This window comes from Glycine max, chromosome 19 (genome assembly GCF_000004515.6).
Source record: "Glycine max cultivar Williams 82 chromosome 19, Glycine_max_v4.0, whole genome shotgun sequence".
NCBI classification, from domain to species: Eukaryota; Viridiplantae; Streptophyta; class Magnoliopsida; order Fabales; family Fabaceae; genus Glycine; species Glycine max.
This window is the reverse complement of record NC_038255.2, coordinates 46,193,020-46,326,412: the sequence shown is the minus strand read 5'-3', so window position 1 is coordinate 46,326,412 and position 133,393 is coordinate 46,193,020. Positions and strand designations below refer to the sequence as shown.

Below are 133,393 nucleotides of genomic sequence, written 5' to 3'. Positions count from 1 at the left end.
TGTTGGAAACTAAATGAGAATAAAATTGTATGTTAATTTACTTGTGTTGTGTTGATGGATCAACAATAGTTAGTTAGCTAAACTCTAGCCTTGTAACATAAATCTGTTGTAACCTATTAGTTGTGTGATACCCATTTTCTGTAACTAGAATTGATGTATATAAGTCTCAGCTGATGTAATTCTTGTAGAAAATATTCTTTAGATTCATTGTGATCAAATACAAAACTCTGAGTGCAAGTGAGGAGAGGCTATTGTAAACTTCCCTAGAAGTCTTGCTGCTGTATGCTGTGTAATTGTGATCAAATAATGAAGACAGAGTTGGCTACAGTGTGGATGTAGGGGTCTCAATTGCCCCGAACCACGATAATTTTCTTGCTGTCTTGCTCTTTTCTTTACCACCTTTGTTCTTAGCTTTCTTGCTGTGTGCGCTTGCATATCACCATTTCTGCAGTAATATCATCAAAGCAATGCAACAATTGGTATCAAGAGCCAGGTTCTTGAAGGGATCTTGCGATGGGGACAAGGTTTGATGTGGAGAAGTTCACAGGGGAAAATGATTTCAGCCTGTGGAGGATCAAGATGCAAGCTCTTCTTGTTCATCAAGGGCTTGATGATGCACTACAAGGAGCCTCCAAGCTTCCATCTACACTGTCAAGATTTGCTCAGTAAAGCTCACAGCACAATCATTCTTTCTCTTGGTGATGAGGTTCTTCGAGAGGTAGCTGAGGAGAAATCTGCAGCAGAGATTTGGCTGAAACTTGAGAGCCTGTATATGACCAAATCCCTAACTAACAAGTTGTACTTGAAGAAAAGACTACATCAACTGAAGATGGAAGAAGGTTCTTCTATCAAAGAACATGTTTCTTTGTTCACAAAGGCAGTTTTGATCTGAAAAGTGTAGATGTGAGGATAGACGAGGAAGATCAAGCAGTAATGCTATTATATTCTCTTCCATCATCCTTTGAAAATTTGGTAGACACTATGCTTTTTGGGAGAGATACACTCACCTTGGAGGAGGTTAAAGCTACCCTGAATTCTCGAGAATTAAAGAAAAAGATAACTGAAAATAAAGGTGAAGGTGGAGATCCCGAGGCATTGATGGCGAGAGGAAGATCAGAAAAGAGGGATTCAAAGAGCAAGAACAAGAGGAGGTCCAAATCCAGGAACAAGAAGGCCGGCTACTACTGCAAGAAAGAGGGTCATTTCAGAAAAGAATGCCCTGAAAGGAAGAAGAAGAACAATGGTAAATACAATGATGAATCTGATATAGCAGTGGTGGCTGATGGATATAAAAGTGCTGAAGTGCTCTCCATCTCAACTGAAAAGCACAATGAGGAATGGATTCTAGACTCGGGTTGCTCATTCCATATGACACCCAATCTAGAATGGTTCAGCTCCTATAAGGAGATAGATGGAGGGAAGGTTCTCATGGGAAACAATATGGCATGTAATGTCATTGGCATTGGAACTATTAAATTGAAAATGCAAGATGGATCTGTAAAGTTGCTCCCTGATGTGAGGCATGTTCCTGAGCTTAAAAGGAACTTGCTCTCTTTGGGAATGCTAGATCAATCTGGATGTTCATTCAAAGGAGAAGGTGGAACTTTAAAGGTATTCAAAGGTTCATTACAAATAATGAAGGGTACAAGGCAGAATGGCCTTTACAAACTGCAAGGTAACACTATCTTGAACTCAGCTGGCCTAGTTTCTATCTCTGAACCAAATGCTTCCAAACTTTGGCATTATAGATTAGGTCATGTGAGTGAGAAAGGGCTAGAAGAACTACATAAACAAGGATTGATCGGTAATGGGAATTATCAAAAGCTAAGTTTTTGTGAACATTGTGTATATGGAAAACAAAAGAGAGTTAGTTTCCATAATGCAACTCACGCAACTCAGGGTATCCTAGATTATGTACACTCTGATGTTTGGGGGCCAGCTAGGGTACCTTCATTAGGAGGAGCAAAATATTTCATAACTTTCATTGATGATTGGTCTAGGAAAGTCTGGACTTATTTGTTGAAACATAAAAATCAAGCTTTTAAGTGTTTCAAACAATGGAAAATGCTTGTGGAGAATCAAACTGGTAGGCATGTGAAGCTGCTCAGAACTGATAATGGCCTTGAATACTTAAGTGAGGAATTCAATGAATTTTGCAAAAACAATGGAATAAGAAGGCACAAAACTGTTAGATTGACCCCTCAGCAAAATGGCCTTGCTGAAAGGATGAACAGGACCATTTTGGAGAGGGTGAGATGTATGTTGTCCAATGCAAAATTGGCAAAGAGTTTTTGGGGAGAGGCTGTGAATACAACATGTTATCTAATAAACAGATGTCCTTCAAGTGCAATTGAATTCAAAACACCAGAGGAAAGATGGACAGGAAAAGCTCCAAGCTATGAAAACTTAAGAATTTTTGGATGCATTGTATATGTTCATTCTAATGAAGGCAAACTTGAACCTAGAGCTAAGAAGGGAATCTTCTTAGGTTATCCGGAAGGAGTGAAGGGATATAAAGTGTGGTTATTGGATCCTGCAGGTCCCAAATCTATTATCAGCAGGGATGTCTTATTTAGAGAAGAAGACATGATAGTAGATTATCAACAGAAGTCTGATTTAGTTCAAAAGGGTGTTCAAGCTGAGCAAAATAGACACCCTGATCAAGGAATTAGGTTGGAGGTGGAGAAGCTTGCACAAACATCAAGTCCAGTAGAGGATAGAAATGAAACATCTCGTGATGAACCTATGATTTCATCAATTCCTGAACCTGTTGATACTTCATATAACCTGGTCAGAGACAGACAAAAAAGGCAGATTAAAGCTCCTGTAAGATTGGGTTATGCTGATCTCATAGCTTATGCTTTGAGTATAGAAATTGATGATCAAGGCTCAGAACCAATTTCTTACAAAGATGCAATTTCCAGAACCGACAATGATTAGTGGAGATCAGCAATGCAAGATGAGTTTGACTCTTTAATGAAGAATGATACTTGGAAACTTGTTGAAAAGCCAGCAAAGCAGAAAGTTGTAGGGTGTAAATGGATTTTCAAAAGGAAACCAGAAGAAACAGGAATGGATAGCTACAGATACAAAGCAAGGCTTGTGGCTAGGGGTTTCACACAAAGAGAAGGAATTGACTATAATGAGATTTTTTCTCCAGTTGTGAAGCATACAAGCATCAAAATCATCTTGGCACTAGTTGCAGTTCACAACCTTGAATTGGAGCAAATGAATGTAAAAACAACTTTTTTACATGGGAATCTAGAAGAAACAATCTATATGAGTCAACCTGAAGGATATGAGGTAAAAGGGAAAGAGGAGATGGTATGTTTGCTGAAGAAATCTTTGTATGGACTGAAATAGTCCCCAAGGCAGTGGTACAAAAGATTTGACTCTTTTGTAGTGTCAAATGGTTTTAGCAGATGGTATGTTTGCTGAAGAAATCTCTGTATGGACTGAAACAGTCCCCAAGGCAGTGGTACAAAAGATTTGACTCTTTTGTAGTGTCAAATGGTTTCAGCAGAAGTTCCTATGACAGTTGTGTCTACTTCAAAAGGTTGAAGCCTGATTGTTTTATCTACTTATTGCTCTATGTAGATGACATGTTGATTGCAAGTGCAGATATGGAAGCCATCAAAGAATTGAAGAATCTGTTGCAATCCGAGTTTGAAATGAAGGATTTAGGGGCTGCAAGGAGAATACTGGGAATGGATATTATCAGGAAAAGAAATGAAGGTCTGTTATATCTATCTCAGTCAAGCTATGTGCAGAAACTATTGAGAAGGTTCAATATGCTTGATTCAAAACCTGTATCAACACCTATTGCTGGACATTTTAAATTGTCAATCACTCATTCTCCACAAACAGAAGATGAAATCAAAGATATGAGTAGAATCCCCTACTCGAATGCTACAGGTTCACTTATGTACGCTATGGTCTGTACAAGACCAGATTTAGCATACTCCGCTAGCATTGTAAGTAGATTCATGGCAAATCCTGGAAAACAACACTGGAGTGCCGTAAAGTGGATCTTAAGATATCTAAAGGGTTCAAAGTCTGTTGGTCTGGTCTATGGAAGAAATTCAGAAGGAATCAATGGTCTGTCAGGCTATGTTGATGCTGATTATGCAGGTGACATTGACAAAAGAAGGTCCTTAACAGGATACTTATTCACTTTGTATGGAAGTGTCATAAGTTGGAAGGCTAATTTGCAATCAGTTGTGGCTCTATCTACCACTGAGGCAGAGTATATAGCTCTCACTGAAGCTATAAAGGAAGCCATATGGCTTAAAGGTCTTGTTCATGAGCTCGAAGGAAAGACTGGTCCTGTTGAAGTATGGTGTGATAGTCAAAGCGCAATTGATCTCTCTAAAAACCAAGTTTTTCATGAGAGGACAAAGCATATTGACATTAGGATGCATTACATCCGAGACATCATAGCACAAGGTGAAGTTGAAGTGAGAAAAGTGGCTGGAGCAAACAATCCTGGAGACATGTTGACAAAAGTAGTTCCATGCTCAAAGTTTACTCATTGTTTAAACTTAGTGAACATTGGAACTTGTGACACTTGAAGTCTCTGTAAGAGACTGGAGGAAAGAGAGCTTGCTGGTCCTAATATTGAAGATCCAAGGTGGAGATTGTTGTGTTGATGGATCAACAATAGTTAGTTAGCTAAGCTCTAGCCTTGTAACAGAAATCTGTTGTAACCTATTAGTTGTGTGATACCCATTTTCTGTAACTAGAATTGGTGTATATAAGTCTCAGCTGATGTAATTCTTGTAGAAAATATTCTTTAGATTCATTGTGATCAAATACAAAACTCTGAGTGCAAGTGAGGAGAGGCTATTGTAAACTTCCCTAGAAGTCTTGCTGCTATATGCTGTGTAATTGTGATCAAATAATGAAGACAAAGTTGGCTACAGTGTGGATGTAGGGGTCTCAATTGCCCTGAACCACGATAATTTTCTTGCTGTCTTGCTCTTTTCTTTACCACCTCTGTTCTTAGCTTTCTTGCTGTGTGCGCTTGCATATCACCATTTCTGCAGTAATATCATCAAAGCAATACAACAACTTGCAATGGTGAAATACCACTAAGCTGGAGTTACTTAACTCAATTTTGGTAAATCCTATAATGTCATGCAAATAAGATTTAAGAACTTCACAAGTTTTCTTAAATCCTTAAGAACTTCACATAAAATGGATCCTATTATATTACAATTCTTAAGAACTGGTGCTTATATAAAAACTGCTACACCAATTGCTCAAATGGTGAAATATGTAAGAATATTCTTAAATATCTAAGAATCCTCACAGATAATCTTGAGATTTATAGTCACTCCATTTCTTTGTTTTTTTAGAAACTTGTTGCTAATGACACGGAAAAAGATACAAGTAATGGAAAAAGATTAATCATTGAGTAAATTCTCATTTGTTGATAAAAATTTAGCAACATTGTAAACAAGAAACTAATTAGACTACTAACTAGTCCTTTTTGAGAGACTAATGTGATTTTTTTTAAGGATTGATATGATTAATATCTGTAGTTCCTTAAGAGTCATGATTGAGGTTTTGCCTTAGAATTAATATCGATTATGAAATTTCTAGTAGACAAATTTAAGATTTGTTCTTGATTTTAGTAAGATTAAGTTTACAATTTCTTGGCAGTTTCGTTGGTTTTCATCCTTCCCAACTTTAACTATCATTTACACTTTTTATTACTCCAAAGTCAATATATTCATTTAATCTCCCTTTCAAACAAAGTTTACATGACTGAACCTTTTTCTGCAGAGACCACATATTTTTAGTCTTTTCCCATCCGCAATCAACTGCTGTTATCACGCACATAAAGTAACACACTAAATACCTAAAGATTAATTGTTGCAAGCATAAATTAAGTAAAAAACTAGACATCGCAACCGATGATATGTCTATTTCCAAAAAGGTGCATCAATAATTTATCCACCAAACATGTTGAAAGTTGAAACACATTTGTGGCTAAGCATATAATGCACCCTTAAGTCCTTGTATGATTTATAGATATGGGTATAAGATTCCCTGGGGGTACTTATCATATGCTATACAGGTTTTAATTAAAAAGATGAAATGAAGCATATGCATCCCTCGTGTCACATATCAATACGGACACAACTTATTATTCAAAATGTATGCTATAGATAAGGAATCTATACCATTGCAAAACAGCTACACCTTGAGCGTGATTAGCACATACAAATAATTAAAGAAGTACCAAGTTTGTATAGTTTAATCTATGATTTGTGTAGTGTAGCTCAGAATACTGATCAAGTTGTAAAATAGAAGGAACTAAGTATTAAAAAGATACTTTGCAGTGTGTACAAAAAAAAAAAAAATTATGAGCCTGATCAAGACCTAAAATTGAGTTTACTCGGCTATCAGCAACAATGGAAATAAACCCAGTATCAAAACCAAATCCAATGCAAGTCAAGTCTCATTTGTTGCCATCGAACATCTTCATCTTCAAAGAGTACGAACCCTGCAAACGTGGCACACGGTGAGAAACATGACAACACAAATAAAAATTAACACTAATTATACAGTATACTAGTGTAGATACTAGATACAGTGGCTTGTTAATTATTGTGATTTGAGTTATGCAACATGGTTTATAAGAGAGAGTTGAGAGAAAATAAGATTATTTGATTGGGTGAGTAAAATAAATACATTAAACCAGCCTTTTTTTATGTTTTTTTTTTTTTTTTATAATTCCGTTCGAGATACAATTAAGTACTAAATGCGAACATATCTTTTAGAAAAAATTTAAATCCTAAATGTCACAGAAGACTAACTCCTTCCCTTAGACTCAACCCTTGTTGATACCTCAAGTCTACATCGAGCCATTTATAGGTATTAACCAATTGTAGTAACTAATTAGTTAATTAGTAACTAATTTCTAACAGCACCCACAAGAAGGTGTTCACAATAATACCAATTTGAGATGAACTAAGTGCATATGAGTTCAAAGGAAAATGCTAAAAGTTACAAATTCATTTTCGTAAAAACCACACGAACAGTGTATTTTGTCAAATTCCAGTTTTATTAATTTTATTTTTCAATTAATATCTGTTTTAAAATAAAGATCCCCCCGTCTGATATTACTATTCGTGCAGTGGCAGTTCATACGAAATAGCAACACTCCAATGAAAAATGTCATAAGTACATTAGCTGAACGGTATATATTTACCAAAACTGTCAAAAGTCAGTAGACAAAAACTTAACCATCAAGTAAAAGTCACAACACAGCTTAATCACTTAAAAGAAGTAAACATGTTTAACTAACTAGAAGGAAGAAGCAAAACAATGATAAATGCTTAACCACCAACAAAAGTAACCAAAGCTTAATCATCAAGATAAAAACTAAAATATGAAGCTTAACTACTCAAGAAGCATAATTAATAAGATAAGCTTTATCAGTTAATGTTGATTAATGTTCATTCTATGAATAGAAGAACTGTACTACTGTTCCATTATAAGCCTTACCGGTTACTTCAGATGCTTTCTTCAATTGACTCTGATTTAATGCTCTTGCAATCATTCTGGAATTTTTAGGCATTTTAAATAAATAGATTATAGGATTTTTTTTCGTGTACAAATAATAAGTAATTTTGAAGTTCTATGAATCTGATATAAGCTTCGCAAAGGTTGTAGCTTACATCTCCTTGGATAAGGTGTCACGTTCAAGTATTGTGTATAAAACAAATCACTGTCTGAGTTTTTTTTTTTTTAACAAGAAATCACTGATAGAGCTAATTTTACCATATTGTAAATGAAAAACTTGGATTGAATTTCCTCATGTTAAAGTGTGTTCTAGAAAGAAAAAAAAAGTTTACATATAAAATAACCTCAGGACAATTAATACAAAGATGTTAGGATTTGGGATTCGTGCTCAAAGTAGAGTGGGTTTTAGCCTTTTACTGAAAGTCTGAAACCAACTACTATGTTTATCTATGTCTAGTTGTGTATAGCAAGCGAAAGAAGCATCTCTTATTCGGGCTATCTTTTTTTCTTTTATTTTCATTTTTAGGGGTGACTAATTCAATGCTTGCAGCCATTTATTGTTCAGCAACATGAAACTTAGGCCAAGCATATGTCGTAGTCCAGCAATGCTTCTTGTTGCTTCTTGGTGAGTGTTAAGTAATTGAAGTTTTCATTAAACATACATAAAGCAGAGTACAGCCATACCTGATAGAAAAAAATCTTAAGGATTTACGAATAACAGTGTCTATATATATAAGGAGAAGATGTATCAAGTGAGAATATATATTTTTACGTAAAAATGAAAAAAATGAATATTAATTATTATATCTTAGTATAACTAATTAAAATTAAATATATAAGTAATGTGAGTTGTTTTAAAAGTTATGTGACTCTTTTAAATGATCACCGAACTTTATATATATATGGTTAATTATTTATATATATGCTTATGTAATTAAAATTTATTCTTTTTATTCTTACGTACATAAGAATATTATTTTCAAAAGATATATGTATATATTTATATTTATAAAAAATATGTATGTATTTATGTATGTATATACACACAGTTGACTAGTTCTTAACATAGCTCAGAATTGTGACTTCATCTAGACTTACGTCAACTATAGAGTGCTGTGGTTCAAGAACATTTGGAGTGGGTCTTCTATTCCTCGTGGGTGGAGCAAATGACTCATGTGTTCTGGTGCAGAAGTAGGAAGTTAGAGTGAGGGTTATGATGAGCAAGAGAATTCCAATGGAAATTTCTATGTCATAACTATAGCCACTGATAGTGGCAAATCCAAGAACTTAAGTCAGTAGATATAAATTATAAAAAATAAAATGAGTGGATTCAATTATATAAATATAAATAAAATAAAATATAAAAATATAAGATTTTATTTACAAATTCAGTGAATTTTAAAAAATGAAAGGGTGCGAATGCACACCCTCATACCAATATAAGTCCGCCACTGGTCACTGATGTTGCTTGAGCCAAGGAATCCAGGGGAATTAATTGATGTGTTGCTACTCATCTAATGTATTGAATAATGAATAGTAATAGCTTTTTCTGGAGTTTAGGAGATCATAGAAATGGTTATGTTATGTCATAGTAAAGGTTAAGGGTTTGGAAGATTATATCAAAGTCAAGTACTGTAACATGAAATAAAAATAGAGATTATAAGGTATGGGGCTAACCAATAATAAATGACATATGTAATAATGACTTATATTTCATAATTAATCAAGTAATTTAAAATTTAAATTATAATTAACATTAAATATAAAATAAATTTTGTTAAGAGGATAATATCTATTTTATATATTATCATCCTTAATAAAGATTAATCATATCTTCTTATTCTTATGTACTAATAAAATGATAAAAAAAAAAGTGATACTGTGGTTGTGGTAGGCTTGCATCTAAATAAAGGAAAATTGCATTTGGCATTGTTGGGACAAATATATGGAGACAACGTAATAAGGCATTGCATGTGGAATTCCTATCACTTTTCTCGACCTAGTTTATGGTTACCCTCTTCATATGTTTTTGTGCAGGTCAATGATTCTTGTAATAAGCCATGTTAATATATATGCGTGCTGATTTCATGATTTGAGTTGACGTCTCTCTTTCAACTAACGTTACTAAATTTTATCTCTTCCGATCCAATCATGTGTTGATGATATGCGGGCTCCACATGATGCTATTCATTTTTAATCTCACTGAAACTAAGATCAAATGTACAAACAAAAATATTAGCAGTTATACTCTTGTCTCGGTTCATATAAAGTTTTTCCAACAAAAAAATATTAGCATAAACATTACTGACAGTGCGATGCATTATATTAACAAATAACAAACAGATCTGTTATATGAAATTCAAATATATATAATCAATGTTTCATATTATTTGTATATGAGTCGGCCTAAATTTTAGTTTACTCATGTCAATAATGTGTACCAAAATATTTGGACACCAAATTTATTGAATTTTATTTAAATAAAGTTAACGAAGTTATTAAAGAATTGTTAAGAAAAAGTCAAAGTTGGTTGCTAAAGTCATCACTCTTGACAAGGTTTATTAGCATTTAGCAAAGGAAAAGAAAACCAAATTTATTCTAACACTATTAGAAAATAAGATTTTTACATCGATTATTTAAGACTTTTAACATCGTTTATTAACCGATGTTGAAAGTACCAATATGAAAAATAATATCGTTAATATTGGTTTAAAAAATCGATATTAACTAATAAATACAATATCGATTATTTAAATAGTTGCGCTTTGAATATATAACAAAAAAAAAGTTGCGCTTGAATATATAACAAAGACTTATCATACAGAAGGAGAAAAAAAAGTTGTAAAACATAAATTAAAGACACAAAGAGGATTGAGCAACTAGAATAACAGAGATAGTAAAAGAAAATAAAAAATAGAAAGAAAAAGAAGAGAATAGGGAAAGAGAGGAAAGAAGAATCAAAGACCTAGCGAGGGCGAGAAAGCGGTTGGGAAAGAAGAATCAAAGACCTGTAGGAGAAGCTTGTGCTGGTGAGAGGTTAGGGTTCTTCGTCTAACTGAAATTAAAATTGAAATTGTGAGAATAAATAGGAAGAGAAAGAGGAAAAAGATCGGACGGTGAGAATGAAATGGGAAAGATGAGATCCAAGGGTGAGGATAATTATATTAACATCTTACGACTATTATTTGTTTATCTTCTTTTTTTAATAACTTTAGTTAATTACGTTTTCTAATTTACTACTTATTTTTCACAGACTTAATATGTCTATACATTTTGATGAGAATCAAGTATTTTAGCTTTTTTCTCAAAAAAAAAGTATTTTATCTTGGCTTTAAAATAACTTTTCCACATGATAATTTCTAAATATAGATTTTTTACTAACGCGCTGAAGCTGAAGAAGTCTTTATTTCACTTAACTTTATTCCAATATGGTGTGGATTTAGTTCTTTTCTTTTTAAGATAGTCTTGTACTCAAAATGTTGAATTCCAAATATAATAAAGAATGTGTCTAAAATTCTGAGTCTAAATGAAGCAGGTGCACAAATGCAGATGAACATTGTAATTTTAGCTCAACTTAGAACTATATATGAAGCACTTTTGCATTATATTTCCAATATTTTCTTTTGGGTTAAGTTTACTATTTTTTAGTCGCTAAAATTTTTAAATTTTTTGTATTTTGTCCCTGAATTTTTTTTATTGATATTTAGTCATTTAGTTTTTATTTCGTTCTAACTTTTAGTCTCTTAATTTTTTTTTCCGCCTTTACTTTTAGTTCCTTAAAATATTAAAAATAAGGATAAAAAAATTAAAGAACTGCAAGTAAGAAATTAAAAACTATAAAAAGACTTAACAATTTAGAAACTAAAAATAAAAATTTTAAAAAATGTAAGGACTCAAAAAATAATTTATCTTTTAATTTTTTTGGATTGATTATGAAACTTAAAACACATTTCAATGCGATTGTTGTCTTCATGGCCATACACGGCTTTGTACATTAACATTATATTATGTCTTCATTTTTTAGTTCATGTAATCACTTAAGACATACACCATGACAACACTCCCATCTCCTTCACTCCCATAAAAGACCAAATTATTACTGGGTTTTCAAAGATTAAAAAAATGCATTTATAATAAAAACAAATCGCGGAAGGTAGCTGTACGTAATTTGTTCTATAATTTATTTATGTTTATAATTCTTCCACTTTACGAGTCACAGAATAATGTTGCAATGAATATATAACAAAAAATAGAAAAATACCATAAAAACAAAAAGGGCAAAAGTCAAAACAATAAATTATATATGCATATTAAAATTAAAATCAAAACATATTTACATCAATAAAAAATATTATATTTGTTATTTTTAAATGCTTACCTTTTGAATTTGTTATTATTTATTAATTATTATATATTTTTAATTAAAATATAATTAATAATTCAATATATGAATTTTTAAAAGTATATCAATAATTAAAGAAAAAGAGTTTATATTAACATCGGTTATTTGAAAAACGATGTCGTTAAACACTTACAACATCGATTTTCAAAATAACTGATGTTAAAAGTGAATTTAGTGTGATTTTAACATCAGTTATTTAAAAACTGATGTCGTTAATCACTTACAACATCGATTTTTAAATAACCGATGTTAAAATCACACTAAATTCAGTTTTAATATCGGTTATTTGAAAATCAATGTTGTAAGTGTTTAACGACATCGATTTTCAAATATTCGATGTTAATAGGACGATGTTAAAACTCATTTTTTTAGTAGTGTAATAGTCTCACGTGCGATTGGGAACTAATGTAATACAACATTGGAACATTTGCTTTGTGAACCACTACCTACGGGAAGTAATGTAAACATGTCATACAAGCATACATTAACCAATTAACTTCACTAGTTACAGCAAATCAGTACTAATACTAAAAAACATGTGCTTCCATCAACCCAGGTACAAGGGTAAAGCGAAAAATAATGAACAACACACCTACCTTCGACAATAGGGTAGCCAAGGGCATAACGGGGCACACACGAACGTCGACGCCAAACAGGCAATCACGACACAGCTGGCAACCACAGTGGGGCAGCCTACGGCACAGTGGTACTGCGACAACGTTGATGCGTCATAGGGGATGTCAAAACTTCGAGGTCCTTTAAGGTTTTCAGCTTCGCGGCGTCGTGCATAATGCATGTGAAACCTAATCAAAAAAGCTTTTTTATTTTTTAAAAAATGAACAAAGGCGGTTTTTTATTCACACCCGTCATAGAAATAAGTCATCAAATTACCAAAATGCCATCGTATAATGCCTACAAAGGTGGTTTTTTATTCTCTTAATTTTAATACCACAACATATATTTAGGCACAAAAAGATCAATAGAAATGGAAGCAAAAACATAAGTAAAAGCAACATCATTCACCAACAAGTTCAATTTCTTTAAAGAAAAAAAATGCAAGATTTATAAATTAAAAAAGTTAATTTCATTGTTATATTTATTATATATAAAATAATGTGACTAATGTTATAATTGCTAACAATTTTTTTATATAATTAAATATAAAATAATACACACACAATCTGTTTTATATATAATTAAATATAAAATAATTAATGATTATTTATTTTAAATAACTATTAAGGATATAAAATAATCGGTAAATTTTTGTTAATTTTTCATATGTGTCATACAAATACCAATAAGTCATTGATTTGAGTGGTATTTGATTCATTTCTCTTAAGCAATGTTTCGAATTGAAGTCTTGTGGATAAAAAATATGATTGAGAGAGAAAATCTTACCAAAGGTGACTAGGTGCTAGGTCTTTCGATGAAAATCAGTTATCGACAAAATCAATGAATATTTCGTATCAATGCTATGTAACAAAAGAAATGTGTAAATTTATTTTTATTAATTAATTAACATGTTTTTTTTCAATATATATACATTCATATGAAAAAACCTCATATATTTAGTAAGTATAAAATAAATTTTTTAAATTTAATAAATATGTTGTATTTAATAAATATAATAATCAACATTATCATATAAAAGTTACTTTAATTGATAGCATTAAATATCCATGCTCAAGTCTAACTCTATTTTGCTTGTCAATAAGTCCTAATAATTTTTTAAAATAATGATTGAATTGAGGATAGAAAATATTTTTAAATTATTATATTTATATTTCAATTTTCATATATTAAATGATTATTAATTAATTACTTTTTATTTAGCAAGACTAAAATCGTTTAATTATAATACGTAAGAAACTAAGAGTGTAATATATTTTTTAATCTTGCTAATTATTATATTTATTAAATACAATATATTTAAGGAATTTAATGTATGTTATTTATGTTTATTAAATATATAACTTTTCATGTGAATATACATGTATATTAAAATCTATTATTAAATAAAAAGTAATAATTAATAATCATTTAATATATAAAATTAAATACGATATATATAAGAAATTTAATACATGTAATTTATGTTTATTAAATATATAAATTTTTATGTGAATATATATATACACACATATTAAAATATATTATTAAATTAAAAGTAATTAATAATTATTTAATATTAAAAAATTGAATTTATTAAATACAATATATTTAAGAAATTTAATAAATATAATTTATGTTTATTAAATGTATAACTTTTTATGTGAATACTAGGAGAAAGAAAATGACAGAAAAGTGTGATAGAGAAAAAACATCACCCTACAGGTGTATATTGAGCGAGCCAATAACAAAATTGAAAATCAACTTGTCATGCTTAGGAAGAAGAACGATGAGAAAGACATGTCAAATTTCATGCATCAAATCCATGATGGTCTTTATCTGATTTTGATGCTAGTGATATATCTCGTTTACTTTCTTATGTGGAGGGGAAATTGAAGGGTTTTTGTTCACTCGTTGGCAAGTGTACCAAATCGTTACAAGTAGTAAAGTTCTCGGAAGTCCGAGTGTCGAATCCACAGACCCAATTTAAAAGCAAGAGATAAGAATTTAAAATAAAAGATAAAGAAAGATAAAAGATAAAGTAAAGAAAAGATAAGATACTTAAAGATAAACTTAGAAGAGAAAAGAAAAGATAAAAGATTGAAAGATCAAAATAGAAGATAAAATATTTAAATTGTGATATGATAAAGATAACTACTTCTACGAAATTCAAATAAAGGAGAAATAAAACCTATATAATAAAATTGCTAAAACCTAACAAGTCTAATCAGCCTAGATATATGGATTCAGGATTTGTCTGTTATCAATACCAGTGAACTAATTTTGCCCCACATCTATCCATCTACTTGCCCCTGATGCCTCACGATGACAAGCCTACCTTAATTACCTATCTTCCAAATGCCCTTTGCGAAGACTCAATAACTAAGATGCATTAGGATTACATTCTAGATGTTTGCTAAAGCATGGACATTGGGGCATTAAGTCATGCTAACCCAATAATTTCTTTCTTTTATTGTTCTATTAAGCGTTACCCTCTCCCGAGTGGCCTAACCCTTAAAACCGATTCACGCATTCATTCCTTATCCCTAATTAGGCTTTACCCTCTCCCGAGTGGCCTAAAGACTAACATAAAACAAAGTCCGAGATGCAGAATAAGCAAGAAAGAAAAGCAGATAAAAGAAACTGGAAGGAAAAACCCTCTAAAAGATAACCCGATAATTTCCTCCTTTTAGTGTTCTCTTAAGCGTTATCCTCTCCCGAGTGGCCTAACCCTTAAAACAGATTCAAGTATTCATTCCTTACCCCTAATTAGGTTTTACCCTCTCCCGAGTGGACTAAACCCTAACAGAAAACAAGTTCAGAGATACAGGATGTAAAAAGAAAGAACGGTAAATAAAGAATCTGGAAGAAATTCCTCTTTCTATTGATAACTCTTGAAATGCTCCATACATCATTGGCTTTTTAGGCCTGCCAGGCCCTAGCTAGGGGTATTAGCCACTCATGGTCATGAGGGCTTTACAATGAGAGGAGGGGTGAAAGAAAGTAAGAATAAATGAAACCCCTAGGAGAGGGGGTTCTGTGGTGGTCTCCTATGTCCCTTGGATTGACTCTCTATTTATAGTTGCTGAAGTGGGCTTTGGGCCTTCGTAGGCGCTCTTAGCGCGACACGCCGCGCTTAGCGCGTGTACTTCCTGGCCCGCTTAACTCGTGATGCGCGCTGAGCGCGCGTATTGGGTTGGGCCTTCTTCAAATTTTCTTCTTTTCTTCAATTTTTTTGCCCTTTTTGCTTGTTACACCTCCAATTTTTATATCTGCACCCAAAAATTTAATTTAATTAATTTTCTAACTTTTAATCACAAATAACTGCTAAATAATTAATTTCAAGTCAATATTTGACTAATTTTCTACTATCAAAATACAATTATTTAGCAGTTATCAGTTTTAGAGTGAAAACTGACTTTTCTGAGCAGCAGTTGTCTCCTAAACCTTCGAGACCACAAGTTTCTTGTCCTCTACAGAATGATGTTGATTCTTGGGCTACCATAGATGAACAAGTTTTTCAGCAACAATAATTCTTCGGTGATCTGAAAGAAAATGGTAACATAAGTAGTGGTTTTGATAACAATATAGCTGGTAGCAACATAGGGCTACCACCACATACATATACACATGTTGGTGATGTTGATTTTGAAGGTTTCAGTCAGGGTGATGTTGATATGGTGTTGCCTCCAAACAATTTTGGAGGCCTCATTAATGAAAGTAGCTTAGGGTTTGGTGTGTTGCCTCGAGATGATTTTTAGGTATCAATGGTAATAGTGATTCAGGGCTCGCTTTTGTATGGAAGCTCTTCTAGTGAAATTGGAGGCAATGACATATGGTCATCTTATGGAAATTTTGGAGGCTCTCAATTGTTGGAAGCGATATGATGTTGCCTTTCAACAATAATTCCCAAGGCAACATTATTGGAACTTTCATGGGAATAGGACAACATGATGAAAATCAAGGAGGATCCGTTAACAATATTAATATAGGGCTATGGGGTCATCAAATCACCCTTGGAGCCAATAATGATGGAGCTGCCTTGGAGAGATCCATTCATCCAAACTTTGTTTGCACTACCAATGGCGAAAACTTGAACCTTGGATTTCCTTCTCATGCAAATCTAGCTAGTACCGGTGAAAGAAGTGATATTGAATGACCTACATTTGCAGGAATTTTCTCCTTGAAGTTTTTGGTATATATGCTAAATAGGTACGATATATACTGAGACATGGTCAAACTACTTCTCTTCATGAATATCTGTTTGTTTTAAGTGTTATATATTTCTTTCGTGTTTTAAGAATTATTTGACAAACTTATAATATAGTATGTTTCATATCCTTCTTTCAGAGTAATTGTGAAACTCTTTTACTTTCCCTAATTTTGTTGTCCTTTTTTTTTTCCTAATAATGTTTCATTTTCCAAAATAAATAAATAATAATATTGTGACATGATATGATTCTCTTTTACTGCAGGTGAAGAACACCCCATTTCATGGTAACCATGGAGATCGTTAGTTCTTATCATGCTATGGGCAAGCAATCTTTAGTCGAACTTTCTATAAGAATATTCACCCTTGGTTAGTTGTGATATTCTTGATGTTCTTACTGATCATGCATGTTGGCTATTCACATGAAAGGATATTTTATCTCTTTATATGTCAGTTTTTAAGTGTGTGATTCGCGTTGTAATGGTCATTCATTTTATGCTAAATTACTTTCCATAATATTGAAATTTTTAGCCTGCAAGTTGTAGTCAATGTTATTTTGGCAATGTTGCTTTATGTTACAAAATTTCATACTTGATTAACTAGTAATTTTTGTACAATAAAAGTTATAATAATTTGACAACATTTTTAAAATGTTACAAAATGTTATATTGATATCACTATTAAAATATTGTCATTAATATGTAAAAATATTGTTAAAAGTCTTTAATGGTGTAGACTTTTATTAGCGTGTTGATGGCTAAGACCTGAGAGTAGGTGCGGAGGAAATGGGTGCGTGGCATTGTTGTAGAGTACTACAGAAAGGCACCTTTAGCCTCTCTTTTTATTCATAACTATTATTCCCTTCGGGTTGTATTATAAGAAAAAAACTTTTCTTTTTGTCTTAAATATAAATAAAAATTAATTATTTTTATATTATTTAATAAGATTATTTTTAAAATGTGATTCATTTAATAAAGTTAAAGAACTTCTTATGTTTAATATTAAATTTCAATGATAAATAGTAATTTAGGAAAAAAATTATTTTTATTTTGAAATTAGCATAATTTAATAAAATTAACTAATTTTTTTAATGAGTGTTAAATCATTTTTTTTGCGTATATTAAAGAGAGTATAGGTATATAAAAAAATTTGTTTTTTAGGTTTGACTTTTGTTATTTTTACCTCCCCAATTATTAAATATACCTCCTTTCTAGATTTTTTCCCAATAAATAGTTCTATACTAAACCCACCATGGCATTATAATTATATATTTGCTAATGTGCGGATATTTCTTGTCTAGTTTAACTTTATAGGTATTCATATATGCATTTTTTGAAAGTTCTTTACTGAAATAATGGGAAGAAAAAGTTGAAGGCATTCGCTTTTCTCTCCTATTGTTCTTCATGGAGCTCCAAAATTCGAGCCTTTGCATCTTATGACCTCATCTAACTAGCATTATTTGTTATAAACCGTATCTAGACTAACGAACACCCTAGAAACCATGGTTAGGGATGCAAAGATTACAAATTTGGGTTGTGCTTTTCATATGGCTTTCAGTAGAAAAGGAAACCAACATGTTTAATTTACTCGATCTTAAAATATTATCCAGGGTAATCCTTTTTTCCCTTCTGACGTCTCAGGATAATCTTTGAATGCAGCGAACGGTTGATGCTAGCTCTCAAAGTAATAAAGTAGAATGTGATTTCAGAATCTCATTATAAATTCGCACTTAAATTATAAGTCTAAAACCTCGAATTGTCAATTATCACATCGCCCTTGGAAATTATAAAAGAAACTTAGGGAACAAGTTTACTTGATTTTGAGTTCATATAGTTATTTTCTTCGAGAACTTAATTTCTTTTCCACTTAAATTATAAATTTATTCTGAGTTCATGTCTTTCTTGCTTAATTTTAATTATATTTAGTGATTAATTAATTTTAAAAATGATTTTTGGTTAATAATTAGTATACTCTTGACTGAAAATATACAAATTTAATATATTGTTTTTTAACCAAATGTATTGATTATTTAAACGTCACTTTACTGTAATTATTTTATTCGATACTGTTATCACGTCTTGATTGTTTATGTTTTTTGCAAACATTATTTTGATACGAGAAGTTATAATTTTTTTTAAGAATTAAGTTTCTCTAATTATTTTTTCTTTTTTGCAAATGAGGCAAAGCCATTATATTCTAATCGATCGAGGTAGTGCTATCCCAATAAAATTCTGTCATAGCAGTTCGATACACATCATAGGAGGTGAAAGAAACATAGCAAGATCAATAGAAATCTGATGAGAATAAGCTACTAAAACATCAGCAACACGATTCTCCTCCCAGTTTCTCTTATTCTGATTTCTAAGAATTAAGTTAGTATTTACACTTTAGAAATATCTGTGCACTGAAATTGAAAGAAAAATAATCATTAGACTAAAATATCTCTAACATTTCACATTTACAAATTTGAAAAATTATTTAATAATTCTAATTTTTAATAATAAATTGAATCACGTAACTTTTTTATGAACAAAGAAATTTTCTCTATTCCAATTCTTTAACTTTAAATGTGGATTGGCGTCCTTCAAGGAGGTTAATTGACTTATCAAACACTCACATTTTTCAGGTTCTGCTTGAGGGGATGCAAATCGTCTTCCTCCATGGATATCGAGAAAACTGACTTATCTAGGCGCTCATGTCTTTTAAATTCAACACTTGAGGGACTATGAATTGTTCTCTCATGAGAAAGTCAACCATGCATAACAAAAGAAGGGCAGTGCTTAACACTTGTAAATTGATTAAGGGATGTCTAACATAGTAATAGGGTGATAGGCCTTTGACCCATAGGCTCAATCACACTCTCTATTGAAGGACAAGTGTGTCTCCATCTTGGGTTCAATTACACTCTATAAATAAGGGTGACTTTCTTGCTCACCCAAGGTCACGAATATGAGGGCACACTAAGAGCTGTGACATCAGCCTTAGGCTCCTCGGTGGTGTTCCCTACGTGAGCAAAATTATTGTTCATGCAGGTGATTTTCGCTTGAATAATTCTTATAATTTAATAATTTATTACACGTCACTTTAGGTGTAAATATTAGCACACATTTCATATATATATATATATATATATATATATATATATATATATATATATATATATAATTAGTAAAATTTAGGGTTATATTATTTATATAATATTTTTTATGATTTTTTTCATTAAATTATTAATCTTATCATATATTTTATTTTTCTGTTCTTTTCCATGGAATGTTTTATACAAAAGTAAAGTACAACTAACATTTGTATAAAACAAATACTTATATTCCCTTTTCTGAAGGTGAGAAAAAATAAAACTTGAAAAGAAATTTTTTATTACTCCATTTTCAAAATTGAAACTTATATAAATATTTTTTTTAGTTAATTCCAAGATAATAGAATAAAAAAAGAATTGATTGTTGACCCATATTAGTCAAAAAATTTGTATTAATCAAAAAATTCTTAAATATGATCCTAAAAAAAGTAATTGACACACCTATTTCGACTGAGGAGAATAGGTCATTTGACAGGAAGACACAAAAATTATAAAATCTTGATTTTCACACATATAAGATAATATAGGAAAAATCTTTTACATATATATATATATATATATATATATATATATATATATATATATATATATATATATATATATAAAAGTGTATATTATCCATTTTATTCAAACAAGAGAGTACATGAATAGTGTATTCCAACTGTTTTCATCACAATCTATTAAATTTGTTTATAGATGCTTGATTTAATAAATAATTATGAATGGTTAAAATATTATCATTACTTTTGTATATAAAACTTCAAAAGTTATGTGTACGGGTACAGACAAATTAAACGTAGAAACAAAAATGTGATTAGCATGCCCACTTGAAAACAAACGCAAGCCAAAACTTTTAGGAATGAATGGACGTCTCTTTCTCCACACCACAACCTGTTTTGGTTTTTATTTTAACACAAAAGGTAAGAAAAGCACTCTTGGCCTATCCACACGAAAATCATAGTGGTAATCTGCTAAATGCTAATAGCTGTGGATCCACATCCTATGTGGAATGCAAATGTATAGTAGTAATAGCCAAAATACAAACACACCCACCTCTTTTTTCTACGTACGTGCCCTTACGTTAGATTTCCACTTGGAAGCCCATTGTGCTTTTGGGTCACCACGCGTTCTTCATAACAGTTTCATTTTAAAATTTTCATTTAACTACTTTAATTTTTTTGGAGTATAGTATTTGGGTCATTTTCTAATTTTTAAGTTTTCAATTTTAGTCATCATATTTTTAAATTGTGTAGTTTTGAGGCATACTTTGATAAAGAGTATATTGATATCAGTCTTAATTTTAAAATTAATAATTTGTTTTTAAAAAAATATTTCGCAAAATTTAAAATTTAATAAATATTTTCTTAAAATATATATTGAATTAAAGATATATTAAGAATTCATTTTGAGAACGATGGAAGAAAGAAGCAATTTCCTAATTTACAAATAATATTTTATTATATAGCGTTTTTTTAGAGAACTGATTATATGGCGTTAGACTTGTGAATAAGACGAACTGATTATATGGCGTTAGACTATCTGTATTGTTTTCTTTAATTTATCTCTTAGTAGAATTAAAATATATTATTTTTTAATTTCATGACTCGTTCATTTCTTTTTTAAAGTATATTATAAATCTTGCATGTTATGTTTCGTAAACTTCTTATATGTTTACCGAACGTACTTTATAAATTAGAAGGAAAACATTACGCAAGGATATACATAGTATCGCAGAACAGTTTACTACTAATGTATGTAGATTTGGAAATTTCACTTTCTTGTCTGGGCTTGGTTTGAATAATTAATTCCTCTAATTACTGAATTGATGAATATTTATTTACAAGTACAGATAGTTTAAAATTATTACACTAAATAGAGTTTGTTTTGCAGAATTCCCACTAATTTGTAGTTTTAATTTTTTATTGTCATGAGAAATTTATAAATATAGAAATGTAGAATGAAATGGATTAGTTAGAGCTTTGGAGATTGAATTTCCTTCAACAATGACTTCCTGAGCTTTCCTTTCCTTTCTCCATCTGCTTCCCTTGCTTAATAGTGAAGGTTCCTGGATGAATGAATGTTGATTTTGTATATAAAATCCACTTTTTGAAAACATCTTTTCACATGATCAATCAAAATCGTCACTATGCGCTAAGCCTACACCTGCACACTAAACCCATATGCAAAGTCCAGATGGCATGAATGACCGTGCACTAAACTGTTAGATTCGCACTAAGCTACCAAATGCATGCACACTAAGCGGTCAGATGCAAGTCTATAGTTGACCTCCAGGTTGGCTTCTTGCGTTAAGCAGACTCCTTAGGCTTAGCAGTCCTAATGCGCTAAGTGAGAATGTTGCTCTGAGCGCGACACTTTAGTTTTTTAATCCTCTTTCATACCTCTATTATATCTCTACAAATAAATACAACCAAAATTATTATAAAATCATTACTTTAGCATCTTCTATGTAAAACTCAGAAGAAGCTAAGTTCTTGTTGTTTTAACAAAAAAGAAGTAATAAAAAAGAAGAAAATTAGATAATTGTTATGTGATTTCAGTATACAAATGACGTATGCATACCACTTATTAGTTAGAACCCTTCATCGATTAGAATCCTCAGTAGGTAGTCTTTTTTTGAGATCTCGACAATCAACTCTGACATCGCTCGACTACTCTCAAGATCATTGATTGTCACCACAAACTAACATGAGATTTTTCAACGTGCTTTGCTCTCACTCACATGATTTCTGCAGAACTTCCTAGAAGGTCACTCATCCCTATTTCAAGTCAAGTACGTTTAGCTATGTAGTTCTTAAATGATAGGCTACCAAAAAGTAGATGCATCTTATTGGTATATGTAGTACCAGTTAATTCTCTTACGTCATCCTTAACTGTACAATCTCATACTTGTACAACCTTTGGATTCTTGTCATTCCTATGTGATTCGTCTTGGATGTTACATGTCCACCAACTTTCTTTTGGTTCGTCTAGAACCACACCATACTGAAATAAAAGTTAGCTCTAATACCATTTGTAATATCTTTTATTGTCGACTTTTCGAAAATTCTCATACTACGATATTTTATACAGTGACACTTCATTCAATATCATTGTTGGTTAAAATCTTCTATCTGTTAGAATCCTTTCTAGATAGTCTTTTTTGAGACCTTAACAACCAATTCTAACACCGCGCGGATGCTCTCAAGATCATTGACTACCCTCACAAACTAACACAAAACTTTTCGATGTGTTTTACTCTCACTAAGACGTTTTTGGGAAACTTTCCGAAAGATCACCCATCCCATAACTATTCCAAAGTTAAACACGTTTAATTGTAAAGTTCTTAAGTGATAAATTATTAAAAAGTAAACGCATTTTTGTTGATATAGGTAGTATCAATTATTTTTTTAAGTCATCATTAACTGTACTGTGTCTCATACATGTACATTCATATTTATTTGATATTTCACCTCTCTCTCTTTCTCCTTGTTTGACAAAGTTAAACTTTTATTACAAGAGTAAAAAGATATTATAACTCATATATAAAAAGAAAAATAATTATGCACTGAACAGTATAAATTTTTTTTATAATTATTTAATTATAATTTATCATGTATGATAAATTTATTAACTTTTAAAATAATTATCTTAAAAATAATTCAAATAATAATTTATAATTAAATAACAATATAAAATTATTTTATATTATGCATGCATATACATTAAACTCATATCTAAATGCCATTATCATTTAGAAAGTGTTTAATTGGTTTCGACTCAAACACCTTAAACACATGCATATGTGATGTAAAAATGAGAAGTAACTATATTAAGTTTGTTCGTTAACATGTAAAACTGAATCAATTTTGGGTATATTAGAGAGAAACACGCACTTAGTCTTTTTGTTAGAACACTATTTAAAACATTCCAAAAGGCAATTACACTAATAATGTGAAAAAGAAACTGCATTTTTATATTATTGCACGCAACAATTCCACGACAGTATTTTAATTACGTCTATAACACCCGAAAATCCTATCTAAAAACTATATCATATCACCAAAAAAAAATTATTAATAAAAAAATATGACCCAAACAAAATAAAATCACAGAATGATATGCATCATAATTTTCTTAAGCTTTTCTCCATCGTTAAATCCCAGGTTGAAAAAGATAGATTTTTCTCTTCTCAGAAAAAAAAAAAAAAGATTTTTCCTTCAAGCGGTAAAACCAGGCTTGCAAATATGATTAACCACAAACTGGGTATTATCCATACTAGCCCACTCTATTTTTAATCCATTTTATACTGTACTATTTCCCCCCCCATCCTAACCGCATCTTATTTACCAATTGAAATTGGAGCACGTAGATTATCTTTCTTAGAGCTTCTGTGCATTTAATTTGATCATTTTATATTTTGATGATTCTACTCTTATATTTTATTTTCATGTCATTTGTTCTTTTCTTTATTATTAGATATTTAAGTTTCAATAACTTTTTAACAGAAAAATATTTGACGCTTCACGGAATGCTAGTGTATTTATGTTTCTGACATATTAAATTTCAATGCAAAATTACGTTGGTTACGCCCTCCTCTAAAGGAAAATACGTAGTATTGATTTAGCCAACACTATAATGGAATTAATGTACTTAATCATTATCATAAAACTTCCAATTTAGTGTTCGCTAGATGAACGTAAATATCTCTTTCAGCATTGACTATAACCGATGATAAATTGAAAGTTATACCTTAATGATCAAGTACATTAATGTTCTCATAGGTGTAGCATTAACCTGACCAATGTTACATTTGGTTTCTACCTCTTTGTTTTCTCTCCATCCATTGTTGCAGCATCCCTATCTTTATTATTGTCTTGCCCCTTCAACCGCTTCAAATGAGTGGGTGTGATTGTGGTGGGAATGAAGGGGTGTGGTGGTGGTGAGTGGGGGATTAGGAGAATCTAAAAAGAAAGAAACCAAAGAAAAAAAAAATGTTCTATATATAAGAACACTATGTTGATGCTAGAACATTAATGCATTTGAAAGAAATGATATAACTTTCAATTTATTAGTCGTTTTTTTAGTGATAATGGCATTAAGGTTTCTAAATCTATGATTAAAACAAGAGACAATTTATTCATGACATGCAGGAAGTGGTGTTAATGTACACTTATTGGCTTTTGCCAAATCACGTCTGTTAAAAAATATTAAACACGCTAGTAATTTATAAATTTATATTAATGTGAGTTCTGACCTATGAAGATGGGACAAAAAATGAAAATGTGGGGACACATACATGTAATAGGACGAATGCTTGAAGAATGAATCTAACTATGGCATCTCATAGAATTTGGAGATGACAAACTAAAACTCCAAGAATACAGGGTATTATCTTCCAAGTGACACCTTGGATCCCTTTCTGATTGAAATTTTAAAATTAAGGAAAAGAACCCTTCATAGAAAAGAAATAAGGAAGAGCAGGAAGCAAGTCTATATACAACTGTGAACCTAACTATATGACATCTCATAAATTTTGGAGATGATGAGTTAAAATTCCAATAGTATTAGGTATAATCATTCCATGACACCTTGGATCCTTCTCTACTAAAATTTTAAATTGAGGAGAGTAACCCTTCATCATATAGAAAAGAAACAGGGAAGAGTAGGAAGCAAGTATACGTATAACGAAGAATATGATATACATATAATCTATATAAATAATATGGAAATCAAAATAGCATTGAAAATAAAGAGCAGTATATTTATCTGTACTTCAAAGATGCTACAGAGAAAGTTTCTCTTTAAGAATTACGTACATTAGAAAAAAAATACAACACGAAAATATATATATTTGATACAATAGTCTTGGTAGGGGATTCTGTTCTCATTTTTTTCGGACAAAAATACAAATAAGAAACAATAGATAACATATATAGTGAGAGGATGATAGAGATCCATAGTTATTTCTTGACTATAACGAGGACAAAATAATTAATAGTAACAAGAAAATCATTACTTTTTCAAGACTGTATATCTATTGATCCAATCTTAAAACTAATATTTTTTTTTAAAACAATGACTGTGCATATTCTTTTTTTTTTTTTAGGTAAGACAATTCAAACAAATGGATATTAATGTGTGGTCCTTTTTCCTGTACCTTTTTCTCTATGATTTTTTCCCCTTTCCGTTTCCCTTCACATACATCTCTTTTTAGTTAGTGGTTAATGATTATATATGTTGCCATTGCATTTAAATGATGTAAAATTGTTGGGTGACAAGGTTCTTATCAGAAACGAAGGTGGGGAAAGTAACAAAGGCGAATGAAAAAGGAGCCGGATGATGCTACAAAGGAGCTCTTGCTAAGTAATAACTCAAGAGCTACTTAATTTGCTATATTTTCAACGTAGAAATTAAAAAACAATTTAGCCGGCTAATGAAAATGAAGTTCAATAGTGTAGGGTGAAGGGAACAGAATCTTCACAAGTCGCTAAAATTCAAATGGCTCGTAGAGACAACTCCTAAGTTTTATAAACCATTTTTCCCCTTATTATATTTCAACACTAAAAAAGCTATGGACTTGAGCTTTACTCTGATTGTTTATTGTATGGGCATGACGGAAGTTATTCAGTCAAAATTAAAATTGTCACAACCTGTACTTCTGTAATAATATCTTTAAATTTCTACCACGTACATATATACTTATTCCGACCATATATAGAAATAACATGTATAGGCTCTTTTTTTAGAGGAAAAGGATTGAGTGTTTCAAGAACTAATAGTGTTAATAGGTACATAGTCAAATATTCACCACCGTATCATTTTTCTTCCTTTAATTAGAAAAAACAGGATACTACATGTAACTTAAAACTAAATTCTAAGCTAACACCAAAAGGCCGATATATATATTTGTTGTCCCACAACATAGTATATTATATAATTGCTGCCATTAGCGAAAGTGATAGATAACTTTAAGGTAGTTAAGTCAATTTAATTTTCAAAGGGCGTGAACGGTTAAACTTTTGGGTGTTGGAAACAACAAATCTATATCTAGACAATTTTCTTGAGCAACCAAATGGGGCAAGGCAATTAAAGGTATATATGATGCTCCCATTGCTGCCGACCCCTCCAATGAACTAATGGGCCAAACCAAAGCCTACTTATTCATTTCTAGAGCTAAGCACATCTCAAATATTTAAAACTTTGCATAAGGTACCTCTCCCACTTGCATTAGTGAAAAATATAAAATTAAGGGACATTGCCACAAATAGAGAGGGGTGGTCATTAAAATATTGGCACAGTTTGGCCACCATCATTTTTTTTGCACCATCCTAATCCTATTTTCGGTTTTAGAAACACAAAACTGAACAAAAAGAGGTAGAAAAGCAAGTACTACTGTATAAGATACTACTACTACAAAAAGATGAGTGGCAGTGAGTGATGTTCTAATTCATATAAAAATAAAATAATAATAAAAAAACAGGTCACATAGTACTAAAAGGAGGTGGAGGGACTTTGCTATCCATGAAAACGAAACCTCATTGGTGTGTTGTTTTCCATTACACTTGTACTCCTTCTGCGTAGGATTCGATGCTGCTACTCCTTCTTCAGTTTCTACAACTGAGTTTCATATGTTAGTGCTCTCCCTTTGTTTCTTCTCCATCTTGGACTTAACGGTTATTGTCAACTCACTCTATATATGGAGCTTGACTTTTCTGTTTTTGTGGTTCTTCTGGTGGTGTACTTGTTTATGTATCTGGGTTTTGTATTCTGTATGTAGGCTTATTTTCTGGTTTATTGTTTGTACCTTTCTGTTGGGATAGTTGTTGGCCTGTGCTTTTCTTTGATTGCAATTCCCATCTTACTTTTGTCTTCTTCTAATTATCTTCACTTTTATGTCCCGCTTTCAAGCTAAAGTCTTCAGTTTTATTATTGCTTTGGCGTTCTAGATTGCTCTTATTTTATGTATTGTTATTATTACTGATTATTATTAAGGCATGGAAATTGAAATTTGTGTTTTGATGTATATTTCAATTCAGCTTCTTTCTGTTGATGTTTATGCTGAAGACTGAATAAAAATCTGAGGTACATACTATTTATGTACTGATTCTCCTCTTCTCTTTTCTTCTTTTTCTTTCTTGGAAAAGTTGATCTTTTTAAAAACTGTATATTTCCCCTTGGCCTTACTGTTTGACTTGCTTTGGTAATTGTTTTTCCATCTTTGCTCACAGAAAGTTGCTTACTACAAACCAACAAGATTAAACTAAGAAATCATCTTTTGGACAGTGCCTATGGCGATGCAAACTGTTTATCTTAAAAAGCATGAAGGAAATGCACACAATTTTGTGGGCACGTTGTCGTCTGCAGCTTCAGCACCCTGGTGGAGTGCTTTTGGATCACAATCCGTTCATCAGGGAGAATCTTGTGGCCAAATGAAACCCTTTGCATTGGAGCTGCCTAACTGCATAGACCAACTTGCTGCCACTAAGCTATCAGCAAGAGGAGCTGAGCAAGTGTTGGGTGAAGGGCATACAACTCAGTTCACCATTTTTCCAGGTATTTAATTTGGTTTTGGATGTATCACTTTCTAGTTGAGTTGTACAATTTAGTTACATGTGTTCTTACCGAAACAGTAATAAATTGTTTATGGAGTTGTGACTTAATGTGAGTATAACACACAGATACAACAACAGCTAGTTCCTGACTTCCTGTTCATCTTTTTGCCATAAATTTTTGGGAGATAGATATCATGTGAGGTGACTTTTATGATAAAGAAAAACTAAATGGTCTGCAGATATTAGTTTAGGGCGTGTTTGTGAAAATATTGAAAATCCGTTTAATGTGAATCCACCAAATATTTCTAGTCACGTTTGATTCCTTGGAATGTGTTTAACGGATGGGCAAAGTGTCGAACACCTAAACAAAGAATATTCTTTTTTTTAGTAGGCTTTGGATGGCTAGAAACTACCTTACAACAAATCTGTCTATAGAGTGAACTCTTAGTGTTTTTTTCATGAACGCAGAACATGGTAAAACAGCTTCAATATGTGGACCTGATTTTGTTTTAAGAAATTCTTGGTTGAGAGAAGAATGAAGAATGATATGCAAACAATGGAGCTTGTTATTGTTCTAAATGATGGACTGTCACCACCACAAGGAAATACATTATACATATGAAAGATCTAAGGACTTCAACTTAATCTTTCATGTCAATTACTAAAATTAGAGTGTGATTAGTTGCGTTTACTGACTTGTACTGGTAAAAGTAAAATAAAAAAAAATGCCTTCATTGAAAGCATTGCAGGGGAGACTTTATCCCTTTCCCTAAAGAAATAGAAAGGTTAAATCACTAATTTGATCCCGTAATTTCGCTCCAAAATCAAAACCCTTTATAAAGGCCCTTGTAATTTTCAAGTAATACAAAATGGTCCCTATTATACTTCTACAATTTCAATCTAAACAGGGAATAAGTCCAATTAATATGGTTGATTTGCATTGTTTGAAACTATAGGGACTTTCTCAATGGTTTTAAAACTTAAACTATAGAGAATAAATTAAATTGAGTGGAACAATAGGGAACAGGTCATTAATTTTTTTTTTTAAAAATGCCGTAGAGAGCATTTCACGACTTAATTGGCTTCAATTTTGAGCAAACCGCTTTTTACATACACCTCACAGGGCCAGTAGGGACTTCTGCTTTGCTGTGTTTCACAAGCTAGGATATTTCAGGGGAAATCCATAGACTTAGCTAAGGTGGGTTGAAGCTTGAAGCATGCTTGCAATTGATAGCCTTTGGAATGGAGATCAAATCGTAAGACAGATAAAATAAGATTATCCATTTATCCTTTTAGGCCCATGTGCTACATTCAAACACACTTGAAATTGAAATTTTCTTGGTCAAGTACTGAAGCTAAAATTATATCAGACTCCGGCGTAATTGTTGACTGCTTAGCAAAACTATTCTATGCATTTTGTTTTTGAACTGTTTGAAGTGACATTGTTTGCTGCACCTGATACATCCATCAACTTTCCTGTGGGTAACGTTAAGACGTTTCTTCTTCAGATGGTTGTAAAATGTCAGATGATGCGCAAAAGCTTCAGACAACCATATCACTGCAGTCTTCACTTACTGATCCCCACTCTCGTTTTGAGATAGGATTTAGTCAGCCCATGGTAAAACTTCTTACAAAACTAATAACTTTGATATTTTAGCATTTCTTTTTAGTGTGTAAACATATTTTGCTTATGCTTGGTATTTTTCCCTTTGTAGTTATGTGCAAAATATCCTTACACGGATCAATTTTATGGCCTCTTCTCAGCTTATGCACCTCAAATTTCGGTTTGTATTTTACTCCAGCAAGCTTCTTAATCCATATAAGCCATACCATGCTCTTGAGATGCTTTTGCCTTTAGTTATCATTTGGTGATCTAGTGCAAATCTTTCTCTATTTACCAAATCATCTATGTACCATCTGTAACAATTTAGGGACGTATAATGCTGCCACTTAACATGTCATCTGATGATGGACCAATTTACGTAAATGCTAAGCAGTACCATGGAATCATTAGACGTCGGCAGTCCCGTGCCAAAGCTGTACTTGATCACAAATTGACTAAACGTTGCAAGGTATGATTCCTCATATTGGAGTATCTAATATTTATTTTCATCTTTAAACTAACAAACATAATGTGGCCTCAGCCTCACTGGCCTTGAAAACATAGTAATGATAGGCTGGTGTGGCCTAACCTTTGTATAAAGTGGTAAATTATCTCTGTCAAGCAACGTGTACTATATATACCCAAGACAATATGTGGTATATTTGTGTTAGCTGGATGCTGCAGCTATACACTTCTATTCTTTTCTGTTTCTGTCGGGCAGAGATAATATGATGATGAATTATGATATGGATTACGTTTAAATTTTATAAATTTTATCATTAAGGCATTTGTGTAATTCATAGATCCAATCACTCATATTCTATGCTGATTACAAACTTCGATTACTTGTGAAATAGTATTGCTTTCTTTTCACTTTTATACTTAATTGAGTTTTATGTTTATCTTACAGCCCTATATGCACGAATCTCGCCATCTCCATGCAATGCGGCGACCAAGAGGATCTGGGGGTCGCTTCTTGAACACTAGGAGTTCTATTAACGGAAATGGTAAACTTGGAAATGAAGTGCATAAAACTGTTGGTGAACAATTGCAGTCTAGTGACTCTCAGAGTTCTGAATTCCTTCAATCTGAGGTTGGTACTTTGAATTCATCAAAAGAGACTAATGGCAGCAGTCCAAATATTTCTGGTTCAGAGGTGACTAGCATGTATTCGCGGGGAGGTCTCGACAGCTTTTCTCTCAATCATCTTGGATCTGCTGTCCACTCTTTTGCAAACATGATAGATGGTGGGCGCGGTATGATCATACCCCCCAAATGGGTTGCAGCAGCTGGTAACTGCTACAACCTTAAAGTTTGATTTGCAAAGAATCAAGAGGGGGGCTTGCTGTAGCATTGCACCAAGTCCATCCTTGATGAGACCAGATGAAGAAGCTTCTTTTGCGTGTGTTGGCTGTGATAAGTTTCGCTCTGTAGGATCTTCCTCACATTTGGTCTAGGCAATCCATCCTTGGCTCATTGTAACTTTAGGCAACTCATCCTTGGCTCGATGTACCTGTAGTAATTTGTCTTTCTGCACAGGAATGTCTTTGGCATGGTACAAACTAATGACTTGATATCCTGATGCAGAAGACAACTATGTTTCTGTCTTTGTGTGAAACTGAAAGCATAAAACTCTAGTTACTTGTGCTTCTAATAATGTCTAAACGTGGTGTTGTATTTTGTATTTGTGACTTTGAGGAACAATGTATAATAGAACCTCGTCCTGTGGTCTTTGTTAGAAAAATAAAGCATTGGTGTGTTTTATTCCTCTTGAGCAATGTCAAAATTTTATCATCCTTTACATTTAGAAAATAGCAAGTTCAGCAAACTGTCCCAATTCCCAACCAATGCAGCAAGCAAGTCAAAAGTAGGTGTAACTAGACAACTTTTGAAAATTTATTTGGTGGAATATCTGATAACCACATCAATTCATCAGCTAAAAGTATGTAGTTTCTTTCCATAAATAAGTAGATTTCATTTCATACTTTGGTGGACTTAGGTGATTGATTGGAAGGTCTAGTTAAAAAAAAAAAAAAAACGCCTGATGGATACTATTGACGTTTGAGGGTGATTTGTGGCGATTAAGAGATGGGGTTATTCACTGAAGCCAGATGGTATCATAAAATTTGAATCATAAGACTTCTTTGACAAAAGAAAAAAAAGGAACATGGTTCGTTTGATGCTATAGTAAAACTTATGTGGCTCTAGGTGCTTTACTCAGTTAATTCGTTTTTCAGGTAACATACAATTGATTGTTCTTTAATAATAATAAAAAAAAAAACACTGTGATTCTGCATAAGTGGAACAGAGATGTTGGTTACTTGAGATTTGAAATTTCCTCTAATCATTTTGACTTTTGAGTCAAGGAAATTTAGCTAGAATATTATACTTTCTAATTTTGGGGTGTTAAAGGCTCAAATTCTCGCCAAATCACCACCTCCAAGGCATCTGCAAAACAAATTACTCCCTCAACTTCCCTTATCAGCCATTTGAGTTCATACTTAACTCATGAGATTACTGATACAGGTGTTTCAAAGGATTGTTATGGAGTGTTCTAGGTGAGTTTTAAACTATTCGTGATTCACCGATTTTAATTGATGAGTAAATTATTTTAGTGTTTATTTGATACTTTTAAAATTTTACAATCATGACATCCAACTACTAAGATTATCAACGGTCTATAATATTATCAGTATACAGTACATGCAATACCAATGTAAAGAGCAAGCTGTCAATCTATCAGAAATTATAATATTTAATAATTTTGTTGATTTTTATAATAAATAAGTCATTTCTAACCATTAGTTTTAATAATAGAGTAAAACATCTTTACATAATATTATTAAATTACATTTTTTAAAATTGTTTAATAAAAACATTGAATTTTTCACTAAATAACAAAAACCATACAAATTCGTGTGTAAATTTTTTGGGTATTGTTGGTCATATATTACGACTAAAATTAATATCTAATCCAATCAATGGGTTAAAGACACATGTGATAATTGATCGATGAAAAAAAAACAATTACAAATGAAAACGATGATTATAATTTTAATTTTTGAGTAAAATAATTGAAAAAGGAAGAAAAAAAAAATGTACGCAGAGAAACCTTATCCTACTCACGCGGTCAATTAGAAAACCCCAATTCAACAATGGATGTCTCCTCCTTCATTATATCCCCTTTCCACACTCAATTCACTTCTCAACTTTAAAAATTGAAACCGCATCCCTCATTTTCTCTCATTCACCCAATGGCTGCTACGGCTTCTGTTTCCTCTTCTATCTGCAACAGAATATACAACCTTTCCTTCACACACCCTTCCCTTTCACTCACCAGCAGCAACTTCCCTCAAAGACCCGTATCTCAAAAACCACTCAGTCTCAACCTCGAGTCCCAAAGTTTCGCTCTTTCCTTTCTCCCACTTCACCGTCTTCCCCCACCTTTCGCTGCCTTTGATGGGTTGGAAGTAGCTCAAGATACCACAGAGTCCCAACAAGACGAACCAGAACCAGAAACCGTTGAAAAAACAGAACAAGAGGAAGAGCAAAAGGTTTCAGACTCCAATGATGCTGGGAGGCTCTATGTTGGAAACTTGCCATATTCAATCACTAATTCCGAATTGGGCGAGCTCTTTGGAGAAGCTGGCACCGTGGCGTCTGTTGAGGTTTCTTCTTTTTCCCGTTTTTGTAATCCTTTTTCCCTGTTTGATTGATGAATTTAAGGTTTTTGTGGTGCAACCTATTGCTGCTCTGTGTTTGATTTTGTTTGATTGAATTCTGTAGATTGTGTATGATCGTGTCACGGATAGAAGCAGGGGATTTGCATTTGTTACAATGGGGAGTGTTGAGGATGCTAAAGAGGCAATTCGAATGTTTGATGGCTCTGTAAGTCTCATACATTAGCAGCTACATAGTATCGTTCATGAGAAATGACCACACTCTTTTACCACTTTTTCGGACACACTCTTTTATTGGATGTAATTCATGTAAGTCCTTCTAAATATGCGAGTTTCATTCCACATTTGGTGGGTTTCATGTAAGTTCTTTTATTGGATGTAATTCTAGTGTAGTGAGACACATGAATTTCAATCAACAAGGAGAAAAATATGTTGGAAGGAAAGTGTTAGATTGAGTGTTACTAGCACTCCTATGTGATTCATTTATGCAATCTTCATAATCATAATCAGAATGATGTGCTGTTCTAATTAGTTAATTTGTTTTGTGTTGTTCCCTTTGATCAATGTAGTGCTAGAGATTCCCAAGAGTATGTACTATTATTTCATTAAATTATCAAAGGATGATGAAGTCCTAATGAATTATGATAATGACTTATCAGCAAATGATATACATTATTCTTAAAAATTGAAAATTTCCAGGTTACAAAGGAGCATTTTCTTTCTTTTGGCACTATTTATACTAATATTTATCTATAGAGGAGTGTTGGCAACACACTATTATTGTATGATTCTTAATAAATTTTAGCCAATAAAAGTGTGATAGAGGGTTTTGTAATAAATTATCATTTCAATGCTAATGTTAACGACTGTTTTGTGAACAGCAAGTTGGTGGTAGGACTGTTAAGGTAAACTTCCCAGAGGTACCTAAAGGAGGGGAAAGGTTGGTAATGGGGTCAAAAATACTGAACAGCTACAGAGGCTTTGTAGACAGCCCTCACAAGATCTATGCTGGCAACCTAGGCTGGGGATTGACCTCACAGGGTCTTAGGGAAGCTTTTGCTGAGCAGCCAGGCGTATTGAGTGCCAAGGTCATCTATGAGAGGGACAGTGGAAGATCTCGAGGTTTTGGGTTTGTTTCTTTTGAAACTGCCGAATCTGCACGGGCTGCTTTGGACATCATGAATGGTGTGGTAAGAACAATTTTGGTGCATTAGTTTTGCAAGTTCAAGTTCATCTTATGGTATTTGTCTAATCATATAACCATTCCTTCTGAATGTAATGTAATGTTTTTCAGGAGGTACAAGGTCGGCCCTTGCGGTTGAATTTGGCTGAAGCAAGGACACCTTCATCTCCTCCAGTAATTCAGAAAAATGTAGGAAGCAATGTTGAAAGTTCGGAATTGGTGTCTAGTGCCAGCACATAAGGAAATATGATCTATCAAAATTTTGCCCGCAAAATGCATGTCATTCAGCTTCTTCCTGAAAGGTTTTCTCTTGGCAAATTTCCTGTCAATTGCTAGTCACATTGGTATACACTAACTAGACCTTCAGGCAGTTGAGAAATATACTTGTTATTGAACAAATATTGAACATATCTATAAGGGGTCGATGTTAGTTACAGTTTGTAATTATGAAAGTCTAGCTTTCACAGTTTGGTGAACTAATAATTCATTCAAGTGATAATTCTTTTAAGTCCTAACTTTCTGTTGAGGGAAAATAATGTTAAAATGGAAGGCAAGGGAACATAATCTGAACCACTAATTTGCTACGATATGTTAGCTTGGCTTGGCTACGAGCATGTTCCGAAGTCAATAATACTTCAACTAAAGAACCCGCTTTGATGTTAGCAAAAGAATAAGTTTCATAAAACTTGAAAAAAAAAAAATAAAAGAAAAATCTGGCGTGGTACTTGATATCACGCTTTTAGATCGATGTCCATCATTATCAACAGATTTTATGGCACGTTTAATTGAATAACATGTTCTCACAAGGCATGATGTTACGAGTGACACACTGACCGTTGTATCATCTAAATCCAGACTTGAACAGTTGAACTCAACTGACTTTAAAAAAAAAATGTAAAGAAACAACAATGTTTTGAGGCACTTTAGGAGACTACAGATGGACCACCAATCAGCCTCCTTTGATTTACTCCCAGTCGTGACATCCTAAACATTAATCATCACTGCGGCTTATCGTATCCCTCTTGGCTTTCAGTATCGTAGTTTTTTTTACAGGATAATCTCATGAAAATACAATGTAATAATTTGTCGTACACTCATTAAACTCTGGAAATCAGTTCTTGATTTGCCAGTTGTCACTTCCCAAAAAGGGACAGGACAGACAAACTCAGTTCCACTTCAAGGACACTACCAAGCTTTCTCAAGAAAATGAGGATTTGGTCTACAGAACAGCTCCGAATATAAGCAAAGAAAAGGCCAAGTCACTAGCAAGTATGTTTATGTAGAATTACCGCCAGCTAGAAGAGCATCAGCAGCAGAATCCAAGTCATGAGGGAAAAATATCCTGCCAAGCAAAAAAATTATTGGAGCTCCAGAATACATATTATGTGAGAAAAATACACGTGCACACCAATAGAATACCAAAAGAGACATTCCTTGTGCCAACGAGTTACCAGCAAATTAGGCAAGCAACATGGAACTAAAAGCATCCATCTATATATAAAAGTAAACTTCACTTGAACTTTAAGAGCTGTTGATCAAAATTTTAACTTCATAATGTGACCTTCATGTCAACATTTTTGAGTCATTAGATCGAAACTTTAAATTCATAGTCATCATTAATATAATTCAATGTGATCTAACATTAATGAAGGATTATTAATTTTTAAAACTTAATCTTTTAGATTTTATTTTTATAAAAGATAATTATGATTGAATGTCTTTTAATTTATTATTTTTATTAAATAAAAATAGAAAAAACTAATAAAATAAGAGATAATGAAGCTACTTGAAAATAGTATTCGATCTAACTTTTCTATTAATATTGCTCAACAACAATAATAATGATATACAGTTTTAATTATACTAAATGTAAGTGTTCAATTTATGATGCAATTAAGTTAATCAATTCAAATCTTCAATAATATCACATAATTAAAATTAATATCTTTAAAATCATCAAATATATTATTTTAAAATAATTAACAACTATATCTATTTAATAAAAATTACACTATTTCAACAAATTTTAAATAAATTTTAATTTTGATAATAAATGCATTTAAAATTTTGAAGTGGCATTGATGGAGTCCTGGAGATGCACGAGATAGCTTTAATGCTACTAGAAATCTTGAAGTGGCATTAGTCTCTTGAACCGGAAATAGAAGTTGTCCCATTTACAAATGATGTTGAAAGAGAAAATGAAATTGATACTATTCCTATTTCTTGGCAATTAAGAAATTTCTAATTTCTAATTTATATTTGGTAATGTTTAACAAGTATGTTTTATTTTGGATTTTGGGAAGACGGTGATTTGCAAAAAAAAAAATTATATTTATCAATGTTTAAGTATATTCTTAATTTGAATTTTTTTAATGTATACTATACGTATTATATCCTACTATTCCAATATTTTTCAAGAATTGACATTGTTGTATTGGATATGCATCGTATCTGATACCATTGAGTTTGTGTATCATTGAAGATTAGTAGTTGCACAAGTTATTACATACAAGTTACATCAGTAATGGACAAGTCTAGAGACAAGCTATGTTACCTGCAAGTGTTATGGTACAATGTTCTGCTGAGGTTACTCACATCGTTGATGCCTTTACAGCCAGCAACCACTTCAAGAACTTGCCTGGAAAATTGAAGTCATATTATTTGAAGAGTTATAGTTCTATAGGTAAATTTAAATTCAATTAGACATAAGTCTAGAATAATCTTAAGAAAAACAAGAAGGCAAAACTAGCAAACCATGTTGAGGGTTTAAATTTTAGCAAACTTGAATATTCATTGCCTAACTACAATTACATTGACCAGAAGATATTTCTTGCGGCCATAGTACCAAAATGATATAGATGCAGTTAATAAACTTGGAAGTTGGCACAAGCCAGCTTAAGCAAAACCATCCCACTTACTTAACTAAACAAGGTTCATTGCGGCCTTTAACAATGCACTCTTGATCATACTTCTCTTTCTTCTTAGAAGGCCATGTAGATTTAACAAAACCAATTCCAGCATGAGTATTCTTGATTTCACAGTATGGTGAGTCCGTCTCAATCATCATTCTCTCAACTGGAATACCCTTAACAACATCAAGGTTCTCAGTCGTCTTCAGAGAGCACCCATTTATGCCTGCCACAGACAGAATCAATGATGGGTAATATTCATGGGATTTGACTGGAATGCTATTTAATCCCCACAATCCAATATCTGAAAGTGAAACTTTATGCAAGTTAAATAACAGGGAAATAGATACTCAAACACACCAATATCCTTGTTATAGAATTTAGGTGGGAAAGAGAAAGAAACAGAAAGATAGAGAAAGAAAGAGGGAAAGAGAGAAGAAACAGAATTGAGAGGATAGAAGGAAAGAAAAGAGAAACAGAGAGGTCTAGGAAATGTGCACTGCACTCTGTGATTATCATTCAGTCGGTCTAAAATACAATAGACTTGCCTTATTTATAGACAGCTACCTAACAGCCATAAAATAACAGTAGCTTCCTAAAACTAACTAACATCCTTTTCTTTTTATAATTACATAACAATCCTCTACAGAAACACATCATTAGCCTTACATAACAAACAGACCACTTGTATGTTTATTTTCTGCCTTTTCTTCTTCCTTTTTTTTATTATCCAAACAACAGAACCAATGATGTAAAAACACAAAGCTTTCACAAACTATATTCATCTTTTTACCTCAAGGAAATTGCAATTAGAACAACAAAAATCTACTTGAGGTTCTACTTTTGGAAAGGCAAAGCCTAAAATTAGATACATCTAGGAGACTTCAAATAGATCAACAAACATAATAAAGCTTGAAAAAGTGGAGTTACCTATGTACATTTTATCAAATGAGAGAAGCTTAATGCAATCATCCATACTACCAGTAAATGAATGGGTGACTCCAGCAGTGAACCTGACGTACAAGTAGAAATGGTTAGTCCAATTTACATCATGAATTGATTATCATAATAAATACAAGAAAAAATGCACTTAAATACTTAAGTTACGGTCTTGTATATTAAGCACAAAAATAAGGGTAAACGAGATAAAAAACCTCAAGGTTATTTATTTCTTATTTGCAAGTAACCTCAACGTTGCACTGTTCTGATGGATATTAAACCCCATATATCTATCTTTCTCTAAATTCCTGAAGTTGAAAGCAGAATAACATAGCCTAGGGTGGAAATTATACTGTCTTAACAATCCACACAATTAAATTCATTTCCCAATATAATACAATGATCAGCTAACCATAAGGCACATTAAAGAAGAATGATTTGAATAGTCAATTTCAAAATAATGAGATCCAGCAATCACACCTGTCCTTATTTTTCTCCACTATTTCACAGAAATCTGCAGCAGCTGCTCGCATGTGCAAAAACATAGGCAGTTTTGTGATATATGCTAATTCAAATTGCTTCTCGAAATACCTTGATTTCACAGATAAGAAAACAAATGACTGGTTGATTATTTTAATATATTACAAAAAACAATAAAAGAGAAAAGGAGTTAATAGGACACATTTCTAATAAAGGTAATCGTGAGACTGCATACTTCTTTTGAATCTCTGCTGGGCAAAAATGAAGCCTGTCATAGTCCAATCCACATTCTCCAATTGCAACCACCTTGCATATGAAGAAAAGTAAGAATAGCATAACAGTTGTTTCTAAATGGTTATTAGGTAGTTTCTGAACTAGAACACAAGTTCTGCAACTAGATGAGAACGACATGCACAATGGCAATGTCTAGTGAGCATGTTTATTACAAATAAGGTGGAACTCAACTATTTTAACACATATATTACATGAATAAATCAATAAGATTCAGAACTATCTAAGTCTGAAATCTCTAGTTAAAATTAAGCGATGGTTGATAGTTGTTTCACATCTAGAGTATAACCATACCTTTCCTTTCTGAATTCCCTCTTTAGCTAAAGACAAAAGAGCCTGGAAATGCTTTTCTGGATCTCCACTCTCCTCAAATTCCTGAACCAATACACTAAGTCATAGTTACAAACACTTCCATCCAAACCACTGCTCTCTGAAGAAGAGCTCCTAAAGGATAAAAGCAACCTTGCAACGTGTTGGATGCACTCCAACTGTGCAGAAAAGTCTTCCTATAGTTGATCAATAAATCATCAAATTAGTAAAAATCCACATTCTGCATTTGAAAGTCATCAAGAGAAAATGACAAACCATCTGTTTCCGCAATGGCAAGTGCCTCCCTTGATTCTTCTAGAGACCCACCAGTTACCTGCAACGCAAAAAGCAGGTTCTAACTAACCACAAACCATCCAAACATAAAACACATTTCAAATTTTATGTGATCAAACTGGTGTGTAAAAAACCTTTTTCCAAACAAATGCCCTCATTTTACTTTCAGAATTTATTCTCAACAGCTTTAAATAGCTGAAGCATCTCACGTTGTCCCAATTAAAGCATATAGAATCCTCTTCATCGACTTTCAATTTCATAACTCAGTATGATTTTTTTTTTGGTAGTAACTTCTTTAATTAATGATTAAAGCAGAACTATCACTCATAAGAAAATAAAACTTGGCATTACAGATTTGAAAGGTTGGTTGAGAAACAGGGCAGGGGCACATTACAATAATTCGGGTGACGCCGGCAGCCCAAGCTCTGTTCAAAACAGTTGCAATATCCGAGACGTGACATTGCTTGCCGTGGTAGATTCCCTTAAACATGCCATCTGTAAATTTTTCGAATGAGAGAGAGAGAGAGAGAGAATAGATGAATGGAAAACAAAGTGTTTGATTAAATGGCTCACCGGTGAAGTTGACGGCTATATCTGCATTTGTTTTGTTTCGTTTCATTGCAAGGAAAAGAAATAGTTAGTTGGTTTCAGCTTAAATCTCAATTAATCAAAACGCAAGTGTCTTTCTTACCTATCATTCGAATGCCTGCCATGGCTGATTGGATTGACGACCAGTTGCAGGTGGAATACTCGTCGATGTCGTCGTACGTAGATAATACGATAAAGCACAAAAGCTAATTGGGCTTTCCATTTTCGGGGCCCATGTTTTTTTTGGGGGGGGATTAACGGGGCAAAAGCCCAAAGAAACTATACCGAAATCACGTGAGCGTGAGCTAACAACAACTGGCTAATAGCGCGCAGTTTTTTGACTCCTTCTCATAACATGTTAGTGATATACTTAAGTATAGTAATACTTCGATAAAGACAAAATTCAAATGCAGTTTTTTACTTGGTTTTGAAGTTATTCTCTAATTAAAATTAGAGTTTCACCTCAATAAAGATCAACCTATTCTTAATGTCAAATTCCAATTATGATTAAAACAATACTAAATGCATTTAAAAAATTCTATCTAAATTTTATCCATTTATATAAGTGGATTCCACGTTCTGACAAGAAACTGATTGCTTGTATAGATAGCATCAAGTTGTAGTTACTAAATATATATAAGTCCCGCTTTAATGATGCAATTATATTAGTAAGATGGAACTCCTTAAATTTAAGCAACTCAGTAGTTCTTAAGCTACTGGTTTTCCTTTCTACTCCGTGTGGGCGAGACTGGTTAAGAAAATAAATTAATGAAAAATAGGCAAATATGACCCTCTCCCAATACATAGTATTTCTTTTTAAGTCGGTAGAAACAAACAAAAAATAATTAAATGAAGTACAGAAAACAAAATGATACGTAATTTACTTATATTATAAACCAATAGAAAATTAACTTTTATAAACTGTACTGTAGAAATTCAATTAATATTTACACAGGCACGTACGTACGTAACCAACAAATGAAATTGTACATAAAAGTATATATAGGATTATAGGTCATGCTATTGTATAATGATATATACTATATACATCCACACTTGCTTAATTTGTTACATGAACAACATCATCTAGCCGTAACCCTTTGCCTTCATTCTCTTCTATTTCCTCTTCTTTCAAAGAGACCTAGAAGAGATAAAAGTGTTTTAGCTCCAGCCTAGCCTCCATGCTAGTAAAAGTTCCATTGTCAGAAAAATCCTCAAACAGACGTTAAACAGCGGCAAGGAAAAAAACACACTACATTTATATTAATATGATCACAGAAAGAAAGGAATGCATTTTCACATGGGAAGAAGGTCAAGGCATGCAGCTTTGACTTGACTTGACTACCAAGTTCTGATGTTATAGCCACCACTCACCAATGATCACAATTCACACACCAACCCCATTTGATCAATTTCTGAAAACAATAGGGAGAACTATGACCAACACGATAATGAAGAGAAGTATGGCGAAACAAGTGCAGTTGCGGGTGTTCTTCTGATGACTCCTCACAACCTGCAAATGCTGCACCCCTATGCTCACGAAGGAGTTTGCAAGTTCCATGTGGCTCTCTATGTTATCCAAGTGTTCACCCTGGTGTTGGATCAGCACTGCCATGTCCATGAACACTTGGTGCAGCTCGTGTAGATTTCTCTCTATCTCTTTCATCGTGTCGTGCCTCTCCTGAATCTCTTGGATGGTGTCCATGATAGTGGCTCTCCCTTGCTGTTGGATGGCTTTCTGTAAGAAAGTTTCACTCTCACCTGCTCCACCACAATGTATATAATTGTGATATGATTAGTAAGACACACAAAATTGTCTACATTTGTTTAACCTGATTAATTTTGCGCAATTCATCCTCACGTCCTCAGTTACTAGCTAGCTAAAAATTTTGCGCGTCTAACAATTAACTGTGAACTATTAATACAAATTAAATGACAATATACTATATACAGTAATGTATATATATAAATGTGATCAGTGTAACACACAAAAAATTGTCTTCAACAATTTTCTATGCATAAGCTTGTCAAAGACTTAAAACACACATATACAGTATATGTTTAAAATTGATCTTGAGTTTGACAATAATAACAATAATAGTAAAAGAACTTAGTCTTCATAAGTTGTCTAAAGAAGTTTCACCTGTGACACAACAACAATTTTTCTAGATATTTTATATACAAAACTTCTCAAAAAGACTAAACACACTCGTGTACATACAAGATATAAAATGATCGACACAGTTTAACTTCTATAAAAAAAAATAAAAAACAAAACGTTTTAGACGTTGTTCTTTAATATGTAAAATTTTTATTATAGAAATTATTGAGCTAGGTAAAACTTCAATGAAAGAATAAAACCGAAAACATAATTCTTCCATGTAAGTTAATTATTAGAAGAGAAATAGTGATTAATATATTATTACCCGTGGAGATGAGGAGGTCAATGGTTTCTTGATCAGGGTTTTCTCCAGTGACAGCGTAGTATCTACGTTGCACAGTGTCTCTGTACTCGTACGATATCTGCTCTCTCAGCTTATTGAAACTCTCCATGGACTGTCTCAGGTTCTTCGTCAAGGCCCCCACAAGCGCGGTTCGGGTCCGGTCGGAGTATGAACCGGGCCCGCAACCGGGCAAGGAGAGGGTCGCTTGGTTGGTTCGGTGAAGAGCCGCCAAGCGACCCTTCACGAGCTTCGCTTTGGTGAGAGAGAGAGCCACGTCCAGGTCCATGCGTGACCTAAGCTCCCTAACGCCCTTTGGGCTGTGAAGCGCTTTTCCGTGTTGGTTTGTAGCACGAAGGCTTAGGTGGAGACGCTCTAACTCCTTCAAGTCCTCCTTCACTGATTCCACTTCTTGGAAGAACTTGTCCAAGTCCATGCCACCACCTTGTGTTATCTCGATCACATGCTGATGTCGTTGTTGTTGCTGCTGCTGTTGTTGTTTTCCCTTTGAGAACAAACCCGATAACAAGTCGTTCATGAGAATATATGTTGTATGTAACAAAAGAAAGAAGGAATAGAAGATTGTTTTGAGAATTAGAAAATTAATTAAGGATTGTGTTGGGTTTTATAGGGTGGTTGTTGTACTTGTTTCATTGAAATTTAAAGTTGCTGGTGGATAAAATCAAAACCCTAGTACTTGAAGCGGGAGAGATCGTGGCTATCTGGTCAAATGGATGAATGGGTGGAATTTGTTTTTGTAGATTTCATATATACTTGAAGCATAAGGAGAGAAAAAAAAAATAGTGGAACAACACGAAGAGGAAGCACCCCACAAATAGACGGAACACGAAAACGGTTTCTTAATTAGTTGAGAGGATTAATTACTTCTAAACTCTTCGTTTGATTACCACTTTAAGTGTCATTATATAGTAGCCAGGATGAAACTATAGTTGAAGTGTAATGGTGTTCTACGGCGTGTACCGGCTGAACATGAAGCTTCCTATAGATACTTGGTCCTTCAACGTTGGAATTACTAGTTTCAGTACAACACTTATCCGAACTAAACCGTTAGGATTAATTTCTTAGTATAATTAATTCGATCCATTCCATCATAATTATTTGAAGAAGAAAAATTAACATTATTCTATTAACGTCATATTATATATAATTAAGGGAAGTGATAGGCTTGTAGCAAAGTCTCTAATACATTCTTTTTCAGGTACTATGTATTGTTGTTTGAAATTTAATAAAAATTATAAAATCATGAATTGATTTAAATAAGAAAAAGTGATATCTACAGTTTTTTATGATATTAATAAAAAAATTCATTAGTAAAAATTAATTAAAAATTATATTTGTTAAAAAGTATATATATATATAGAGAGATACATAGATAGATATAATTATTTCTATCTGTATTTCACTTAAATTTTTATTTTTTATATATACAAGTTTCAAAAACACAGGCTCAAAACACCTTTGGAAGAAGAATATTTTTTCTGTAGAAGAAGCAATTTCAATTATATTTTATATTAGGTATGTTCGTGAGACAAATCAAAACCTAATCTTATTCCGCTCAAAAATTTAATAACGACGTTTTTTTTATTTAAACTCTAACAGAACTCGATTAAAAATTGACAAGATATACATGAGAAAAGATCATGTCAACCTTATTTATTGACATAATATATTAATTACATATTATATAGTTACATAGTAAAATTAAAGAAATTTATTGAGGTTTTTTTCTTCGTTATTAAGGTATATTTTATAATATATCTTTCAAGACAAAATATCAATATAAGAGATATATTAAGAATATATTTCCTAACATATTCTGTTCTAATAATTAAAATTGATTAAAAATTATAAAATTTTATGGAAATTACATCTTATTTAATAAACCTTTATCTTAATTTTGTAATTTTTTACAATTAAATTTTAACCAATAGGAGATAGTATGTTAGAATGAGTGTGATAGAGAATATCATTCTTCTAAAAGTTTTATCAATATACATATAATATTTTATGAAGAATATTATTCTTCTAAAAGTTTTGTTATTAATATGTAATTTTTAAAGAGATTAATTATTATGCACTGACATATTTTTTTAATCACAAATAATGGCTAGTATAATTTTTAAGATATTTATTTTAAAAATAATAAATTTATCATACATAATAATTTATAATTAAATATAATATAAAAAAATAACTTATGTCTGTTGTGTAAAAACTATACTTTTCAAAAGTATATATAAGACATGTAATAATTTATCCAAACTACTTTTTAAAAATATTTTTTTCTCATCCCTTCTATATTTTGAAAAGAAAAAGGAGAAGAAACAAAGAGAAAAGAAATGAATAACATAAAATAAAATGAATATTCCAATGGGTTACAATGAAATGACAATAAGTTTAAAGAAGAAAAAAAGAGTTGAGAAGGGATTGTCATTATAGTTATTAAAAAATAAACTTCATGTTTATAAACTCGGTTAGTCAGGTACTAGATCCTAGTTAGACCGGTTTAACGCGACCAATTTTAAAAAAAATAAAGATGAACCCCTTCTATGTTGTTGTTTTGATGTTTTTATTATTATCAATTATTATTTTGAATTTTAGAGTATGAATAAATTTTTCTTTCTCAAATAATGTTAATTATATACTTATATAATATATATATATATATATATATATAATTTTAAATTTTTAATATACATCAAATCGGTCAAATCAAACCAATTATTGACTCATTGATTAAATCACTAACTCACTACTTCAATCAAGTTAATAAGTGAGCCGAGTTTCACAACTATACTCATGATTACTTAGCTCTTACTAATAGCTAGTAATATGTGTGTAACTTGGGTTGTTATACTGTGCTTTTGATTATTTATTTAAACAATTAGAGCAAAAAATATTAATTTGAAATATTTTCAATCATAGCTATTAAAAATTTAAATATATTTATATTTTAAAAATGAAATTATTTATTACTAAAATTATATTAAAGTTTTTTAAGTTGTAATTAATATTTTTTTTTATAAAAGCTTACATGTCGGTTAATACGTGTGGTGGATTCAAATGTACGTGCCTGATTTTGGGAACTTTTATGTATAAAAAGACTCTCACTAAAAAAGCTCCCCCTACATCATATTGGAATGTTCCAACTTTAAATGGGATTCCCACTATTGTCCTAAACAGGGAAAGAAGTGTACATCAAAATCTGAAATTTGTTTGCTTAAAAAAAAAAAAAGCTTACCTTTATTTAAGTTTTTATTTTCTTAAAAAAAGTTAAAATCATTTACCTTTTTCCATATAATATATATATATATATATATATATATATATATATATATTATGTGTAAAAACTCATAAAAAAAACACAAATACTTTTTTATTTACATAAAACAGAAACGTTTATTTTTTATTCAAATGTATTTTTCTAAATAATGCTTTCTCAGTTTAATTTCAAAAATTAATATAGTTTTTTTAATTTTCATAAATATTTTTAATGTTATTTTAGACTAAAGAAATTGTGAAAAAAATAAGGAGAAAGACAAAAGATAATTCATGTCATCTCTTTTCGATTTACAAAATGATAACATGCCTGTAATTTTTTATTTAATAACAATGCTAAACGTTTAAAAAAAAATAGTCAAATATAATTGAAAAAAATATAATTTATAAGAAATATATGTTAATAAGTGATAGCTTAAGTAATTATTTAATCTATAAATACAGAAAAAATGTGAAAAATTATATCGTGCGTGAAAACTTCACCTTTAAATTATATGGGCTAAAATATGCACATGCTTCTCTTGCACCTTTAAGAGTTACTACTAAAATTAAATGAACTCGTAAGATAGTTAATAGCAATCAAATAACATTAAGACTTTCATATAAAAAAAAATTGAAAAAAAGTTGTTTTATTCTCTCTCCCGTCTTGGTTCTTGCCTTTGTTAATCCATATTTTCTTACTTCATTTATTTAAGTAAAAAAAATAGAATATAGTCCATAAAAAAAATAAAAATTACTTTATTTTATTTAAATAAAATCTATTTACTTTAAAATAAAGTAAAAAAAATTATTTTATTTAAGTAAAAAAATTATATATATTTCTAACTTTAAATTTTGTAATGTGTCCATTAAATATAACGTTCTTTTATATACTAGGTATTAAAAAACTTTTATCCTTCAAATTATTCTACCACGTACTTTTATTTTATCAAATAAGAACAAAATATATTATTTTATCATTTATTTGTATTTCTTCTTTAGAAACATGCATGAACTAAGAACATATTTAAAAATAAAATAATAATAATAGTACATTCTCTTATCTGAGAGATATCTTGATTTTAAATTTTATTTTAAAAATCTAAATAAGAATAAAATTGAAAAGTTAAATAAAAATGAAATATCAGGAGTACGAATGAACATAAGTGATTAATTGATCTCACGCTACCTAATTACATTAGCTTCTCATGACTAAACTAATCCCACGTGTCAAATTAATTAGTCCTAAGACACGAAACAGTAGGTATATATTCACATCATCATGGAAACTTCGGTATTTCTTGCTTCATTAAAAAGGAATTGGAATTAAAATTGAAATTACGTATAATCTGATTGATTTGCCATTATGTGTAATTACTAGAGTGTTGTTATCCGTGCATAAACGTTTTTTTTTAAATAATTTTATAAAATAATTTTTAAATATTTTCTAGTAAGAATAGTTCTTACTTTTTTATTCTAACCATTTAGTTATGAGTTATTGTTGTCTGCTTCTATTAATGATTGATATACATAGTAATTTTTTTAAAAAAAAAATACAATAATAGAAATAATAATTAATTATATGTTAAGTAGGTTAGTAATTTATATAATTATTGAAAAATAATATTACAGAGCTGTTGGCTATAATAAAAAAATCAAAATAAAAGATTTATAAAATGAAATTTTCATTTATTTATTTTTAAATTAAAACTTAAATTTATGTGACCCATGTCATTCATAACATATATGTTAATTTATAGAAAAATAATATAAAACATTTAAAATTTTAACATATAAGAATTTTTAAAATTTTGAATTAGGAATTATAAACTAAAATTAATATTTTTGTGCTAGATATCAATAATGTATCATGAATATAACAATTTTTAAGTTATTAATTATTATCGTGTAATATAAATAATCAGACGTGAAGATCCAATTAGTTATTATATCTTAAAATTTGTTATTTATTGAATTATAATGAGTTGGGAGATATAGTGCCTGATCCAAGAAAAAAAAATATAAACAACTATATTACCACACTTAATAGAATATGTATTTTTCCATAAAAAACATAGAATTGTGTATTTTATTATATAAATAAATTAAATCAAAAATAATTTTTTTTGTTAATTTTTTATGTAAATAAAAGATATTTTATTTGCTTCTAAATTTTATTTTTTTACTCAATTTACATATCAGCTTATTTAATTATTGATACATTGTTATCCCAAATTGAATTATCTTTGAAAATACATGTCTTTTTTATTTTTTTGTTTTCTTGATCATTTTTTATTCTCCAACTCTCTTTGAATTCAAAATAGAAATATCAAATACTAATAACTTTCATGATTACGTACATTGATTGTGAAATTATGCTCAATCATAAGTTACTATAAAGATTAATTTTTTATGTTTGAATGTCATGATTGTCTTTAAATGAAAAATGTAAATATCAAAATGATACAACTGGCACATCCTGAGAGAAAATCAAAAGTCTCTCTAATACAAGAAGGACTATATCAAGATGTTAAAACAAATGCAACAAGTGCTTGTCTATACGTAAGAAACTTAATCTTATTAATAACCTCTATAATTGTGCATAAATTATTATCTATGTAAATAAGTGTGAGCTTAACACATAGGCAAAAAAGAGTGGAGGACAACAAAGAGGATTATTATATGGAATTAACAAAAATATTTATTTAAACAGTTTAAATGCAATTTTGATATTTTTATTTTGCACGATTCGCAATTTTGGTTCCTTCGTTTTAAAATAAAGACACTTGGTCCCTCTATTTTTAAAAATTTGTGATTTTATTCATTTATTTTAAAATAGGGACATTTGGTTCTCTTATTTCAGGAAGTTTACAATTTTAGTGAAATCCTTAATTTTGACTACGATTTATTTATTTTATTTTGATACAGTTGAACCTTAGATATAACATATTCATTTAATGTATTATAAAAAATGGTTTAATTAATTATAATGTAACAAATAAAAAAATAAAACATAAATAAAATTAAAGATTGAACCAAAATTATATTTTAGTCAATTTAAAATTGTGTTTTAAATATTTTAGCAATTTCATATTCATCATTGACAATTAATTTTTTTATTACTTGCATCCGTTGTTATTAATAATAATGATGATGCAGTTAAAAAGTATAATATGTATAATTATAATAAATCATTGTTAATCATTTTCATTATTATAATTATAATTATAAAAAATCTGATTGCAATCAATTATTATAATTATTATATAATTTAAAATGAATTCTCTTTAAAAAAAATTTAAAAAATGTATTGCTTAAAGTTCTTCAGAATGTCATGTGTAAATATTTCTATTCAAAAACATTTTCTTATGTATCATTATAGATAATGCCAACAAGATGCCGAGTAAATCTGGAATGTTATCATTTTTTTGAGGATGACACTCTTTTCAGGATTGGGGTTCTTGGTAATTATCAGCGGTGAAGGAATGCTTACCATAAAAATATGAACATGCTGTTAAGAATTAATAATGAAATAAAATGCATCTTAAAAAGTTTGGACCCTTTGGTTTTAAATTTTTAATGCAGAACCTATGGTTCTTTCTGAATGATACTGATCAAAAAAGAGAATGAAAACTGATAAAAAAAAAAAAAAAGGGAGATGATCATGTTCCATCTTGTTGCTAAATCACGCTCAAATTAAGGTATGTTAGTTTTTATTTTTCAACTAGCATTTCACTTTATTATTTTTTAAGTAAATAAATTAATATAAAGATCATAGCATTTTAAAAATAGAATTTAATTTAAATTTTAAAATAATATAATTACGATAAAAATATTTTAAATATAATGGGACTAGTAAGAATTTAAAATAAAATAAGATTAAATTTAACAAAAAGATCATAGCATTCTAATAATAAAAATAATTAATATAATTTTAAAAATCCCCTATCCATAAAAAGTTGATGACTATACTTCTAAATATGTATGCATATATAAAAGCAAATTCATTAAAGTAAAAAAACTTTGAAAAACCTATTTATTGCTCTGATAAAAAAAATTATCATTTTTCAAACCAATAAGTCTACTAGATAAGATGAACTAAAGACAAATTTTGGTCATACATAACAATACAAGTAAATGATAAGAAGCGAATTGGAAGTGGAACAACATCTCAAATCCCAACATACGAGTGATGCAATTAAACTTGATCAAAAGAATAAGAAAATATATAAATAACACATGTAAGGTACAAAACAAATTTTCTCGTATGAGTGATAATAAAATAAAATACATGACCCACCAGGTCATAGTGACGCGTCAGCCATCAAGTCATTAATTCAACCTTTAAACCTGCCGAGTCAAATCAGGCCACAGGCAAATCATAATGCACAAAGTCTGTTGCATGACCAAACCATTTAATCGCTCAGACCGGTTACGTGTCTGATTTTCGGACTAACGAGTTGACCTAACTGGTCTAAGCTGAGTTTGATAACATTGCTTTTAAGTATATAAACACTAAATAAAAGAAATCACATTATTATAAAAATTTCAAATCTTTTGATAAAATTATACCACTAATTTTAAAATAACTTTTTACAGTGTAGTAAAATCTTCTTGTCTTAAAATTTGGAACAGTCACCAAAGTAGGCACTCTGAACTGCTTCCGATCATATGTAGCAAAATTAGAAAGAACAAATGCTCCAAATGATTCTTCAACGCAACATTTGGTGTAAGTGTAACCAATTCCTGCGCTGCTAACGCGTGCACCCCGCCTACAGGAGTAAGGAGTGAAAATTTCTCATTTGATTACCTGTGGTCCACTCAGCCATTCCATCCCTAGTTATCCGTGGGGCATGCAAAAAATTGTTAAGATTGTCTTCATAAAAGTACTTTCTTGCCTCCATAAAAATACTTCCTTTCTCAAACTTGGCCAGTCCAATTACGCTTGCCTGTTCGATGAATTTTATACCGCCGTCGTCATTATTGTTCGGACAAAAAAGAACTTGAGTTTACCACTTTTTCCACCGAACTTTTACACTGTCCCTATTTCCTAATGACATTTTAAAAATACATGGAAACGTATATAATATATACAGCCCCCGGTTACAAATCACTTCTAAACTTCTAGCATGAGATAAACGGACAACAAAACACTCACTAACTTCTCAAGTGGACTGAAGCACGGTAAGATAGTATTTATAGCCCTGGCACTTGCCTGAATGCTGCCTCGTTTCATCACTATCTCCCTTACCATTGGATGGAAGTTTCCAATTCAAAACATAATTTGACAGGTCGTATGTCCCAGGAGAGAACACACAGATCTGAAGAGGAATTTCTGCAGAGGACATAGCATCAATGTGGAGATTGGTTGAGATTGATCCAGACCAAATATATGAGGACACACTTTCCAATGATGGTGCCTTTCCTGGTTGGGTTTCAAGAACATTTGATGTGACTTTCAGTTCATTCACTGGTGTAATATCATGCCACCCTGCTTGGTTATCAGTAGTTGCTGATTGAACCACATTTACACTGTTCATGTGTCCACCATTACCAGCAGAATCTAAGGTGTCAATGCGTACAAAAGCAGTGGCACCAGAAGAATTGTAAATATGCATCTTCAGACTTATTTCACAGAACGATGCAGAGAAGTCATGGTGCAAGGTTTGAGGTCCATCCACTAGCCATGAAATAGGGCCCGTGCTAGCAGTACTAGTAGAAGACAGAAACATAATAACATAAATGCCCCCACAATTAACATACACATGGATATTTAAAATTTATTATAAAGTAAAAATTAGAAGTATTATGCATGGGAGAAACATACCTGAAGTGACACGCATGATGAGACATAACATGAGGAGGATTGGGAAAACCCGGATCGTCATTACTCTTGAATGGCCGAGAGATCAATACAAAATCAACAGTATTTAAGTCACCCTGATCATACAAACAGATGAAGCTCGTATCAGTAAAAGGAGAGAAAAAACAATAAATAGATAGTGTAAGAATTTTGTAAAAGTCAATCATAAATGTTCTATGACACTGGAAAAGAAATTTGTCCTTTAAACTTTCAAATTCCTTAAACCTAGAAACTATGCCTGTTGTAGTCAAAGAAAACTAAAAATTATATTCATATTACACATTGAAATATCTTATCTAGCTGCCTGGTTAGCTAACCAACAAAAAAAAGTGAAACCTAGTAATATAGCTAATTGAAACTTTGATACTTGTTTTTGTCCTAGTGAAACTTCAAGTATGATAAAATAGGATGAAAAAATATCCTTGAGCTGTGAAAAATAATTAAAACAAGACAAAAAGTAAGGAAGCAAAGAAACTATAGTGCAATGCAACCCAATCCCTTCACAAATCAGATATGTCAATACCCTTGAAGCAACCATGGACTGAGAACCAAAGAGAAGCGAAGAATATACTCCAAAGTAAACTTATGGGCAAGGAAAATCATTTGAGGGTGTGGACATTCCAGATTTTAAGAGAATATGGTAATGACAAAAGTGTGAGTGCTTAAGTAGGTGGAAAAATTTGCAGAGAATATCACTTTGCACTTGCCTAGTACCCTTAAAAAAAGGTATAAAAAAATATAATAAATGTTTAGTCTTCGTTAGAAATTATTTTTAAACCTCATATGCTTTCTACTCTTCCACTTTCACCTACACAATCAAGCATACCCAAATGGTATGAAATTCATTACAAAAAAGATACACTTTGGTTGGACTAAAATAAAAACAAAATAAATGTCTACCTCATATGAAACTTCCTGCTGCAATCTTTCATAATGGTGGAAATTGAACAAAGGTGCACTGTTTATATCATAAACTAAATCCTCACTGCTTTGGGGTACCAATCTTACATCACTTCTGACAGGTAATGTAGATATGTTGTCCTCCAATGTCAAAAACCTCGAAGAATTCTGAGGGCACACAATAAGCTAATTCAGCTAACTGTAATAATCACATGCACACACACATACAAATTTCAACTAGTGACCACATCTTGCACAAGCACGTAAACAGATGATACATAATATAATAATATTAATAGCATATTTTCGGGAGTGTTTGAATTACCCACACCTGAGTTGGAATAATGTAAACAGGTTTTTTTTATAAAAAATAAAATTGAATGCTTGCATAAAGTTAAAATCAAGTTTGTTCCTAAAAGCATGTTTGAGTAGAAATGAAAAATGTAGCATTTATGTTGGGTTGAGAATTACATACTAGGTTTGAATACTAACTTATTTTTGAAATAAAAGTTCCCAAACATAAACCACTTCAACCAAAATGAATTTTGTTAAATCAACATCGTTCAAAATCAAGTTTGCAAGCACCCAAACACATTTTTTTTCAGATAAAATCAAGTCAGGTTAAAACACATAACTCAGATAACTAAGCATTTGAATATACAGATTCTGAAATATTAATATGTGGTCCATCCCTGAATTTCTGCATCAAAGTTTTACATCGTATCAATCATCCCTGAAATATTAACTAAGCACACTTATTCTTTTCATGTGATAAGGTCATGCCACTATGGTGGGAATCGTTGTCTTGGATAAATGGAGTGGGACATCTCCCGCAAAATCCGAGACACCATTTCCTCCAACATTCCTCTTGCAGGCTGTCGGGGATCAGGAGGCAGCGTTGGCAGATATCCATAACTAGGAGCATTTGGCATCATAGGAATATGATTGTCTTCTCGAATGACAATTTCAATGTCAACAAATTGATGGAGGATGCTATATTTCATTGCTGGACATGGTTTAGAAACCTGGAAAAAGGATTTGACTTACCTTTCCATTACTGGCCCAGCAATATCAGGGATGGTTTTTGTAATGAGGGGGGGAGTATGTTATAGGTATTGGGTAATTATATACCAAATTTACAGTCAGATGTTTGGTAGCCTAATTCTTGTTAATTAACTTGTATTAGGCTACCATACTTCTGCATATCTTGGTGCTGATGTGTATTTTGTACAGTAGCTCTTGTACTGCTGTTTATATCTAATATATTAGTATTTTTGCTGATAAAAAAAATCTAATTTTTTTTATGGTTATTTCTGCATCAAAGATGAATTCCATATTTTCTTAGCCACCACTCATTCATCATAAATTATTTCTTTACAGTAATATATTGTGAAAACAACATAGTGATTGCTCAAAAACATTTAGGTCACTCAAACTATGGAATATGGATACAACCATGTAAAGGGTTTTTCACCCTCTAACATGAGGAAAGAAAAGAGTTGGAGATCAATAGCATATTTTACAACAAAATAACCACTAAGGTTCATATTGTTCAACATTTTGTTTCAAGTCACCTGCCTCTAATTGGAATTATCCCTATAAATTATGTGTTTCATTTACATCATAAATTAAAATATTTATATTAAACCATTTAACAAATTACTTATCCATCTTTTCACATTTCAACAGAACCCATCAAATGAAACCCAATTCCATAACAAAACATGTAAAACGATGAATCACAAAAATCAAAACCTATAGCACAAACCTTTAGCGTAAAGAAACAAGATATTGCTTGGCCAGCCTTCAATGATTGTGAAGGAAAAATAGTATCAGGAGCTTGAAGTAATGAGATTTCCCAGTGGAGACCAACAGACGACAACTGATAAACTTGGAAACTTTCTGAGCTAGTCTTGTTAACAACATCCAATCGAACAAGAAATTCTTGTAATTTTAATCGAGAAGGACTTATTTGAAATGAGACATCCAACGACGGTAATACCTACAATCACCAAAATTTGGCACTTGAGAATTAACTAGATCTATGCCAGGTATATATGAAAATTAGTCATTTAACAGGTTCTTTTTTTCACTCATAATGCAGCAAAAAATCATAGAACACAATTATTTTTCAATTAGTTTTATAGCCACCCAAGGGAAAAGAAGTTACAATTTAAAGAAAATAAAACCAGTGACACCCAAAAGTTTCTTTCAGTATTCATTATACTAACCTGCACATTGTAATGCAAGCGAAGAGTACGATACTTGATGACACTTGATGCATCTCCCATCTCATAATATATGCTCATGTAAAGTGATGTATCACCTGGAACAGCAGCCCTAAACCAAAGAGGCCACAAGAAGGGTGTTTCACCTTGAACTGATGTGCCCTGAAAGGAAGTGTAAATCATGTGACCAAGAAGTAGCCAAATTAGAATAAAGTTTTGTTGAAAATCAGGAAAGGATATTTACATTTAATGTTTAGAGGTTTATAGGCAACAAAATATTTGATTTAGAGGAAACAAAATGTCCTCTATTTATTTGTAATTAATACAATAAGCCTATATAAAATGCTCCATGGAGCCTTAAGACATGGTTTCAGTCTAAATATGCTTTTGTTTCTTCCTCTTTAACAAGTGTCAATACACAACTTAAATGGAAAAGATTCAACACTGACCTCTGGAAACAAAAAGACTGTGTCAGACATGATATTAGAATTAGCATACACATCACTTGGTACTGCAACTGTCCTCTTTCTTAAGCACGCAGGAAACTCTGACTTCATATTTTCTTGTTTCCCAATTATCAGGAATCTAGGATGACTTATCTTCATCTTCAGATTCTGCCAAAGCCACAAATGGTATTAAGAAAAAAAAGTATGCCAGAAAGAGGAGGAAGAAAGCAAGATCTGAAGTTCAACCCAATACAGGGTCCTGCTAATAAGGACAGTGGTAAAAGAACATGTAACACATACTAAAATGATTTCAATCGGCTAAAAAAGGAAGTATTAAATCATGTGTTTTCAATATAACAATTGTTTTTTTCATTAGCATTACACACACACACATACTCTAGAAGTAATTGTTATATAAATTTCAGCTTAAATACCTAGTCCCTCAGAATATAGTATTTTTTGGTTACAGTCCCTTGTCTACCCCCTGTCCGCATTCCAATTGGCTGTAAATGGGTGTTTAGAGTAAAAGAAAATCCCAAAAGCATGGTCAACAGGCATAAGCCCCGCCTTGTTGCCAAGGGCTTTAACCAATACTTTGGCAGTGATTATACCGAGACCTTTTCACCAGTTAGCAAACCTGTTACTGTTCGTCTCATTCTCATTTTGGCAATCATTCATTGCTGGACCCTAAAGCAACTTGATGTCAACAACGCTTTCCTTAATGGGATTCTTGAGGAGAAAGTCTATATGACTCAGCCTCCTGGCTTTGAATCTCATGGCAAGTCTCTCATATGCAGACAACACAAGGCAATCCATGGGCTGAAACAAGCCCCATGCGCCTGATTTGATAGGCTAAAATGTACACTGTTACAGCTACAGTAGTTCAGTTTTGCAAAAGCAATTGTGATCCGTCTGTTTATCTACTCTAAAGGGACTGCAACTGCCTGTGTTAGTATATATTGATAACATCATCCATAGTGGTAACAATTCTGCAGTCTGCACTTTTGCAGACCCTAGTCTTTCGGTTCAACACTGTCTTTTCCCTCAAAGATCTTGGCAACCTGAGCTACTTTCTTAGCATTGAACTCAAACCTCAGTCTGATGGGACTCTATCTTCACTCAGCAAATATATTTGTGACCTCTTAGCTTGAACCAATATGTTCAAAGCCAAGCCCATTTCTTATCCAATGGTTAGTGGTTCCAAATACACCAAAAATGGTTATGGTTTTCTGACATGCGAAAACCTATAGATCTGTTGTTAGTGCACTGCAGTATGTTACAATTACATGCCCAGAGATCACTTTTCCAGTGAACAGAGTCTGTCAGTTTATGTCTCAGCCCCTTGAGACTCACTGGGTTGCTGTCAGTGTCAAACACGTCTTGAGATACTTAAAAGGCACCATCTCCTGGGGTCTATACTTGCATCCAGCCTCAATGAATGTTTCTTTGTCCCTCATTGCCTTCAGTTATGCTGATTGGGCATCTGACCCAGATGACTGGTGATCTACCTCCGGGGCCTGTGTGTTTCTTAACCCTAACCTCATATCCTGGTGCTCCTAAAAGCAGACTGTCATTGCCCGATCCAGAACTGAGGCCGAATATCAAAGCTTGGCTCATGCCACCGCTGAAATCCCATGGACGCAAACACAGTTGTCCAAACTTGCAATGCAGCACTCCACACCTCAGGTCTATTGTGACAATTTGAGCACTGTATTTCTTGCTAACAATCCAGTTTTATATACCTGTACCAAGAACGTGGAGCTTGACTTCTTTGTACATCAGAAGGTTCTCGCAAAGCAACTTCAAGTTCTTCATGCTTGTTCTTCAGACCAATATGCTGATATCCTAACCAAAGCTCTCTCCCCACACGTTTTACAGATCTTCTACCCATGCTCGAAGTAGGTGATTCAGCAGCTTCTCACCACTGTTGAACTCGCGGGAGGGTATTGGAGTAGTATCACTCTTTGTGATATGAGCAGTAGCAGCCAGCTCAGCACTGTAACTAACTTCAATTATGTGGATCATGCATTGTTCTGATGATGTCGAAAAGAAATCATTTGATTGTCATCATAAAAAAAGAGGAGAATGTGAATGTATGTATACATGATTTTGATGATGTCAAAGATAAGCGCTTCTCAAGTTTGATCCAAGTCAAGAATTCAGAAATTCAGAAAATAACTCCCAAGAGTCACAACTCTTCAGAAAATAACTCCTGAGAGTCACATCTGTTCAAGAGATTTTTGAATGGTCATCAAAGGCCTATAAATAGATGACTTGGGACACAAAATGTATGAGAGAGATATTCCAAGAGAACTTAATTGCCAAATGCTCTCTCAAAAGAAACTCTTGGACAAACACTTGCAAATCCAGTTTCTCCATGGACTTCAATTGTAATATCCTTCTCTTCAAGAGAGAATTCTTCTTTCTCTCTTCTCTTTCAAAGAGATTGATTAAGGGACTAAGGGTCTCTTAAGTTGTAAGGATTCTTGAACACAAGGGATAGGTTGTCCCTGTGTGGTTCAGACTTTGTAAATGGAATTTTATAAAGGAAGTGAAAAATCTCAAGTGGGTTACTTGAGTACTGGACGTAGGCACGGACTTTGTCAAACTAGTATAAAAACTGTGTTTGCATTCTCTCTTCCCTTATCTCATTCATTTTATTGTAATCAATTTTGTCTTACATGTTTAAAGAACATTATTAAATTAATTGTTGTTTCTTCTACATTCTGAACCTATCTCTTCTTTTAGAAAGGGATTAAAAGTTTGTTAGTGGGAAATTAATTCACCCCTTCTTAAGATTTCTGAGGTCACATGTCTAACAAATAGTTACAACTGTATTTGAGTTCTGCTAGGAAACTCGGGTACTATATATAACTGAACCCTCATCTTCGTAATTGGATTTTCATTTTCAGAAATACAATCTCTAAGTTTCATGTTCATTTTCTCTCAAAATCTAACAGTCACAAACTAAACATTAAAAAAATATTTAGAAGGTACTATATGAAAGATTGAGAAACCATTGCTATAAAGTGGTCCTCCAGGTTAAAAATAAAATACCACAATAAAGGGAAGGATTAGTTCCTAATTACTGGAGATATGCTCCTTTTTTTTTAAGTTTCAAAGACAATGACATGATATTTTATTTGTCACATTATCACTCACTGTCAGTGGTGACCACTAAACAGAGGGGACCATTTACCGATATTTTAAAATTTAAATTGAAAGTGAATGGTGAAAAATATGGTTGTTTTACATGATAATGAGTGCAATATTTATATACAGTGAGCAAGAATCTATCCCTAAGTTTGGGGATTAGGATTAACCTATCTATGTATGGAAATAATCAGAAGACAAATCAACCTAATTATGCAGTACAGTATTTCACATTTCACTAATTAAGTACAATATCTCAACAATTTACAAGGACCAACACTTAACAAAAAAATTGAAATACCAAAACTACATTAAGTCATATTTATAGGGATTAAAAACCTATTTAAGCCTTAAAATTTAGAGCAAGTTGACTCCAGACATGGTACCTTAACAGGAAACTCTGATGGATTCCTCAATTCCAAAACAAGTTGTCGTAAATCTCCAGCATATGTCTTTCCAGGTAGAGGGTGAATGGAACCCTGAAGCTTGGGTATGCTCTGGGATTTTAGAAGAGGAAAAGCTGTTTTAGTTCAAACTTAGAGACTACAAAAGGGACTACTTAAAATTCATGTGGAAAAAAAGAGAATAATGAGAAAGGGTAGGATAAAAGCATGCACCTTAATCACCATAAATTTAAATTTCTCATTTGGCAAGTGATTTTTTTTCCTTCTTCCTTTTATAATCTTCTTTGGGTGGCCCAACTTAAAGTTGTGAAAGCCAACTATTGTACCAGACAATTTCCACCTAACACCAAGAATTTCAAGAGAACCCTCTGCCCTGGGAGTAACTGATAGTTGAATCTGGAAAACAAGTACTTGACAATGTTAATTTTGCAAAAAAAATGATAACTTGAAAATATAATACTCAAACAAACACATATATAAAAAGATAATAGCTACCAAACATATAGCAGAAAAGGAGATGAAAATTCACTGTAAATTTAATGTGATTCAGAGATTATTGCTAAAATAAACCTGTATCAGGAGGATACAGTGCCAGAATGTTGAAGACTGATGAAAAAGGAAATTCAATGGAAAAAGAAAATGTCCTGGGCAGTTAAGTCTCTCCCAAAAGTCCCAGCTAGAACAAACAATTATCTTCATTTTCAAGGACTGAAGTCTAGAACCATTATACTCAAGCTTCAATAATTGGAGATATGCACAAAATTAAGATGGAAAATGAATTTCTTGATTTTCCTCAATGCAACTCAATTTGCATATTTTAAGTCAAAACAAGCTCTCTCATACTAGAATTTGTCTCTAAAACAAAACAAACTCACCATGGTTGTTTCACCACCTCCTAGTAAGAAATCAACATCAGACACCATAAATGAGGAACTGTCAGAGCTCATATTCCCAAAGTGGTCAACCTCATTATCTTTCTCCACACTTGACTCATTCTCATCTGTAGTACCCATATGACAAAGTATACTAATGAATAAACATAAAAAAGATGAAAAAATTAATAAAAAAAATGGTAGAAGATATAAATAGAAATTCATAGCATACCTGATCTAACATCATCAGTACTGGCAGAATACTTGCATACAAGTGTAACACCAGATATGGGAATTGAGATTTGTAGAGGATTTTTAAATTCGATATTCACCGTCACAGCTTCTGCAAATGGGTGCAATAAAACAAACAATGCACCAATAATACATAAAGGGGGGGAAAGTCAGCCTATTGTTCTGATTCCTTAAACCATTTTAAAATATATATATATATATATATATATATATATATAAACAATTTTTTAAAAAATTTCCCCTTTATATTTTTATATTTTACACTAATATCAACAGGATTTACACAAGAAAGTCCAAATGCCATCAAATTTTAAAATTAATTTCTAGTAAAAATCAGTCACTTCATAAACTGACAAGTTCAATTCAATTCCCTAAATGAATGGAATCAATGGTCCTCCTCGAGTCCATTCATCTTCTGCAAAACTGGTAGGATAATGAAATATGGGAACTGTTTCAAGTTTTAACACACAATTACAATGAGTACAAGCCAAAAGTACTAGGTATATTTCAACTACTTAAATTAGCAATAGTTAAAATGTCACAACACATAAAATGTATATAGAAACGACATTTTAAAGGCGAGTTTCAAACAATTAATTTTGTTTAAATAATAAAGTATAATTACTTTTCAACTATATGTGTGTGTGTGTTTTTAAAATATTTGTAAGTCTCACTTAAAATTAAGAAGAAAAAAAACCTATGAATTTAGTCCTCAGCGTTATGTGTTACTGTATTAGCACATCATTTAAATTGTCGATATATTAAATCTTCAAAGAAAAAATAATAACCTAATTGGTTTGTCAACAAATAAATTTTTAAAAAAATTAAAATTCCACTACATTTATTTTTATAGAGGGCTAAAGTGACGACCCAAAAATACTATCTAGGAGAATAATTGACTGTGTTCACATGTTGAGAGTTGTAAGATTTGAACATAAAAACATTAATATCTTCATTGTAGACAAACAATTTTGCAAATGTTGTCATTTAAAATTTGTAGATACTACCGGTTAAAATTGTTATGTGAATTTCATTCCTGCCAACATTTTTCTAATTAATATCTTCATTAAAGATCCACCTAGTGGTGAAAGTTGGGATAAATACAGTGAGAGTTAGGATATATATACATAAAACTTAGGTTCGTTCTTTATTATTGCAGTTGCCAAAAACATCAATATCTTCATTGTAGACAAACAATTTGTCAAAAGCATAAATATAATTCAATGTGATTTTCTGTGATGCACAACAAGATGGTTCAATCACTGTTGTGGGCAGAATGTTGCATTATTATAGGCAACTACAAGAAAATTTGTCTCAAAGGAATACATCACATTATAGTTACTACTATAAGTAATAATATTGTTCCATTTTCATCCCAGACACAACTTGAATAACTAGACACCAATTACAGAAGATATAACATAAATGAAGACATATCCGCTATGAACTAGTGTATAACTAACAGTGACACATGCAACAGTTTCATGTGCATAATAAGGATGAAGAGCAATATTTAGAGGTCCAAAGTTCGACACCATTTTGATTTTTCCTTTCCCTTTAATTTGTATTTACCATCATTCCTTCATGAAGCCAGAACAGTATTGCTATTACATAAAATGTAAGGCAGCAAATGAACTTCTTATCCTCCATTAATTAGTTAAGAGAATACTGGAGAAAAATTCAAGTGAAATAAAATGAAATATAATGATTAAATTATCATCAAATTCTACCACATACCGCCTACAACACAAACATTGGATTGACTGTGCTTCTTTGGGATAAGCTTTGATTGCAACTCCAACCAATTTGTCTTGGCAGCAGAGAATGATGGTAGCATTTCCTCCTCCAAAGAACGCCACAAGCCTTCTCTAGTATTAGCCTGAAATGTTAGTTGCCAGAGAGTGGTGACACTTCAAGCCATCAAACTACAGCCATTAACTAATTTGTAACTTATGTGCAATAGAATCCATGAAACAGAAATGCTTCCCTTGGAAATTTGAAAGTACTACTACTAACACAAGTATTACAATGAAAACCCATGATATAAAGGTTATAGCAAAAATTTAATTGAGGACAAAATAAATTCCTAAAAATCCATTTGCAAACCACACAATGAGAATCATAATTTCCACTCTTTGCTTGTAATCACCTCAGCGAGGATTCATACTCAGAACCTACCATTATCTTTATTGAAGAATTGATTGCGCCACAAGAGTGCTCCTACTGTTCACATGGTATAGCATTGTTTTGGGCTAAAACTGGTGTTATTAATTTGTAAATGGGGAGTTATGTGGCCCACTCAGTAGTTTGTTTTAACAGTTCAAAGCAAACCTAAGCCAATTTCACAGTAAATGAAGCATATTGGCCATAATAAGCGGCTAAGATTGCCAGGACATGAGCATTTTAACTAGAATGATTCTTTAGTAGTTTGATCCACATGATCCATAGTTCCTAACAATCAGGTAAAGTCCTTTATAATGAAAAACAGAAAGATGGAAATTGGTCCGTTCATGCTTTCAAGTAATGTAAAGGGACATTTTAGATAATCAAAACCTATCCTTTGTCCTTCATCTATGTATTGAGATTTTCATGTTCAGTTGCTCTGTGGTTTTTTAACACAGAAATACAAACAAATAAGCAACTCAGAAATGGAACATGGCTTGCACTTGAAAGGGGAAAGGAAAAGGTGTTTCACACCTTTCAATAAGGTCTAAAGAACAAGGAACAAAAAATTCACCTTAAATCTTAAAATCAAGTAGAACATAGAATTTGAAAAAAAAAAATATTGGAATAAAAACTTAACCACTCAAGAGGCTAATTAGTCAATAGACGATTACTCATTAATAATTTTTTGAACAGCTTTAACTAGTCAAATGCTTAATTGTTCCTAAACTGTAAAATATTTTCATGAATAATCCTTCCTTGCAATTTCACTCAGAGAATGGGGAAGCATAGAATTGAATTCAACTTACAGCTGAAGGTGTTCCAAAAGTTCGGTAATCTTCGAAGATGACCTTGAGTGAAGAGATGTTGATTACAGGCAATTGAAGTTTTGTTACCTCAAACATCCGTCCAGTTTTCTATGATATACACGAAAAATTAAGACCACTGTCAAATTAATTAGCTTCTGTCCTAGCATCAACATGCATAAAACACTGAAATTATAGATTCATGCAAAGTAAATTCTGTGAGAAATTACAAATTACAACAAATCAAATTATTTTGCTTGTTCAGAAAAATATTATACAAACGATCAGGTTCTAATTTCTATATTATGATATCTGAAAAGGCAATAGAGGCACTATCACCTCCACAATTTGAAGAAAGTCGCCCAGGAATAATTCCTGTGTTGTCTTGGACTGGTGACTACAGGCCAGGATTTCCGTCATATGCTTGACAGCCACGTCATACATCCCAAGAGAAGCATACCACCTAAAACAATCATCTCGATTAAGAAAGTTCAAAGAATGTTGGTACCATACTTCTTGATTAAAAAAAAACAAAAACATTATAGCTAAACCAAGTCTAACTTACTGTCCTATATGGAAATGAACATGATCATTTATATAACTCCAAGTAGTTCCTCTAAAAACAGAAAGAGCGCTTCTGTATGTTCGAATTGCATGTTTGATCTGAGCATGTCGAGGTCAAGGATAAAAAATTAGTAAGGAAAAGCAATAGTGCAATACATTATGAAATAGGAAGTGGGGTGTCTGCATATTGTTGATATCCCAATACCTGATCACACTTTTTATACTGCTCACCAGAAAGCACTAGATGAAATCCATATTTGCGTAACATAGAGGGTTTAGACAACAAGTAGCAATACGATGCTTGTTCAAGCATCACAGCAGAATGTAGGATATCCTAAGACAAGGAATTGGTCAACAGCAGAAAACAATAATCCCGAATTACAATTATTTTTATTTTTATAAAAAAGAAAGCACTACCTCACCACAAATACGAAAATAAACAGTAGCTGCCTCCTTATATTGATCACGTGCCTTTAACATTTCTATCCACCACAGACCACATCGTGTTGCATTTAGCTGACCCAACGATCCAAGTTTCTGGAAATATTAAGTTTATTAATCAAAAAGAGAATGCAAAAGAAGTATAGCAGTAACAGAGCATTACTAGAAAAAACATGTTACTCAATCTTTCTCATGATCCAAAATAAACCATACATACTAAATATGTGTTAAAAGCATTTTCCATGCAATACTCAGCTTCCTTTCTTGATTGATCCAACATGAAGTACGTAAGTCCCATCATTTCCTGAAAAAATAAAGTAGGCAAACAGATCGATGCATTTCAGAACATTCTACAATCAGAAAGTTTATAATATGGCATTGGAAAAATCAAAGTTACATAGTGTTTGGTTGGAGGGAAATGAAGGGGATGGGGAGTGATCTTTCTAAACTTTTGTTGTTTCGTTCAATTCTTAGGAGGGGAGGGGAGCAAAACCCCTCTTCATCTATTTTTTTTCTCCCCTCCAATATTGGGGGGATTTAGAGGGGAAGGGAAGGGGATTTAAAACATTTTAACTGTAATTATAAGGATACAAATGTAAATGAATTTTTAAAATCCCTCCCCTTGTGAACCAAACAAGAAAATAGCTACCTCCCCTCCCCTCCTTTGAACCAAACAGTCCCTTAAGGAACTGCACCACTAAGAAAAAGAACACTCCAAAAAGAAGTGTTTCTTGTAAAATATTTTTTCCTTTTTCTTCAGATAGGGAATGATATGATAAGTGCAAATAAGTAATAGAATAAAACTACAATGTCGAAGAACATCTTTAATAATCAATAGGCACATTAAGCATGACTAATAAGGGCATGAAGTGCGTCTGAAATTCTGAATACTATGTAACTTTACTTTAAAAGTCAGTCAGATCATTTTGATGACAAGCAAAGAGCCATGTCAAGTATCTCATCTACAATATTTCCAGTGTTTCAATGTTTCATATTTTAAGAAAAAGAATGAATCCCTCAGTAAGAACATAACACAAAAGGGTAATAGAGATTCAGCTAGTTAGATAAATCATAGAATTAAATGAAGGGAACTTATTCCTTATTTTGGGAGAAAAACTGAATCCAATTCAACATCCTTCCACTGCTTCTCTACAGAAAATCCTAATCTAAGTAATTTGAACCCATGTAACAACCATGCATCATCAGAAAACCCACTGCATTTGGAATATAAAAAATAAAATTACCTGCACACCAGCATAACGCTTCCAGGCTTTATCAATCTTGTAATCGGTGGAAATTAGGCGATAATTTGACAAGGCAAGTTCATAATCTCGTAACATGAAAGCATAATCACCCAAAACTCGAATCTGGGATTCAATGGAATTAAAGTCATACCTTCAACAATGGAAACCAAAACCATATTAGAAAAATGCAAGAAATTGAATGATACATAGCATTACATGTATATTCTATCATAAGATATACTCCCTCTGTCCCTAATTATAAGACCCTTTCAACTAATTCACACCCCTTAAGAAAAATAGTTAATTTAGTTAATCACGCTAAATCTATCAATAATTTGTACTATCATTCTAAAATTATCCTTTTATTATCTCTCTATTCACTTAATTGCTTATCATTAATGTTTGGAGAGAGAATAATTAAGCAAGAGTATGCAGGGGAAAAAAATAATTAATGCATCTAGAAATTAGAAAAGGGTCTTCTAAAAAGGGACAAACAAATTTCTGGAAAGAGTTTTATAATTAGGGACAAAGGGAGTAAATAAATAAATATAACATACGTGGGACCATTGAGAGAATCTGCACCGTCTTCTTTCCCTTTTCTCCACCATAAATTTTTTATTTGGTTTTTAAACCCTTTTCGTGTTGCAGAAACCTAAAAAAAAAAAAGACATTACAGAAAAGGGTAAAGGACAATCAGAATATAGGTCAAAATAATAAATATTGGGTCTGAAATAACAAATTCAAAACATGAATTCAAAAAGGGCAAAACATAAAAGACCTGTTGATTGAGTAAACGAATTTTTTGCTCCATATTTGGAATGATGTACTTGGATGCTAAATCTTGCATTAGATCTTTTATCTGCTCTCAAGGCAACAAAAATGGGTAGCAAAAAATGCATCTACAATGTAAGCATGAGTCCTATATAATGAATCTAACAGCATTGCTGGTCGCAAAAGCAATATACCTCGTTGATATCATCAATGTTGAGAAAGCAACCAAGATCTTGACTAGGAGTAGGTGAGGCATCAGTTATCTGTTACAAATTTCAGGAGACAACAGACTAAATTGCATACTTTCATATGAATGAAACCAAAATTTTATATTATTTTAGCATAGGTTCAAAAGGGCAAAAGAAAAAGGAAAAGCATGAGGCAAGGAAGATGAACTAAATAATCATATTTTTATTTTGGAAAAGAAGAAGCACCTACAAGTCCTCCCCAAACAAACTTACATATGAAGCCCAAGGATTATCTTGAGTTTTGATTGGAGTATCCAGGGAAGAATTAATGCAAAGCAACGAACAGTCACTTGCCCCAAATGTACTCCTCATATCTGTCAATATTTTACTAGCTCTGTCGAAGAAGAAGAATAAGCAACTCGAATAAGTTTAACACTACATACAACTAATAAATTAATTCCCACGGGAAAATAATGATTAGTGAATGCCCAAGATAGCATTAGGTTGCAGCAAACAACTGTCAAGTTTTTCTAATAAAACAATTTTCACTTTCAATGTTAATTACCACACTATGAAATTATGAGAACAAGTGATTGGTCATAGATAAGAAATGGGAATTGCAAAGAATCAATTTGGTTTATACCAAGAAAGTCTACAACAGAAGTCATTTATCTTTAACAGGGATTGATGGAAAGTTACCAAAGCAAAGAAAGAGACTTACATATGGTTTTTATTAACTTGGAAAAAGCTTATGATCAAGTGGCAAGAGGTGTTAAGGAAGACTATGAAAAAGAAAGGTGTTCATGTGGCTTATATTTGGGCTATACAAGACATGTATGAGAGAGTAACTACTAGTGTGAAAGTTCCAAAAGGTGAGACTAAGGACTTTTATATTGGGATGGGATTATATTAAGCTCATCCTTAAGTCCTTGTTTAATCTATTTTCTGATGTTTTTTTTTTGAACGGCCAAAAATATCATATAATATATAAGAATAGTACCAGAGGTACTACAAAGATACAAAAGAACAAAAGAAAGCCATAGGCTTAGGCTAAGGAATAAAGCCTACATAAACCTCCCCATCAATAAGCATTACAAGATCCAGCCACCCTTCCCTTACTAGGTGAAGGCAAGAGACATGGATGAGGACCATTGTTGAAACGGAACAGCAAAGCCCTTTTCCCATCCCCTCAACCAAGACCAAGTTCTAAAAATAGCGATATCCACCAGCTTTGAAATAGAAAACTGTTGATTATTAAAAATCATGTCGTTCCTATAATACCAAATAGAAACTATTGCTGCTATCCACCAAATCTTCCACTTTCTGTTAGTAGCCTTAGGAGCAGCCAAAGAGAAATGCTGAGTGAAGTTGTCCACAGGCCTACAGTGCAAGACTCTTGCTTCCTGATGTGCTTACTAGGGGCATACAAAAGATTATCCCTAATTGCAAACTTTTTGCAAATAATATAGTTTTCATTGAGGAATCAAGGGAAGCAATTAACTTTAAACTTGAGCTTTGAAGACAGATTTTGGAAACAAAGGATTTTCACATAAGTAGGAGTAAGACAAAGTATATGCATAGCAATTTTAGCAAGAGACAAGAGGAATATGACTTGGAAATAAAAATGCGAGAAGTCATACCTGTCTGCAGGGCCATCTTGATTATCATGCACTAACAAGTAACGCTTTGAAACTTTTGGATCCATTGCACCATCATTAAGAAGGGAAGGAAGCTTGTTGGTATTAAAAAGGTCAACAAATCTGCTAATAGGTTGTTCATCCTTTGATGAAACAGCTACAAGACCTGCAAGTTATTTTCAGGAGGAAAGATAAATAAATCAGAAAAGATACATTCAGAAGAAGGAAAGTAGAAGATAAATTCAAAAGCTAATTATGTATTGATACTAGTATACTACTATGTAAGTTAAAAAAGAAGAGCTCTAACTGATCCCAAATCTTACATATCACAGGATGGTCAAATGCTTCATGGTCTGAAAAGGAAGCCACACGAACAAGCTCTTTATTGAGAAACCGAAACCAGGAAGGTGTATTTTGGTATTCAGAACCTACAAAAGTATTTGTCAATCAAACCAAGTCTTAGACAATGACAGAACTAAACTACCTTGACATCACACTTTCACAACACATTTCAGCACTGTAAACAAGTGGTGCCTAGCAGAGCAATAATATTTGCTCAACCTTGTCTTGTTCAATTAAAGTTTAATGAAACTAAAAAGCTCAGTGTCCGAGCTCAGCTCAATTCCAACCCCAAGCAATTCAAAATTAGTTATATGATGTGTATTGTATAGCTGTACATTCATCCATATATAAATTAAACTACTATAACTAATAACTAATTATTTTACCATGCAAAAGCCAAGTATATGAACAGAAAAAACACAAAAAGAAACACATATAGTGGAATGTCACTTACTCGACGAAAATTCATGATTAATTTCCGACACATCTGAACAAGACTCAGAAAACTCTTTCTCCCCTGCCTCTGTGATAACTTGCTTCAGCTGCTCTTTAGCTACCTAGTAAAAAGGTGCGGATACACAAATAGAACCACATAATAAATCCTAAACATCGAAGAAGGCGCGGAATATTCAACAACTCTACGAAGCAAGCACATCCTAAACATCGAAGTCGCGGCATTGATAAAAAAAAAAAACGCGCGAGCAAGGAATTACCTTCATATCGGGCTTCCTCACATCGGAAGCGTAGAACAAACGCAATTTGAACTTGTGAAGGCGATAAGGTTGGTCACTGGCGGTCCTAACAGGAACTGCGCGAGGGAAAACGGAACAATGCTAGTGAGGAGTTAGAAGGCGTAACGGATTACGAAGATAAATAGGATTGAGAGATGAGGTTACCGTCGATGTTGTTGAAGGAGCAGAACGGCGTTAGCGTCTGGAGGAAGGAGAGGCCGTTCTTGAGGGAAGCTTCTTCGACGGAAGGAGTTGAGAGGAGCATGACCACGGGAGTGATCTCCTCCAATAGCATTTGCCCCAGCGGCGTCATCGCCGGATCCATCATCACCGGCGACACTGTGGTGTGAGGGAGATGCAGAGCAGATCGGATCTCTGCTGCCGTCAATGGCCAACGGGAACCCACACAACACAATACACAGTTCAATCTAAAAGGAAAGGTTCTCTTTGCCCTCCACGACGTCGTCTCGTCTATCGGAGTCCAGGCAAAGATTAAATAAGGAGACAACTATTATAAAGAAAATAACTATATTATCTCAATTATTATAACATTTTATTTTAATTTTTAACAATTAATATATCTTTTAAAAAAAATTACACTTCAACTATTATATATATAAATAATTTCTAACATCGGATACAAAGTATTTTTTTGCATTGGTTTATATAATTTTTTTATAAAAGAAATGAGTTTAATTTTGTATATATGCCCCGTAAAAAAATTATATTTTGTATTATCAATTCATCAATAATTTTGAAGGTATAATTAGAAATTGTAAAAAATGATAAAGACCATAGTACCAGTAGTCTCATTTGACTTAAAAAAATGCAAACAAACTATAGAAAAAATGAAAAACATAAATAAAAAAGTCTAACAACGTATAAATCCACAACAACAATCTTAAAGAAAGTAAGATGAAAATATCAAGAAAATTTAAAAATAATATTAAAAATAAAAGTGAATTAACAAATGGATGTTGTGTTATTTTTTTTCGAGAAAAAACAAATAAAATAAGAGAATATTTTTTTATCGAGAGAAATGTTAATTAGTTAATTTTGTTAGAAATTAATCTATAATATCTTTTTATTTTCTTCTTTCTTCACTTTTCCTCAATAATTTACCGGGCCGATCTTATATATCTTCTGCAAATGATAAATGAGAAAAGATGATAAAAAAATAAGAGAGATAAAGAAGTTATAGAGAAACCTATTGTAAAAGATCATGTCTACCTCAATTCATAAGTTAACTGAATGCTAAATTCATTCAACCAAGTGAGCCAACATTTTCTCAACAATAAATGTTATGATATGAGTGAGACAAATTAACTCAAATTGAAACTGGCTTTTTACACCCCTACTAACAATAACTCTATTCTTTTCTGTTGAAACAATAAAATTAATATTTCACTCGAGATTCAAGAACAACAAGCACCACACTAGTTGTGCCATTCTTACTCTTATTTTTCTATTCTCATACCCTAGATTCTTTTAATTAAAATTCTTATTCTAACACCCTCCCTCTCATTATATTTTCTCTTAATCACATACCCCTTATTATATTTTTTACAAAAATATTATCCACATAAGCACGTTTCCATTGTTGACAACACAAAATAGAAATGTGTTCCTGTTTTGCAATGGGGTATCATTAAAACACAAAATGGAGATAGATTTCCATTGGATATATGATTTCATTCATGTTGTGTATCACAAATAGATGCACATTAGAAACTCATTTTCCATGTGATTCATAACGAAAATGCATTTTTGTTGTTTATCACACAACACGAATGTGATTTCATTGTATGTGATACATACACTTTTTGGAGCTTACTGTGTCAATGTTGGGATTCATCATTCAACAAGACGTGATTGAGCTTCTAGCCAGCTATACTTACAAAAAGCCTTCATGTTTATTCCTTTATGCCAGATCTCTTAATACTCCGAGAAAATCTCCAATTTTAAATTTTAAGCGCCTTGGTTCAAAACTATCTAATAATACAGTAATTACTTAATAAAAAGATTGTGTTGTTAATTTTTTTAAAAAAAAAATAGGATTTGGACATTTCAAAAAATACTTATTTTACAAGACAACTCTTGTGACGTGATTTGCATTTTTGCAATATCAGCTGTACTTTATTTGATATTGTTTGTCTAAGTTAATTAATGGGAAAGATAAAAAACAAGAAAAAAGAAAAAAGAGAAGAAGCATTCATTCGCAACAAGTAACGTTTGCTTCCTGGTGGAGTGTCATTTGCTATTTCATTGATATACTACTATAGTTGTAAATTTGAAAAGAGTTGCATGATCCGAGAAGCTCAAGATCCAAGCAATAATAACTATCTCTTATTATTATTATTTTGAAAGAGACATTCTTTCTTAAGAAAGTGCCTACTCAGTTTAATCCCATGTGCCCCTTTCTTGAAGAAGAGTCGAACTATTAGCGTACTGCATGTACATTAGTGAAGTGAAGCGAACGAATTAAAGTTGACATAACTTACAAGATTGAACTATGCATTGACCGAAAATTTTTGTTTAATTTCCAGTCAGATTACTTCCTCTTTAACTTTATATTATATAGAAGAAAAGATGAGTGAAGCACTTCGTCTAACAAAAACAACGCTCCAAAGTACTGACATAAACCAGAGTTCAGAATGAATCAAAACAGGAAGCATTATTTGTAGTTCATTGCATAACAAACAAGCTTGGTTTAAATTCTAATAGATATCAGTTTAATCACAAATTAAGCAGCGTAGAGAATAAGCCAAAGCAAATCAACAGTTTCAAAAGAAACCAATAGTGGAATCAGTAAAAATTAATGCAAAAAAAAAAATATATTAACTTATTCAGCGCACGAGGGCGCTGAACAATGATTAGGAGGCAACATTAAAAAACTATAGTATATATGAAGCTGTGATTTCATTTTGCTTGATTAGTATGGAAAAAGCAAGATGAGAGAAATATGTGATAAGGCTAAATATTTCTATTTTCAAGAGTCAAGGGATTCAGATTGGGATATCGATGTTAAACTTTTGTTGTGGGATCTGCTTCTCATATACCTAAGCTGTTGGTTGTTGAAAGATGAGACTTGAAATCATGCTACCGAGGACTTTGCCTCCCCAATTTGCCTCCCCAATCCCCCCACATCTCCACGAATTAGACACCGACACCATGCATCAGCCCGCGGGCCAGTGACAACACCTGGCCTATGCATGTTCATGTGCATGGCCGCGTATACATATCCAAATTCCCTTGATCTCACGTGCATTATTTTTTAAAAACAAACTTCACCCCAAAACACTCAATAACTCAAGTTTCATCACCCCACATATAATTAATTAAACTCTAGTTAGCCTTTTGCACTTCACCTTAATTTCTTGGTATATATATATATATATCAGCCCACTAAAGAGAGAGAAATGAAGTAACATGATGGAGAAATGGTGGAAGGCTAATAATGTTGAGATTTCACCAAATTGTCCTAGGTGTGGTTCTACCAATACCAAGTTCTGCTACTACAATAACTACAGTTCAACTCAACCACGGTACTTTTGCAAGGGCTGCAGAAGATACTGGACCAAAGGAGGATCCCTCCGCAACGTGCCGGTTGGTGGTGGCTGCCGCAAAAGTAGAAGCGCTAAGTATAATAAGACCTTCAGACAAGCCAATAACTCAGTTGGCTATTCTGATGATTTAATGGCCTCACCTAATTCAGTGGTGTCAGATGCTCCAAGTATTGATCTAGCACAAGTTTATGCGAGTTTTCTCAACCAGAAGCCAGATCAAGCCGTCCAAACAGTTCGCTATCCTAACGAACCAGATTATTATTCATGCCTATTGAACACTACTGATTTTGGCCATAGTGCTCTCTCTGAAGAAGAACTTGGTCTCACTGATTGTTTGCATTTTCATGAACAATCCACAGAATCACATTTCGGTGAGAGTTTCCAAATGTATCTTTTCGGGTTCAACTCTATCCATAATCATCAAGAATATTACAGTAGCAGTTATGATACCACAAATAATACAAATTTTGAGTTGCCACAGTTGCCTGGTGAAGAGACAGAAATCTCACACGGTGATATGTTGTGGTCCAAATCCAATTCTGAGATGATGCTCGATCATGCTTTGCAAGCCTCCCAACCGCCCCTTTTTGGACCTCAATCTCATGATGCAGACTTCATTATGGGAAATTGTTGGAGCCACTTCGATTTGCCAAGGGATGCTTCTTTTTCCACGCTTTGATAATATGTATGATTCTTCAATACTATTGCCTCAATTTGTTTTGCTTCTTATATGTAATTTATAGTTTATGTATAGGTTCGGTCAAATCCACTAATAAATAATTTGAATATGTAAGCAAATACAGTCTTAATTTGTGCTATATGTTCCATAATTACTTAATAAGGATCAAAAACTCTTTTCTATATATCTTGATGAACACATTTCAATATCTGTACTTCAATCTAGCTCTACAGTTTTGAGTTTATATATATATATAGATCCGTTTTACTCTTCTTAATCATTTAAACCTAAAAACACGGAGAAAGATAAAGCAGAAGTATAAAAACAAATAGATTTCATTAGGATTGAAAGCTGAAAGAAAAAGAAAAAAGCCCAGATGAACTATTTAATATTGAATCGTAACAGTAGAGCTTTTTTTTTACACCACAGTAGAACGGTTAAGCAGAAGGAATTATTCAATCACTTCTTTTTTTTTCCTAGCAATAAGAAATTTATCTGTAAGCATCAAAACTCACATCACTTCCTTTAATTACAACTTTCCAGCAATTCCCCGAATTGAATTGAATTACCTGAGCAATTAATTGGGAGAGTTACAAAGAATAATGGGCTTCAATTGAAACCATCAATGAATTTATGTGAACGTGATTCATGAGATTAATAAGATTGAACAATTGGCTTCAATTAAATTAATTATATGTAATGGTGTCGCATGCTAGGAGGAGGTGGAGTTTTCGGGGTCTGGGCTTTTTCTTCCTTCAACTTCCAATCCTAAATAAAATCTATTTGTTTTCTTTTTTATCTTTAGGTAATTATGAATAAGATCCTTTAAGAAATCTCATTAGTGTGAGCACTTTATACAAAAATAATTAATTTTTTATTTAAAATATTATTATAAAGTATATACCGTTGGATTATTTTATATCAACGGGTTAAATTTGATATAAATCTAATGACTTTAGTGTAAATGAATTATATAAAATATATACCGACTTGGTAAGGATTCCTCTCACTAATTTATCTCGACATTATTTTGATGTGAGACTTTAATCTATCTTATTTTTTCAAATATTCATAAATATTTACCGGTATTCATGGGTTTGCAAAAATGCGCAGACAATTGTTTATGGGAGTACTTGGGATTGGCGGGACAAGTATGGGTTTTTCATATTAGTTTTGGTTTGGGTCTAATAATTGGAGGCTGATTAGTGATTTTTGGCATTTTCTTAAGGTGCTTTGAATATATTGATTTTTTTGGTTGCAATTTTGACTTATGTTTTTTTTATATATATAGGCAGTAATTTTCTCTTATGTAACCACCGCTTGACACATATTGTGTTAAGTCTTTGGAGTTTGGAAAGATGCGATTATTTAACAATAATAATGTTCACGTTCGCCCATATAAAAATAAAAATACAAATTGTACTTTAACCCTTATGTACACTAGCTAATAACATGACCTAATATATGGCATATGGTGATTACACTAATTTGATTCTGCTTTATTAATCGAATAAGTTGATTACGTAGTAGTAAACTCCAATTATGCCCTCTACTTGCGATTTATATAGAAACTTCACTAGTCTAGAATGTAGGTTAATTACTTTGACTATTGATTTGAAATTTTAAATACTACTAGTAATTTTGTGTTGAGGCAGAAGTCTTTGACAATTGTATGGGTCAGCAGAAGGGTACTAACTTATGCTGTTTAAAATTATTAAGTGCTGAAACCCAAATCAACTGTACGAAGAACTGATCAATATTAATGGCCAAGACGAGCTAATAATATTGGTCTCTTTTTCAGCTTAAGTTGGTCAGAAAATCATATTCAAATATATACTACGTTCGTTCACGTTCACGACTATATTGACCTTAAACGAACAGAATATGACACAGAGAATTTAATAGTAGAATTTATGAACCACATATTATTTTGTAGCGAGCTGACCACCAGCCCCACCACAGTGTCTTTCTTTTGGGGGGGGAGAGGTATTCAAACTTTGAAAGTCTGGACAAACTGAAACTACTTCAAATTAAAGAGAGCAACCACCCTACATAAAATATATATGTGCAACACATTGTCCTTCAAAATTAAGCTCTGGCCCCTCAAGTACGATAACAAACGTTTTAGCTTATATATACACAAATTGATGAAATTAATACTTACATTAATATATTGATCTTATAATTATTCTTAGTAGACAATGATCTTATGATCACCGTAAAATAGTCATAGACAGCATAGATCACTGACGGATTGGCAATACCTTGTGCAAGCTTATACAAATTAATTATTAATACTGTATTATTAATTATGAAGTGGTTTGACTAATTCGTGAGCATTATTGCTTTGGAAAAATTAATTATCTGTTGTCATTAATCCAGCTCTCGCCGCAGCTTCAGATTGATCGGGCAGTTGTTTCCATGCCATTATTTTTCGGACATCGAATGGATTCTTCTGTTTATTATTTTTGGGTCAATATGTATAGATCGATGAACAACTTTATTACTAACAAATCATATTAGGTTTCAAACTTTACAATGGATTTCAGTTTGAACGTCACATTCACAACTAGGGGCTCTCATTTTCTAGAAGAACATATATCACGATTGATTTGTTGAAGGAAATCAAACCTTTTATTCAAAAAAATCCAACAACGTACTTGCAAGCACTTGACAAATTTTTAAACTATAACAAATTTCGCGATCCTTCTTTGTTGAAGTAGTCTGAGGTGCGTATCACAACTCAATCATTCCTAACCAACGCAACGACTCTAAGAGTGTTGAGTGCAAGAAAAAATTAACATTAATCATACAATCATGCATAGACAATTTTTTTTTTAAGTATAACTACTTTCTTTTGTCCAGGGCATAATTATCTTTTATGCGAATAATACTTGAATTGGAAATATTCACGGTAAGGTAGAGCTCTTCCAATAGTTTTTATTTTTTTCCATATACAAGAGAAACTAAATATATATACTACCCAAATCAACTACTCGTTGATAAATACAATGAATTTTAATTATACATATCAGAAATTGATCTTCATATAACTGCATGTATATGATTTTATGATAAAGGTTTGCATTTCTTACTAAATGCATTTCTATAGTATACTATGCAGAGAAAAAATGTTTCTATATAAATTATATATCTCTCTCACACACATTTATTATTAAAACTATAACATATATAAAAGCATGTGACTCTAAGTAACAGCACTAAAAGTTCCTTTCAACTTTTATCAATACTACTTTCATTTGATATGCCTCGACAATCACATGTGAACAGTGAGTTATGTGAGTATTAAAAGTTCTTATTTTGCTTTCCGTAAAAAAAAAAAAAGTTCTTATTATGCTTTTTTCAATTTATTCAATAAGTCCAGTTCCCCAAGTTAGTTATGTGGGCAATTACAATTTCATACTCAAACAACATTTTTAATATTATAAAGGAACAAGTTTCTTTTTGACAGGTAATGGAAGAAGTTTTTAATATGATTTATATTTAACAAAATATTATCGTTACGAAACAATTAATTAAAGCCCTCCAAATTAGAATCAGTTGCTTAAATGGAAGTAAATTACTTTAAAAAGTAATTTAATTACCTCAATTGTGATTTGGCCACGCCATGTGGTGTACAACTATAGCATTTTCTTTAATCAATTAAGACATGCCCACCATATTCAATAATAATAAAAAGACATGTCCACAATATTCAATAATAATAATAACAAAGACATGCCCACAATATTTGCTTGCTCCAAATTCAATTTTTAGCATTTCAACTTTTCAAAAAGTCATTGAATTTAAAAGGGAAACAAAAAAAAAAGAATTGAACTCAAAATCTGGAACAAAATCGTGATTGATTAACCCTTTCTTCTTCTCATTTCTGTGTCAGCTTATAGCAAAACAAAAATCCATTACACAATTGTCAGGAAATACAAATCAAAACCTGAATCTCACTACCCACCTATACTTTTTTTGTGGGGCAATCAATGCTTAGTTGCACCTCATATTTATAACTTACACCTAACTGTATCCTTTCCAAATAATTCTGTACATTAAAATTTCTAAAAGAGGCACCATTCAAAATTCTCGTTTTGTTTCACACATAATTCGGGTATGAATTAAGCAAATTGTTCGGTATGCATGGAGAATTCCTCCACGCCCGAGCATGCAATTTGAGTATCTCTCTAGCTTTTTCCTTAGCCCTGTTTCCACTATCCACCTGAAGCACCAAGCACAATTTCGCGACCACACCGAGTTTCAGCATTTCTTGAACAACATGTGGAGTCGCAGAGAACCTCGAAAGAGACAGAATAATCTTAACAGCTCTATCATTCGCCAAAGTCGAAACCCTTAGAATCTTTTTGGACACAATGGCAAGACCTGCTGCATGGCTCAAAAGTTCTGCTCTTCCCTCAGCACACTGGCATAGCAGCTCCAACAACACCAGCATCATCTCACAAGGCTTTCTCTCCTTGCAATCGAGAAGAAGCTCAATCAAAACAGGAACAGCAGCTGCTTCCACAGCTCTGATCCTGTTCCTCCCCCAAGGAGAGAATTGGATCAGGGTTTGAAGGGTCGCCTTTGATGTCTTCTGTGAAATTTGATCCTTCAGGACTTGTACCAGTTCGACAAAAAGTTCTTGTCTTAGATGCAATAGTTGCACTGGTTCAGCCACTTCGGAAATAGATTTCAACAAGAACACAGCATAAGCGCGTGATTCAAAGAACCCCTTTTGCATGACTCTTGTTAAAGACTCAATAAACTCGCCGTTTCTGAAGCTTAAGAGAGTCTTCAACCCTTGTTCGGATAAATGAAGATTATGAAGCAAACTCAACGCTTCATCGCATGCACTTGTTTTCAACTCGAATCCAGATCCGTCGTTTGAGTCAGCCTCATGTGAAGAATCAATGTTGCGGTTGGTGTTGATTACAATTGATGCTAGAAACTCAACAGCGCCAGAAGCCTCCATGCACCGCTTATTTGTTTCGCTTCCGGAAGAGATGGATTTGAGTCTTCTGAGGCATGTGAGAGGGGAATGAGAAGCGTCTTTGAGAAGCTTCGAAATTTGGTTCTTGTTAACGGGGGGTTTAGGGGTTGGGATCCTTTCGATGCCGTGAGAAGCGTTCATGGAACACCACGCTTGGATGAGTCTACGAAGGGTGTGGTTTGGTGTGAGATCGGTGTAATCTATCAAGGGCAGTTTGGTAATGGGGCATGTCGTGTTTTTCTTCGAGAACAGCCAGGTTTCGATGCTTTCACGGTCGTAGGTGATGCCCGTTGAGACCGTCACTGGATCCTTCATGATATCTAGCGAAATGGGGCAGAGAAAGAACGAAGGAACATCGATTTCGTTCATGTCCAAGTAGATAGATAAAATTAACCTTAACCTTGCGTAGATCAGAAAAGGAATTGAAGATGAGTTTGTGAACAGAAGGAGTTGTTGTTATGAGTTTGAAAACTTTGGAGTTGAGAAATGAGAGAGAGGTGTGGTGGTGTTTATATACACAAGTGCGTGTGCAAAATGTGGTGAAGTCAAAACACGGAATAAAAAAAAAAAAACAGAGCCTCCATTTGAAGAGAGAGAGAGAGAGAGAGAAAGAGTGTGCGATGACTTTTCCAAAAGAAGGAAAGTCTCAACTGAGATTGGGTTAACGTTACCCAGTCGTTGGTGAACACGTACATGAAACAAAAACATGAACAGAAAAAATGAGTGAAACATTTAATGCACATGGGAGAATTAGCTACTTGACAGCTTTACCTGTCGTATTCTTTACTGTCTATCAACTTGTTTCCTTCTTCTTCTTCTTTTTTTATCAAACAATTTGCTTCTTTTCATCCTTATCCTCAACAGCAATGAAAATACTACTTGTGATGCATATTAATTTTGTTCTCTCTTTTTGATAAAATTAATTTATAAAATAAAAATTAGTTTTTTGTGTAAATTTTTTATTTTAATCGAAAGTTTAAAAGATTTGACTTTATTTACTTAATTTGTAGATGTTATTGTTACATTTACTATTAAATATATTTAATGAACAAAAATATTATTTGACTTAAGACTAATTTTACCCGTCCCTAACTTGACTTTCAAAATTAACAAAACTTGGTAAACACTTTAATTTAGAGTTCAAGCTCAACTTTTTCCACTCTAAACATCATTTGTTGGACGAACCAGATTAAGGTTCCCTTGTTTTGAAGTTGATTACATTATATTTTGCTAAAAACGAATATTAAATCATTAAACATATTCGAGATGTGTGTTTAAATTAATCTCAATTATATATTTTTCATTGGAAAGTATGAAAACTATTCTCAATGCTATAAAGGGGATTAATTTTAATCTTCACTAAAAAAACTAGTGCTAAAAAAACTTTTTGGAATATCCTCAAATAAGTTAAAAAATTATTATAGGAAATAAAAATCATTTTAATAAATGAATAAAAAGTAGAGATTTATAAAAACACTCCTTACAAATGCATATATTTATTATAGGAAATTGATTAAGGAACGATAAGTAAAAAAATTACTTCAAAATAAAACGATACTTAATTAAAACTATCAAAGTAACTAGTTAGAAGGATGTCTAGAATTATGTTGGTTGCAAAAAGGATGCATAGAGTGATTTTGATTAAAATACCGTATAGTTTTTTAGTGCTATTATTAAATTTTTAAATGAATTTTATAATTTAATTTTTTAACCGATTCCCTGCATTTCTAATTTGTCTTATTGGTATCCTTACTTTATTAGTGGTTATTCAAATTTCGTTAATTTTTCTTTAACTATAGAAATTTATTTTAAAATATAAATAAATTTAATTATATGGATTTATTTAACAAATAATTTAATGTAAGAGACTTATTTAAATACTAGACAAAATTATAATTACTAATACAGTGATTTTTATCTAAAAGGAAATGTTTAGCATTTGGGTGCTGGGCGACAAAGTAATGTGTATATTTCCACCACATAAAGTGTGTACAAATTAAATAGCGTAAAGTAAAATGAAATCATTGGGCGTCGTGTCTCATGAGTCTTCAATTCTTACTATCTTCTTCATTTGATCTAATAAGTAATAAGTACCAACATATATATACTTTGACCAAGTACTCGTCCCCCCCTTTTTTTAGACTTTATTAAATTGCATTTTATTGAAATGCCGGCACAATATTTTTATTTTAAATTACAAAAGTTATAACAATAAATTAACTATTTTAAACACAGTTTTATTATTAATTTAAAATTACTTTATACGATTTGAATTGCATCTTTATTTAAAGATTTTAATTAATAATTTCATGTTCTTAAAATAAATAATAATCTTAAATTTATGTACAACAAGCTCGAAGGCAAATAATACTTTTATATATAACAAATCGATAGTAGTTGTTTAACATACAAACAGTATATGCATGAGTACATGACATGTCCAAATGAATGAAGACAAGTGAATTTATTCTGGTTAGTGCATGTCGTATTCTTTTCTTTGAGGGCTTGTAACTCCCAAATACCGTAGTGGCTATACAATATCAAATTGTTATATTAAGTATATTACTCTAAAGGTGAGTTTTTTAATTATTTCCAATTTCCTACTATATATAGAATGAAAGCAATAAAATTCATGCACGTTAATTGTAAGTGTTTTCAGTTAGGTCAATCACCTCATCTGTGTTTAAGAGATTCTAGAGGACAATAACATGGAATATAAAATATTCTACATTTGAACATCTTGTATATTATAGCTCATTTTCGGCTTCGGATTTGAAAACTTTTTTATATTTTACTACGAGGACTGAAATATGAATGCAAACTATTCCCAGGATTATATATTTTCTGTCGCACAAGGTTCCTATATATTAAACAATATAAAATCACCTTAATTATAATTTTTAAATGCTTTTTAATTCTTAAGTCATGCTCTTAAACAATATAAAATACCTTCATATTTTCCCAGGGATCAACTTTTCTACCTGGCATTTCATAAAATTTGAAATAATTGTTTTTTTATTATATCCGATTGAATTTTGAAATTATAGTACCAATTATTTCTCTTGTTAGTCTTGTGCTCTACACAATGATTGATTAGTTTTTCTTGAGAATTGGATCTAATCTTTGTACCCTTATATATCCCTTTTGATATTTGATCACTAGTGACATGAAATCGGATTCTAAGTAAGACCGAAAAGTAATCTTAGAATTTAAACCAAATGATTTTACTCTCTACATTACGTTGCTAGAAATAAAGCATAACGTTTTGATTGCAAAAAGCATGAGAATATAATTGTAATGTTGGAATATTTATTATATATGCGAGGGATTGATATTTAATAAATGTTCTTAGGTTTCAAGTGCGAGGAATCAACTTGGGATAATTATGTGTGTATCAGTAATGTTAGAAAATGATTTATACATGTTAATCTTATTAAAATACTAAGGGTATGAACGATGAAATCCAATCTTATGTCTTCTTAATTTAATTCAAGTCGTTATTATTGTTTTCGTGATTTATGTACTTCCAACACACTAAATTATGTATTTTCTTATTTTAGTTATTTCCGTAAATATGTTATTTTTACTTTTTTTTTTACTTTAAGTTGTCTTTAGTTAATCAAACCAAAACCAATGACATTCGATTAAATTTGTATATAACTATTAAAATGATAACCTTTATCTGAATGAATTAAGTAAATTCAAGTTCTTGTGGAGACGAACTCTTTTATAAATGTGAAACCTACAACGACAATTAGTACGCTTACCAAAAGTCTTAACAAGTTTCTAGTGTCGTTGTCGGGGACTCGAGTCATCCACTTAGTTCTTTCGGATTTAAACTTCTAGTTTGGTAGGCTATTTTCCTGTGTAAATTTCTTTTGATTTTCTATAAATTCCCTCTTTTCTTTTTTCTTACCTTTGTACTTATCTATAGTAATACTAACAAGAATATCTAAAAGAGACGAAAGTTTTCCTCTTTTATGAATACAATTACGTTTTTGGAATGAAATTGCAATTTTATATGAGAAATTTTATAATGTCAACAAAGGTTAATTTTGTACACACAATATTAATATATTTGCAATTTTATTTCTCTTGAGCGTAATAGTCACTCTAAAAGAATTAATTAGATTTTTAATTTAAAATAGTCACTCTAAAACACTATTGGTTTATATGGTGAAGAAGATTAGGGTCAAACTTCTAAACTTATGTTTAATTAGATTTTTAATTTAAAATAGTTGTGATTTCAATTTTTTTAAAACAACATTTTAATTAATCAAGGATTTTTTTTTTAAAAGTTTCTTTTATTATTGAGAAGCCAAATGACATAGCAGTTTTATTGGTTAAAAAACCAATAGTCTCAAAATTCCTAAAAAAATTTAGGGTACCATAAAAACTCTCTCATCATAATTACATGTAAATTGTAGTTGTTAAGTTTTTTTTTTTACAGCAATTGTAATGGTTAAGTTAATATTATATTGTTTGTGTTTTTTAGGTAACTTTTAAAACGCTTTAGGAGTCCGTGAATAAATGACAGATGAGGTTGAAAATTATGGATTAAGTAAAGGTTTAACTATTTTTTTACTTTTGGTTTTTTTTAAATTATTTTTTTGTTTTTAATCCTTGTAAATTATATTTATTTTATTTTTAGTACTTAAAGTATTTTAGATAGCGTTTTGAACAATAAAAAATGTTATCTAAAATAATATGAGGACAAAAAATAAAATAAATATAATTTATACAAGAACGAAAAAAAATATATGATAAATTGCAAAAACTAAAAGTATGTTTAAGCCTTAATTAAATTATTACGTAAATAATTATTATTTTTCAAACCTAAATGATTAATTTATGTAAAGAAAAACCAACCTGTAAGATACTATTTTGAAAACAATCTGTAAAATTATATTAATTCAAAATCAATTCTACAAACAAACACTAAAGGTCAGGTATAAGTCAATTGAAAAAGCTAAATGGTGCTTTTTGCGTCCATCGTTGGTGAGCCTGTTGGTTTTCCCTCTAATCCTAGCAATTTAGCGAACAAATTATGATATTTTTAAATTTCTAATTTCTAAAGTTCATAACATACTACTGTAACAGATGAGGATCGAATAAATATTTAAATAGTGTTGCATAGCATGTGACAGCAACCCAGCGACTATTTTAAGCCTTCTAAAGGCATCCCCTTGAGTTAAAAGACTTCAAATTTTTCTTTTAAATCATTCAATTCATTATATTACATTTTTTGCTTTTACAATTATCATTATATCAAAATCATTCAAGAATAATTCTATAAATTTTGTTTAAAGTTGAATTTGAAATAAAATTATTTATATTTTAGAACTTGTTTCGAAAACAAAAGTTTGCAGAACAAAACCAAACATATATTAAAATGCTTCAACCACAGTTGTAGTAGTCTTAAAACTGGCGATATTCCAAACACGCCACAACTCTGATACTCAAGAACCTAATGGGTAAATCAATTCGGGATGACAAAAGGCTTACAACAATAAGAAGCAACGAAATCAAAGATTCATACTTATATGGGCTAAAAATGTTATACTTTACAAGAATAATAGCTTATGTTTTTGTTAATTAACAGTCAATAGAAGTAATCACTAATCTAAACATGGCTTTATCTGTCAGTACGAAATAGTAGTAGTAACCAATAGTTTTGTTGGCTTTAATACGCCAAGAATGATCCAGTGCCAGTGTAACTTGTTGCCAATGCCTTTCCAGCTGAGGTTGGCTGAGAGAATGCTAGTTGAGAACGTTCAAGCTCAAGATCCTTGCAGAAACTCTTCCTGCCGCCAATTTAAAGTAGACCATAAACAAATCACTAAACTAGCAACTGGTTGAAGAATCGTTGCATTTAGGTGAGAGTTTCCAAAATTGATTTCACAAAATTAATTTTGAAAAATTGAAATGACACTAGAGGGTTTAGATGTTTTTATTCTCGAAATTTTTTTATGTAAAACTTGTAAATTTTCAACCTAATGAAAATCTACTTTTATCTCTTCTAATCAGATCAAAATTAAGGCAAAATCAATCTTATATGTTTGACAGGAGGCAAAATCAACTCTTAACATTTACTATTGTGAAACCAAACACACACTAACCAATTAGCACTCATTCAATGCAGCTAGTATTAAAGCTTTCAGAGATATAATTAGTATTACGTATTATTTTGATGCTTCCTATTGTGAAACCAAAACACAGACTAACCAATTAGCACTCATCCAATGCAGCTAGTATTAAAACTTCCAGAGATGTGATGTTTACCTAAAGCCGTGTTCCATTACCTATGTACTAGTTGGATCTATGCATCATTCTCTTTGCATAATAATACACGCAACATAATTTAAACCTACAATCTCATTCAAACTCCTCACTGTTAAGCTAATCTTAATGTCTTAATCTACAGATGCTACAGGAGATTTCAGTTGTTTACAAGCTTTGAAGATTTCCCTAATGAATTGGGCTTTAATTGCCCATCAGAAATGGCAAGTTAAGCCAAATTTAATTTACTTTACCTCACGGCATCAAGCAATTTGCTTGCAATTCCTTTTCTTCTGTTAGAGGGAGCAACCCAAATGGCCCTAATGCCACAAGCAGCGGTGGTTGGTTTGCTATCACAGAAGATTGCACCTTCCATCCTTTCAGAATCACTCAAGGAAGCAACTTTTTTTTCAACCTCCCTTTGGAAAATAACATTCCCAAACCGAAGAGTGGTAGAACGCGTCCTCACTTCCCTTTTCTTCACGCTATCAGGAGAGCCAGACACAACTTTGAATGCCTTTTCAATTGGTTCTGCAACGAGGCACCCAACAACCCTGTGAAGAGAAACAAACAGATACACCTTAAAGAGGTCGTGAAGGATCCATCCACACCCAAGCTCAATTTCCATCATACTCACGACCTGCTCAACTATTCTTCTGTGAGAAGTGAGGTCGATCTCCGAAACCAAAATGATTCGACCCGCTTCGAGGGTGGGAAGAGGGATAACATTTTCTTTGGTCCAACCCTGCAGAAGAATGGGAGAAGGAATAAGATAAATTGGGAAAAAACAAGGGAGAAAAGAGAGAGTGGAAGCAGAGAAGTTACTCTGAATTGTATCCCCTGGGTGTAGGATTTGTGAAAGTGGTTGTGGGATTTCTCGTCGTCTGGGTCGCCGGGAGTGAAATTGATTCCGCAAGTGGAACAGGCGCGTAAGAGGAAATCGGATTGGCCGAAATCGAGGTGGAATTGGGCGTAGCTCCTCTTCTTGTTTTTGACCACCGAAGGAATAACGGCGTTAGGGTTTGGAGGCCTTCGGGTGTAGGTGTTGATGATATGGTGTTGCTGCTTCTCCCAGATGGACAAGTCGTCGTCATTGTCGGCAGAGACGGAAGAGGAATCGGAGGTAGTAGATTTGAAGAAAGCGCTAATCTTGGACTGCATCTGCGAGGATTATGGATGTAAAATTATTTGTTCAAATTATATGATAAGTGCAAATAAGTAACATTATAAAACTACAATGTCCAACAACAACATCTTTAATAATCAATAGCCACATTAAGCATGACTAATAAAGGCATCAAGTGCGTCTGAAATTCTGAAAACTAAGAGCCATGTCAACTCTCTCATCTACAATATTTCCAGTGTTTCAATGTTTCATATTTTAAGTAAAAACTGAATCCAATTCAACATCCTTCCACTGCTTCTCTACAGAAAATCCTAATCTTAGTAATTTGAACCCATGTAACAACCATGCATCATCAGAAAGCCCACTGCATTTGAAATATAAAAAATAAAATTACCTGCACACCAGCATAACGCTTCCAGGCTTTATCAATCTTGTATTCGGTGGAAATTAGGCGATAATTTGACAAGGCAACTTCATAATCTCCTAACATGAAAGCATAATCACCCAAAACTCGAATCTGGGATTCAATGGAATTAAAGTCATACCTTCAACAATGGAAACCAAAACCATATTAGAAAAATGCAAGAAATTGAATGATACATACATGTATATTCTATCATAACATATACTTCATTTGTCTATCATTGACTCTTTCAACTCATTCACATCCCTTTAAGTAAAATAATTAATTTAGTTAATCACTGTTATATTTATCAATAATTTGTATTATCATTCTAAAATTATTTTTTTATTATTTTTCTATTCACTTGTTTATGATTAATGTTTGGAGAAAGAATAATAAAACAAAAATAAGTAAGGAAAATAAATAATTAATACATCTAGAGTATGTAGGACAAACAAATTTCTAAAAAAAATCTTATAATTATAACTAAGGACAGACAGAGTAAATAAATAAATATAACATAAGTGTGACCATTGAGCGAATCTGCACAGTCTTCTTTCCCTTTTCTCCACCATAAATTTTTTATTTGGTTTTTAAATCCTTTTCGTGTTGCAGAAACCTAAAAAAATAAATAAAAGACATTATAGAAAAGGGTATCAGAATATAGGTCAAAATAATAAATATTGGGTCTGAAATAACAAATTAAAGGGCAAAACATAAAAGACCTGTTGATTGAGTAAACGAATTTTTTGCTCCATATTTGGAATGATGTACTTGGATGCTAAATCTTGCATTAGATCTTTTATCTGCTCTCAAGGCAACAAAAATGGGTAGCAAAAAATGCATCAGCAAAGATAGTAAATTAAAGAAAAACATGAAAGAGGAGATAAATTCTTAAATTAATTATAATAAAAATAATTTAATATAAAATACTAATAAATTCATTTAATTTATTTATTTATATTACTTTTAAAAGATAAAAAACAAAGAAAAAAGGCTCTAAAAATATATGATAGTATATATTTTATTTAAAAAGAAAAAAATATCATTACTTCACGAATAGAATAAAAAATAAATAATAATTAATATTTTGTATAAAAAACAGAAATAAGTGTCACTTAAAGATCTCCATGTGATCATCTATATATTAATTTGTATTATATAAAATTTTATTGCCTAAGTTACATAAATTGTGAAAAACAATTTGATGGTGTCGGGATACAATCTCATTCATTCAAAGGAAAGCTGTCCAAACAGATTGGTCAAAATGGTGGTTCTCAGGGCCGTGAGTAATGAACAATGACCTTAGCCTCTTCAATCTTTTTTAAAAAATGTAAGAATTTATATCCTTTTTAATTTTATTTCCTAAGCATGTCTTCTCCAAAATACAAAAATTTCTCCTATAAGTTACTGGTCCCATTGAAAGTCGTAGCTTTTATTTGGAAGGCAATCTCAGATAGACTTCTAAGTTCTAACATAGGTGAACTAGCTTACATATAAAAGAAAGATTTTTTTTAGCACAAAACGACAAGTTGTTTTCTGTGTTCTGCAGCTTTTAAGCTACGGATAAATTACTTCTCAATTGTAAAGTCTCATATTATATTTTGGCAAATTAAAGTGCTGTATATGCATGGTAGGGAAATGATAGGACTCTGTCAAAATATGGAAAACTCATTTCTTGATGATGTACCAAGAAATTAGTGAAAGAAAAACAAGTAGAAAAACCCGGAAGTTAATAGTTTTATATTATTTTGTCAACCTGACTGCATGCATTTTCAATTTTACTGAATTGAATATCAAAGAGATGTTTCAACTGATTAAGGTTTAGGACTTGGTTATGAATACAGGCTAAAATGTGAGAATATTATTATAATATTATGTCATAATTTTAAGTGTTTAAGAAATCCAATCTCATGCATATCATTTTAAGGTAAGACAGACAAATAGATATTGGTATTGGTAATCTTTTAAAGGACAAAAAAAATCCTTGTAATTTCCTTTAATAAAAATTGTTATAAAAAAATACAATTTCAATTCTTTAAAAATTTAAATAATTAAAAGAGGAATTTTTTATTAAAAAATTTATGAGTTTAATAAGTGTGTACTTTTAATTGGGGTGGATATACAAACTGAGATCCGTGGATCCATCTAAGCCCGTAAATCTAACAAGCTTTAGAAGATTTGTTTAACCTGTTTAAGTTGAATGTACAAATAATATTAATTTGTTATATTAAGATTTTGATATTTAATTTAGGTTGTATTTACATTGTTATTGTTTTTTCTCGGCCTTGTGTTAGAAATGTTCCCTGGGACTGAGTTAGTGGTTAAGTTTTAATTTTATACATTTTTTATTTTTTAAAAAATATTTTTATACAAATGAATAAAAAAAATTTCATTCCAAATCTGGCCCGAAGAGCCCAAAATGAGAAATCAGCTAAGACGGATAGGTATTATAAGGGTCCTTGAGTTGAGCGACCCATAATAACATGTCATTGTCTGATGAGATGAGCATTCTTTCCATTATTGAATTGTAACTGAAACAGTGACCCGCGTGTTGCGTGATTGAAGCTACACCAAACGGAAAAATAAAATAAAATAAGAAACACAATGGGACAAAATATAGTGGGTTCACATTCGTAATGTGTTGTGATGTAAAGTCATCATGGTAATGGTTATGGGTTGAGGTAACTTCCAAACGGGCCAAATCAAATATATCTTTTGTGAGAAAATGTAGTTTACCATGAAGATATCTTCATTGGATGTTGTGAATTGTTTGCTCACCAGCCAGAAAGAGAGATTTTGTGGATCGTTCTTTTCTTCCATACTTTCATATCGTTGCTGTTGGTGTCAATTGCTTCTCATCAACTTAGCTTCAACCAGACCGTCACTTGTTTGTACGCATTATTATGCAGTACTTGGATAATAATGATTATGAGTTTGAACGTGTTAATTTTTTTTTTATAATCTTCTATGATTTATACAATAATTAGTAACACCCGTAATTATTACAACTTCTACATCTTTAGCTTGCTTCAATGAATCAATTTAATTTGAGTAACTATTTAATAGAAATTGGTATTCTCTTCCTACTACTACTGATACTGTCATTCTTGTTTGCCTGGAATAATTTATTAGAAAGAGGAAAAGAAGTGGGATACAAAATGTTAATGTTATACTTCAGAGCAAATTTCAAGTATCTCCCTCAATGTTTAAGAAACTTAAAGTATGTCTTTTTTTTTTCTTTTCAAAATTATATACATGTTATTAGATTTTAAAAAATTACATATATTTTTTTTATTTCAAACTTACACAATTTTTTTAAATATCATTTAAACATGTGATAATAACAAGTCATATTTATTGATAATTTTAATTAAAAAAAACAATGTTAAAAAGTTGAAAAACATTTTAGGAGTAACGATTTATTGAAAACGTTTTAGGACCTTTATTTATTTATTTATTTTTGAACAAGAGTTCCTTTAAGAGTTGTTAATTGTTATTACTCTAGTATTTAATTTTCTTAACTGCTTATCTCTTTCAACATATACTTCTCATTTTTTTAAATAAATTTTTAATAAAAAAATTAAAAAAATTATTATTTAGTTTAAAGTAACTTTACATTACAGCATAAAGGATTTATCATAAATTTAAAATATAATCTTTATATTTATAATATTTATTTATTACAAATTTTTATTATGAAAAAAATAAATATTTATTTTATTGTATATATAAAAATTAGAATAATTATATTAAATAAAAAAACTCACGCCCAAGAATGCTTTTTTAAAATTTTCTTCAACAATAACATATTTTGAAATTTCATTTGACATCTTATCTCTATTTTGTTTTCTGTTACATCTCTTCTTTTTTATTTATTGTTTTTTCTCAATATTTTTTTTAATCAAAATCATAGTATTATCACTTTTCTCTTATCTTTAACTTCTTTTTATTTATCCTAAAAAAAAACTTATTTTTATTTGACTTTTTCATCCCTACTTCCAGAAAGCCGGGACTAAAAAACACTTCCGTCACTAATTTAATAAGTATATCTCCTTTGTGCGACTCGAATATTCTCCCCTCCGTCCAAAGTCCATAATCAGCACGACTCCACGTGGTCCAACCTGATCTCGCCACATCACCACAGCACGTGCCCCTTCCACGTGGCAAAACCAATCTTCGAGAGAATTTCCGAAAATCTTAACCGTTAAAACTTGGTTGTGTGGCTCCTACGAAACACAACACATTGTTATTCTTCTTCTTCCGCGTTGCACACACACTCTACGAAACACACGCCAGCGTTGTTTCGCCATGGCGACGCATCCGCAAACTCCAACCTCGTCGAACGCGTTCTCGTTCATCTCCAAGGGCTGGCGCGAGGTTCGCGACTCGGCCGACGCGGATCTCCGTCTGATGCGGGACCGAGCGAACTCGTTCAAGGACCTAGCGACTTCGTTTGATCGCGAGCTCGAGAACTTCTTCAATTCCGCCACGCCGCCGTTCTCCGTGCCGGCGATGCGCTCTCCGCCGCCCAAGGAGATCGAGTTCGTCAAGAGTCTGCGCCCCAAGCTGTCGGAGATTCGGCGCGCGTACTCGTCCCCCGACTTCAGTAAGAAGGTTCTGGAGAAGTGGCGCCCTAGGACGCAGATTAGAATAAACCTTTCCGCGATTAAGAACGCGATTGTGTCGGCGGAGGAGGTGGGGCAGGAGGAGGAGGAGGGGATTGTGGATTTTGAAAAGAGGAGAAGGAGGAGGTTGAGTTTCTGGGAGGAGTGGAAAAACGATGGCGAGGGTGAATCTAGGGATTGGGAACCGATTCGAGTCTTGAAGACGCGGTTCAAGGAGTTTGAGAAGCGTGGTTCGTCTTTTGAGGCGTTCAAGAACAGTGAATTCGTCGAGAAATTCAAGTCTAGCTTGGTTTGTGCTTCTTACCCTTTTTAGTTATTTACTTGGTTTCAACTGAATTATAGTGTTTCCGTGTGTGTGTTTGGCTTTATAACAAGAATTTGGGTAGGGTTTTTCATTGTGGCTTAAGTCATTATTTCCTTGGAGGAAGAGCTTGCTTGGCTGAACCATTGTATTTGTCAAAGAAAATTTTCTGTACTGTTGGATTATTGGGGTTACAATAACAACTTGGGAGGAAGATTCTTCCCTGGTAAAAACCACTTTTTTGTGAAAAATTACTGGTAGAGCTTGGGTGATACTAACTGTTAGTAGGAGTGAACTTGCTTGTTGTATTTGGTTGTTCTTGTTGCTGGATGTTTTAATAACTATTCATCGAAAGAATTTTAGAAAAAACTTTGACATGATTTTTGCAAGAGCCCCAAATTTTGGGGGTGGGTGCAACAGTAGTGAGGTCAAGCCATTTGTTGGTTGGGGTGTGTGAATATATTACAGTTTTATTTTGTTTATTTTCAGCTAATCATATGTTATGCTCATGCATGTGATTTACCACCATTAAGTGTTCTTTGTTTGATGCGTGTTCCAGTTTGTGTTTTTAACTGGCGTTGTACTGTTGTAATTGGTGATATATGTTTTTTTGTGCATTTGAGCATAAATTTGATAAGTGCTTTTGTTCTGAGAATTTACATGTTCGTTTCTTGACTTTCTTGCAGAAATCAATGTGCAAGGAACCTCAGGAGTCAAAGGTTTGTGTGTAATATGTTTAGTTTCATTTGTTCATATGAATATGCCTGGGGCTCTGGTAAAATATTTTGCTCTTTGTGTAAAGAAACAAGAAGAAACTTCTATGTGACTGGTCAGTGAAAGGCCCTAATCTAACTTTCAATGGATCACTATGCATATGCATACACATGATACCTTGTTGAATACAATCAGTACACGAGTCCATGGATCCTTAAACAGCTCCTCTAGGCATAAAATCCCACTACTCTTTAGATTTTATTTAGCTAGATATTAAAAACTATATCCTTCAGTTAGTCGGCATGTGAGCAACATTAATGTTTTAATTTAGACATTAGAGCAATCGGTTAGGAGAAGATTGGTTGGATATATGATGCCAAAGAAATAGGGGCCAAGTCGCTTAAGCATGACATAGATGCTATGGATGAATTCAATAGTGTCATTAACTTTCCTGAGCACTGATTCTTGTCTGTCCTGAACTTGTGGCCTTGATTTGAATCATGAACTATGGCTAACATTTAAATGCATATTTCACAGGAAGTGCCGCCATTGGATGTATCTGAACTTCTGGCCTACATTGTAAAACAGTCTGGTCCATTTTTGGACCATCTTGGAGTGAAAAGAGGTACATAGTTATGCACAACTTTTATGGGATTTCCACTTTATATATCTTATCTGAAAGTTTATGTTTGTGTTTTGTTTTAATAAGTATGCTTTTCTAGAAACATCTTCGCTTTCGATGGAATGTGATTTTTTGTTTCTACATTCTTGTGTTTGTAAATCACCCTGTTAGTCCCCCCCTCCTAAAATTTTAAGCAGTCAATGCTTGGTATAAACATTCTTTCCAATTTACTGGTAAATTAAGTGCATGAAACAACCTAATGCTATGTTTTACAACATAATAATTCCTCATGTCTGTTTTCTTGTCTTCTTTTTGGCATTTGTCTTGCTAAGCTATATCACTGTGTTATTCTTGTTTTGTGATTGGCAAGCTGGAAGGCGTCAGCTTCTGATGTAGTTGTTAGCTGCCTCATTCCTTAATTATTCAACAATGTGATTTAATAGTCACACATTTGATGCAACTCTATAACAAGGGCATGCACATGGTGAGTCGATGCAGATATATTGTTCAAAGACACTAAAAATTGACTCGTACCATCTAATCTAATGATTTCTTGTTGAAAATAATTGTAGTCAATCTGATTGTTAAACTTTACTTAGTCTTGCTCAAAACTTTTCCCTTTAGTCAAATACTGTTTTCTATTCTGAGCAACTTATACTAAAATGAAATTAACGCGTCATAATTTTCAAGCAAGTGAAAATTTCTAGTGCTTGATAAGATGCTTATAGTTATTTAATTTTCCTCAAATTTGGTGCAAGATCAATTTTTCATGAGCTGGCAGGATTATATCTTTGGTTTCTTTGCTGTAGTTTTCTAGGTAGTCAGTTAGTTTACAGTTTAGGATTCACTTGGTCTGCTATTCAATTTTGATGATTCTTTCAAATGTGATTGCATTGCAGACATATGTGACAAAATAGTAGAAAGCTTGTATAGCAAATGCAAAAACCATCATCTATTGCATACCCTCTCTGGGGAAGAATCTTCTGTTCTAGGGAATGGAAACATAAATGATGAATTGGATTTACGAATAGCAAGTGTCCTTCAGAGCACAGGGCACCGGTATGAAGGTGGATTCTGGACAGACCATGCAAAGCATGTTCCATTGGACAATGAAAGACATGTTGCAATAGTCACAACTGCTAGTCTTCCTTGGATGACAGGAACAGCTGTAAACCCACTATTTCGAGCTGCATATTTATCACAATCTGCTAAGCAGAAAGTCACTCTGCTGGTTCCATGGCTTTGTAAATCAGATCAAGAACTAGTTTATCCCAGCAATGTCACTTTTACTTCGCCAGAAGAACAGGAAGCTTATATACGTAGCTGGCTTGAGGAAAGGATTGGTTTCAAGGCAGACTTCAAAATTTCTTTTTATCCCGGGAAGGTAACTTTTTGGTAAAGTTAGCTATTTCCTTTATGTTTCATATCACTACTGTCGGTTCTTACATTTTGAAATTCTCATGTGTAGTTTTCGAAAGCAAGACGGAGTATAATACCTGCTGGAGATACTTCTCAATTTATACCATCCAGGGATGCTGACATTGCTATCCTGGAAGAACCAGAACATTTGAATTGGTATCATCATGGTAAGCGTTGGACGGACAAATTCAACCATGTTGTTGGTATTGTCCACACAAATTACTTAGAATACATCAAGAGGGAGAAAAATGGGGCACTCCAAGCATTCTTCGTGAAACACATAAACAACTGGGTTACAAGAGCATACTGCCACAAGGTATGAGAATTTATCATCCTAGTATGTAAGCTTGGATTAAGTAGAAGCTAATTGACTCAACTTTTTTGGGCTTCCCTTCTCCTTAAAACCAGAAGCTCCTTCAATTAGCTTCTATAGAAGATTATTTTGGGTTTTTGTTTTGAAAGTTTCCTTTTTTAAAGCTTTTTTATAGCCTGACTTTTCCTTTTAATAAGGGGAAGAGAAATCCAGAAATCTCTAGGTCAAATGCTACCTAACTCGGTAGATTACTAGAAATGGTTTCGGTGTTTTTGTTGATAAATTTGTCATGGAGTTCTTTCATCATAAAAGAACTAAATGAAACAAGACAAAAAGGGACTAAATTATTTATGATTTATATTCAGGTTCTTCGTCTCTCAGCTGCTACTCAGGATTTACCAAAGTCTGTAATTTGCAATGTTCATGGTGTGAATCCCAAATTCTTGAAAATTGGAGAAAAGATTGCTGCAGAGAGGGAGCTAGGGCAGAAAGCCTTTACAAAAGGGGCGTATTTCTTGGGAAAGATGGTGTGGGCAAAGGGATACAAGGAGTTGATAGATTTATTAGCAAAGCACAAGGCTGACCTTGATGGCTTCAAGTTGGATGTATTTGGAAATGGAGAGGATGCTAATGAAGTACAGAGTGCAGCCAGAAGGTTGGATTTGAATCTCAACTTTCAGAAAGGAAGAGATCATGCAGACGATTCTCTTCACAGGTAGGTACACTTTGAAAATTGAGCTTCAAATATAGTAAGATATAAATTCACTACAACGGTCCCCACATTGTTGTGAAACATACCTAAATGAAATGGAGAAAGTAATCCATTAAGTTGCATCTATTGATACATGGAACTGAGTTATCTTTTAATCCCCCCTATCTTCATAAAGTGAATTGAATTAATTGATTATGTGATTAGAAAATGCAATATCCAAAGCTATTTTTTTTATACATGCATAAATGCACATTCACCTACACATGATTCTTTCTCATGCTTTACATACCCAGACTCCATCTGGAACTTGTTTTGATTAAATTTGGTTCTTATTTATTGTAGGTACAAAGTCTTTATAAATCCCAGCATTAGCGATGTGCTATGCACAGCTACAGCTGAGGCACTTGCCATGGGCAAATTTGTAGTTTGTGCTGATCATCCATCAAATGAGTTCTTCAGGTCATTTCCCAACTGTTTGACTTACAGGACATCCGAAGACTTTGTGACAAAAGTAAAAGAAGCTTTAGAAAATGAGCCTTATCCTCTAACACCTGAGCAAAGATATCAACTTTCTTGGGAGGCTGCTACTCAAAGATTTATGGAATATTCGGAGCTTGACGGAATCCTGAACAAGGAAAATAATGGCGAAAAGTCAAGGGTAGATAAGGGGAAGCTCATTGCTAAGTCAGCATCAATGCCTAATCTGACAGAACTAGTAGATGGAGGCTTAGCATTTGCTCACTATTGTCTCACTGGGAATGAATTTCTGAGATTATGTACAGGAGCAATACCTGGGACACGTGACTACGATAAGCAGCACTGTAAAGACCTTCATCTCTTGCCTCCACAGGTAGAAAATCCTATCTATGGCTGGTGAATGGATTGACTAGTTTGAATGTTTGAAGGAAAACTTGTCACACCAGATTATGACAAGCAGTACTGTAAAGCCATCATCTAAATGCCTTTAGGTAGAAAAATTTATGGATAGCTGGTGAATAGATTTAGTGGTTTGAGTTTGTAGTTTGTTTTACAGTTGCTTGTGTTAGGTGCCTGCTAAGTTTTCAATCCTTAAATTTTGTAGTTCTTTTTGTTTTTGTAAGTGATGTAGTTCAATATTTACCAAAACACGTGTAGAAAGCTAATGTCTAATGTAAAGTAACTGAACGTTCTCCCACGTAACTTGTGAGAATAAGCTGTAATGAATTTGCATCGGTTTAACATGAAATAAATTGTTCGGTTATGATATCCTTCAAGAGCACAAGTCAAAATGATTGGAGAAATCGCCGTCCATGATTTAGAATGTTTATAACTGTGGACAGATTAACGTCACTTATCAGAAAATTAATAGGACTTCATGGGGGTTGTCCACTCTGCACAGGGAAATATTTGTTATTTTTTAGTTGATTAAATGATTAATTTGATCTTTTATCTTATTTTTTTTCTAGATATATTCTTTATTTTTTAAAAAGTTTATCTTAGTGTTTTATGTTTTCTAATTATTTCAAAATATTCTTTCGTTAGGTTAAAATTAACATCATTAATAATATTAAGATACTGGCAACTAAAAATCATAAAAAAAAACACGTTATTCTTTCTTTATCTTTAACACCGACCTCTTCCATCATTGTCATTTTCACCCATAAATTCAAAAAGGCAAAAATGGAGAAAGCAAAAAGATGGAGCCAACAATGCCAGAAGAGAAAGCGAGTGATGGAAAGACGCTTTTTCTTTGCTTCTCCTTCTTAATCTTTCTCTTTTTCCATCATTTCTTTCTTTTTCACCCTTTCCACTTTCAGACCTTCTCTCCCAGCCTCCACCTTATCTCTCCTCTTTTGGGTGACAATGTGGGTCTTGGTCCCGGGGACTTTCCTGCCAAAAATGGTGGATTGGATTAGGTGACTTAACCCATTAGCTCGCCCTGCTGAACCAATGATGGGGCGGAGCGGGACCGATTGGTCCGCCAGCCTGCCATATATATATATACTAATAGGAATTTAGACTATGAGTAATCATTTTGTATTTTTTTAAAAATTATAATGTTGTTGAAAATCAATATATATATATATATTTGTCATTATTATTATATTATTTTATAAGTTCAATTTCTCCAACACTTTTAGAAAAATTTATATTAAAATTAAATGTAGGATTAACAATTGATATATTTTATGTTCCTTAACTAAATTTATTTATTTGTGTTAATTTTATGAAATAAGATACTATTTTTTTTTATTTTTGACGAGCTGACTTACCAACCCACCCCTAAGCAGATGTGTTAGGATTTTCATCATTAGAAGGTGGGTCAATCCAACTTATTTGTTTTGATGGACTAGAAGTGTGACGGGACAAAATGGGTTGGACGGATCCGCTTTAACATCTCTACTTTGGCTGTTACTACGCACACAAAATACAATTGCTGGTACACCTAACAAAACAATAAAATTCCATTTTTTTCCTTCCATAAATTAGTATGAGGCTTACGGATTGACCAATTCATATGAGGCCTAGACGATGTTAATCCGTATTGGGTTTATGGATTGACCAATCTGTATGAGACCCAAACCATTTTTTTAATTTTTTTTAAAATATGTTTTATAAATTAATTTAAAATTAATGGTCCATGCAGAAATCGAACCTGTAACTTTTGCATTATTAGTACGACGCTCTAATCAACTGAACTAATAGATCAATTATGTTATAAAATAATTAATGTCGTTATATATAACGATAAAATTTCTAATGTATATTTAATGCACATGTAAATTTAGATAATAAATTTTATGACAATTAATTTTTATTTAATAATTAATTTGTTTACATTGACATCGTTTGGACCTCATATGAATTGGTGAATCCGTAAGTCCAACACGGATTGCCCAATCTGTATTGGACTTACAAATTTGTCAATCCATATCAGCTTTATGGAAGAATGAAAATGGAATTTTACTATTTTGTTGGGTGTATCAACAATTATGTTGTGCACAAAACAATGCCCCTCTACTCTTCCACAACCAACTCCATTCTTGACCCTCTTCAACCTATCACACCCTACAACACCGCAACCTCTTCTCCAACCATCACCAAACTCCAAGAACAACACTTGCTCCATGAACTAGAGTGCATCTACTACACACTCCTCCCCACACTAGCTCCCACCACCCCCAATTTGTTATCTTGTGGTATTTTTAATTAATTTTTAGAATTAGAACAATCTGGCTAGGATTGTGTTGTTTGATTTTGAATTTATTTTGTGAATGATTTTGAATTTGGTGGCTCCTAATTTGATTTCAAAAGGGGATTAGGGTGTGAAAGATGACACTATTTTGTCATTCTTATTTTAGCCGCTAGAATTTGAATATTATTAATGGTGTTAATTATAAATTGACATAATGATTAATTTGAATTAATTTAAAAAAAAAATTAAAAGACTAAAATAATTATTTTTAATAAAAAAGTTAAATTGAACAAATAAAATAAGATAAAGACCATTTAGCCTTTTTAGTTAGTAGTAAGAAGGAGGGAGAAACATTGAAGGAATTAAAGGGGGGGGGGGGGGGGGGGGAGCGTTGAAGGATGACATTTTCAACTCCATATTCCACTTGTTTAGGGGAACTAGGCATGAAACATCACGCCACTTAATTTGGAATGGGGCAACAAAAGTCAGGTGCTAATCAAACTTTAGACAAATTAATGGGTGACGTGGGGATAGGTTTTGGGTTAATTCTATTAAATTTGGTAAGTGATTTATAATTCACCGTAAATTTTTGACACGGTTGGTATTTTTTATTTTTTTTATCATGATACGGTTGATAGCTTATTTTGACTTTAGAATATGAAAACATTCACATTATTCTAAGCTTTTCTATGTAAATAAAATTTCGTAAAAAAATTAGTGAGTCAACTTAGCGTCGTAAAAAAAAAATCATAGGTTAGTAGTTATTTATAATTCACTGTAAATAAGGTGGGTCAATTTCTTTATAATGAATTAACCTTAAAGTTAATTAACCTTTATTTTTCAGTGATAACCTTTCAATGGAGAAGGCTAACATGAATTCATAAGCATAAAGGATAATTTTAAAGTCGATATTAAACGTTAAACAAAATAATTAATTTCAGCTGAATTTTAGATTATTTTCTATATTTACCTCTTCTCTATATTCTATTTTTTTTATCATTCTTTTCTGAGTTTATTCTTTATTTTAGCACCAATCTTTTTCTTTTAGCTGACCCACTCTTTTGACCAGCAAATATTATATTGAGTCCCAATGTCAAGTTGAAATCTTTTATTATAAACCTCAGAAAGTCTTGACCAATGTATGCCACAAAAAAGACTTCGTTTTTGCTGGTGCAGAAGTAGTAGAAGTTATATTGCCAACCTTGTCATATTACTTTCACGCTCAGCTTTACATACATAGCGTGCGGTGCACTTTGCATTCATTAGCTAATTAATAACCGTTTCATTTGATAGTGCAAGTTGACATATAGGCATGTGATTCCCATTGATCAAGTCTGGTAACCCTCCTACTAAGAATTAGGTTTCAAGATAACCCTCACCCAGTGGTAAGGCATTGGAATTGGGATTAATCTCATTTAGCCCATACTTACCTCTGCTATCCTGTACCATCGATCAGGTATATCGTGCGATTGTGCCCAAATGCATGTCTACTTTTACTACCGGGAAACAAATTAAGATGGGTTCTCAAAGTTGATAGGAAATAAGAGATACCAGATGCATGTTTGGTACACTTCAAATCTTTTACTTGTTACAGAAGTTGCATGTATGTGAATCAAGGGCTTGTATGGTGATAAGTGGGTTATACAAAGTATATAGAAATATAGGGTTCTTCTGCTAATTAATCCTATAGTGTTATGCATGTTAGTTATACAGAATAATCCTTAAATTCTTGCAATGAAATTCCAAAAGTACCTTTTGTTGATTATTGTAAGAAGCTTGATTCTTCATTATACAGACATCCTGCAAACTAGAAAAAGTTTTGAAAAAAATATGTTTTTAGTTCATACTTTCAATTAAATAAAGTATATCAATAAATTGGGTCCTTAAAATTTAAAAAATATGTAAATTTAATCTCTTTTCTCTAAGAGTTCATCGTGTTTCTTGAAGTTATATAAGAGTGACTAAATCCATATGTTTCTTAAAATTGATAATCAAAATTTTTAATATATAAGTAAAAGACCTTGATCATGTTTTATAGAAGATATAAGGATTAAAATTACATTTTTCTTTAAAGTTTTTATTGTAGCCATTTTCATTTACAATCAAGCAACTGATAGATTCATGCATCTAATAACCTGTTTTATGTAGCTATTTTCATTTACAATCAAGCAACCGATAAATTCATACATCTAATAACCTGTTTTTTTAAGTTAGAAAGGGTTAATGTTTCTAAAAAATTGAGGACTAAATTTATCAACATGAAGATATAGAAATTATGATCATGTTTGACTGAAAGTACATAGAGACTAAAATCACATTTTTCTCAAAAAAAAATTTATGTGACTATTTTCATTTACGATCAAGCAAAGTCGAGCATCTTTTAGGAAGACACTTCTGATAAATTCATGCATCTAATAAACTATTTTCTTATACTTATATTTGTCCACGTTATTTTTTAAGATCCAAGTGATTTAGTAGCAGAGGTGCAGCTTTCTAGATATTGCTTGAGCTTGAGCTCTTGGATTATTATAATACCCACGCACTGCTTGTCCGAGTCATTGGAAGACAGAACACAGAAGTAACTCTAGCACAGTTTTTTTGTCTTTTTACCTTTGTCTTATTGTGCACTTTCTAAGCAGTAAAGTATAAGAATTCAATGCTTGTTTAACTCTGCTTACCTTTTACTATTTAGGATTATTATACAAACTGCTTTTTATTCTAGTATTTATTGGGATTGATAGATCGCAATTGTGTTTACCATGTTTCAAAATTCTCTTTCACTTTGGATTAATATTAAAACCTCGCTCTGGGTACTCACCGTTACTTTAAATACGGTATATCGTTAATTAATATATGCCCGTACGCATTTCATTTCTTAAAAGTCATTTGCAGATGAAGGGAAAAAATATTGACAGTGTTATGTTTAAGCGGCAAAGTTTAGTGGTGGTTTCACATATGTTCAAAGTGGGATTATTAAAAGTCCTGAAAATCGAGAATTTAATATTCAATTTTTTTTTATAAAATGATGATTAAGAAATTTGAATCTAAGATCTCGTGTAAATTACTCAAACTCTCACTATTAAATCAATTCCAGTGGGTAATTTTGAAACATGCATGAAGAAATTGAAATAGAAAAACACAGAATAACACACATATATGCCATTAACTAATGGTACGTGAAGAGTTTCATGTCACTAGTATCGTACTATATAAAGACTCCCCCCTCCCCTTTTTCTGTCTCTTTGGGTTTCCCAAGAGGTATATTCAGATGGATACTCTGTCACGAACTTTAGTTTCCAATGAAGCATGCATCTTTCCGTACCCTATATATGGAAAACATTATATTTGCTCAAGCCTCAAGGAATCCTCAATCTTTTTTTATAAATTAAAACAAACTTATGCAGTTACTCTAAAATATAAAGTATATAGTAAGTTGATTTTCTTTTAGAAGAAAATTCATTTATCCTAATTTTTCTCTCCTATAAACGTAAACTAGATCTTTGTATTTATGTATGTTATTTGCATTTTTTTGTTAAGTGGAGTTGAAAAATTGAATGAATATTAGTTGCACATGCTATATTGGCTTGCACATGCTATAATTTGTTTCTCAAAGAAAGAATATTAGTTTATCATATTGCCCAAAGGAAAGGAACAAAGCATCCTATAAACTTAAACTTTTAAGCGACAATTTAATTATAGATTTAGTTTTCAACACGAGAGTAATCATAATATATCAAAACAAAGTTTTAATACAACAATACGATTCAAACATAATACTTCAAATTTAAATATTAATTTAAGTCATAAATATAAGGCAATATAACTCCATGTGTTTCTTGTAGCGAGGTGGCTCGTGTCAATTATAGAAAGACTAGTTAGTTGGTTGATGAGGGGTACGAATTTCTCATGTTTAACGTACGATAAGCTACTTCGTCGTTTATTGCTTGCACAACTTGTTATCTTAAAAAGGGCTCATAAGTCACGTCCAAGACTCCAAATTAAGGCTAATTACAACCCAACACGAACTGCTATGCGCATCAATCTCCACCAATTTAACGCACGATCACTACTTCCGTAAGGTCAAAGAAAGCTGTGTTCTGTCTATACATAAACGTGCTAAGTTAAATTCAACGTAATCCGCAATATAGAAAATTTAATCGCTTATCCAAACTAGCATTCTTAGAAGCAAAAAGGCAGGGGTTCGCTTTATTTACCTTATGCTCTATCTAGTCGCTTAAATATCAAAACCTTTGTATATTAGAAGTTGACTACGGGTCTTGTAGAAATATTTTTGAAAAAAAAATGAATCTAGTAGAATTAATTTTAAGAAATTTTTTGGTTTAAGAAAATTGATTTGTACGTGCGTGTTTGGATATTATTTTAAAAAGTGAGTTAGTTTGATTTTGTTTAGTTGGTACAGTTAAATTATTTTTGGAGTGTAAATAAAATGTGATTTGTGGATCTCATGTCTAGAATCAATTCTTCCCACGTATATAAAAAAATAAAGAAATTACTTCTCTCAAAATCAATAATCAATTTGAATTAATATACATGCATGATGACCAAAATCTGTCTATACTATATAAAAAAAGAAAAATATTTTCGAAAAGGAAATTTACATGTGACATCTTTAGGAGTTCTACAAATTAAATTCATTTTTAAAAAATTAAATTAATTTGTAATAACTATGAAAATCTGCGTATAACATTGATTTGATTGAAATATTTTTTTTAACATAATGCATGCTATTATTATATAAATCAATTGACATAAAACTAAGTGATTAAACACAATTAGTTAATATCTTAAAGTTAAGATTAAATTATAAATATTTTTTTAATAGACTTTATTTATCTCCTAGTCAAATTTTGGACTAGTCAAAGTTTCATTCTCTGATGAATTGAATGATTAAGACAAAATTAAATGACATGGATTTTAGTACCAAATTAAACTACAATGAAAAATACAATCTATAATATATATTTTATAACATTGTTCTCAGTATATTTTGTTCATAACACACATATCTTGAATTTAGATTTTATTTTAAAAATATATAATTATAAAATTCATTTCATACAAATATTTAGTTTTAATTTTTTATTGTGGTTAAGAACTCTAACATTAGGTTGCTTGAAATATAATTTCATAATAATTATTTAAATTAATACCTTATCTAACACATAATTATGTTTTAAAATCAATATCTATCAGATATATAATTAACTATATATCTATAATGACCAATAATAATTAATAATTAAAAATATACTTTAATCGTTAATAATTTTTACTACAAAATTAAGAAAATGTTTATATATTTAAAATATTTATAAAAGATATTCAACTCTAGTAATATTACATAATAAAATAGAGTCAGATTAATAAAATTTAGCATTGTACGAAAAGTTTGATGATGCGTGGGATGCAACAATTGTTGCTTCTGATTCAACTCATGTTAATCATCATAGTTAAATCGAATAATATTTTAACTCTAGATTTCGCTGGTTCATGATTTATTCGTTTAATTCTGATTCGGTCTAACTTAGTTTTTTCATTAAACATTGCTTGAAAGAGACTAATTATACCTTTGTTTCGAAACTTGGATACTTCATTTGAGATAAATTTTAATTATTCAAATTTTCATTTTGTGATATCCAATTTTTCCAAAAATCATTATTTTCAATGCCGAAATGAAAGTTTTTAATCGTAATGTAATTAACAAATTTTAATGTATTATTATTCATTTTTAGATAAATTATTAAAAAAATCACGTGTCAAATATTACTAGTCGTCATAAAATTATTTTATGTCAACTAATTTATCTTGTATATCAATTAAGCTCAAAAATAAAAAATGAAATTCTATTTTTATTTTATTTTTTTACAAATTTTAGCAACTCTTTTTTTTTTTCTTTTCAATTACCTCATTCATTTTATGACAAACTTCTTCTTCTCTTCATGTGTCTTTCATGGTTATTGAAAAATTGTAAGATGCTATTATACAAAAATAAATTCACAAATAAAATACTTTAAACAATTACTCCGTACTCGTCCTTTGGGGGCTAAACTCCATACCGTTCATAGGGGACCCCTTTACCCTTTATTTCCCCCCCTTTTATTTTGATAAAGTGTATTTTGGCTTTCAAATTAAATTAATCTTAATTTGTCGTGAAATACTTAAGGTCCTATGTTTACTAGCCATCCAGCAATTTGCTTTTAGAGTTCCACGTTCCAGGCATCAACGTAGCTAGCACCCATAATGGCTATGTCAATTTTGTTTTAACTTCACTAACAATTTGTGGCTCACCATGAATTTTTATCAAAAAGCAGAATACAGTAGGCATAGAAAGGAGGCAAAGCACCAAGTGTGGTTGAGAGCATAGCTATAGTTTATCATTTAGTAAATAAAATGACAGCTAGCATAACCTGTCACAGAAGAGAAAACGTTGAACTTTTTTATTTATAAAATTAGCAGCGCAAAACATCAAGCTAGAACCAATGATCTCAACTAGCTACTAGGTTGACACCAAAAATCCTAACCATCATATGCAGTACCGCCAAATCTTATTAAGAACTGAAAAGAAGGAAAAAAAAAAACGAACAACATCAAACGTGGGGGGCTAAAGCAAAACCAAACCCACGATCAACAGAAACGTAAAGATCGAAGAAATTAAATTAAGGTAAGAATATTAAAAATCTTCTAACCTTAATCTAAATACTCTACATTGCAAGAGTAGAATTACATCGGAGACTATTAAACTAAACTATGGAATACGAATGTTGAGTCATGACAAATAACTAGTCTCAAGTAATTGACATTGACAACTATTTACAAATGTTCGGAGGGTTTTGTTATTGGTGCTTTTTCTTTCTCTAGAGAGTCTGTAGTTATATCTGGGATCGTAATTTCAACATGGTCGACGGTGTTATCAATATCCACAACAGGTTTTATGATACCTCGATGAAGAAGGGGAGGCTTCTCTGGTGAGACATTGGGTTCTACAACACTCTTGAAGTGGGCTAAGTGAGAAAACTCAGAAACAGACTCATATATTTTCTCCACTGACTTGGTGATTTCTTCGAGTATTGATGCAACTGTGGCAACTGGGATTATGGTGAGGAGATCAGTATTTTTCAACGAAACGATTTCAAGGGCAACTTTGAGGTTTTCAATTGCAGTTTTTGAATTTTCTATGTGAACTTTGGCAGCTGATGGGTGTGTCATTTTTTTGATTGATGAAGATATTGCCTTTAATGCCTTGTTGGACTCTGAAGTCATCTTTGTGCATGGTGCCTGAACTTTACACTTGAATTCCAAAGATACCTGTAGTAACCAAAATGCATGCATATTAGCTTCAAACTCATAAAGCTAAAATTGTTTTTTTTTTTTTTTTGGTTTTGGAGTATTCTCACAAGTGTATATTTATTAATTGCAGCTAAAAGTTTGCTTAAAATCGTTTTCTTTTTAGAAGTTGTTTTCCTTGGTTACTTTCAAGCTAAAATTGTTCTGATAATAGAGATTGAAGTGAAGGTCTCAAATATTTCGCGTAGAAAGAATAATGATCGATGTACATATTACTTGGATTTCCGGGTTGAGGTAGTTGTTAAGGGTTTCAATCTTGTAAGCACATTCACGAGTAAGTGCTCCAATCTTCAAGTACTGCTTCCAAGGATGACGAAGAGGAAAACGGCCATGTCCTGGTTCCCACCTTGCCAAATTTGCCTGTGCAATATTATATAACGTTAATATTTGATCAATCTAGCAAATGAAAATGTTGAATAATATCTCAGAAGTAAGAAACAAAAAAGAACTTACCAAGGATTCTTCACTTGCTTTAGAATTAAGAACACTTTTATATCCTTCAAGAACTGACTTCTCACACTTTTTTGTATCCTCCGAGCAATGAAAATATTCGGTTTCGAATACTGAAAATGGTAAGAATTATTTTAGACATATTAACACCTATGCATCACAAAAAGAAGCATGTAAACTAATTAATGATGGATCAAATATATATACTACCTTCTAGATAATTTGCCAACTTTTCAATATTGGAAGCCACCAACATGTGAAGGTCTTCACCTGCCCATACTGGACAAATGAAAATGGAGATGACCATGCAAGCTGCTGCTCCTATTAAAATTGTTGAAAGTCTCTGATGAGCAAGCTCGAAGAGTTCTTCCACTCTATAACCCGAGACAGCGACCAAACAAAATGTCAATATAAATACCACAATCCCATAGTCATATCTTTGCTTGATTTTTGGAAAAAATCTGAAAAAAGTAGCCCCTGCGGCTGCAAAACACAACACAAACCATTTAACACATTGATTAGGAAGCAAATGTTAACTTTGTTTATTTTTACGATAATTACATCAATAATTTTATTAATAATGATTTTTGATTGAATAACAGTATTAAATTATTAGTATATGATCATTAAACTTATAGCATATATATGTATATATACCTAAACTGAAGACCAGGATTCCAAGGACAATAGGTTCTGCTCTTTCTCCAAAAGCAGTGGCCAAGTGTTGCCCTCCAACCCCTAAAGCACCAGCTAATAATGTAGCAAATCCTCTATTTAAACCTTTGCTAAGGGTTGCACCTGGTTAATTATTAGGAATAAAGCATTAATCTTTAAGTACTCTTCAGACTTTGGTCTTTAATTATATAATAAGAAGCAATGTGTATATGATGTCTGAAACTTACCTACGCTGAATTCAAACACTACCACCACTGTCAGAACAGCCCACATTCCCGCAACTCCGAAGCCATCATAAAGAGGCCTTGAGTAGTAAACCAAGGACACAAATGTGAGAGCAATTGCCACTTTTAATGAGTGAATTACTCGTCTGGGGTCATCTTTTCCAATCTTTGTTATGCTTCTTGCGAAGTTGATAACCTTGGTCTTGAAGTTCCTAGGCATAGCCACGAGGCAGTTCCCCAAACGAGAAAAAAATCCACCCTTGTTTACTTGCGTTGTTGACTCAATATCCATGATTAGATATGGAGTTGAGAACAAACCTTGCAAAAATGTAGTGTGATATAGCAAGTTCTAGAAGGAAGGAAGGAACAAAATAACAACTATGCAAGCTGTGAGAAGCTTGGGAAAAAATGACTTTGAAGACTGATATTTATAGGAAGAGAAGTATCTTTCAGCAAAGATTTTTTTAAGTCAGATATACATGAGTTGCTGTACGTCCTTCTGCTGAAACAGAAAGACTGTTTCTCTTTGAGAAAAAAAAATACTTTGTCACGGCACTATGTTATTATGATTAAATACAAATGCCCATAACTCTAAAAGTATATACTTTTAGGAATTCATTTCACTCACCAAAATAATGTACCAAGACATACATAGACAGGGAATGTTAGGACTAATGCTTCCAGCTATGAATAGTTTATCCCCGAAGCAGATTAAACAAAGTTAATTTTCAAGTACTTCTGCATAAGAAAGATAGAATATGGTAGTAATTTAGTAAGACAAGTAACTGGTACATATACTGAAGTCAGAGTCAGCCATGAAATCGCTGTATCCCACCTCCTTTTATTTTATTTTATTTTTTGGTAAATTGTATTTACCTTTTTTAAAATGTTTTGTCTAAATAAATTTCAGTTCTAACTAAGGGATCCAACTTATTACTTGAGAGGCTAAGTAAGTTGTTATAAGTTCTTTATACTTATTTTTAATTTCTACATATAAAAAATTGTTCTATTTTTAAGCTTTAAATTTTATCATCCTTCATGTTATATATATATATATATATATATATATATATTACCACTTTAATTCTCTTATTTCCTTCGGCATTTATACATGATAGGTGAAATATTAGAGCATTGAGTTACATCAATGTGGCACCAGGAGAGGGAATCAAATTATTTTAAAAATTATTCTAAAAAACTTATTAAATATTTTTAAGAATATTTATGACTAACTAAATAGATTTTAATCATATTTAAGAATCATGATTTTGAAGAATCATAATTTTTTACTATGAAAAATTTTTTCCCAAAAAAATGCTGCCTAAAAGAATCATTTGCTAGATCAGAGTTTTTACCAAAAAATCAGTCAACTAGAGAACCTTTTTCTTTTGAAAAGAAAACCCTTTAGATTTTCTATTCATTCTCATAATTTATATGTAAACTTTTATTGGCGTGAATCTAATTTTATAATTATATACCTTTTAACTAAAAGAAATGCGCGGGTAATAAATTATTTAACGAAATGTGTGTTGTTAGAAATTTTACTTTTTACTAAATGTAATCATAAGATGTTGAAGTTAGTTCGACTATTTTGGATACAGAAATATTTTATATAAAGGACGTCGGAGTATTCCTTATATTCTTATTTATATATTTCTTATATTCTAAAAAATGTGTGAGATTAATTTCTTTATTTTTCAATTTACAAATTATTTGAAATACATGCATGGATCGGGAGGCTAGTTAAATATCCAAAGTGTCAGTAGTATAAACAAAAAATGGTTTATAACGCTTTTATTACTTAGTTGACTTAATGTTTAACTAAAGGGTATTTCAAAAATAAAATAAAAGAGTGGCAATGAATGAATAAACAAATAGATAAGATCACATTCGAGGGTTACTCGGAAGTGCACAACAGAAGGATTGTAGCTACGAAAGAGTACTTGTCGTGGTAAAGCTTGCGGAGATTGTTACAAATTAGGAAAATGATATTCATGTATTTGAATTTATTTTTCTATAATATACTTTTTTTTTCATCTGTCTCTCTTTTTACTTTCCTATTACATTTTGTTTTTACAAGGCAAATGAAGATGAAGTTAAAAAGAGCACAAAGAGTGTTATAACCTATATACAGAACACAACCTTCAAGGACTCCCTGATAAATCGGCCGAAAAGGCTTCTAATTAATAGGATTAATACACTAATCAAATATAATTGTACTTATATGACCGAAAACCCCTCGATCATATATTAGAAAGACCCTCAAACATAAAGTCAAATAGATGTCGGTCCTTTGAAAACATAACTATCCAAACAAAGGTTGAAGAATCTAGTTTATCCTAATTTAATCATTATATCAAAAGCTGTTATCACTAGGTAATTTCAAATTAATATCCTCTTAATTAAAAGGTAAGGTCCAATTGTTCATTTTTCATTTGTAGCTCTCATTTATCAAGCACATTAGTAACTTGAGTATCAAAATGTACCGTCTTTATAGAAAAGGATTAAATATAACAAGAAAGAAAATTGTCATAATATCTCCATATATGTATTATGTATATAAATGTACATTGTTAGTGTAAAAAGTTTGAGACTATGAACTAATAAAAAATTATCTTTATATTACTTTTAAGTTAATTATTATAAAAATAAATAAAATTCCAATAGATACATAATTAACTTTTTCTAATTGAATAAAAATTCTATAAAAATCTTTTATTTGAAGCTTATGAATAACCCACACATACAGAGAGCAGATTTCATTTTCTTATTAAATATGCAATGGCTTTCTCTCTGGTGTACCTTCCCACCCGGGGGAAATACCTACTAGAGGCCAAATTTCATTCATATCAATTAAATATGTGCAGTTTGATTAGAAAGTGGGAAAATGACGAAGCATGCATAAGTCGGCCATTAAAGTGGATACTAAAAAAAAAAAATGAAAAACCACCTTAAAAATTTGGACCAACCGTAGGACTTAAAAAAGGAATGGCGAATTAATATATATTGTTTTCCTTAAAGGAAAGCAAAAGAACACAAAATAGTGTTCTGGTCGAAATTTCTAACAGTGATTAACTTCTTTCTAGCAGCCACATGTTGATCAATTAACTGCTTTATAAGCAGACTTTTAAGTTCATTCTGACACGAGGATTTCGTGCCTATATATAATTAAACGCAAATGCTCCACCGAAGAATCTAGTTACAATCACACATTTGAATTTTGAATAGAAATATATCTTAGCAATCAGTTCATGAACACATGAAATGATAATCGCGAGATTAGCCTCATCTCCAAACAAAAATAAAGAACCTACTAATTAAAAATTATGCTCCACAACCATGACCCAACAATAGTTAGTGTATTCCTGCCGATAAAAGGAAACGAGACAAAGAAAAAGGATAAGGCAAAAACATGTTTAAATCAGCATTTTCGAATCTCCAAATAATGCAAGTAAAGTGAATTTAGCATCATTCTATTTTTTGTCATAGCCAATAGAAAGAAATATAATAAGCACAAAGGAATAAAGCAATTAAAAAAAATGAAAAGTGAATATAAGTGCAACAAGTTATTAAACATTTGATAATGACCCCACACACTATCTCTTTGCATTTGTGAACTTAATAACATAAAGAAAAGAACTTTCAGTTTTCTTCACTATACTGGGAATCATTTTCCAATTTCTCGACTTGATTATCCGACTAAGCCGATGATATAATTGTTTAATTTAGCCATGTGTATTGAATCAGTTGCAGTGTCAGCAATCACTAGTATGGATAGGATCTGACTCACTCCTATTTTTTCACTAAATTTTCCTTTTAAATGAGAATGTTCCTAATATTTTAAAGTTATACTCCTTACTAGGTTTGGAAAATGAAAATGACCAACAAATCTCATGTGAGTAGGGTTGTTTCATGTTGAAGAATTTTCCATGTTAATCATCCAAGCATTACAAGCTAATATTGGTCTTTTCAGCTTTAAATCATTTTAACTCAAGCTTTTGGCATCAGTAAAGTGTAACCACTATATACGGTTAGAGGGGGAATCTTCAGAAACGGAAACAGCAAGTTAGAAATTAGTGCAGTATTTTGGCGTCCCAAATTCGATTTAATTTCAGTCTTAGCGTTGCTTTCTTTCTTTTCAAATAAATACACTTCACTTATATCCATATAGTTAGTTATAGGAATCACTGAATGACCTGAAACTAACATAGCAAATGGAAAATTCTTATTGATTTTATTTATTTCGATTTTAACTGATAAACAAGGCAGGTATATACTTGGAATGTTCCTCAAGACTTTGCCCAGCAGAAGAGAGAAATAAATATGAAATAAATGGGGCCCACTGGAGAATATCCAAGTCATATATATATGCTAAAATCAGTGCAGTTTATGTATATATATATATATATATATATATATATATATATATATATATATATATATATATATAGATTTTAGCATCTGCCACTGCACTAGTAAAAAAAGTAGCAGTGGGAAACATTTATTACTTTAAAATATAATCATAATATGATAGACGTGATAATCTCTCAACTATATGTTTTAATCTAGAGCACTCTTAAGAACATTTAATATTAAGTTTTTATATTTGCACACATTTTTTTCTATCCTAAAACTTTACACTTTTTCTTTGGAATAAAAGAAAGAGAAGGGAAAAACACATTTTTCATCACCTATAAACTGATAACTTGTTTTAATTTATTGTATCACAAGAAGTTTAAACTTTGTGTGTCTATATATATATATATAATCTTTATGAGTAAGTGATAATTAACTTATATCAAAATAAAATAAGGATTTAATTTTAAAGCTCTACGGACATAACCTCCATAAAATAACAAAAGAATATGTTTATACACACGCACATCAAAAGAATATGTTTGTAATAATGACTAGTGGACATTTATTTTAAAGCTCTACGCACATAACCTGCATTTTTATTTTTATTCGCTAAATAAAATATTAGCAATCATTTAAAATTTATTTATTTTTTCCTCTCAAGCAATTCTTTGAAAAAGCAAATGAAAAGTCACATATTGATAGACAGATATACCTCATAACGAGATACTAGATACTCAGTCAATGAGATTACATATAAGAATAATGGATACTCCTGTATATATGTGTATCAGGATGTGTTAAATAATGAAAATACGGATCAACTAATTGTAGGTTATCTTATCAAATTTGCTTTATTAATTCTACGTGGATAGGGTTCCAAATATGTAAATGGAAAAGGATCATTACACACTCACACCCAACGAGAGTTAAGAAGAAAAGAAAGACAAATAATAATAAAAAATATGAAAGGAAATATGATATAGTATAATAAAAAGAGAGAGAAAAAATGAGATGAAAAATAGCCACAGGTTGTTCCTGAATTCTCATTCTGTATCACTGTATGTCATGTTGGTAATGGGTACATGGTCAATCACGTATACGGACGCTGAAGAAACTGGGATTTAATTTTCGAATATTAATGTACACATATGTCTGTCCTCTGCACTTCTGCGCCTCGCTTTCTTGGAAAGGATACAGAACTAAATTGCAAGAGGCTTATCAACAGAAGCCTCTGGTCACAATGCATTAGGGTTTATGCTAAAAGTGATTGACTATGACAATGTACTAAGTTAATAGTCAAATTAATAAAGACCCGTTTAGATAAACAACTTAATTAACATTTTATACAAGAAATTCTAAACATGTAAGAGTTTATGCTAAAAGTGTTTACAATTTAATAAGTTATTTGCATTTGGATAAAAAATACTTATAATTTTATAGTGTTTGAATACATTATTACATAAGTACTTGAAAACATTTTCTCATTTTATATATTAAAAATTTAAGAATAAAAATATAATTAAAAATAAAAAGTAACAAAAAAATTTAAAAATAACATTCTATATACAACATTATTTAATAAGTACTGGTCATTGTTTAAGTATTTTTAGTTTGCAAAAAACAAAAAACTAAGAATAATAAATTGAAAAAATTATAAATCAATAATTTATTTCAGAGGAAAAATTATAAATCAATCCATAAATTAATTCCATGTATATTATTGTAAAACTATGGTTTCAACAAATATATGGATTATGCATGAGAAAAGAGTGGCAGAGATTTTTAATGCTGCATTCGTTACTTAAATTTAAAGTCATACTTATTGCTTTTTATAAGGTTTAATTTATAATTTGTTTTGCATAAATATTTTTAAACTAAAATCCACACAATTAAAAAATCAATGGTCAATTTTAGTAGTTTAATGATTTGCATCATTTTAATTAGTGTTTGAAATAGGTTAATTTTTATAAGTATAGATAGATAACATTAATTGAGACTTTTTTCTTTTGGCGGAACTTAAAAGATTTTGGTAGCATATCATATGTAATATTTATAAACAAGTTTTGTCCATATCTTTGTTTTAAAATTATCTTATTATTTTTTATGAAAATATTTGGTTTTGTTAAAAAAAAAAATATTTTTACACATCTTAATATAAAACAAACCTTTAAATGAACTAGCAATCAAGCATATTTATACAAAGACCAGGCCTAGACCTAAAAAATAGGCTCGTAAGGAGTAAAAGACCTTAACTTAGACTATAAAAATATAAAACAAGTTAGATTAAACTTAGGTAGGATCCAGTCCAGTCCAACTCATTTTCATCCCTAATGTTGACAACACGAAGAGTGACCACTAGAGTGAATAATTAATTTGTTGTGTTGAAGAATATTGTGACATCATTTTTTTGTCAAATGTGTTGCTTTATTAGGAGGTGTAGGGGTAGGGTTATTTTTTTTTATCATAAGAGAATTATATGAGAGGAAGAAATAGATCTCAAGTTTGTTTTGTTGGCAATTTGGGGATAAAAAAATGAAAAGGGGGAGTGTAGAAGAATAAAGGGGAGCCTAAATAGCAATAGTCCCTTTCTTTATTACTACTCAACGATAATGAAAATCCAATCAACAACTGAGCTAAAAATAAAGCCCACACGTGAGTTTTATGACGTGTCTTTCTGGGGATACCTATATCCTACACCTCCCACAACCACCTTTGAAATTATTAAATCACTCTTAATGAATAAAACCCTCAACCCTGTCACATGCCTCCTTCAAAAACCTACCATAACACCTCATTCCTTGTGACAGCAACACCTCCTACTCGTGATGGCGCGTCTCCCTCTAGTGATTCTTGCAACAGATTGAACCATCCCACGACGATAACACCTCTCATCCACCTGCAACCTACTTGTTGCCATTGAAGGTGAGTAAGTTCCTTTCATTTCTTTTGGCATGGGGTGGGGGTTGGGTTCTAGTAAGGAAAGTCTACAAGTGCCCATAATACATGTTTTGGAACACCTATTTCGAAACAAGCGTTCTGGAATACTCATTCCGGAAGCCTATTTTGGAATAGGTGTTCCAGAAGGCATTTAACTATTTTTTAGAATGGGCGTTCAGGAAGCAACAAGTGCACCCCAGAACAGGTTTTTTGGAACAGTTTTGCTTCTAGAAAAGGAGTTCTAGAAAATGGTTTTTCAGAACAACCATTCCAAAAGCAAAAAAAGTCATTTTGCAAAGCCTGTTTCGGAAACATGTCCACAATGTGAATGGAAAGTGTTGAAACATAGTTGGCGTGGAGAGTTGATGAAGGAGAGAGACTTTTGCGTTGGAACCAATGATGGCTGCAGGAAGAAGACTTGAGTTGGAGAAAAAGAGAAGAACTGGAAAGCGGGATGTGCTACAGGAAGAATGAACAGAAGGGTGCGCAACTGCTGTGTGAGAAAAAAGAGAAAGAAGGGGAAAAAGATAAAAAGGATAGGTTGGTTTTTTTTTTTAAAAAAAGGGAGGTGCAGAATACACTTAGGGAGGTGTAAGATTCTAGTCCCGTCTTTTTGTCAATTTGAATGTCCTTCCATTACTAAGGAGACAAAGATCATTTATAGAAGTAATTGTTCATAGGAAAAGTTTCTATTTACACCACTCTTTTTATTCTTTGTATTGCTCGTTTATTTTTCTAATTACTTTTTTTATATTTAAAAGTACTCTTGATGGAAATTAGTTTCTATAGAATAATTTGTTTATGCATTACAGAAATTAGTTTCTACACATTCCATTATAGAAACTTATTTTTGTAATGTGTATAAAAAATATATTACAGAAACTAGTTTCTATAATGTAATTTTTTTTATATGTTGAGAAAAACTAATTCTAAGATTTGCGAAAAGCGCAGAAAATTAAAGATCAAGCTGCGAAATCTCAATAATTGTTGGCTAAGACCTGGTCTATCAGGCCAACTATAAAGCCAGCAAGCTCCAAATTACGTTCTTCCAAAGAAAATAGGAGTACAAGCCCACGAACTCACATGTCATTTCATTTGGATCATGAGGAACGGACAGGAGCAGTTCAAAATTCGGCTCTCACTATTTACACTCCTATTTTTCTTAAATAGACCTCATGATCCTCCTTTCTACCTCTCAATTACTCATTATACCTTTTTTCTTAAATAAGTATGCCCTTTTAGTTTCCAAAAATGTATCTCTGGAACTCTGCACAATTTCCAAAATACACTTCTAGAATAGTATGAGTTATTCTCGAAACACATTTTTGGTAATAACAAATTATATCTAACCCAAAGTACTTAAGAGCCATTGCAGCCTAAATCGTTGATATAGACTTGGATTAGAAAATGAATGAATGCACTTAAAGGAAATAAATCATCATCAAAAGGTTTGTTTTGTAATTGAGGTGTATAATATATGAAGTTAGTGATGACGTACCTTGAAACATAGTATTACATGAAGGAAAATATAAAATATTGTATAATAATGATGAAAGTGCAGGATTATAGAATGAATATACGGTGAAGATAGTTTAAAATTAAGGTTTAAAGAATAATAAAGATAAGATAAAAAAAAGGGATTCACCTCTTTTAGAAAAATGATATAATAGGTAATTGAGAGGGGCATGGGGATGTACTTAGAAAAAAAAATGAGAATGTAAATAGAAAGAACCTACATTTTTTAGAGAAGGATTTAGTTATGGGCCTAACACTTTATAATTTATGGGAATTGCTAGGTGCGCCCAACAACATTGCTGGTGCACCCAACAATTATGTGAATGGGCAAAATTGCCATTGTTTAAAAGTTTTAAAAATAAACGTGAGTACCTTCATACGGAAGAAGTTCTTTCATATGAATCTACAGAAGAAGGTTATTCCGTATGAAGATACTCGTGTTTATTTTTAAAATTTTTAAACAAGGACAATTTTGCTTATTCACATAATTTTTGGGTGCACCTAACAACTCCCATAATTTATTCCTCCACATAGACAAAGGAAAAAAAGACATTGATCTAACTTTTCTTTATATTTAATAAATTTAATTAGATAGAAAATGTAAAGATTTTAATATTGTCATAAAAAAATATTTTTATATTAATTTTCATAAATGATAAACTTATTGATTTTTATAATAATATGAATTTTATCATACTATGTATGAACAAAGGGGAGAATAAGGATTAAATTAAATCAATGTAACTTTCACAACTATTTCACTATTTTTATAACTTGATAATTTGATCATTGAATTATATCTACATATTATCAAGATCGTTTGTGTCAAATTTTATTAAAATTGAATATGATAATCAAATGATTCATATTTTAGTATATTTTGATATGTTTATATTATGTCAATTTTAATCTATATGAACGAGACAATAAATTATTTTGGATTAATATGAAATTTTGCATATGTGATTTATGTAAAAAATAATTTCAATCTAACAATAAATTTTAAGAAAATATTTTTCAATTAAAAATTATAAAATGGTGTAATAGTTGTCAAAGTTCCACCATTATAACTTGAAACTAATAACTTGCAAAAAATGATCGTTGATGTCCCTTTACTATATATATTGGCCTCTAGAAAGTACAGTGTCTTATTTTTTTTACAGAAGGAATTTCATTAATCATAATATGAAAGATACATGAGGGTATATGATGAAAATCTTTAAGAATAGCATAAGTCGTGGCAACTCTCACAAGAGAGTTATGGCATTGGCTTGTCTCTTAACAAACGCAATAGGTAGGATTCTGCACAAGAAGATTATTACATTGAAGAATTATAGAGCCATTCTCTGAGGAATTTGTATAAAAAGTTTTGAGCCTATCTACAAGGAACCTGCAGTCCAATTCAAAAATCACATTGGACATGCCCATATCCGAGAACTAACTGATAGCCTTGAGGAGCCCCATAGCTTCTCCTGCCAATCAGTTTGGGCAAGCACCATATCCCTAAATTCATCTCTACAGACAAACCCCCAACTGGTCGTGTTCCGATTTTTGTTAAAGGTTGCATCCACATTGCATTTTATAAAGTTTGGACAAGGAGGAGTCCACATTTGGCAACTTGCTTGGAATTGGATTCTTTGTTTTCCCACTACTTGTCATTACGAGCCTTCCACAAACTCCAAGTTGCAGCGGCGAAGATCTCCTTTTGATTCTGCTCTAGCATGGACAGAGCCTCAAAAATCAAATCTGTAGTAGATTGGCATCTCATCACTAAAGAACTCACACTATTGGCAAGGCCCAATTCCTCCCAACACAAGTGGGAGACGTTCTCAATACCAGCATTACACAAGAAGCAAGTAGAAGGACATTCAATACCTTTCCTTTGAAGTCTGGAACGAGTAAGAAGGATATCTCAACAAACTTGGAGGAACCTTCAAATTCCAAATGCCCATCCACATAGAGGCCTGTGGAATCAAGGATGTTATCCATAAACAGCTTGTATGCGCTTTTCACCGTGTATTCCCCTTTAGTTTCCTCGGCCCAATTCTTTTGTCTTCCTAATAAAGTCATACAAAGGAGTTTGCAACACCTTCCTTGCATCCCTTTCAGAGAAAATCATGTGCACCATTGTCGCATTCCAGACTTTGTTTCCATCACAGAGGAGGCTTTTAACAGTGAGCTCTTCACTCCTCGGAATGAAGTCAAAAAGAGATCTGCTACCATAAGTCCCCCTTGCCCATTACACCTTCCAAACATTTATAAGAGATCCATCCCTAATCCTCCACCTACTCCCCTCTTTCAACAAAACACGGGAATTGTCGATACTACGCCAAGAAAAGGATGGATTATGCCTAATGGCACCGTCCATGAACTTCCCATTTGAGTAGTATTTTGCTTTGAAAATCCTTGCCGCCATAGTATTTGGGTTATTCATCAGGTGCTAACCCTGTTTCCCTAGAAGAGTGAGATTGAAGTCGTAGATGTTGTGGAATCCCATACCACCCTCATCCTTCCGAACAAACAATTTGTCCCAAGCAAGCCAGTGAATATCGCCATTCAATTCTTCTCGTTTGATCATAGACGATAACCCTTATGCACAAATAATGTAAAGGTAAGGCGAAAGCAAATCGCCCTGCCTTAAACCTCTATCGGGGTTTGTTGGACTGACCACCTCATGGTTCACAACAACTAATTATTTCACCAAGTTGACACACATCAGAATCCAACTAACCCATTGATCTGCAAATCCCGGCTTTATCATCATATCTTTCAAAAATTGCTAATCAACACGGTCAAACACTTTGTTGTTGTTGATCTTCAAAGCAATCTCTCCCGTCCACCCTCTAACTTTGCACTTCATATTTGTCCATAATACTCCTCCCTTTAATAAACGCCAACTGCTCATCAGAAATACACTTGCTAATGACTTTTCGGAGGCAATTCGTCATAGCTTTAGAAAGGATCTTGTAGACAACGTTACACAACGAGATATGTCTCAAATCCTTCATATTTCGAGGCTGGTCACACTTAGGAATCAAAACTATATTGATGTCATTGACCGTATCTGAAATGATGCCCGTAGTCAGCCATCTCCTACACTCCTCAACAATGTCATTTCCACAGATATAGTGTCTTATAAATCGTCAAATACTAGTGTTATGCAACAAACTATGGAGAATAATTTTTACAGAAATAACTGGTTTTTAGACTTCTTGCTATCAATAAATAATTTTAAAATTTTACAGTTCCAAGTTTTCACCTCATTGAGGATCTTTGAATTGATCATCGTATCTCTGTTTGTGGTGGAAAATAACTCGTTAGTTTGTCTTTTTTTCTTTATTAATTAAACAACAACAACAACAACAACAAAAAAAGTGTTGCAAAGTTGTTCCAATCCAAGTCACTTAAGTGTATTTGCCTTCCCAATATGTTCCAGCTTCTAGTTCCTGATTATGATTTTGAAAGCGAATTGATCTTGGCTTTCCTAGCTCCAACCTTCAGTATGTGTAATCACATTAATTGAACACTAAATCAATGATTATAGATGTAGTTTAGTTTAGTTCAATTTTTTTTACTCCCTAATATTTTTGGTGCATAGTTAAGAACGCAATAAGGATTGGTAGCAAAGGGGAAACTGGGAAATGATGTTTTGTGTTTGGATCAAAGTAGAGTGTGAAAACATGTAGGATACCACTAACCTGATATCTGTGTGGGAATCTCATAATTATTGAACAACAAAATGAAAACGTTTATGAGCAGGAACAATAGAGGACCCATATTCCCTCTCCATTATTGTTTCAGAATTCAGCAAGTTGACTCATGGGCCAGCCACTCTCAGGACAATCCCAGTTTTTGGGTCACTCTTCCAGTAACACACTCACACATGCTCCAACTTTATATTGCTTGCATACCAAACTCTTCTCTCCCTTCACTCATCAAAAGGGGAAATAAAGCAAATATATAAATAAAGCACGCACACAAAAGGAGAAGAAAGAAAAAATATATATACTTCCTTCCTCAAAAATCTCAAACCTCCGATTTGATTGAATTATGTTGGCGTTTATTAAAGGGAGGAGTATTATGGATACTAAATCGTGGCATTCGATTTTCACGAACTTATTGAATTTATTTGGATACTAAATCGTAGCGTAAATATAAACAAACATGTGGAGGAAACAAATGGGACTAAATATAATGATAAACGAGAAGATCTTCATGTATAAATCGAAGGAAAACGACCTTATTCCCTCAAAAATGGAAATGACTCAGCAATTTACACGATCTTGATAATGTAAGAGCTATAAGTACATTTCGTAGTGCATGGAAGGGAATAGGAAATAAAGTAATCAAATTAAGCAGGACTTGGAATTGTCCATACTTTCCGAGGCATTAAAACTTAGAAACCTTATTTTATTCTACTTGAAAGATGACACAAACTTGCGAATCAAATCAAATAATCGCAGAGCAACCTCAAATTTAATATTGCATGTTGGAATTCCACACCACAATTCGCCAACAAAGGGTCTCACATGAGCCCTGTTTGGATATACATCATATTTCCGTGAGTGTAAAAGCCCTTTTACTTTATTTTTATTTTATTTAATTTAGTAATGCTTGGAGATCCATGATTCAATCCAATGATATAAATAAAAGTATGTTGCTCAAGTATCTTTCATGGACCGCTCACCACACTATAATTAATCTTCAACTAAATAAAAGTAATTATGCTAGTGCTGTCTATCTTCCCAATATGAAATGCATTTTAATCTCTCACCAAGTTGTTCTTTATGATAGGATAGATAACATCTACAACGTCACAATCTAATCCATTTATAACTCGGTAATCTATGATTTTTGCCTTTGTCTTTTGTAACAATCAAATATTGGGATAATGTGGAAATCAACAAAAACATAGCATAAAGTATAGTTTGGATCAAGAATAGTTATGCAAGTCATTCTTTGCTTTCTTCTTTTGCTTTAAAAAATAATTATAGGTGATCCCTTTTGCAAATGAAAACCAACTTTCCAAATGACACACATACATACATTTAGTTTATGGGGTGGCATTCTCTAAAAGACGATGAAGAGTGGGGTTTCATGAAAAATGTCACTGTTATGACTCGAAAGAACGTCCTTATCTCATCGCCCAGGGGTCAAAAGTGCCAAACAGAGACTGGCCTTTGGGGAGAGCCTAACTCTAGACCAGTTTGTAGGTAATCCACGGATACAAACATGATACGTTTTTATTAGGGACTATAAATAATAAATATTATTCACTAGAGGAAATATACTCCATATAAATGGTAAAATTCTTTATCCGAATATTTAGCTCAATTGTGTAACTGAAACTTGAACTAAAAATCATTGATTAAACTACAACAATCATGGGCTAATTCATTCAGGCATTATGTGGTGCAAACATGGCACGTTTGTTACCATAAAAGTAAAAGTTTCCAAACAAACAATTTTCAGATGTATTAATCAGCTGTTGCAGCTAAGGCTGGGAGGTTTTAATTGACGCATGGCCCACTGTTTGTTAGCTTCAAGGGAAGACTAACGAGGAAGGAACACAAGGTCCTAATGGAATCTCTCAACCACTGTTACAGCGTGAAGCTAACATAAGTGTTCAATTAGAAGCCTATTATGTTGTGTTTGTTGAAAGAATTAGAAATTTCAACAACTCAATTATGGGCTTAATAGTGTATTAATAATTATCTAAGTATTATTGGTTTGAAAAACAGTTGCCTTTTCCTCTATTTTGTTACAAAAGCAAAAGTGGAATGCAGAATGTTGTATTCATTTCGTAGTATATTCCGTAAATGTGAAACCATCCATTCCCTCGTAAGAAAGTTTGGAATTTGAAAAAGATATACGGTTGTTTAAATTCTCCATTAATATATCTCTGTCGGTTGCTTTAATTAATGACAAATTTCTTCGGCGTCATTATTATTTATTAATTTGGAATCAAGATCTATTTGCATAACTCATTTCCAGTTGTGCATAGAATAAAAATACATTTAAAGTTATACTAACCCATATTCATCTCCAAACAATTTGGAAGAGGCTTTTTTCTTTCTTTTTTATATTAAACGGGGATGTAGATTTTCATGAGAGTCTAGGGAAATAAAGTTGAAAGTTCCTAACGTTTACATTTTTATTTTTTTTTTACTTATCCCATACGTTTTTTTATCGAAAAAACTATTTGAACGCCCAAGAGATATTTATATCTCAAGAGAGGTAGAAACACAGGAGAAATATTCAATTATTGATATAATTCATAATGTGATGTACCAGAAGAGAGATGTAAGAAAGAGTTATAAAGTTAATTTGGTGATCGAAGTAACAAGAGAGTAAGAAGAAAAGAAGAAAATTTTAAAGGAGTATTTTATTTATTTGAGTGTCTAAAAATTATCACTCTTTTTATTAGTACTTTTTTTTTTATCAAACTTAATCAATAGATAACATAAGTAGTGAAATAATTCTATTAAATTATCCCTTTTGGCATTGAAAAATTAATGCATCCAATACTAAAAAACAATCGTGTTTTTTTTTTTTTTACAAAAAACTATCATGTTGATATCATTTGTTTGGGATAAAATTGAATTAAAAAGTATAGTATTTCATTAAAAATTAAAATGTCACTTAACATGGTTTTTTATTTTTTTTTAAACGTCTCCGAAATGAAGGGAGTGTTGTTTATTTCTCAAGAAATGTTAAGCATCTTTTTTTCACAAGGATGTATTCACGAGACTTTGAGATGGAAATTAATCTATCATCAGGGCGGAACCAGAAATTATTTTCAGGGGGCAAATTTTTTTGTGAGGGTCTAAAGTAAAAAATAAATATTTGTGTGTTATAAAAAAGTGAAAAATAAATATGAGAATTTATGAACTATCTCAATTCTCATATTGTTTTAGGGGGGCAAATTTTTCTTTTCACAGTAAATATTAGGAGGATCTAATTTTTTAGGGGGCAGTTGCCCTGTAACCACATACGTGGTTCCGCCCCTAAATATCATGTTTAATTTACTAATTTGTGATTTAAAGACCAATTGCCATTGAAGTCTTACCATATTTGATAATTATTATTTAGAGATAAATAACCAGGCAAGATAGTTATTCAGAACATTTCTTTAAGATTCTAACCACAGAATTCGCGCAAAAGTGTTTCCATCCCTCAGTCCTCAATAATAACGAATTAATGATACATGTTCACAAAATTGATGTACTCTTTTTGCACAAATATAAAGGGACACTTATCTTATTTTTGTTTTAAAAAAAGCAGAACAACTCTAGCAAAAAGGAGAGAAAAAAAATACTACTCATTAATATTCTGTTTAAAGAAGAAAAGTATAAAGAGTAAAAACACAGATTTAATTTAAGTATAAAAATGACATTTCTAAATTTTCGCAAAGGGCAAAGTAATCATATTGTTGTTGGTAGATCCTAACAGTTACGGAAATGATGAAAAATTAAGTAAAATGATTTGTTGGAATCATTTCAGCTAACTACCAAACGAAGTGTAATTAAGCCCGCAACGCATGAAACCAAGGAGCGAGAAATTCTTGACTTTATTTTTACACCAAACCACATATATAGAAGAAGCCCTGGGCTTTGCCATTATTAACTCATCTTCGTAATAGTGACAGTTCCACTAACTGACAGCAGCATCTATTTCTCTCTGAAATAACCAGTCAGTCAATGGGGTTAAACAAGGCCGATTATATATAAGGGTAAGTAAGGGTAACTAATTCTACTGTATCAATCAATAAAAAAGAAAAAAGAATAGGGTAAGATCATATGAGATGTGTGGAATGCACTTTTTAGCATAGGTCATAGAGAAAGTGTTGAGCAAAGAGACAGGATTTAAAAGGTAGGAGGTGTAGCTGGTCTCGTCTCTCATCACACAAAAAGGACCCAAACCTACCTATAAATATAATAATATTTCCCTTTGATTTCATCAAACATGGTATATATTATATTATTGTTAGCTTAGCTGGCTAATGGCACCAAGAAAAAGATAGAATGAATAGTTGTGAGAGTCAATATGTCCGGATAGCTCGCCAGGTGCTCCTTGAGCGTGAATCATGTGCCTTATGATATGCGTGCGGTGCCTACTTCCTACGTACTCAAAGGAGTGCCTAATGTAGGTTGAACACGGGTGTATTTGGTTATTATAGCCTCATCTGATCTTAGCTAATATCTCATATCATTTTGAAACTATATATTTTTATTATTTATTTACTAATAATTAGGAATGGAAATATATATCATGTCACGTTAGATTTTGGTAGATTAAGTCTGGTTTAGTTTATAAAATTTACTTGTTTCGGTGACAGATTCAACATCCTTTTAGTGGGAACAATAAATAATGTGATGATAAATTAATTAGTAACGAATTTGTTTTCTCTTTTTTGTTTCTTATATTTTTTATATACATTTTGAAAAATTATCTTATAAGACAATATCTATTTTTATAGGGTAATTTTTTTTATTATTACACATATATTAGTAAAATAAAAAAATTCTAGTAGAGGCAATTACTCTCACACCATGGATCCGTCCCTGGTTACATTCTAACTTTTAAGATCTTATTTAACTTTTTTGAAAGTCTGACATAATTAACTTAGAACCTAACTGGGCCTTTTAAAAAACTTATTATTCATAAGTTTATATTTTTATATTATTATAAGATATTGTTTGTATTATATATATATATATATATATATATATATATATATATATATATAAATAATGTAATGAACATATATAAATATATTGACCTGTATATTTAATAAGTTTTTTTTTTCAAAGACTATCCTTTTTTTTAAAAGGTTAAATTCAACCTTTTAATAAGTTAATTTGTTTAATTTTATTTTCTAAAATAAGAATTTTAAAGTAAAATAAGTAATTTTATTATTTTCTGATGTATTTGTTTAAACTGTTTTTTTAAAATTAATAATTTTTTTATTTTTATAAGAAGAAAATCTTATTTGCTTATTAAAAACGCTTATATAAAAATATTTATTTTAAAAGATTAAACAAATTCACCCATCAACTCAAGTTTAACATACTAGTTCACACTATAAATTAGGTCACGTGCTCTTGATAGGTCGTTTGGCATATTTTCACTCATTCTAATAACAAAATTTCTTAACTTAATTGATAATATTTTGTATAACATAATATTATATTTATATTGGTATTATTTATCTTAAAATATACTATCTACATTATAAAATATATCTTAATTATATTTCTTTTAATTTTACAATTTAATTATATATATTATGCTAATAAATCAAATTAACTACTTTTATCTCCTATCTAATTAATTCGTTATTTATAAGCTATATTTAGTTTCTATAAGTAAACAAACATGGTAAGTAAAAGAACATTAAATATTATTCAATTAATTAAAATATGTAATAAATATATCTTTTGTTGTTTTCACTTTGCACATTTACCTATTCTAAAAAAGTGAAATGCCTATAAATTAAGTTGCAAAGCATAAAATTCTAAAATTAGCCTAATATATTGATTATACCCGTAGTTTTAATTAGGGTTAGGGGTGTAAAGTGATTGAGACAGATTTATTTTTGTACTACTGAACTTAATTTTTTTTTTATTAAATCATTAATTTGAAGTTGAAGCCATCAAGAATCAATAATATGAGACAAAAGAAGGTCAACTAGATTAGTATGATAAACATACTAAATTCGAAATCTTAAACATAATAATTCAATTTTTGGTTAAAGAAGCGCCGTGCTTTTTTAATTCTGTTTTTATTTTTTTATTGGAAAATCTGTTTTTATTATATTTCTAATAAACATACTGATACACATTTTGGGATAAATAGGGTAAAGTTGACTTCAGAGAAGGTCCGACTTGATTGCTTGTTAGATGATACGAGTAATACACAATGTGACACGCAAGGATACTAGCTACTATACTAGACTGAAGAAAACACTAACCCAACACTCCAAGTGTGAGAGAAGACATTAACTAGGGGAAGAGATTAAAGAGCTATACTTTTGTCTTTTACTTATTTATTGAGATTTGAGAGGAGTTCTAAACTTTCCTTGTTAGATAATTAACTTGAAAGTTGAAACTGATATGCATAATATTAAATTTGCATAGTAATAATTTGGTCCATTACCATTTTTTTAGGCTAAATAGTACTGGAAATATCATTCCAGTTATGAAATAAAGGACATTATTACATCACTCGCAACTAAACGGATTTGGTGGTAAGTTAGTATGAGACATAATCTATGTTTTAGTTTAAAAGATATTACAAAAAGTCAAGTCTCATATTATTTGGGATAACTTTAGCTTGTATGTTTATATATTATTTTGTGATATGGACTTATAAAGTAATTAATAAAAGATAAAAGTTTCACACTCATTAACTTGAGTCAGGTGAACCTGGCTTAATGCAAATCCACCGATTTACTCCCATGTACTGATATCGTATCACTTAGACCTTATTTCAGACACAACCACAATAATCTCTTTTCCTTTTTTTCTCCGTTCTTAGGTTTAAATTTTTGAATGTTCTCACACGTCTTGGAAAAACATTGTTCATGACCTTTACCTTGATTCCAACAATCTATCCGGTATACATCATGTACAAGATCAAAAGCTAAAGATGCCAAAGCGTGTGCTACTTTGTTACCCACCCTTTTTTGTAAACAAGAGTACGTATTCTCCCGGTCCTACATTGGAACAATACAATCATCTATGATTCCCTGAAGATAACTTCTGATTCTAGTTCTTTGGGCATTTGACTTTTTTCAAAGTGATATATATGGGAAAGGCTGATAGCAGTCAATCTCGAAGATATATAGCTCTCCATAAGTCTATCTATATAGTAGAACCCGTGTATATCGTAAATGGCTTCGGCTACAACTGGTTGGTTCAAAATGAAAACATACATATAGAACGTGTTGCAGCTGCTACATGGATCTATTTTGTGCGAAAGAGAGGATAATGTGAAAATTTGTTATTATGTGTAAAATGGTGTGATAAATACTTAATTGTTGGTGTGGAATGAGTACTTATCTCATACGTCTTAAGGGTAAAAAAAGTCCTTTTAATTGTTTACTAATTTCTCTCCTCTTATTTCATTAAAAGCAAGCAACCTCATAACATTATTTCTTTTCAATTCATCTTCAATTTCTCTCACTCTCCTGTTTTCATTTTGTTTTCATTTAGAGTAAAAATTTCAAATGCTTCAACTAAATTTCTTTCATTTTTAAAATTTTACGTTTGGATAAAAAAAATAAAATTCTTTCATTTTCAAAATTTTATGTTTGAACCTAAAAGTCTTTGGATCCAATTTCGTTCAAGACAAGAGGTTTTTGAGCCATGGTGAGGTAGTACTTGGCAATCTCTCTAAACATGGGGACACTCCTGAGATCGACCTTGGTGTTGTCCTTGAACGTTATGACGACGTTGTGCCACTCTCCGATGAAGCACGTCACGACCTACACGTCCTTGATCAAGTTGTAGCTGAAGTTGCTGTAGTCTTGTCCCATTAGGTTCGAGATCACGATCACGCGGAGATTGGTGAACCTGTAGTGCAAGTTCATGGCACATGATACCGTGGCAAGGGACAGGGGAGTTAGAAGAGGGTGAAACAAAGGAGGAGGTTCGCCATAAGGTCATCGTAGTGGTCTCGCCGTCGAAGAATATGGTCTCTCTGGTGGTGGTGGCGACAGCAGGAGGGGTGGAGTCACGTGAGGCAGCGGCGATGGAGGGTGTGGGGTTTGAAGGGGAAGAAGGAGCTGGAGTTGGAGGTACAAGAGAGATCAAAGTCTATAGAAGAATAATTTCAATTTTTTACATTTTAAAAGAAAATTAAAATTTTACATTTTTAGTTGTTTTAAAATTTAAAAAATTTAAATTCTTTATAAAAAAAATCCAAATAATGAATTTTAAATTAAAAAATTTTAAATTCTCTGATAAATTATCTTTCTCAGTTAAAATTCTTTGTCAAAACACACTCTTAGTGTATTTCTTTCCTCACTATCAAATGTGTCCTTTGTCTATTTCTTTTTCCTTACCAATATGGTAAATCTAAATAAAATGGATCAATAATTCTTGTTATCACAAAAGGCTTAAATGTACTTTTTTGCCCTTGTAATTTACTTGATTTTTTTTTCTTATTATTTTAGCCCCTTTAAGTTTTTTTTTTAAAAAAAAATCCCTAAAAATTGTTGTTTTCGTTGCATTTGGTAATTGTCATTAAGAATTTTAAATGGAAGCTGACATTACAAACGGTTGTTGGCATCAACAAATGATAACTTAGTAAATTTCACATTAACAAAAAATGTCATGTTTTAGATGTGTTAGGTCAACAAGAATCAATACTAAAAACCATAATATGATGGGACTAAAAACAAAAAACCTATAGGAATTAAAAGCAGATCATATAATTTATAGAGACCAAAAACAAAAACGAAAAATATAATTAATTATAGGACTAAAAGAATAACATATTTACATGGATAAAAAATGTATTAAAGTCTTGTATTAAGGGTTAGCCTAACTTGTTTGGAGGCTTAATTAGGCAGGAAAATAACTAGGTTAAGCCTAAAAATAATTCATGACAAATTAATGTGTGATTATGTTTAAGAATTATACCATAAATTGTCTGTACAGTGAGAATTTGAAGAAACAACAAATCATGTTACCATGGTGCCACCATCATAAAGGTTGTAAGTAGGCGTCAAGTCGAATCCTCAGAATGAGTTCTGTCTTTGTTGCTGCAATTATGATATAACATTGTGATTCAATGAAATGTGTCATAATTTAGGATTGTGTAAAATCTTTCAAAATATGTTAGACCTTTAACCAAGGTGGAACATGACTTAAAAGTTAGCTTGTAACAAGAAAACAAACCAAGCTGGAGTTTTGTAATTTTAAACTAAGACATACTTTAGCATATTAAGGTCTAAATTGTTTCCACTACAAAATTCTTATTTTATATTTAAGTTTTTAGTATTTTGTTGGCAAATATTTGTTGTTAGTTGTTAATTTGTTATTAGTAGAAGATTTGAATTCATGATTTTTTTTCTTTTTCTTTTTTCTTTTATCATTAAATCAATTTTATAATCTCTTTAATTATATCTATTACATAATTAATTAATTATTTTATATTAATATTTAGTTTGAGATTTAATTTTTTCTTCATTTTATAAATATGTTACTATTTTGCTTTTAATTCACATTTTTTTATTTTAAATCTTATAATTTTTATTTTATTTTTAATTCATATTGTTTTTATTATAATTCTTAATATATTTTTAATTCATGCTAACATGACACCCACGACATAAATTAAGGTGATATTTATTAACATTATTATTTATTGATGTGACATTTGTTAACATCAATAACTATTTATCACGTCAATTATCATTAAAAAAATTTAACCAAATAAAAAAAAATAGATTTCAATATCTTATTAATAAAAATTAGGATCTTACTAATTAATGTTTTTAAAACATTAGCTATCCAACTAAGACAAAAAAAAATATTGATTAAGAATATCATAAAAAAATCATTTTGCACATTTTAATATTTTTTTAATTCTTTAATTAGTGCTCTAAAAATATTGGTTAGTACTTTTCTAAAAATGATAATATCTAACGTAATATATATATATATAAATTAAGATTATAACAAAATATGGATGCAATACTGCAACTTGCTTGGAGAACAGTTGTGGATACAGCCGCAGGGCAATGAGACGCGCATGATGTTCACGTGAGTTCACCACACTACACCTCGTTTGCTGTCATTCAAATTTTCAAGAGTGAGGACCCCACACCATCATTTGGACTTTTGTGTTTTTTGGACTCTGCGTACGTCTTACGTCACCATCCAATCTTCTCCTCACACAAATTATTCCCTACGCGCATACTCACCTTATTCCTTTCTCATCCACCGTCCGTTTCGCCGACAACAAAAGAGCCCCCAAAATGAAAAGGGGATTTTGAAAACAAAAGAGAAAGTAGTAAGTAGTTCCTGAACAACCAGAAACCGACACCAAGAAAGCTCGAAGCTTTTATTAGCCAGTATTATTTATAAAATTAAAACAAAAAAAAAACATATTTATTATAGGAAAACGTATAAAATATGATAAATAACATAATTAGCTGTCTCTTGATAAATAACAATATTCTCAAGAGTATTTAATTTTTAATTAAAGAAAAAGTTAGTTGCGGAGAGGCCCAAGCCTCTTGGTCATTGGTCCTCCCTCCCCTATCTATCTCTATTCTTACACGCTTATTTCTTATTTTATTTTAAGAAAAGTTAAAAAAGGATCCACGGTGGGACCTGAATGAAAAGAAGGACCGAATCTTCGTTAAAGCGTAGATACAGATAAGCCTTGTGGGGTTGACGCGTTCATCACGGGACCACCTCTATCCATTTATTATTTTATAAAACTAAAATAATGCAGTAAATAAATTAAATTAATTTCTATACATCATTTAATAAAAAAATAAATTAATTTAGATAAATAATTAAAATTAGAAAAACTAAAATCACACATATAGAAACTAAAAATGAAATTAAACTTTCAAAGATTTTCATCAGTGCCTTGTAGGAGTATTAAATACAAGGAATATTTGGAATAATATAGTCAAATTATAAGTATTTGTGAAACTCTTTATTTGCTTACATTGATTTTTTTGTTAACAAAAGGCAAATGCTAATAAATACTTTAAACTTCAAAGTGAATGGTTAAAAATTCAAAATTGATTTTTTTATATAACAATATTATTAAATATATTTTCGTTATAAATTTCAATACAGTTTTGATTAAAAATATTTAATTAATTTTTTAACCTATTATTTTATAACATTGATTAACGGGATTCAAAACAAAGTTTCAAGCCCACATCCCTTCGATCTCAATCAAACCAAAAGCAAAATAAAAGGGAATGAATTAAATTGGAAAAATATTTGAAGATAATGGATGCTAAAAAAACTGAGATTTGCAGTAAAAAAAAAACTGAGATTCAATGCATACTTATACCGGTTGGATCGAGCATAGGTAACTTAAGTTTTATCAATTAAATACTCAGTCTATAATGAATGCCAACATAATTGGAAGAGGAATTTCTTTTGGGTTTATTGTATGAATCTTGCACATTTTTTTTTTAAAGAGAGATGACACTATATCACTATACATCTTATTGGATAAAAAACAAATTATTATTGCATTACTTTTCTGGTTGACTTATTACGATAGATTTGAAAAGTTAACTTGTGTGGAATAACTTTAGGAACAAATCAAATTTCTCAATGGGTATAAAGTTGGTGCGCATACTTTTATCAGCATCTGATAGATTAGATGGAAGAACATACCGTCACGTGACACTAATTTGTTCCACTCTAAAATTAAGTTTAATAATGAATTTTAACTTCAGAAACTCAATACTTTTTAAGACATTTCGATATTATGTTTTTGGATCGCTCAATTCAATATGATTTCTTATTTTTTTTTTAAAAAAAGTAAAATTTCTAAATAATTATACGTTAACAATAAAACTTGTACACTTTATAAAAAATATTTTATATTATACAATATTATATTAATATTAAACATTTATCTTGAAACATATATTACAAATATACCTCAATTACAATTTTATGATATATATATCCTAAAAATTAATATATTATTATGTCAATAAAAGGGATGATGTGATCGTAATTCTTACATCATATAGTATATAATAGGGTCTTAATTTAGTCGAATTTATGTTCAAAAACAAATGACTCTAAAAATTTATATCCAGCAAGACACAAAGATAAGTTTAGTTCAACCTGTTTCACAAATATCCCTATAATAACATATCACATGCCCTACGAGAGATATGCGGAAAGTGTCCAATACTTGCCTTCCTAGTTTCTCCAAGTTTAGTTTATATCAGCCAAGGTTCCAGATTCACGATTTTTAGTAAATGCTAAATTTGAAATCTTTTATTTTTTATTTTTCCTTTTCTATAGAAAAGTACATCCATCAAAATTAATGGAAATAGAATGACAATGACGAAAATAATAATTCAACAAAATAAAAAACAAAAGATATTATTAAAACAAAATTTTAAAAATATAAAAAGATCAAAATAGAACCTTAAAAAATTAATATACCAAAATATAACTTTTAAAAATATAAAGACCCAAATAAAAATTTAAAAATTTAATGTATTAAAATAAAAATAAAAACACTAAAACATAATATATTAAAAGTGACATTTAGTCAATCAAATACACTTTGTTGGAAACCCCATTACAATAAATATTATTGAAAATAATCTTATTCCTACGTAGCCATAGAGTCTAATTGCCTAAACTACTTCAAATCAAATTTCTATTCTTTATTCGGGATACATAATTTTCTAATCTCAAATGTTAAAGGTGAATAAGATTAGACTGAGTTCAAGCTCAATATCAACTGTTGGGAGGTATAAGTATAAACTCGATATATTTATATTAATAGATTAATTTATCTTAAACAAGGACTAGATTAATCTTTGCATGTGTATGTGTTTTTAAAAGGGAATCAATCTTGATGTTTTACAAATGAATTATCTTAGTCATTTGAGACTCATTCTAACAATTGATTCCTTAACTAACCAAACTAGTTTTGAACCATCAATGTAGCTAAAATAGACACTAATTACAATTGGTATCAATTACTAAGTTTTATAGAATTAGAAACGGCATTAGTATTTATTTTTTCTAATATTGAAAATTGCCATTGCTTTCCGTGATTTGAATGTTGCATTTTTATCAACTTTGAGTCATGATGGATTGGGTAACTATTTTTCCCCCCAAATGATGACTCTTACATATGTCGAGGACAAGGGCATGACAATTCCAACAAAACAATAAAACAAGCGAGTGGAGTCATGTCAAGAAGATTCAATGAACTTAACACGGCTCGCAATTTCTATCAGCTAGTCGATCTCTTGACTTTTGAGTCTCGACGACAGCCAATGCATGACCATAAGTTGAGGTTGGATAATATCACAACAACAAAAGGCCAGAGGTGGCCAAGTACGCAAAAGTTGGGGCATAGTAGCCGCCTGTTTTAGAATTACAGGACCATAGACATAAAATAATTAAAAATATTGTATATGCTGATCTCCTCGTTAACATCAATAATTTAATTCCCTTTTAAAAAATTATCGGAGGGATAGTGTATGTGTTTTTTTAATAGTTACGTGTAGTCATAAAATATGTACACGTTGTTGGATAGGCCCCACCATTACACATATTAATGGGATTTTATATTGTTATAGACTTTATTAACTATGTATATTGATCCTAGGTGGCAATGGGAAATGGATCCGCACTACATAATTAGCTGTTTCTTTAGGAGATTGCTGATTCAAGGGTGGGCAAGGAGGAACGCAGAACATGGAACATAGTGAATGTGGTGACAATATATGTAAATTTCTTAACATTTAATTGTAATTTTGGTAAAGTAATAATACGAGGATGTTAACC

The 133,393-nt window shown here is 31.7% G+C and overlaps 10 protein-coding genes across 18 annotated transcripts; 4 read left to right on the top strand and 6 right to left on the bottom strand.

The window, feature by feature from the left end:
* Window positions 1-27,295: 27,295 nt before the first annotated feature.
* NF-YA1B (putative CCAAT-binding transcription factor GmNF-YA1b) lies at window positions 27,296-31,770 on the top strand. 8 transcript variants are annotated; one of them, XM_006604595.4, is made up of 7 exons: window positions 27,335-27,481; window positions 27,888-27,933; window positions 28,080-28,404; window positions 29,912-30,021; window positions 30,119-30,187; window positions 30,335-30,475; window positions 30,917-31,770. In XM_006604595.4, exons 3-7 carry the CDS (start codon window positions 28,140-28,142, stop codon window positions 31,322-31,324), a joined length of 993 nt encoding a protein of 330 aa, XP_006604658.1. In that variant the 5' UTR covers window positions 27,335-27,481; window positions 27,888-27,933; window positions 28,080-28,139; the 3' UTR covers window positions 31,325-31,770. The 8 variants fall into 8 exon arrangements, with proteins under 8 accessions (XP_014626883.1, XP_006604658.1, XP_006604660.1 ...); XM_006604597.3 differs by having other exon boundaries at window positions 27,428-27,524; XM_006604599.4 differs by lacking the exon at window positions 27,335-27,481 and adding an exon at window positions 27,505-27,620 and having other exon boundaries at window positions 28,135-28,404.
* Window positions 31,771-33,118: 1,348 nt separating this feature from the next.
* Window positions 33,119-35,384, top strand: LOC100814852 (33 kDa ribonucleoprotein, chloroplastic). The gene is made up of 4 exons (XM_003554426.5): window positions 33,119-33,674; window positions 33,793-33,894; window positions 34,568-34,876; window positions 34,981-35,384. The coding sequence occupies exons 1-4, from the start codon at window positions 33,261-33,263 to the stop codon at window positions 35,107-35,109; spliced, it is 954 nt and encodes a 317-aa protein (XP_003554474.1). The 5' UTR covers window positions 33,119-33,260; the 3' UTR covers window positions 35,110-35,384.
* A 350-nt stretch (window positions 35,385-35,734) lies between these two features.
* Window positions 35,735-40,834, bottom strand: LOC100814321 (putative deoxyribonuclease TATDN1-like). Its single transcript, NM_001254631.2, has 12 exons — window positions 40,783-40,834; window positions 40,665-40,685; window positions 40,486-40,586; window positions 40,074-40,131; window positions 39,951-39,994; window positions 39,783-39,863; window positions 39,433-39,503; window positions 39,198-39,308; window positions 38,709-38,791; window positions 37,788-38,004; window positions 37,424-37,507; window positions 35,735-36,211 (listed from the first exon to the last, which is right to left on the bottom strand). The coding sequence occupies exons 1-12, from the start codon at window positions 40,802-40,804 to the stop codon at window positions 36,145-36,147; spliced, it is 960 nt and encodes a 319-aa protein (NP_001241560.1). The 5' UTR covers window positions 40,805-40,834; the 3' UTR covers window positions 35,735-36,144.
* Window positions 40,835-41,623: 789 nt separating this feature from the next.
* Window positions 41,624-43,997, bottom strand: LOC100790221 (syntaxin-121). The gene is made up of 2 exons (XM_003553573.5): window positions 43,106-43,997; window positions 41,624-42,440 (listed from the first exon to the last, which is right to left on the bottom strand). Exons 1-2 carry the CDS (start codon window positions 43,656-43,658, stop codon window positions 42,088-42,090), a joined length of 906 nt encoding a protein of 301 aa, XP_003553621.1. The 5' UTR covers window positions 43,659-43,997; the 3' UTR covers window positions 41,624-42,087.
* A 6,939-nt stretch (window positions 43,998-50,936) lies between these two features.
* On the bottom strand, window positions 50,937-69,885 carry LOC100813062 (trafficking protein particle complex subunit 8). Its single transcript, XM_006604593.4, has 27 exons — window positions 69,570-69,885; window positions 69,387-69,481; window positions 69,128-69,230; window positions 68,655-68,759; window positions 68,335-68,497; window positions 66,968-67,088; window positions 66,701-66,769; window positions 66,514-66,594; window positions 66,293-66,387; window positions 65,736-65,886; window positions 64,709-64,795; window positions 64,468-64,587; window positions 64,256-64,384; window positions 64,052-64,149; window positions 63,826-63,949; window positions 63,490-63,597; window positions 62,255-62,396; window positions 60,498-60,608; window positions 60,269-60,393; window positions 59,607-59,789; window positions 59,376-59,486; window positions 55,840-56,004; window positions 55,394-55,552; window positions 54,931-55,164; window positions 53,163-53,330; window positions 52,227-52,339; window positions 50,937-52,111 (listed from the first exon to the last, which is right to left on the bottom strand). Exons 1-27 carry the CDS (start codon window positions 69,730-69,732, stop codon window positions 51,565-51,567), a joined length of 3,870 nt encoding a protein of 1,289 aa, XP_006604656.1. The 5' UTR covers window positions 69,733-69,885; the 3' UTR covers window positions 50,937-51,564.
* A 2,911-nt stretch (window positions 69,886-72,796) lies between these two features.
* LOC100812522 (dof zinc finger protein DOF3.5) lies at window positions 72,797-73,833 on the top strand. Its single transcript, XM_003554421.3, has one exon. It carries the CDS (start codon window positions 72,834-72,836, stop codon window positions 73,647-73,649), a length of 816 nt encoding a protein of 271 aa, XP_003554469.1. The 5' UTR covers window positions 72,797-72,833; the 3' UTR covers window positions 73,650-73,833.
* A 3,675-nt stretch (window positions 73,834-77,508) lies between these two features.
* On the bottom strand, window positions 77,509-79,142 carry LOC100811969 (E3 ubiquitin-protein ligase PUB22). Its single transcript, XM_003554420.4, has one exon. The coding sequence runs from the start codon at window positions 79,012-79,014 to the stop codon at window positions 77,755-77,757; it is 1,260 nt and encodes a 419-aa protein (XP_003554468.1). The 5' UTR covers window positions 79,015-79,142; the 3' UTR covers window positions 77,509-77,754.
* Window positions 79,143-84,160: 5,018 nt separating this feature from the next.
* LOC100811441 (protein CHROMOSOME TRANSMISSION FIDELITY 7) lies at window positions 84,161-86,659 on the bottom strand. Of its 2 annotated transcripts, none has more exons than XM_003554419.5 (4): window positions 86,445-86,659; window positions 85,750-86,085; window positions 85,179-85,669; window positions 84,161-84,449 (listed from the first exon to the last, which is right to left on the bottom strand). In XM_003554419.5, the coding sequence occupies exons 1-4, from the start codon at window positions 86,538-86,540 to the stop codon at window positions 84,329-84,331; spliced, it is 1,044 nt and encodes a 347-aa protein (XP_003554467.1). In that variant the 5' UTR covers window positions 86,541-86,659; the 3' UTR covers window positions 84,161-84,328. The 2 variants fall into 2 exon arrangements, with proteins under 2 accessions (XP_003554467.1, XP_040868615.1); XM_041012681.1 differs by lacking the exon at window positions 86,445-86,659 and adding an exon at window positions 86,177-86,370.
* A 4,034-nt stretch (window positions 86,660-90,693) lies between these two features.
* On the top strand, window positions 90,694-96,407 carry DGD1 (digalactosyldiacylglycerol synthase 1). Its single transcript, NM_001251241.3, has 7 exons — window positions 90,694-91,370; window positions 92,069-92,101; window positions 92,634-92,721; window positions 93,618-94,102; window positions 94,187-94,453; window positions 94,816-95,165; window positions 95,505-96,407. Exons 1-7 carry the CDS (start codon window positions 90,765-90,767, stop codon window positions 96,037-96,039), a joined length of 2,364 nt encoding a protein of 787 aa, NP_001238170.2. The 5' UTR covers window positions 90,694-90,764; the 3' UTR covers window positions 96,040-96,407.
* An 8,341-nt stretch (window positions 96,408-104,748) lies between these two features.
* Window positions 104,749-107,451, bottom strand: ALMT29 (aluminum-activated malate transporter family protein). Its single transcript, XM_003553572.5, has 6 exons — window positions 107,055-107,451; window positions 106,810-106,950; window positions 106,363-106,635; window positions 106,156-106,265; window positions 105,919-106,062; window positions 104,749-105,663 (listed from the first exon to the last, which is right to left on the bottom strand). Exons 1-6 carry the CDS (start codon window positions 107,341-107,343, stop codon window positions 105,169-105,171), a joined length of 1,452 nt encoding a protein of 483 aa, XP_003553620.1. The 5' UTR covers window positions 107,344-107,451; the 3' UTR covers window positions 104,749-105,168.
* Window positions 107,452-133,393: the final 25,942 nt, after the last annotated feature.

Excerpts from the sequence above, each read along its gene's own strand:
- NF-YA1B (XM_041012682.1), top strand. The coding sequence starts at position 27,548 with ATGGAGCTTGACTTTTCTGTTTTTGTGGTTCTTCTGGTGGTGTACTTG. Across the intron at positions 28,405-29,911 it reads TCAGTTCACCATTTTTCCAG|ATGGTTGTAAAATGTCAGAT; the intron begins GTATTTAATTTG and ends TTTCTTCTTCAG. Across the intron at positions 30,022-30,118 it reads TAGGATTTAGTCAGCCCATG|TTATGTGCAAAATATCCTTA; the intron begins GTAAAACTTCTT and ends TTCCCTTTGTAG.
- LOC100814852 (XM_003554426.5), top strand. The coding sequence starts at position 33,261 with ATGGCTGCTACGGCTTCTGTTTCCTCTTCTATCTGCAACAGAATATAC. Across the intron at positions 33,675-33,792 it reads GCACCGTGGCGTCTGTTGAG|ATTGTGTATGATCGTGTCAC; the intron begins GTTTCTTCTTTT and ends TGAATTCTGTAG. Across the intron at positions 33,895-34,567 it reads TTCGAATGTTTGATGGCTCT|CAAGTTGGTGGTAGGACTGT; the intron begins GTAAGTCTCATA and ends TTTTGTGAACAG.
- LOC100814321 (NM_001254631.2), bottom strand. The coding sequence starts at position 40,804 with ATGGCAGGCATTCGAATGATAG. Across the intron at positions 39,995-40,073 it reads TGCCATTGCGGAAACAGATG|GAAGACTTTTCTGCACAGTT; the intron begins GTTTGTCATTTT and ends GATCAACTATAG. Across the intron at positions 36,212-37,423 it reads TTGTACCATAACACTTGCAG|GATATTTTTCCCTCATGACT; the intron begins GTAACATAGCTT and ends TTTGCTTGGCAG.
- LOC100790221 (XM_003553573.5), bottom strand. The coding sequence starts at position 43,658 with ATGAACGACTTGTTATCGGGTTTGTTCTCAAAGGGAAAACAACAACAG. Across the intron at positions 42,441-43,105 it reads TGACCTCCTCATCTCCACGG|GTGAGAGTGAAACTTTCTTA; the intron begins GTAATAATATAT and ends GTGGTGGAGCAG.
- LOC100813062 (XM_006604593.4), bottom strand. The coding sequence starts at position 69,732 with ATGATGGATCCGGCGATGACGCCGCTGGGGCAAATGCTATTGGAGGAG. Across the intron at positions 66,770-66,967 it reads ATAATCCTTGGGCTTCATAT|ATAACTGATGCCTCACCTAC; the intron begins GTAAGTTTGTTT and ends AATTTGTAACAG. Across the intron at positions 59,487-59,606 it reads TTAAATTTATGGTGATTAAG|AGCATACCCAAGCTTCAGGG; the intron begins GTGCATGCTTTT and ends CTAAAATCCCAG.
- LOC100812522 (XM_003554421.3), top strand. The coding sequence starts at position 72,834 with ATGATGGAGAAATGGTGGAAGGCTAATAATGTTGAGATTTCACCAAAT.
- LOC100811969 (XM_003554420.4), bottom strand. The coding sequence starts at position 79,014 with ATGAACGAAATCGATGTTCCTTCGTTCTTTCTCTGCCCCATTTCGCTA.
- LOC100811441 (XM_003554419.5), bottom strand. The coding sequence starts at position 86,540 with ATGTTAGGAGATTATGAAGTTGCCTTGTCAAATTATCGCCTAATTTCC. Across the intron at positions 86,086-86,444 it reads AGCGTTATGCTGGTGTGCAG|ATGCAGTCCAAGATTAGCGC; the intron begins GTAATTTTATTT and ends TAATCCTCGCAG. Across the intron at positions 85,670-85,749 it reads CCCAGGGGATACAATTCAGA|GGTTGGACCAAAGAAAATGT; the intron begins GTAACTTCTCTG and ends ATTCTTCTGCAG.
- DGD1 (NM_001251241.3), top strand. The coding sequence starts at position 90,765 with ATGGCGACGCATCCGCAAACTCCAACCTCGTCGAACGCGTTCTCGTTC. Across the intron at positions 92,102-92,633 it reads AGGAACCTCAGGAGTCAAAG|GAAGTGCCGCCATTGGATGT; the intron begins GTTTGTGTGTAA and ends CATATTTCACAG. Across the intron at positions 95,166-95,504 it reads GCAGACGATTCTCTTCACAG|GTACAAAGTCTTTATAAATC; the intron begins GTAGGTACACTT and ends TATTTATTGTAG.
- ALMT29 (XM_003553572.5), bottom strand. The coding sequence starts at position 107,343 with ATGGATATTGAGTCAACAACGCAAGTAAACAAGGGTGGATTTTTTTCT. Across the intron at positions 106,951-107,054 it reads AGTGTTTGAATTCAGCGTAG|GTGCAACCCTTAGCAAAGGT; the intron begins GTAAGTTTCAGA and ends ATAATTAACCAG. Across the intron at positions 106,266-106,362 it reads GTTGGCAAATTATCTAGAAG|TATTCGAAACCGAATATTTT; the intron begins GTAGTATATATA and ends TACCATTTTCAG.